Below are 144,179 nucleotides of genomic sequence, written 5' to 3' on the forward strand. Positions count from 1 at the left end.
TAATGTCAACAGGGTCGAGCGATGTACACACTTACTCGGCTACCGGCCAAGGATCAAATTTACTAGTATTACAAATGTAGAACCAGTATCACCACGATCTTAATAAATGCAGAAGTAGTGTCCAAACTAGATCAACAACCCAAGATCAACCAATGGCCTAATATTAGCTTAATGATAAAATCAGAGATTCCTATACATCTACATCTACATGGATACTCTGCAAATCACATTTATGTACCTGGCAGAGGTTTCATCGGACCATCTTCACAATTGTCTACTATTCCAGTCTCGTATAGCGAGGAAGGAACGAACACCTATATCTTTCCGTACGAGCTATGATTTTCCTTATTTTATCGTGGTGATCATGTATCCCTATGTAGGTCGGTGTCAACAAAATATTTTCGCATTAGGAAGAGAAATTTGGTGATTCGAATTTCGTGAGAAGATTCCGTCGCCACGAAAAACGCTTTTCTTTTAATGATGTCCAGCCCAAATCCTGCATCATTTCAGTGACACTCTCTCCCATATTTCGCGATAATACAAAACGTGCGCCCTTTTTTGAATTTTTTCGATGTGTTCCGTCAGTCCTATATGGTAAGTATCCCACATAATTTTACAGAACTGTTTATAGCAGATTTTACAAATAACACAAGCCAACGATGGATAAACTTTTTTGCTGCAAATACCTTATTCTTATGTTTTTTCGGATGGGATATCCAAATATGATACTTAGAAATCTGTATCACCAAACCATTTCTTAAAAGTTTGCAGTTAAAGTTATTAAATTAAGCAATTTATTAAAGAATTTAACAGCTTTTACTTAGTTAAAATAATTTAAAAAGGAGTTGTAACGAATGTAGATGACGTTGGTATCACTGCTGAAAAACATTTGCTGGCAAAAAAAGTCGATTCTATTTTTGTGTTAACAGATGGTGTTTTGTTCACTGTCAACCTAACCTCACTATTCCCATTTCCTTTACATGTTCTCAGTACAATGTCTAACCGTAGTTGTAAAAACTCTGCTGACAGGTTTTTTTATGTCCGTGGTGAATTTGTGTTTAAAAAACACCAAATAAACATTACAGATTTTGTGAAAATGGTTGATCTATCATACTCTAGATCTAAACGTGGTGATAAAAATAAGTCTTGGGCGCCTCAAAAGGTATGTTATGTGTGTGTTGAAGATCTGAAAAGATGGTCCAAAAAGGAGAAAAAACTTAGAATTGCTGTTCGTATGATATGGAGGGAGCCATTCTGTTGGTTTCTTCTTTAGCAGTGTTGATATTACTGGTCATAATTCGAAAAATAAGAAGGTAATAAGCTACCCTAGCCTTCCATCCGCCATCCGACCAGTAGGGTATGGTCTAGATTTGCCGGTTCCTGAACCACCAGATGATTTAAATTTTACTACAACAGAAGTATTTTCTGATGCACAATCTGATTTAGATGAACCAGATGATGATGAATACCACAGTAATACAGAAAGTCTGGAGCTGAAATTGTTTACTCATACCGAGCTTAACGATTTGGTTAGGGATCTGGGCAACCTAACGAAAGAAAAACCTGAATTTCTAAGCTCTAGATTAAAGGAAAATAAGGACAGTTGGAACCAGCATATACATGTACAGAAAGAGAGAGCAGCAGTTTTCCAAGTTTTTTTCAAAAGGAAGGTGACTTAGTGCAGTGCTCAGACATTCACAGTCTGATGAATGAATATAGTATTGAATACAAAAAGGAGGCTGTTTATTGATTCATCCAAAACTAGTTTAAATGCTGTTTTAGTACACAGTGGTAACATTTATGCATCTATACCTGTTGGACATTCTGCACATATGAAAGAAAGCTATGAAAACCTAGAAACATTGCTAAATAAAATAGACTGTTCTGCTCATGGTTGGATGATATGTGGCGATCTAAAATTAACATGCATGCTAGTTGGTCACCAAGGCATCTTTACCAAATTTCCATGTTTCTTATGTGAATGGGTCAGTAGGGCTAGGGATCAACACTGGTGCAGAAAGAACTGGCCTGTGAGGGAGACTTTAAAACCTGGTTAGAAGAAAATTCTACTCAAAACTCTTGTAGATCCAAGAAACGTACTCCTACCATCTATGCATATAAAGATAGGCCTAGTGAAACAGTTTGTAAAGGCTTTGCCTAAAGATGGACCATGTTTTAAGTACCTCTGCCAAAAGTTTCCACACCTTTCATAAGCTAAACTAAAAGAAGGCGTCTTTGTCAGATCTGACATAAGAAAATGAATTTTTTATGGTAACTTTGAATCCACAATGACATTAAACGGGTATCATTCAAGCAAGTCTTTACAAAGTTCTTAGGGCATGAAAAAGACCCAGAATATGTTTCTATTATAGCTACAGTGTTAAAGAAGTTTAAAACTTTAGGATAGTTAATGAGCCTGAATGTTCACTTTTTGATTACTTCCCGGACAATATGGGAGATGTTAGAGAGGAGCAAGGAGAGCGTTTTCACCAGGACATTAAAGTAACTGAAAAACTTTACCAAAGCCGCTGGAGCACCAACATGATGGGGGACTACTTTTGGTCACTTCACCAAGAAGTTCAGCAAACGACTCATCGTAGAAAAAGCTACACAAGTAGCTTCAAAGAAAAAAAAAGAAAGAAAATACAATTCCAGCTGACAAGTGAACCCTCTATTAACACATAACATTGTTTTAAGTAGCTTTCTGTAAAAACAAACCATGCTTGTGTGTAACAAAGCGTTTCATTAATTTCCTGGTTTACCGTATAGCATAGGATTTTTGAACTATATAGTAAAAAGCATATTGCTTGAAAACTATTGGTGATACTTAAAAACTAAGGATAGATTTGGATTCAGCTCATAAAAATCTATGAAGATCAGCTATCAAAGTGAAAGAAGTTTTTTAAAAAAATTTTTTTCGTTGATCTGTATAATTTAACAGAAGCAAGCGTCATTTACGTATCATACAAAAAAATTCTACTTACTTTTCTTCAAGCTCGTTGTGGTTGGTATCTAAGGTACAGAAAAAAATTACTGGCCCCAAAAACCAAGTTAATTGCATTAAGTAAAGAAGATCTCTTATGAAAAGTCCAACATAGTGATAAGATGTGACATATAGTGACAAGATGTCTTACAATTAGGCACAGCCCTCTAGGACTGAAAATTGCATCACCAAAAGAACTGTCTATACTTAAGTTAAAATTGGGCGCCCAAAAGTTTTTAAAAGATTTACACTGAACATAAGCTAATTTATCCACTGAAGAAGATTGAGCAAGTGCTGCAAACCCTTCTAAAATCACATTAAATGAAAATGGGCGAGCGTAGCACACCAAAAATTTGATAAACCAGGCAGAGGGCCAGTACGAAGCTGCATCAGACACAACCAACAGCAGGCACTGGAGCCAAGTCGCTGAACAACATACAAATTACGCTCACCATAAACAGAAGGAAGCGGAAGCGGGCTCTTTCGTCGACCAAGGAACCAGAAGAAGGCGTTGACTGGGTACCCGGCAAAACGATGTGGTGGGGACGACCCGGTCGGCTGGTGCAGAAGGGGACACGACCAGTGAGCTTCGCCACAACGCGCCCAGTTCTCCGAGAGGAACCCGGGTACTGCGTGCACAAGTTCAGCCAGGGCGGGACTAGGCTGGTCCAGCACGACACGTCTGCAGGCGCAGCGCTCTGCACGGAGAACTCCGACAGCCAACGCTCACACAAGGAAAACGGTGCGCCGGCAGTGCTGACCAGTTGCGCTCCAGGAAGCCGGTACGTTTCACCGGACACACTTTTCACCATAACCGCCTAGTTATGACTGCTCCCTTTCCGAAAATTCCATCTCCTCTCTACCACTAGAGAGGAAACCAAAGATCCTGTAACAGGCAAAGACGGTGCTCAGTTCTCTGGGCGCGAGCTATCGAACTTAGGTCAAAGAGTAGCGTACTCATTATCGAATGCCGTTGAATCCGGACATTCTAACGCAAAATTTGCTTAGATGCTAGTACAACTGACGAAACTAATGAACCATTGTACATATTTCCGATATAGAGGACGTGAAAGCAGAACTGAAATCCCTCCGCCGAAGTACGGTATCACTCCACTATCTCAGCCAGAACCAGGTGGCGAAGCCCACTGACATAGTGGAGTATTGTACGGTAATTCATTTTGTGTACGTGAAAGCGAACAGTGCTACAATGATAATCACTGGGTGTGTGGACATTGACATTAGGTCAAATTCAGACAGGCAGCATTGATGGATAATAAACTGACAGAGATTACCAGTTCTGATTACATGAAAGAGAAAAAAGTGAACACAACTTGCTTCATCTGAATAATAGTGCGGTAAAAAGTGAAATAAACGACTTGCTAATTTGTTTGTAAGATCTTAGTAGTTGAACATAATTTGATGTTATCCGTCTGTGTGAACACTGTATACTCCCAGGCATAGAAAATCTTAATGTAAGTGATTATATATTAGTTGCACATTCATAAAGATCCAATATCGATAAAAGAGGAGAATTGTAACATTTACAGCAAACGATATGAATAAAAAAAGTAGAAATAAGGGTAAATTCTGTAGTGATCAGCAGATAAAAGCATCTGCTTTTGAGCTACTATCGAGTAACTGGGAAACTCTCGTGTAAAATTTTGATGAATAATTGTGCCCTCTATCAGAAAGGAGAAAGCGATAATTAAGTAATTGCAATTTCACGTAAATTTCTTCAAAGGAACCTGCCTGGAAAAGTTATCTGCTTTTAATCTTCTGTAATCAGGCACCAGACATAAATATCCTATCCTAGCTGCTCAGGACAGAAGCACACTTATACAGGGAGAATCACGTAAGACGTAACAATGATTTTATTTCGTCAACGGCAATACATATCGAAACGCGGTTTCCGGCAAACGTTAAAGCGACGAGGGGCACGTACGTTCATCTTTCATCAATATTGTTGGCGCTGGTGTCGCTCGAGATATTGAAGTAAGTACTTTTTAAAAATGGAACTGTATACTTTTTATAACTGCATTCGACAGCACTACGTCTTTTTAAATGGAATTATACAGGGTGGTACATTGATAGTGACCGGGCCTAATATCTCACGAAATAAGCATCTAACGAAAAAACTACATAGAGCGAAACTCGTCTAGCTTGAAGGGGGAAACCAGATGGCGCTACGGTTGGCCCGCTACATGGCGCTGCCATAGGTCAAACAGATATCAGCTGCGTTTTTTAAAACAGGAATCGCATTTTGTATTACATATTCGTGTAGTACGTAAAGAAATATGAATGTCTTAGTTGAACCACATTTTCCGCTTTGTGACAGATCGCGCTGTAATAGTCACAAAACTTATAAGTACGTTGTGTCACGTAACATCCCGCCAGTGCGGACGGTATTTGCTTTTTGATACATTACCCGTGTTAAAACGGACCGTTTACCTATTGCGAAAAACGTCGACGTCGTGTTGATGTCCTGCTATTGTGATCAAAATGTCCAACGGGCGTGTGCTATGTATGCTGCTCGGTTTCCTGGACGACATCATCCAAGTGTCCGGACCGTTCACCGGATAGTTACGTTATTTAAGGAAACAGGAAGTATTCAGCCACGTGTGAAACGTCAACTAGGACCTGAAAACCAATTATGATGCCCAAGTAGGTGTTTTAGCTGCTGTCGCGTCTAATCCGCACACCAGTAGCAGACAAATTGCGTGAGTATCGGGAATCTCAAAAGCGTCGGTGTTGAGAATGCTACATCAACATCGATTGCACCCGTAGCATATTTCTGTGCACCAGGAGCTGCATGGCGACGAATTTGAACGTCGTGTACAGTTCTGCCACTGGGCACTAGGGAAATTACGGGACGATGACAGATTATTTGCACTCGTTCTATTTAGCGACGAAGCGTCATTCACCAACAGCGGTAACGTAAGCAGGCCTAATATGCACTGTTGGGCAACGGAAAACCCAAGATGGCTGCGACAAGTGGAACATCAGCGACCTTGGCTGGTTAATGTGTGGTGTGGCATTACGGAAGGAAAGATAATTGGCCCCCATTTTATCGATGGCAATCTAAATGGTGCAATGTATGCTGATTTCCTGCGTAATGTTCTACCGATGTTACTACAAGATGTTTCACTGCATGACAGAATGGCAATGTACTTAAAACATGATGGATGTCCGGCACATAGGTGGCGTGCGGTTGAAGCGGTATTGAATAGCATAATTCATGACAGGTGGATTGGTCGTGGAAGCACCATACCATACCCCGCACGTTCACCGGATCTGACGTCCCCGGATTTCTTTCTGTGGGGAAAGTTGAAGGATTTCTGCTATCGTGATCCACCGACAACGCCTGACAACATGCGTCAGTACATTGTCAATATATGTGAGAACATTACGGAAGGCGAACTACTCGCTGTTGAGAGGAATGTACTTACACGTATTGCCAAATGCATTGAGGTTGACGGACATCATTTTGAGCATTTATTGCATTAATGTGGTATTTACAGGTAATGGCGCTGTAACGGCATGCGTTCTCATAAATGATAAGTTCGCAAAGATACATGAATCACATAGGAACAACCGAAATACAATGTTCAAACGTACCTACGTTCTGCATTTTAATTTAAAATACCTACCTCTTACACACTGTTCGTCAAAAATTGTTAGCCATATGTTTGTGACTATTACAGCGCCATTAACCACAAAGCAAAAACGTGGTCCAACTAAAACATTCATGTTATTTTACGTACTACACGAATATGTAATAAAAATAGGGGTTCCTTTTTAAAAAAAACGTAGTTGATATCCGTTTGACCTATGGCAGCACCATCTAGCGGGCGAACCATAGCACCATCTGGTTTCCTCCTTCAAGGTAGACAAGTTTCGTTCTTTGTAGTTTTTTCCGTTTGACACTTATGTCGTGAGATATTTGGCCCTGTCACGATCAATGGATCACCCTGTATATTTTTTATAACCCTATTCGATAGCTCTTGAGAAGACAATTACAGTGCTATAGCGTTTGTCAGTGTTGACGTTGAAACCTGTAGTGAAAAAACTCGAGGATTGTCCTAGATTTTGAGAACTCGGTGGCCAGAATTGGCCTTAGCGGTGCAAACACTGCCAAGCAGAGCTCTCTTTCTACGCTGTGGCAGAATGTCATCACATCTGCCTGCACGCCGCTCATTTGTGTTGCAACATTCTTTGCGTGCATACATTTACACTAATGAGGAGAAGTTGTATATGCTACTTTTTTATGGTGAATGTAAAAGAAATGCTGTAAAAACAATACAGCGATATAAGGTTATTTATCCGTATCGCCAACGTCCGATACTAGAGACAGTTGCAAGAATTATTAAAACACTAGTGCGGACGGTTCTCTTGAACTTCAAAAAGAGGACAAGAAAGAAGACTGAAAGTGACAGAGAACACGAAGATGCTGTTCTGGCTACGAATCTGATGAATTTACGCATCGGTACCAGACATATTGCCAAGGAATGTAGAGTCAGCCACACGAGTGTCATTCGCATCCTGGGTCGATAGAATTTCCATACATATCATCTATCACTAGGTCAGGTAGTCGACGGCCGGGATTTCGAAAGCCTTTTGGAATTTTGTTTGCCCCTCAGCAACTGAGGGATAGCTTTTTCCAACGTGTGCTCTTTACCGGTGAAGCAACGATTACTAAACACACTAATGTAACTTTGCATAACACTGCACTTTGGGGAGTCGAAAATCCACACTGGCTTCGTCAGCTGCAATATCAACGGCCGTGGAACGGAAACGTATGGTGTGGCATTTTAGCAAATTACATTGTGAGCCGGCCTTCTAGATGGAAATTCGCATGCACACTTTCTGATGAACATTCTGCCGGCTCTTCTAGAAGAGGAACTGTAATGATGACGACGAACGAGTCAAAAAAAAAAAATGTTCAAATGTGTGTGAAATCTTATGGGACTTAACTGCTAGGGACATCAGTACCTAAGCTTACACACTACTTAACCTAAATTATCCTAAGGACAAACGCACACGCTCATGCCCGAGGGAGGACTCGAACCTCCGCCGGGACCAGCCGCACAGTCCACGACTCAGCGCCTACACCGCTCGGCTAATCCCACGCGGCACGAACGAGTCGTCGCCAATGTTGACGGTGGCCAATGCTAAATAGAAACATGTAAATCACAGCAGGTTTGTTAGAAACGTCGATAAGCTGCTGGCTGCAGGGTCTGGATCTGCAACGACTAATATACACTCCTGGAAATGGAAAAAAGAACACATTGACACCGGTGTGTCAGACCCACCATACTTGCTGCGGACACTGCGAGAGGGCTGTACAAGCAATGATCACACGCACGGCACAGCGGACGCACCAGGAACCGCGGTGTTGGCCGTCGAATGGCGCTAGCTGCGCAGCATTTGTGCACCGCCGCCGTCAGTGTCAGCCAGTTTGCCGTGGCATACGGAGCTCCATCGCAGTCTTTAACACTGGTAGCATGCCGCGACAGCGTGGACGTGAACCGTATGTGCAGTTGACGAACTTTGAGCGAGGGCGTATAGTGGGCAAGCGGGAGGCCGGGTGGACGTACCGCCGAATTGCTCAACACGTGGGGCGTGAGGTCTCCACAGTACATCGATGTTGTCGCCAGTGGTCGGCGGAAGGTGCACGTGCCCGTCGACCTGGGACCGGACCGCAGCGACGCACGGATGCACGCCAAGACCGTAGGATCCTGCGCAGTGCCGTAGGGGACCGCACCGCCACTTCCCAGCAAATTAGGGACACTGTTGCTCCTGGGGTATCGGCGAGGACCATTCGCAACCGTCTCCATGAAGCTGGGCTACGGTCCCGCACACCGTTAGGCCGTCTTCCGCTCACGCCCCAACATCGTGCAGCCCGCCTCCAATGGTGTCGCGACAGGCGTGAATGGAGGGACGAATGGAGACGTGTCGTCTTCAGCGATGAGAGTCGCTTCTGCCTTGGTGCCAATGATGGTCGTATGCGTGTTTGGCGCCGTGCAGGTGAGCGCCACAATCAGGACTGCATACGACCGAGGCACACAGGGCCAACACCCGGCATCATGGTGTGGGGAGCGATCTCCTACACTGGCCGTACACCACTGGCGATCGTCGAGGGGACACTGAATAGTGCACGGTACATCCAAACCGTCATCGAACCCATCGTTCTACCATTCCTAGACCGGCAAGGGAACTTGCTGTTCCAACAGGACAATGCACGTCCCCATGTATCCCGTGCCACCCAACGTGCTCTAGAAGGTGTAAGTCAACTACCCTGGCCAGCATGATCTCCGGATCTGTCCCCCATTGAGCATGTTTGGGACTGGATGAAGTGTCGTCTCACGCGGTCTGCACGTCCAGCACGAACGCTGGTCCAACTGAGGCGCCAGGTGGAAATGGCATGGCAAGCCGTTCCACAGGACTACATCCAGCATCTCTACGATCGTCTCCATGGGAGAATAGCAGCCTGCATTGCTGCGAAAGGTGGATATACACTGTACTAGTGCCGACATTGTGCATGCTCTGTTGCCTGTGTCTATGTGCCTGTGGTTCTGTCAGTGTGATCATGTGATGTATCTGACCCCAGGAATGTGTCAATAAAGTTTCCCCTTCCTGGGACAATGAATTCACGGTGTTCTTATTTCAATTTCCAGGAGTGTAATTAGAAGTCGTTGGTAAAAAGTAATATTTATTGTACGTAACTGGTTGTACTGGAATCTTCTTGGCTGCATGTATATAATTATAAACAGATAGCTATTGAGGCCTCACTCAGGCCATACGTTACTAAGCGCCTTGTTAGAGGTTGATTCCTATCAGCTGAAGGCTATGCTACTTTACTACTTGACGTCCCGAGCAAGAGTGGACGAGAGCTCCCTAGAAACTTGATACAAGCCGCGGAGCGGCGCTGGCGCCGCTGGTCGCGACTCGCGGGTCAACGATACTAATGTGGACCGCGGTCGATAACTGCAAACTCTAACAAGTGTGGTATCGAACGTTGATACCACAGGTACCACTGGATATTTGGCAATGTATGTGGCTGCAGCACGACGCTTCTCTAGGTCACTCGGCCCGTGTTGCAACGCGAATACTGAATGAAAACTTTCCTGGACGTCGGATAGGACGACATTCTGTAGTCTAATGACCTGCGAAGTCCCCCAATTTGTCTTGTCTGGATTTACGTCTTTGAGGAGCATTGAGAGATGCAGTCTACGAAGAATCCCCAACTACGCAAGATGATATATGTTCCCGAATTGCCAATGCATGCTCATCATGTCATGCACTGTAATTACATCTGTTCATCGCTCTTTCGAACGGCGTCAGCAATTGTGTCTTTCAGTGAATGGTCAACAATTTGGACACATGATTAAATAAAGGATACCGTTATTTTTTTGGAAGACAAGTTTATGTTATGTTATTTGGGTGGTTACCTAATCGTTGTTAGCAAATTGTTTATTTCATTTACGTGTGTACGGAACTGCATTGTAATGTCAAGTAAGTGGACAATGTGTACTGCACGTAGTTGGTATCATTGTCATTGCACGCTTACGTTCAGCATGAAACGACGTTTCGTTAAGAAGAATATTGATTTTGCAGTGTACAGGTGGTCACCAAATATTTCTAACAAAATGTTTAGTGCAACGAAGGTATCCTATATGATATAATTTAGAGCAGTCTAGGGAGAGACAGTTGTCCGACAGCATGTATTTTACGTCCAAGAAGCCCACAGCCACGTACAGGAAAAGCTAGGTCAAATTATTCGTCTAACAATTAGATATTCAATACGGTATTTGCTTTTTGCAGCGCACATGTCCTCTTTAGTTTTGAAAAACGAGCACTTGATTTCTCTGTTTCATGTCTCATAAATCTGGGAGAATACACAAATGTTAAACAGTTTTCCTAAGTCCTTTGCCATACGCTAGATTCTAGCCTACGTCGTATTTCCATATACAACACTCATACGTCAACCAGCGTCAATGTGAAACAAAGCTTTATTCTCGTAGCGCAGACCGACCTTAGAGTATACAACTACGCAGCCTAGTCCGAGGCACCCACTTGGTAGCGTTTACACCACAAATGTCTAATTCCAGCCACCGAGTTCTCTCATTGCAGGACATTTCTCGAACTCTTTTACGACATGTTTCCACGTCAACATCAACAAGCGCTACATAAATGCGATTGTCTTCTCAAGAGCCATCAAATGGAGTTAAAAAATATACAGTTCCACTTAAAAAACCTACTTACTTCAATATCTCCGTTGATGCCAGCACCAGAAACATTAACCAAACAAAAACATACGTGGCCCTCAACGCTGTAACATTTACTGAAAACCGCGTTTCGTTATCTGTAATCGTTGGCGAAATGCAAGGGGTGTTACGTCTTACATGACTCACCCTGTATATAATGTATTCAGTCAACAAGCGTAAGTTAAGGAAACACATGGCAGAGCCGGTGGTAACGGGCTGTCACATCACGATACGCAGTTAGACTCATTGTATAACTTTGCTCCAAGTACATTTCGGAAACACTGCAAGAAAATAGCGAGGCTGATTAATGAGAAAACCGCAGAAGATTTTAGAGCAAGTTTAAAAAAATGTTGACTTGAATGAAACTTAAAAGTGAATTGAATGTTCATGTTGGCTGGACAATATCTCCAATAAGACACTATGAATTGTGGAACTATAATACGAAACATTCTTAGTCACTTACGTGATTCATCATTAACACAGAATATTTCCTCAGAAATATTGAAAATGTCATTCTCATACCTCTCTCTAGCTTTAGTTAGTTTACTTATTTATTTAATGAACAGATAATAAAATCTTTGTTTCATAAAATGTCACCAGTTGGGATCGCGTTTTAGTTGTCGAAGACATTTCATTACAAGACTGTCCTCCCCCGTTAGCTAAGTGGTCAACGCGACAGATTCTCAATCCTAAAGGCCCTTGTTTGACTCCCAGCTGGATCGGAGATTTTGTCCGCTCAGGGACTGGGTGTTGTGTTTTCCTAATCATCATCGTTTCATCGCCATCGACGCGAAAGTCGCCGAAGTGGTGTCAAATCGAAAGTCTTCACCAGAGAACGGTCTACCCGACGGGAGGCCCTAGTCACACGACGATTACATTTTTTATTGCGTGACTCATAATATTCTATTAAAGAAGTTAAGTTTTTACTAAATATGTAACTTATAAAATGCTTGATTATTTCTTATTTCATCTTTTACAACTAACACCTCTATTTTTATATTCCGACCTTCGGCATTCCACTTTTCTTGCGGTTCAAGGTTCTTCACAGAGACACGATCAGCCAAAGCTAAGTTCTAGTCCCATAGTGCTCAGAGCCATTTGAGCCATTTTTTTGTTATTTTCTTTTAATCTGTTATCTATATAAAAGAACAGGTGGAATTTTGCACTTGAACTGGAGTAAATATAGCACTTAATATTTTAACATAATGCAAATGTGGAAGTAATAACTAAGCATTATGATGTTTAAGGGAAAGAAGTCTACACAGAATTTCTACAAAAAAAGGTAATAATGCAATAATAGCCATTGAAATTTATACACCAAGAACAAAGAATATCTACTAAAAGAGGTAATAATACAATAATGGCCATTGAAATTTATACACGAAGAACAAAAGCAGGTGATGAACGGGTGTTCATTGAACAAATATATTGTACTAGAACTGACATGTGATTACATTTTCACGCAATATGTGTGCATCGATCCTGAGAAATCAGTACCCAGAACAACCACCTCTGCCGTAATAACGGCCTTGATACGCCTAGGCATTGGGTTGGCGTGTACAGGTACAGCTGCCCACGCAGCTTCAACACGATACGACAGTTCATCAAGAGTAGTGACTGGCGTATTGTAACGAGCCAGATGCTCGGCCACCATTGACCAGACGTATTCAGTTGGTGAGAGATCTGGAGAATGTGCTAGCCAGGGCAGCAGTCGAACATTTTCTGTATCCAGAAAGGCCCGTACAGGACCTGCAACATGCGGTCGTGAATTATCCTGCTGAAATGTAGGGTTTCGCAGGGAAAGAATGAAGGGTAGAGCCACGGGTCGTAACACGTCTGAAATGTAACGTCCACTGTTCAAAGTGCCGTCAATGCGAACAAGAGGTGACTGAGACGTGTAACCAATGGCACCCCATACCATCACGCCGGGTGATACACCAGTATGGCGATGACGAATACACGCTTCCAATGTGCGTTCAGTGGGATGTCGCCAAACACGGATGCGACCATCATTATGCTGTAAACAGAATCTGGATTCGTCCGAAAAAATGAGGTTTTGCGATTCGTGCACCCAGGTTCATCGTTGAGTGCACCATCGCAGGCGTTCCTGTCTGTGGTACAGCATCAAGGGTAAGCCCATCCATGGTCACCGAGCTGATAGTCCATGCTGCTGCAAACGTCGTCAAACTGTTCGTGCAGATAGTCGTTGTCTTGTAAACGTCCCCATCTGTTGACTCAGGGATCGAGACGTGGCTGCACGATCCGTTACAGCCATGCGGATAAAATGGCTGTCATGTCGACTGCTAGTGATACGAGGCCGTTGGGATCCAGGACGGCGTTACGTATTACCCTCCTGAACCCACCGAGTCCATCTTCTGCTAACAGTCATTCGATCTCTACCAACGCGAGCAGCAATGTCGCGATAAGTTAAACCGCAATCGCGATAGGCTACAATCCGACCTTTATCAAAGTCGAAAACGTGATGGTACTCGTTTCTCCTCCTTACACGAGGCATCACAACAACGTTTCACCAGGCAACGCCGGTCAACTGCTGTTTGTGTATGAGAAATCGGTTGGAAACTCTTCTAATGTCGGCACGTTGTAGGTGTCGCCACCGGCGCCAGCCTTGTATGAATGCTGTGAAAAGCTAATTAGTTGCATATCACAGCATCTTCTTCCTGTCGGTTAAATTTCGCGTCTGTAGCACTTCATATTCGTGGTGTAGCAATTTTAATGGCCAGTAGTGTAATAATAACAACAATGTTTCTACATACTACCATGTGACCGACTGACACACAGGTAACTGTTCATCCAGAATCCAGGTCGCACATACTACTAGTCTGTTACATTATGCAGCAGTGGTGATCACAAATTTTGTAATGCATAATTGAGGAGTACACTACTATACAACACTACAATACACAGCACAACACTACACAACACAGCAATAAAGTACTGTCCTTGGTAGCAGAACCAAGCTGGTTTCCTTATTTGTTTGTATGGTTAATCCCCAATGGGCAGAGGTGCAACCGAGGATTCACGGCGGCCGCGCTGCTCTGCTGCCGTGCCACCCTCTGTATAAGGATTTGGAGGTGGCTGTCAAGGTCTCCTCCACGAGGCACATCTCTCCACTGCTTCCCGAAGGTTGTTGTAGGTGGATGTTCTGCCTTGGAGCGTCTCGTTACCGTGATGTATGGTCTCTTCTTGGTTGCGCAGGTCTCCATGCAAGGCATACCAGATATTTTCAATAATGTTCATATCTGGGGAGTTTGGTGGGCAGCGGATGTGTTTAAACTCAGAAGCCACTCTGTAGCAATTCTGGACGTCTCGGGTGTTGCATTGTCCTGCTGGAATTGTCCAAGTCCGTCGGAATGCACAGTTGACATGAATGGATGCAGGTGTCACACAGGATGCTAACGTATGTGTCGCCTGTCAGAGTCGTATATAGACTTTTCAGTGGGTCCCGTATGACTCCAATTACACACGCCCCACACCATTACACTGCCTCCACAAGCTTGAACAGTCTCTTGCTGACACGAAGCGTCGATCGATTCATGAGGTTGTCTCTACACTCGTACACGTCCATCCGCTCGATACAATTTGAAACGGAGCAACTAGAGCAACTGTGGCAAGTTTCGCTACAGTGCGAGCGCACCTAATAAATTCGCACTGCCGCTGCACTCGAGCCGCCGCAGCCAATTTGGCCATCCAAGAAATTTCTTTAGCGTGGTAAATGACAGAATAAAGATCGTCGAACGATTTCAGCGTCGTTATAGTGAATTATGGGACAGTGCATTACCTCCAGATGCACATCGCCTCTCTTGTTCCCAAACGGATGAGAGTGCCAGGCAGGGCGACACGTATCTTTTCCAAAGTCCTGTGTGCTTGTGATTCTTGGTTCGTGGAGACCAGTGTGAAAGACGGAGCCTCGGCGGTGTGGCCCTCGGCGGTATCAGGGTGGGCGAGCCAAGTGCGCTCGGAGAGCACGCCCGTGGCCCGCGGCTGCGGCGGCACCGCACGCATTAGCGTCGACCCGGGTCGCACAGCGGCCTCCTGATTTCCCACGGGGAGCCGCGCGGTGGAGCAGTCGGCGTGGCGCCGGTGACCCGCCGCGGTCGCGCCACTTGCTGTGGGACGTGGGAGCCCCTGCGCTCCACACCCGGCCCCGGGACTATACTGCCGGCTACCGGCACGGAGGATACCCTAGCATCGATAGTGGTTTACATCTCCTACGACTGACGGTAAACCGTAAAAGGTAGAAATGTGCAAGCTTGTCATACCGTTTTAATTTTTGTATGTTATCGATGTGCATCTCAGAGACAGACAAAATTACATTACTGAATGGGATTTTCACTTTGCAGCGGAGTGTGCGCTGATATGAAACTTCCTGGCAGATTAAAACTGTGTGCCCGAACGAGACTCGAACTCGGGACTTTTGCCTTTCGTGGGCAAGTGCTTTACCATCTGAGCTACCGAAGCACGACTCACGCCCGGTCCTCACAGCTTTACTTGTGCCAGTACCTCGTCTCCTACCTTCCAAACTTTACAGAAGCACTCCTGCGAACCTTGCAGAACTAAGGTAGGAAGGTAGGAAACGAGATACTGGCAGAAGTAAAGCTGTGAGGACGGGACGTGAGTCGTGTTTTGGTAGCTCTGTTGGTAGAACACTTGTCCGCGCAAGACAAAGGTCCCGAGTTCGAGTCTCGGTCCGGCACACAGTTTAATCTGCCAGGAAGTTTCATATCAGCGCACACTCCACTGCAGAGTGAAAATCTCATTCTGGAAACATGCCCCAGGCTGTGGCTAAGCCATGTCTCCGCAGTATCCTTTCTTTCAGGAATGCTAGTGCTGGAAGGTTCGCAGGAGAGCTTCTGTAAAGTTTGGAAAGTAGGAGACGAGGTAGTGGCAGCAAGTAAAGCTGTGAGGATGGGGCGTGAGTCATTCTTTGGTAGCTCAGTTGTTAGAGCACTTGCCCGCGAAAGGCAAAGGTCCCGAGTTAGAGTCTCGGCTTGCACACAGTTTTAATCTGCCAGGTAGTTTCATATCAGCGCACACTCAGCTGCAGAGTGAAAATCTCATTCTGGAAGTTACACTACTGTTTAACATCTTTGGTCTTGACGCGGAAGAGTCTTTGCCTCTGTGCTGTCTGATACACTGAAGAGCCAAAGAAACTGCTACACCTACCTAATATCGTGTACGGACCCTGCAAGCATGCAGAAGTGTCGCAACCCGATGTGGCATGGAAAAGAATAACGTCTGCAGTAGTGCTGGACGGAACCGACACCATGAATCCTGCAGGGCTATCCATAAATCCTTAAGGGTACGATGGATGTAGATCTCTTGTGAACAGCATGTTGCAAGGCATCCCAGATATGCTCAATAACGTTCATGTCTGGGGATTTTGGTGCGCAGCGGAAGTGTTTAAACTCAGAAGCCACTCTGTAGCAATTCTGGACGTCTCGGGCGTCGCATTGTCCTGCTGGAATTGTCCAAGTCCGTCGTAATCCACAATTGACATGAATGGATGCAAGGTGTCATAGAGGACGCTTACGTATGTGTCGCCTGTCAGAGTCGTATATAGACTTTTCAGTGGGTCCCGTATGACTCCAACTGCAAACGCCCCACACCGTTACACAGCCTCCACTAGCTTGAACAATCCCATGCTGACAGGAAGGGTCCATGGATTCATGAGGTTGTCTCCACACCCGTACTCGTCCATCTGCTCGATACAATTTCAAACGGACTCTTCCGACCAGCCAACATGTTACCACTCATCAACAGTCCAATTTCGGTGTTGACCGGCCCCGGGAGGCAAGGACGCGTACAGCTGTGTGCCGTATAGTCATCAAGGGTACACGAGTGGGCCTTCGGCTCCAAAAGCATATAGCGCTGATGTTTCGTTGAATGGTTCGCACGGTGAAACTTGTTGATGGCCCAGCACTGAAATCTACAGCAATTTGCGCTTCTGTCACGTTTTACGATTATTTCAGTCGTCGTTGGTCCCGTTCTTGCAGGATTTTTTCCCGCCGAAGCGATGTCGGAGATTTCATGTTTCACCGGATTCTTAATATTCACGGTACACTCGTGAAAACGTCCTACGGGGAAATCCCCAGTTCATCGCTACCTCGGTGATGTTGTGTCCCATCGGTCGTGCGCTGACTACAACACCAGGTTCCAAGTCACTTAAATCTTGATAACCTGCGAATGTAGCAGCAACAACAGATGTAACAACTGCGCCAGACACTTGTTATCTTATATAGGCGTTGCCGACTGCAGATCCGTATCCTGTCTGCTTACATATCCCTGTATTTGAATACGCATGCCAATACTAGTTTCTTTGTCGCTTCAGTGTACATTGTTAGTTCAAATGTGGTAGGTAAAGGACATATTCAATAGTGCTGTTTTGTCATGTAATGGTATCTGTTAGATGAAGAAAGACTGATTGAAGAGGACAGTAAGAATGAATAGAAAGCGAAAAGAACATATATTTTAAATAATGTTATTATTTTGGAAGATAACAAGGTAAGACTGCAGCACTGCGTAGCTAGGAATGATTATTGTCTGCTAATTAACTTGCTCAGAGCTGAGAGAAAAACCACCCCACTTCCCTTAGTCATGCATTAACATATTAACTGCGAAGCTGTTTGGCTTTTATAGAAATTTGATGTTAACATTGTACCCTTTTTAAATCATTGTTCACTTTGCTAAGCATAGTATTGTTCAGATCAATGTTATGTGTGATCACGCAAAGTTTTACTGTGTCTTTTTTTAATACATTCTTCATTCTAACATCGTTGCCTTGGACTGTCATTTCATAGGGATAGTTACTCTCCCCATCTCACTGTGTATCGCTAAGCATTACTACATAAAACAGTTTGACTATGTCTTTAAAAATGGAAACCTAGATTCGCCGCTGCCTGCTTGCTTCTTGCTGTTGTGCTTTCGAGAAAGCTGCAACAATGCTGTCAAGACGCGAGGTAAGTGTAAATTTTGATTAGGGCCAGATAACTGTGTTACTTCAGTTGCGCATTTAATTCAAAAACAAGTTGCATTCAGATCAGCTCCAGTTCAGTTCAAATTAGGTTCTGTTTAGCCAGTGATTGTCATATGAGTTTAAGTTGGATAACAGTTTGTGGGGGACATAGTTCTGCTAATACGTAAACATTTATGGAGTGTCTTCGTACATCCATATTCAAACTGGATGAAGGTGGGACGCAGCTGGTACAATTTTTATTAAAAATGCAATTCCTCCGGCTGTACTTAAGATTTTTTTATTTACTTCGCTACTAGTTTCGGCGTTGCGTCAACGCTATCTTCAGGCCCGTACATTTTGCTGAAATTAGTTGTGTGTGAAGTTAAAGCCAGTGGTTCAAAGATCTCATCGTGGACTTTTAGTCTGAGCCACACACAACTGATTCCAGCAAAGTGTACGGGCCTGAAGATGGCGTTGACGCACGCCGAAACTAGTAACGAAGTAAATAAAGAATCTTAAGTACAATTGGAGGAATTTCATTTTTAAGAAAAATTTATAGAGTGGGTGGCAAAGTTGGGCTGCATTTCATGTAGGTACAAATATAGTAGAGAAGTTACAAAGCTGTACGAGAGGGACACCAATTCCACCTACCAAATTTCGCAAGGTGTCGAGGGATATGTTCGAAGTAATTTTGTATGAAGGATCTGGACTGCAAAATGCAAATATGGACGAAAAACGCTGTTTGTTGTCAGTAATTAAAACTTCCGGGCTAAGAGGCCGTGGTCCAATAGTAGAAATACTTGTCCCTGACGTTTCGTTGCCAGCTGCGGGCAACATCATCTGAGGTGAGTCTACGACTGGCTGCTAGGCCGTGGAGATCCTGTTTATATAGAGCGCGTAGAGGGCGCCACCACTCGTCACGTGTTGTCAACAGTAAAACTATCTCTGGCTGGCGTCATTACTCTCGATCGAAGGTAATCGATTGTCACATCTTTGGTACAGAGTCGATCGCCATTTCCTATCTAGCTTCAAGCCTTCTTCTTTCCTGTTAAAATTATTGTGGTGTTTAAAAATCTCTACAGCCTCTCTATACATACGTGCATAATAATGCGATGTCTTAGCTAGCACGCTCGTCTCACTAAATTTTATTTCATGGTCACCCGTTTCAAAAACATGTTCCGCTACAGCCGATTTGTCCGTGTGTCCCAGTCGACAGTTCCTTTTATGTTCAGTTAGGCGAGTATTGATACTTCTTTTTGTGGTTCCAATGTAAACCTTCCCACAACTACACGGAATCTTATAGACACCAGGAGTAGCTAGAGGGTGTCGTGCATCTTTCGCCGATCTTAAGCATTCACTAATCTTCTTGGTGGGTCTGAAGATTGTTTCAACTCTGAACTTGGCCAGCACTTTCCCGATACGGTCCGTAACATTGTGGATGAATGGAAGAAAAACTTTCCCCACCGATGGTTGTTGTTGTTGCACGTTTTCGGACATTTTTCTTCTGGGATGAAGTGCTCTATCTATCTCCTTGCCAGCGTACCCATTTTTCTGGAAAGCGGTTCGCAAGTGGTTTAGTTCTCTTCGATCGAGAGTAATGACGCCAGCCAGAGATAGTTTTACTGTTGACAACACGTGACGAGTGGTGGCGCCCTCTACGCGCTCTATATAAACAGGACCTCCACGGCCTAGCAGCCAGTCGTAGACTCACCTCAGATGATGTTGCCCGCAGCTGGCAACGAAACGTCAGGGACAAGTATTTCTACTATTGGACCACGGCCTCTTAGCCAGGAAGTTTTAATTACTGAAGACGCCGGCCGTGAAAGCCTACACGCTGTTTGTTGTGTTCAGAAACAAATACACTGCTGCCCAACCAAAATGGAACACAATGAAGGAAGCATCCATTTCGGGTGAAATTTGCAGCACGTGTTTGCCGCGATGAGAGATGTATATGTTTAGCATTTCAGTGCTGGCGCACTTGACGGGTCCCAGTTGCGTCATCTGTGACTGCTATAAAAGTAGGGAACAGACGGCCTTGTGGACATAGTGGAATTGTTCTTTTGTGCCGTTGTTATGAGTGATCAGCCCCTGTACGCCTCCTAGAAGACAGCGAGTGTCTTCTGGGCACGTTTCGGATTTCGACCGGGTTAGAATAGCTGCATATAGGGACTGTGGATCACCCTTCAGAGAAATCGGTGATCGTGTCGGACGGAACCAAACACCTGTAATGCGGGTCTGCAATCGCTGGATGCAGGAGGGAACGAAGGACCGACGGGGCCGATTGCACCACTACACTACGGCCTGTTGCGCAACAAGCAGTGCTCACGCGTACCGGGGCCAACGAGATGTGTGGGCCTTGAAACGAACCTATGACGTCACACTAGTCGTCTTGTCCGCCACCCTTTGGCTCGGCTCCGTGCACGGCCAACGAGAAATCAATATGTAATTAACAAAGTACCCACTAAAGGTCTTAAATTTTTCATGTGCTGAAGAGAACTTGCATGAATTTAATCACATCTGGAATACTCACTCCCAACATGAGACGGTTGTTTGCACTTAGGATCTGTAGTGTCACCCGCCATGAGGTACGCGCAACGGCCTGTCATCCAAGTGGGCCACGGCTTGTAACATGGCGCAACGTGGCGTCCACTGCGGCGTTTAGCACTGAGTCAATGGCACAGGCATTTGCGCAGGTAATGGTGCGATGAACGACACGGACGTGGACAACCGAACGGAACGATATGGTTTTTACCGACGAATTCCGATTCTGCCTGCACCACCGTGGTGCTTGGATTGGAGTCTGGAGACACGATGGTTAGAGACTGTCGAAGTGTTGGATTCTGCCTGCACCACTGTGATGCTTGGATTGGAGTCTGGAGACACGATGGTTGGAGACTGTCGAATTGTTGGATTCTGCCTGCACCACCGTGATGCTTGGATTGGAGTCTGGAGACACGATGGTTGGAGACTGTCGAAGTGTTGTATTCTGCCTGCACCACCATGATGCTTGGATTGGAGTCTGGAGACACGATGGTTAGAGACTGTCGAAGTGTTGGATTCTGCCTGCACCACCGTGATGCTTGGATTGGAGTCTGGAGAGACGATGGTTAGAGACTGTCGAAGTGTTGGATTCTGCCTGCACCACCGTGATGCTTGGATTGGAGTCTGGAGACACGATGGTTAGAGACTGTCGAAGTGTTGGATTCTGCCTGCACCACCGTGATGCTTGGATTGGAGTCTGGAGACACGATGGTTAGAGACTGTCGAAGTGTTGGATTCTGCCTGCACCACCGTGATGTTTGGATTGGAGTCTGGAGACACGATGGTTGGAGACTGTCGAAGTGTTGGATTCTGCCTGCACCACCGTGATGCTTGGATTGGAGTCTGGAGACACGATGGTTAGAGACTGTCGAAGTGTTGGATTCTGCCTGCACCACCGTGATGCTTGGATTGGAGTCTGGAGACACGATGGTTAGAGACTGTCGAAGTGTTGCTATAAGCAGCGCCATACTGTTCCCACACCCAGTATTACGGTTCGGGATGGACCTGGATTCCATTCTCACCACTTACAAGGGAACCTCCCCATCGCACCCTCCTCAGATTTAGTTATAAGTTGGCAGAGTGGATAGGCCTTGAAAACCTGAACACAGATCAATCGAGAAAACAGGAAGAAGATATGTGGAACTATGAAAAAATAAGCAAAATACACAAACTGAGTAGTCCATGCGGGATAAGCAATATCAAGGAGAGCGTGAGCGTACGAGCGCCGTGGCCCTGTGGTTAGCGCGAGCAGCTGTGATCCGAGAGATCCTTGGTTCAAGTCTTCATTCGAGCGAAAATTTTAATTTTTTGTTTTCAGACAATTATATCTGTCCGTCTGTCCGTCCGATGCGATCACTTTTTTGGGAGTGATAATCACATCCACAAGAAAACCTATATCGGGCAAGGTAGAAGAATCTTTTTACCCATTCGCCAAGTGTACAAGTTAGGTGGGTCGATAACATATTACTGTCATATGACGCACATGCCGTCACCAGTATCGTATAGAATATATCAGACGTGTTTTTCTGTGGAGGAATCGGTTGACCTATGAGCTTGCGATCAAATGTTTTCGGTTCCCATTGGAGAGGTACGTCCTTTCGTCTACTAATCGCACGGTTTTGCGGTGCGGTCGCAAAACACAGACACTAAACTTATTACAGTGAACAGAGACGTCAATGAACGAACGGACAGATCATAACTTTGCGAAAATAAAGAAAGTAAATTTTTCACTCGAGGGAGGACTTGAACCGAGGACCTCTGGTACCGCAGCTGCTTACGCTAACCACGGGACCACGGCGCTCCTGACGTTCCGTCCTCCATGTTGTTGCCTATGGCACAAGGACTTCTCAGTTTGTACATTTTGTTTATTTTTTCGTAGTTCCACACAACTTCTTCCTGTTTTCTCGATTGATCTGTGTTCAGTTTTTCAAGGCCTATCCACTGTTCCAACTTATAACTAAATCTGAGGGGGTTGTGATGTGGAGGTTCCCTTGTTAGTACGCAGCGCCGGAACTGTAACCGGCCAGCGTTACATGTCTGAAGTGATGGAGCCTCGTGTCGTTCCATGCCTCATTGCAACAGGTTAACGCACGACCACACGTGGCATGCAGAGTTCAGGACATCTTCGTCGGCCATTGGATTGCTTTGCTCCCTGGGCCTTCCTGGTCTCCCAATCTCTCTCTATCGGAATCGTGTGGCCCATGAATGTGGAACGACTGGCCCGGGATATACCATCCGCTGCCACACCAGATCAACTTTGGGAAATATGTGGAAGCAACATGGACCAGCGACACATCCAGAGCCTCTTTGATACAATGCAGAGGCGTGCAGCAGCTGCTGCAGCCAGTAATGGCGGCGACACTCATCATCATCTTCCTCGCTTCACATGCTGCCGTATCTTCAATCAAGTGACCACTGTACAGTGTGTTACCTCCCAAATAAATTTGGCTGTAATATCTGCTACCCTTCTTCGTGTTGCATCTTGGATGGTCAGCAGCGTATGTTTCATTTACTCACGTTTCTTGCTTTTTGAGGCAGCGCGGGGCAACCGCGTGGATTCAGGTGCTTTGTCACAGTTCGCGTGGCTCCCATTGTCGGTGGTTCGAGTCCTCCGTCGTACATGTGTGTGTGTGTTAGTATAAGTTAGATTAAGTAGTAGTGTATAAGCCTAGGGAGCGATGACCTCAGCAGTTTGGTCCCTAGTTTCTTACCATAAAAATACCAAGAATTACCTCTTGCTTTTGACAATAGCAACGCTCACTTTTGTTCTTAACATTTAAGCTTATATTCAGTACTGTTCGATTGTTCATGAAAAAGCATGTGGCATACCTCTACGGTTGCGTCTACTTGTATATTAACGTTATCGAAACTTGCAAAATTACTTGAATAATCACTACAGGAAGGTAACGCAGAGCGACATAATTAACATTGTCGGTTTCAATTAAATGGAAAGTACCTAAATCCGTCTTTAGAGCACTTATATTTGTTTGTGTAACAACAACTGTGACTTGTGTTGCAACATTACGATGGCAGTTATTATCACAAATTCTGTAAGGTTCCAAGTGCTTGTTTGCTTAATAGCGAGTTACACTCTCGTTTGTCAGTGATCGATAACCAGCATATGAATCTGAATCACTTAGATTGCCTTGTTCGGTAGGTATTAGGCCTAGTGAAGTTTAAATTCAATACCTCGGCATAGTGTCTTTTATATGTCAAATAGGCAGTGTACTTTTCAACTTTATAATTTCTGTTGTTTCTCCAATTTTTAGTCGACAATGGTTATCCTCTTTCAACGAACGATGCGTTTCGATCCCTGATGGCTCATCTTCATTTGCTTTAACAGTCTAGATCATTTTTTTCTGACTTATGTTAACACTGGCCCTGGTAAGATTACAATGGCGTATTACAAAGGGGCACACCGTGAATATAAATTTACAGAACTAAGATAAATCGAAAACTAACTTACTATTTCTAGTAGTGGATACATGGGTTTGATGCACAGTAGGATGAAACATTCTTTTGTATGTATATACACACTTTCCATTTCACAGCACATTTCTGAAACAAGTTAAAACAATTCAAAGAATTTCAACAGTAAAGAAGCTGTATTTCCAGAAACAGACGAGTTAGAGAAGATAAACGACTTTGCCAAGATCGCTGCCGGCCGAAGTGGCCGTGCGGTTAAAGGCGCTGCAGTCTGGAACCGCAAGACCGCTACGGTCGCAGGTTCGAATCCTGCCTCGGGCATGGATGTTTGTGATGTCCTTAGGTTAGTTAGGTTTAACTAGTTCTAAGTTCTAGGGGACTAATGACCTCAGCAGTTGAGTCCCATAGTGCTCAGAGCCATTTGAACCAAGATCGCTAATAATAACCTGTATCCTCGACAACGGTTTCGATAAACAGTGCTTCCATCTTTAGGTGTGGAAAGCATTAATGCAGTTTAACTATATACAAAGCTGTTGTAATATACAGTATAAGTTAAAAAAGAAACAGAAATATGACACACATCACTAAATACGAGGGGCGTTCAGAAAGTAAGCTCCGATCGGTCGCGAAATGGAAACGACTATGAAAATCCGATAAAGCTTTGCACAGATGTGTTGGGTAGTGTCTCTAGTATAACCCCAGTTAGCATCACGTCGCTCTTCTCATTTCTGAGCTCGCAGTGAGTGCGTAAAGATGTCTAGAAAATAGTGTCTGCCGCCAAGTACGAGGGCCTGGTGAGAAATTTCGCCTGAAGCTATGCAGCTAACATTACATAACTGTCGTGCTGTTTCTTCTTCAAGACAATTCTCAGCCGCATTCTGCAGGGGCAACGAAGATGCTCCTGCATCGTTTTCAAATTTAAATGTGAGATTACCCACAATACAGTCCGCAATTTTCTCCCCCTGAGTTTCATCTCTGGTCACATGAACCGCTGTCTTTGAAGACAACATTTTGACACAGACAACGAGGTGAAGGCCAGCGTGGAGAATTGGCGGAAAGCACTGGCGGCTGCCTTCTATGATGAGGCTATTGAAAAGTTGGTACAACGCTATGACAAAAGTCTAAGTCAAAACGGCGACTACGTAGAGAAGTAGCTGAAAGGTGTAGCTAATTGTTACAAGTAAAATATTTCTGATGTTCACTATGGTTTCAATTTGGCAATCAATCGGAGCTTACTTTCTGAACAGGCTTCGTAGATTATTTAATATTTCTGAAAGTAGCAGTAAAATTACTCTTTCTCTTTCTTGGGAGGAACGTAACGGGCTAGAAGACCGATACATCGGCATGTCCGAATTAAAATAACTTTGTACACAGTCTTTCACCGCATATAAATGTCTTACGCCACTAACAACAGAGCAGATCCTCGCAGACAATGTGCCACTAGATTGGCAGACGCGACCTGTAAAGGACAGACGTTGACAATTTGACCGACAGGTGTGGCTAATGTAACATGTATATTCTTGCTTGAGATAATTTGTGACTGCATTAAAATGTGCTAACTAAAACTCGGACGAATATAAATCTAAGTACGTGTTTACAAAATTACTGGCAACAATTAATTAAAGCAGAATCTAAAAAATTAATACATTTACAGCAAAGTGATGTACATTAGATTACTTAACACAGGATTTACGGTTTACGAAAACCACAGACACACGTACGAAAGCACTAAAGTAGTTAAAAAATTAAAAGATAACTACAAATCTTTAAAAACGAGGGGTACAAATTACAATCTAGGGGTCTACAACGTCACCAAAGTAGCGACGTACGCTGAGGTCGCATCCAGAGTAACGACAATTTATTCTAATGATGAAATGGTAAGTACATTATTATAAAATGTGGAAATATAATTATCTGTAGGGGTTTACACAAAGTCGTTTGGGTAATCTGAGCCATATAAGTAACGGTTCAAGCTGTGGTTACGGGCAAAGTGACAACAATGTACTCTTATATTGCCATACTAAAAATGAGATTTTAAAAAATGAAAAATATTTTATTAAATTTTGATAAAGATGCAGAAATATAGTTATCAGCAGGGCAGCAGTGGCATAAGATAGATGTATGTGCTGAATAACTGTATATGTAGTTGTTTTAATTTTGAAATGCCGATGGTTCAAATGGCTCTGAGCACTATGGGACTCAACATCTTAGGTCATAAGTCCCCTAGAACTTAGAACTACTTAAACCTAACTGATCTAAGGACATCACACACACCCATGACCGAGGCAGGATTCGAACCTGCGACCGTAGCAGTCCCGCGGTTCCGGACTGCAGCGCCAGAACCGCACGGCCACCGCGGCCGGCAAATGCCGATGCTTCAGTCTGCTAGTCTGATACCTATGTGGCAGTCCCTAACAAAGGTACTTTTATTCCTATTTTAAGAAATAAGCCGTAACCTGTCTGTCGAGGTAAATACTATTTCTGGTTTCTTCTGTTACATTGTACCTGATATTGCATTTTACAATTTCTCTGTATATAGTCACACGGTATTTATGGTTTTCAGATCGGAAGATTACCGAACTAATTACCGAAACCGGTTATCGAGAATAAAGGATATTATTAGAGATCTTGACAAAGAAGTGTATCTTCTCTAATCCGTTATTACACATCGCCCTTTGTGACTCAAAATGAGTAAACTAAAATAAAACACCCAGGTATTATTATTTCAGAGACATAATATTCTACAAATGCAGCATCTTTACATTTGAAATTATTTGACTTTTTAAACTTTTCTTTAAAGATGTGCTGTAAAATGGAAACTGTATATATGAAATAAACAATTTATTCGTACTGTGCCTCAAATCCATGTATCCGATACTAGAAAAGGTAAGTTATTTTTCGATTTGTTTTAGTTTTGCAAATTTATGTTCATCTTATAATACATGAGGACAAGAATTAACTTAAATGTAAAAAATAAATAAATAGATTGTTAACACATGTACGAAAATAATACACTCCAGGAAGAACCAATGACAACAACAGCTACAACTAAACGAATATCTTTTTTCGACTTCATAAACCACTAGTTTTGGCCATTAGCCATAATTCGACATGTAAAAGGAAGAAAATGTCCACTTGCATCTTGAGACAAATGTACGGTGAATACAAAAATATATCGCTTCACATCGTACCTTCTCGAAGTAATCCACGTGGCAGGAAATTTCTAGTCACAATAAGGCACAGATGGCTACTGGCAAATACTAAAGTTACGTACACAGGGCTTTTTATGTACGTCCCCCAGAATTGGGAGGTGGTCCTTACGTTTCGTCGAACTTCAGTATAGAAACTGCAAGAGTATGGTTACTTGTCATGAAATGTGGGACGCTACAACTGTAGGAATATTTTTTCATACGAAGCTGCAGCAATGGACGCACATCGATGAAGTACCACTTTACGTTAAAAAGTAAATAGGTAATCACTAAGAAATTAATTGAAACATAAAAACAGGAAAAAATTTTTATGTAGCACTACAGATGATGATAAAATATTGACCTTGTCGGTAGTCTAAATATACTATAAATAGAACCAAAAATTAAGAACATCACTAAGGAAAATCAGTGAAATTTGATTTAGAAGCTTTACAGCAAACATCGAGTAAAATTATTGTAAATGTAAACAAAGAATATAGATGCCGTAAGATCTATATTACAGAACCATACGAATTCCGAAACAAATTTGAAACAAATAGTGTTGTGTAAATATCTGCATGATTTTTCTTACGTAATCTGCTCTGCATTGACGTCGTTACTGCTATCCGTTTGCGCGCTACAGGCAAGAAGAGCACACAGCCCACTAACGTCGGTCAGAGCGGTTCGCAGCACAAAGTGAACACCTCAAGCACACCACGTTTCGCCACTCGTTTAACGAACTGTTAAAACGCTTCGAAATCTCTGGTCTGCTCTGCTCTCCTGTGGCTATTAATTTACATTTACTCTGGTAAGAGGTGAACTTTTGACAGATCGTGCACTATCTCTGAATTGTATTAAATCTGTCCTGCTAATTTTTCGTGTAAAACACATACCGAAATTTATACAGGAACATCCTTTATTTGACTATCTGTATATGCTTTAAGACGTTTAAGAAGTTTCCTGCCAGCTTTAACTAATATAGTACACAGCATAACAGTGACATTGTATTCTACACTGCGTGGTTTGATGACGATGACAAAAAGATGGTCAAAGATAAAGTAGGAAAAATGTTTCGATTTTAGATGTCAAATGTAGGTGCAGAGACGACCGAGTGGGAAGTTATAATTCCAAACAACTCCTGTAAAGCAGTCTGCTCACCTCGTAAGGGCGCCCGTTGTATATGTTATAAAAATGTTAATGAAAGGGAGACCAGCTTTGTTGATGACATTCCTTCATGGTCTGAAAACGAAAATACATTACACGAGGTGCTAGAATTAACCTCTCCACATCTGTATACACAGTTTCCATTGGTATACACCGTTCAACACAGCGCTTTATGCTCGTTAATGTTGCTACCAGAGGACTGGATTTCAAGGTGCAGGTTCTCACACAACTCGTCGACATGGCAGCTTCTGTGAAACACAGCAACAGTAAGCCACGTGAGCTGTGTGTGGGTCTCGTGTTTCAGTGTTTCAGTGTAGCATGGCATTCTACCCGCGGTGTTCTCTGAGATCCTGAGGAACCCATTCATTCACCCGTCGCCAGTGAAGTATACCAGGTATTGTTTCTTGAATATGTGAACCAGTTGTATGACGACTGAATTGACACTTGGCTGGCATCGTCAAGGTAGAGCTACGTGCCACGCATCTAAATTGAGTAAGGCTGCGATGGTATCATTTTCCCTTGACAGGGTGATTTACAAAGGATTATAACTCCACAGATCACCTGACTTGACCCCCTGTTTTTCCTGTCAGGTCACCTAAAACGTAACGTGTAGAAGAAAAAACAGCGCATCATCCAACGTAAGACCTAGTCGTCTGTCTGCAACATTCACTAACATATTGAATTATGTCTAAAATTGGGTGAAGGTCACTTCTAACACCGCCTGTAATGTAAATTCATTTCTCACCTATAAAAGTATGTCATGCACAAATTTTGTTTCATGTCCTCTATTATTAAGACGTTTGTAAAAATTTTCCTCGGTCCATCTACAAATTGGGCACCCAATACCACTCGGGCAGTGGAATCGAAGACTCCACGAGTTTTTCTTTTGCTGTGATTTCAACAAATTAATTCTGTTTGTTGAATGACACTGTAAGGAAGGAAAATCCAAGAAACATCTTCGCATAGGCGTCCTGTTATGTGGCCCAAACTTTCACACCAGATAGTACTGGTTTGTTTAATCCATTGTACTTGTGTGGAAGATGCTCAGTACTGAGTGGTGCAGGCTATCTTCCTGTTGAAGTTCATTGCTCCTCTCTTATTGGTTGTGTTTCGCAGGTACTTGCTCGACCGTGATGCTGTGGTCAGATGTAGCACCTAGATCAGCCATTCCGTAAGCATTGTTTCGGAATTTAGCTAGCATTAGAACAAGGTAAGTGATTAATTTAGGTTATGAACAAAGTAAACAGTGAAACAGAACCGTTAGCCCATATGGCAAATTGTAGACATAGTATTCGGGTAATGTTTATCCAGAGACACGTACGTCAAGGAACGTCATCAACACCGTATTTCTCCAGAAAAAATATTTGTGTCACGTAGTCCCAATGAGCTGTGAAAACTGATCATTCGAGACATGTGTTCGCCGGTGATCTCGCTTGGTTCGCACATCCGATAAGGAGCAGCGGGTGTTACCACAGGTAGATAAGATAATCAAACACGTGTGGGAAAACCAAGAGCTGCTGGGCGCTAATGGTGCTACTGAGTAGTAAGTTCCGATGAAGTTACTTTATCCTTTCCAACTGCAGCGAGTGAAGTATTTGAGGCTGCATGATTACCAGTCCTGTTACAGTTTTTTCAAAGGTTTCTGAAACAGTCCACAGTTAAGAAGTATATCATCATTTACGATAAGACGGTATTTAATTAACTGTATAATGGCGATTTGTTTGCGTTATTAGTTCCATGACTGGTTTGATGAGGTCCATCAAGAGTTCCTCTCCTATGCCAACCTTTTCATCTCAGAGTAGCACTTGCAACGTATGTCGTCAGTTTGCTAGGTATTTCTTCTCTCTGTCTTTCTCTACAGATTTTAGCGTCTAAACCTCCCTCTAGTACGATGGAGGTTATTCCCTGATATTTTACCGTATATTAATTTGTAGAATGGAGTTCCATACCTGTTTCACTTGGTCGCTCAGTACAGGAACGGTTAATGCTGTTTGTAGAGACCCTGGAATTGTTGTCCGATGATGTTCCATGTATGCTCGATTTTAGACAGATCTCGTGATCGGGTAGGCCAGGGCATCATGTCGACAAATTCTCAGTTTGCACGTCTGTTTGATGAAGTTCCTTGTTTCTTATTTGACCAGCGACTGTTCCACGTTTACAGTCTATCAATAGAGACACTACAGAGAATGTTGGGTTACAACAATGGTATCTGAATGAGAGATATCCGGTAGGAAAACACCCCTGAAATGCTATTCATGATTGGCAGCACAACAGGTGAAATCAACAGATTGACTTACATATTCGCAGTCAGGGAACGTGTGATAATCACTGCTCCTACTGTCATGCGAAACAGCACTCCATACCATAAGTCTAGGTGTAGATCAAATGTGTCTAGCAAAGAGACAGGTTGGTCGCAGGCCATCGCTAATACCGATGCAGAACCAGATTTCATCAGAAAACGTAATAGACCTTCACCCTCCCTCCAATGATTTCTCACTTGACACCACTGAAGTTGAAAATGGTGCTGGTTTGGGATCAGTGGAATGCACGCTCAGGGCGCCTGGTTCGTAGCTCTCCTCGAAGTAATCGATTTGTAACAGCATCGTGTCCCTGTGGTGCCAACTGCTGCTCAGATTGCTGCTTCAGATGCAGTACGATGCGCCAGAGCGATACTTCGAACACGATGGTATGCCCTCTCGGTAGTGCCACGTGGCCGTCAAGACCCCGGTCTTCTTGCGACCGTGCGTTCCCGTGATCACCACGGGATGCAGTCATGTACAGTGGCTACACTCCTGCCAAGTCTATTTGCAGTACTGCAGAAGGAACATCCGGCTTCTCGTTGCCCCATTACACGACCTCTTTCAAATATTTTGAGGTGTCGACAATGGCATCTTTGTCGACTTAAAGGCATACAAGGGTTATTCGGAAAGTAAGGAACGATCGGTCGCGAAATGGAAACCATAGTGAAAATCCGATGGAGTTTGCACCGATGTGTTGGGCAGTGTCTCCAGTATGCCCGTCGATCGCATTACGTCGTTCTTTTTAGTTCTAAGCACACAGGGAGCACATAAAGATACCTAGAACAATAGAGTCTCCCGCCAAGTTCTAGGACCTGGTGAGAAATTTCGCCTGAAGCTATGCAGCCAACATTACACAACTGTCGTGCGTTTTCTTCTTCAAGAAAATTCTCAGCCGCATTCTGCAGGGGCAGTGAAGATGCTCCTGCATCGTTTTAAATTGGAAATGTTCGATTACCCACAATACAGCCCGTAATTTTCTCCCTCTGAGTTTCGTGTCTTCTCACACGAACCGCTGGCTATGAAGACAACATTTTGGCACAGACAACGAGCTGTAGACCAGCGTAGAGAATTGGCGGAAATCACTGGCGGCTGCCTCCTGTGACGAGGGTATTGGAAAGTTGGTACAATGCGACGACAAACGTCTATGTCGGATCGGCGACTATGGAGATAAGTAGCTGGAAGTTGTAGCTAACTGTTGCAAATAAAACAGTTTTGATTTTCACTGTGGTTTCCATTTCACGACCTATTGTTCCTTACTTTCCGAATAGCCCTCGTACATCAACTCACCACGTCCTATCTGAAAGGTAACTTAGTATCACGACCGTTACAGCGTGTATTTAAAGTAAACCTAATTTGCATCCTCGGAGTGGAGCTACAAGCGCCACTCTTACGCGACTGCTGCGAAATTTGAATACACATCATCTTTCACATGTATCAAGATGCCTACCACCCTTCTTTTATGTCGCACAACTCCTTCTTGGTGTTGCGGTCTCTTTCCGTCAATGTGTATGTGGTATCAATATTTAACGTATCTTTGTAGCTCCTCACTATTCTACGTTCCCGTTTTTTAAATATACTACGATCTGACAACTGTGTAAGAGATCTATAGTAAGCACGATTGTCTGAATAAGACGACAAATAGCATTAACTAAAGATAAAGAAGCATAAGCAATTGCAAAACAGAGTGCTGTTACATGATGGTAAATGCACCAGAGTATTGCAGCATTTCACACGTCGCAAACATCACGACCATCAAGTCAAAACACTAAAAAGGGACTCGATAGCAGGAATTATTTCCCTAAACACTTCGAGCAGAAGATAAGAAAAGAATAATCGTAGCTGTGAGCATCTATTTTGTAACAAATAAGGCTATTAATTTTATAGCCTCAAGCTTTCACTATCCATTTATAAAGGACAATATAAAGCTATGTTCTCTTTAAATCCGTGGCTTTAGCTAATTGTTTCCTGAGTTCATAATCGTCGAGTGGTAGTCTCAGTATTCTAATTAGCATCATCTTAAAATAAACATCAGTTGGCATGAGCCCAGTTTTTAGAATTTGGTCTCCCTTTGACTCATGGTGTTCTGAAAATCAGTCTAATGATGTTCTCGTGTTTAGTACCTGTGATAATCAGTGTAAAGAAATGATGCAGGCCCAATAATATAGCTCATCGTGATATAATATTTTTGTTCTGTTGTTTGTATGTCTCCCTCTTTATATTTAATCGCCGATGTCCACTAATGTACTCGTACAAATATGACACACGATACAGATTTCGAGGTGTTACGCAGGATGTCAATGAGAACAGGTTGAAGGTACGAATCTACATGCGGTAATGTCACCCAATGACGCTACTCACTGTCGACGTTGTAGGGGCTGACGATTGCCACGACGTACTCCTCCGACAGCGAACATGAATTTTGACACTAACGGAGGTCGTTCTAACGTTGCACTTGATAACAGAAGAAAAGTTTAAGAAAAATTATATATTACAGAAGCTCAATTTAGAAAAAGCATGGGACAATCTAACGTTGTGACAGTGCAATTTTCAGTGGATGTGAAAAGAAAATTTTAGGATCTGTTTAATGAAATGAAAAAAATGGTTCAAATGGCTCTGAGCACAATGGGAATTAACTGCTGTGGTCATCAGTCCCCCAGAACCTAGAACTACTTAAACCTAACTAACCTAATTACATCACATACGTCCATGCCCGAGGCAGGATTCGAACATGCGACCGTAGTGGTCACGCGGTTCCAGACTGTAGCGCCTAAAACCGCTCGGCCACCCCGGCCAGCAATGAAATGAACAATGGAATTAGTACAGATAGTGATCAGACTCATTGATAACACAGCTTTCTCAGTTAATGCTAAGAACTGATGAGAACACGTTGAATAGAATAATCCATCTACTGAGTACAGAATGTGTATTGAGAGTAAACCGTAGAAAGACCATGGTAATGAGGAGTAAAGTAAATAAGAAAAACGATAAGCTTAGCATCAAAACTTGGGACAATATAGCAGTCGAACTCTTTAAACAAATATCACATGAAGGACGAAGCAAGAAGGATCCAGTGAGCGTATTAGAACGGGTTAAGAAGACATTCTTCGCGAAGTAAAATCTTCTAACGTTAGATACAGGACTTTGATTTGAGGACGAAATTTTTGAGACTGTACATGTGCACAGCACCGTACGGGAGTAAAATACCGATTGCAGCAAAACTGAGAATGGAGGGAATCGAAGCGTTTGAAATCTGGTACTATAGACGTACACTGAAATGAGTTCATCCACAGAATCGGGGAGTAAATGAAACTGTGATAACGGCGGCTAGAAGAGAGGAGAGAATGATAAGGCAAGTGGGAAGACATTAGGGAATAACATACATGGTACTAAGAGGAACTATAGAAGGTTAATACATTAGGAGAAGCAGAGAGTGGAACACATAAAAGCAAATAGTAAGGATTCAGGATATAAGTGCTAACGTGAGATGAATTTATTAGCACAGTAGAATAATTGTGGCGAGCAGCACCAAACCAGCTAGAAGACTGACTGCGGGAAAAAAGTCATGTGCCTTCTTCCGCAATGACACTGACAGAATTCATGACGTTAAATGTCAGTGCCCTTTTACGTCTTTAGAAAGTTTTCTGAGTGAAATATCCTCGTACACAGGAGTGATAAAAGACAATTTTAAAAGAATAACTGTATAAAAATAACAAAACTCAATTATAATGTCTCTCCTGTGACGTCTGTGATGTGTCTACACTACGGACCCTAGAGCGCGGTAGCTCCAGAAGCAGAACTAGAACGTAACTCGAGCGGCGCTCTCGACATGTGACCGCTGACGTGCTGTTGGTGTGAACCAGGACGAACTGGGCGCGTCGGCCGGCGTAGAGAGCTGAGTCGAAACCACTGGTAGTGCCAACTGTTAATCCCGGAATTGAACTGATGATGCTACCAGACGGGAAGTGCTGGTACTGCAGACTTCGGCGTAGAGCGTAACTGACTTAGTACGGTCCAGCGGTGGCCTAAATAGTCGGTCGTGGATAGACATTCGCATGGGAACGCACGTGACGTGGCGTAGCAGAACAGTGCCCTGTCGACAACGCTCTCTGCTGCGACAGGTTCGATGCTAGACGGCGAGGTGGCCTTACCAGACGCTATGGAGGCGACGTGTCACAGCCCAGGACATACAAGTAAATATCTCGGCCAGTCCTCGGCCGGGAACCAAACCCTTCGGTTGGCATTCTGCCTGGCTGACCATGCAGTTATACAGGCAGGCTATCTCTATGGCTGTAGGTACAGCAATAAGGAATATCTCAGTAGGCACTACAGTTGAAGTGGAATGGACATCTCTAAAAACGGTCGTCAGAGGAGTTGAGAAGGATAACATAGAGTAAGACGTCGTGGTCTCCTGACCTTCATTGCTTACATATTCCGCCCTCACAATCATATTCTGTACATCAAGACGCTTCATTCGAACCCACACTGGATAAGATAAAGTCAATGTTGTATGAATTCATGTAAATGATATGCAAATAACTAGTAAACCGCATGTGCGCACCGAGATTGAAATACTCGAGGCTGGCGTACACACACACATTCAAGACACGACGGTCACAAAAGCTTTTAGTTCAGGAGAGGCAAACCGCACGCCGGGGGGCCGGTCCCTTCAGAGGACGAGTCAACCTATCTACATCGGCCAGCGACCACCCACAGAGCAAACAGTGTTTGCCTGAGTGAAAGGGAGAACGACCCCGTGTCTGGCTTAAAAGCAAATTCCACTTCATTTTGTGGGAGCGCCCCGCTTACGCATTATTTACAAACATAGCATGCAGTTTTAGAGGTTTTCACAGGGAGACAGCAAACGCAAAATGCCGATGCTACAGATTTCCAGATTGGTCGCCTTAAATGAAACGTCATTCTCCCGTTTTAGAAGAGCAATGCTCATTGTCAGACAATATTCCTGATGCCTTGAGCTGAAGGAGTAATGGAAGAGACCGAAAGATATACCCCTTCACATCTGGCGTGGAAAGGGGCCATTCTGTTGTAGCTCTTGGAGCGAGAACACGTAACGAGAGCGTGTGCGCTCGTACATGTACTCAAAGATCGAGGAACAAGTCTCTCCTCAGTACTTCACTGGGAGAGCTCCTCTGTCAAGAGCAAATTGGAGTGCGACCCTATATTGAGTCATTGCGATTAAGCGTGGTACACTGTGTTGGCCATCACACTTATTGTGCGGTGTGAACGGACAGAGATATACTAAAACGCAATTTTTGAGTGGCATCGCGGTGTACTGGTTATCTGACTGCTGTACCACGCCATTAGTTAGACTAGGGATGAATAGGAGTCCTTGACTTCATCAAGGCATAGGGAGAGTTTGATTGGCGAAGGTCATTCAAGATAAAACAAGAGTTATCTTATTTGTCAGCAGCGAGCGGCACAGACAGCAGTCATCGCAGCTTACAGTATTGTGCATTACAGCTCTTGCGAGCCCCATATTTCCTCCAGAACAGTACACTTCACTGCTTTTCACACTCGACAGCCTCGACCGTACCTAGCAACATTCTAATGGATAATTATTCAAGTTGAGTAGGCACGGCTCTCAGTCATTCTGCCAAGTCAATAACAATCTTAAACTTTGTACAGAAATTTTATTAGCGAATCCTATCCTTAAAAGCTAACTTCACATTCCGAAAAGAACCCGGAAATAACTTGTTCAGCTCATAACTAATAGTTCCATGGTGATTTCTGAGAATTTTTGCAAAATAAATAATGATTTCCATTAGTTTCAAGTTTTTCTTACACTAAATAGCACTACTCCAGTACCCAAGTATCCCACTAGTTATGTTAGAAATGTTGTGAATTTTTGTGTCATTTCCTTACAGCATACGACTCCAGAAGAAAGTTTGCTGAAAGTTTTTCAGGCATTTCTCCTTAGAACGTAAGGAACGTCTGTCTGACTTCTGTAGTAGTGCGGGGGTGGAAATTGCATATTGCAGGAGCCACAGGGTAAAGGGTACATCTCAGATTAATCCGTCGCGCAGAATGACAGAATAGCACACCCACCTGCTCACAATAGGTACAAGGAAGGTAACTGCGAAGAAACCATCGGTAACGTAAGAAATATTTAAGCTGATTGACGGCAGGAGGAAGTACAAAAATGTTCCGGGAAACTCAGGAATACAGAAATACAAGTCACTGAAGAATCAAAAAAATAGGAAGTGCAGGGAAGCTAAAACGAAATGACTGCAGGAAAAATGTGGAGAAATCGAAAAATAAATGATTGTTGGAAGGACAGCCTCAGGCTACAGGAAAGTCAAAACAACCTTCGGTGAAATTAAAAGCAAGGTTGGTGACATTAAGAATGCAATGGGAATTCCACTCTTGAATGCAGAGGAGAGAGTGGATGGGTGGAAAGAATACATTGAAAGCCTCTTTGAGGGGGAAGATTTGTCTGGTATGATAGAAGAAGAAACAGGAGTCGATTTACAAGAGATAGGGGATCTAGTATTAGAACCAGAATTTAAAAGAGCTTTGGAGGACTTAAGGTGAATGAGGCAGAAGGGATAGATAACAATCCTTCAGAAATTCTAAAATCGTTGGGGGGAGTGGCAACAAAACGACTATTCGCATTGGTGTGTAGAATGTATGAGTCTGGCGACATACCATGTGACTTTCGGAAAAGAATCATTGACACAATTCCGAAGACGGCAAGAGCTGACAAGTGTGGGAATTATCGCCCAGTCTGCTTAATAGGCCATGCATCCCAGTTGCTTACAAGAATAATATATAGAAGAATGTAAAAGAAAACTGAGGATGCGCTAGATGACGATCAGTTGGAATTTAGGAAAAGTAAAGGCACGAGAGAGGCAAATCTGACGTTGCGGTTAATAGTGGTAGCAAGACTGAAGAAAAATCAAGGCACGTCCGTAGGATTTGTCGTCCTGGAAAAAGCGTTAGACAATATAAATTTGTGCAAGGTGCTCGAATTTGTGATAGAAATAGGGGTAAGTTATAGGGAGAGACAGGTCATGTACAATATATACAACAACCAAGAGGGAATAATATGAGTAGACGACCAAGAACGAAGTGCTCCTACTAAAAAGGGTGTAAGACAACGATGTGGCCTTTCGCCCTACTGTTCAATCTGTACATCGAAGAAGGAATGATGGAAATAAAAGAAACGGTCAGGAGTGGAATTAAAATTCAAGGTGAAGAGATATAAATGATATGATTCAGTGATAACATTGCTACCCTGATTGAAAGTGAAGAAAAATTACATGATCTGCTGAACGGAATGAACGGTCTAATGAGTAAACATTATGGATTGAGAGTAAATCGAAGAAGTACGAAGCTAATGAGAAGTAGTAGAAATGAAAACAGCGATAAACTTAACATCAGGATTCATGGTCATGAAGTCGATGAGAACTTAAGGAATAACGCTATCTAGGCAGTAAAATAACCAATGACGTACGGAGCAAGGAGGACATCAAAAGCAGATTAGCTATGGCAAAAAAGGCATTCCTGGCAAAGAGAAGTCTACTGATATCAAATATCTTCCTCAGGTTGAAGAAGAAATTTCTAAGAATGTACGGCTGGAGTACAGCATTGTATGGTAGTGAAACATGGACTGTGGGAAAACCGGAACAGCAGAGAATCGAAGCATTTGAGATGTGGTATTACAGACGAATTTTGAAAATTAGATGGACTAATAAAGGTAAGGAATGAGGAAGTTCTGCGCAGAATCGGAGAGGAAAGGAATATGTGAAAAACACTGATAAGGAGAATGGACAGGATGGTAGGACATCTGTTAATACATGACGGAATGACTTCCATGGTACTAGAGGGAACTGTAGAGGGAAAAAACTGTAGAGGATTATATCCAGCAAATAATTGAGGATGTAGCTTGCAAGTGCTACTCTGAGATGAAGAGGTTAGCACAGGAGAGGGATTCACGGCCGGCCGCATCAAACTAGTCAAAGAAAATAAATAAAAAAATAATAAAATAAATAAAACCTCGATGTTGATGAAAGCCGTCTATGCATGTAGGCTGCCCGCACATCCTTCCTGTTGTGCGGAGAAGTCAACTACCAGGGGCACACAATACTTCGAGTCCTGCGGCTTTAAATACTGCCCGAAGCGGGCAATGGCCGTCACTTGTCACTTTTGGATCTCTGCAGAACAGTAAAGATGCGTTTTTCTTATATGTGTAATTAGCCTCTTGGTCAAATTGAGCAACAGTTCAGGCACCATGGTGTAGCAACATATCTGAGAACTGTACGCTCAGAATTTTAGGAAAAGTAGCCGGATTTCTATATGAAAATCGTATAAGGTTCCAGTTAATCGTTTGTCACAGCTGTTTGATTAGCAGATATTACGTTCATAGCTCGAAAGTACGACCACAAACGAACCTCGACGTCTTCCATGCTGTCACCCAGGTAGCGCGAAAAGCTCTACTGCCGCCTTAGCATCTTGTGGCAGAATTTCTTTCCCATTCGCCTTCATTTCTCGCATATTTCAGCAGCTGCTAGTTTTATATTTCCTCCTACCGACCATCCCTTACGGCTGGCCCAGTATCCAGTATAAGTAGAACAGTTTAAACATACTTTCCCACTCGTTTCAGTACGATCTCGTCAATTGAGACTCTTGCATCATTATCCGAGAATTTTACTCAATATATCTATATCTTCCAATCTGCCAACCGTTTTCATTTTCTTAGCTTTGTAATCTCGCCATCTGCCTTTATTTTTAATAACAATTGACGATAAGCACAGTGATTAAGGTAGAGACGTAGATTAATTATGTCAGCAAGTACGAGAATAAGCTGATTCCTGGTTCGCAGTTACAACTTTGGCCATTTTAACAAGAGAAGTCAGCACAAGGAAAGGCTTTAGCACTCTCTACATTTGCCATTTAGTCAGTGTGGGGTAAAGCAGGTGGTTTTAGACTGCAAACGTCGCTTGCGAAGTCTCCGTGTCTAGTTCATAAATTGTAATTTGTTACAAGCTTTTCTCGTCTAAACGAAACTGTGAGCATAAAGGTAACAATTTACTGTCAGGGTATACTAAGACTGTCCGACTGATGACAAAAATTGAGAACAATGATTTGAAGCAGATCTAACAAACAGATCTCGTTCAAACAGAGACGTCTGTCAGAGCCGTGAATGAAATTCGATCCGGCTAAGCCGCAGCTGGAAGAATACACGGGAAAAGAGAACGCGTCGCAGCCGAGCCCGCCGCAGAATGGGCGCGTCAAAAGAAGCCAGAAGGGCGGCGACCTCTGCAAACGCGTTCTTTTAAATTTCCCCTTTCTGGTAATCACCATGGTGCGCTTTCACATGCGAGAGCTCGTTACATCGCTTTCGACAAGGCGAGTGGCTAAATTTGTACGGAAGTAATTTAGAGAAGAGGGGAATGCCGTACAACTTCAATTTGTTTGCCGTCTTTGATAGCCACATCTGTGTGATTTCCCCTTTTTTTTTCCTTCTCTTTCTTTCTGTTTCCTCACAGAATGGCTGTTAATCTCGCATCGCATTTGTGTCGTTTTTGTGAGTGTAAGGCAATAGCATGTCATACGAATGTGTGACTGCATCTGTGTGTCTGCCGCTCTTGTTGTAACTCTCTCTCTCTCTCTCTCCTTTCTGTTCTGCTTTTGCTCCTCCGCTGTTTCTCTCAATCTTGCTCTTGCAGCTCCTCTCTCTTCCTGTCTCTCTCTCTCTCTCTCTCTCTCTCTCTCTCTCTCTCTCTCACACACACACACACACACACACACACACACACACACAGACAGACAGACTCTCCCACTGGTTTTAACACTCCCTTTCTTTCTATGTGTAAGACTGCATGAGAACGCACAAGGATCTGTAACACTAGCAAGGACAGAGGGAAAAACTTTGACACTTCCGACACAGACCAAACGAAGGGGAACATAAAATAAAATTGACTCTCACAGAAAAGTGTAGATATCCGATTTCTATAGCTGAAGGTTGAGCAAACATCCGGCATAAATACACTTTAGGTTACAGAGACGAAGTCATCTCCTACAATAGCAGTGCTGTTACACACCTCTAGTTACAGCTGGAATGTATTTCTTCAGACAGAACCGATGTTAGCACATACTCCTACAGAAGTTAACGGGTATTTTAAGGGCAGTAATTTGTTTTACAGCCTCCGAGAGACAAAGGAAGCCCATTCCCGTCAGTGATACGATGAATGGTCACCGAATAGGTTTGTTTGCCTCATTCTTCGAAGTGGAAATGGTGGTCAGTGTCTATCTTCAGCTAAACGTTAATGGTTCCTGGTTGTGGGTCCAATTATCACACGTCAGGGACATTCATACCGTCACAAGTGTAAATCTTCTTTTATTTAATTAGTACGAGGACAACGTGAATAACAAATATCATTGTCACATCAAATGAATTCGCAGTTCCAAATAGAGACTACCATCAACTGTAGAATGGAATGACTACAATGAAAATTTGGGCCTGACCGAGACTCGAACCAGGATTTCCTGCTTATCGGTAGCGATCGGCTTACCATTTGGTTATCGGTACAGAAACTCAAGGCCAGACACAAACTTCCATATGTCGTGAACCATGCGTCTAGGTACTGTACTCGTACATCCATTATGTGTATTCCCGTACAGGTCAGACGTTGTACTTGAAACTCACTTGCCCGGTGTCGGCAGGTAAATACGAAATTTCAGTGCCTGTGTTACTCTGATTACGATACAAAGTTCCTTTGGACATGCATACATGTCCAAAGGAACAGGCACCGTGGCGACCACATTTGTCACGGAACACATCTAATGAATACGCCATTGCAAATAAGGAATAACATAAACTGTAAAATGGAATGACGGCAATGAAAATTTGTGCCGGTTCGGGACTCGAACCCGGATTTCCTGTTTATCCTGTCGTGCACGGATAGCCAAATTGTAAGGCGACCGCTCTCGATAATCTGGGGAGTTGTGGTTCGATTCCCGGTCCGGCACAAAAGTTCAATGTCGTCAGTCCATTCTACAGCTGATTGTAGTCATTATTTGCAATTGGCAATTCACTTGATGTCTTTCGTAACGGCTGTGGTCGCCGCAGTGATGTTCCTTTGGACACGTGTGCATGCCCAGAGGAACTTTGCATCGTAATCAGAATAGCACAGGGACTGCAATATTGTGAAAATCATTTTTCCGGCTCTGATTTGTACAAACTCTTAATGCTGTTTGATTACAGTTCTTCGACATATTACTATCACCTTCCACTTTCAGTAGCTGATGCCCCACTGATGGCTTATGTGTACTGAAAATCAAATTGTGAGTTCCTGTGAGGAGGTTTATTATTGCTGCCACTTTCTACTGTTGAAATGTCATAAGCAGGCACAGGAAGGTATCCACTCATGGTGTATACAGAATGGTGAATAACAATCTGATAAAATCACAGCATGGAAGGGGATGTAAAATTGAACATTACGGTTCGTAAAGGCACCGTTGAGGTGTTCCAACTGTAAAATAACAGCCAGTCAGCAACAAGCGCACCAAGTTGTCCCGTAAGCTGAAATGCGATTTGGCCGGCCGGGGTGGCCGAGCGGTTCTAGGCGCTACAGTCTGGAACTGCGCGACCGCTACGGTCGCAGGTTCGATTCCTGCCTCGGACATGGATGTGTGTTATGCCCTTAGGTTAGTTAGCTTACCTGTGACTGCAGCTCAGCTCGGTACATACTAAATTTTACTATTGTTAATTGTTCAGAATCATTTAATTCAAGTTCAAAGTTAAATCTCTTATTTCTAAATTGCGTAGATTCAAGCAGCTTTTGAAATGATTGTTGAGGCAGCCCAACACTAACATTATTTTATTGAATTTCGTAGTGCTTCAGAAACAAAGTTCACTAATGATTTCAGTCACTAAATTAACTTTCAGTTTTCTGGTTTTATTAATTCTTTTGCTAAATTAAGTCAGAGTATAGCGAAATTTATTACTTCTAACAAACATTCAGTTTTCACACAGCACGTGTCAACCTTCAGTTGCCACGCTTTTCGTGCTGATTATATGTGCATTAATCTTTCATTTTCAGTTATTATAGTAGTTGTCCATAGGACTGGCGACCGTAATTTTTCCCAAATCTCAAATATCTAATTAACGCCAATTAATTGCTAACGTAACGACAGCACATTTACTTTCACTATTAATTTTAACCTTTTCTCAAAATTAATTGTCACCAATTTCATTTGCATTTTTCCTTTCATTTAGATTTAACCTTTTCCTCCTTCTTTACTGACAAATTAACTTTGGACGATTGCTTTTCCCAAATTTCCATTAGGTACACGGGGTTTAATTTTTCACTGTCATTAAGATCGATAAGTGAGGGGGATTTTACAAGTGTGGTAAAAAATTGTTATACAAATATATAATTATAATGATTAACTCCGCCGTAGCCGGTCCCAAGCCCGGTTGAAAAAGGAGGAGGGGGAGGAGTAACACCTCATAAAAAAACCTTGGTTCACCTGGCCCGGGTGATAGTACCTCGTGAGGGCCCCTTGCCAGGGACACGGTGAAGACCTCAACGGCAGTGAAGGCGGAGATGAAGATCATCGGTACGGTGGAACTGGCGGAAGAGGCAACCTTGCTTTTTGGGATACTATAAAAGCTAATGTCCAAGGTTATTTGGACAAAGGGCACGACGGTTCCACAGGTTAGTGGCGGTAAACCTACAGCGTCTGTTCCACATGTTAGTGGCGGCTGATCTATAAAACTCAGAAGTGGAACTCTGAGCTTAACCAGACTGAAGTCTCAATTTCAGTCACAAACCCTGTCCAATTAAATTAACATGGATACAGCACCTTCAAAGACAAATTACCCCAGTGGGTCAAATCCCACGGTTGAAAAACCGCAAGTGGTCTATTCGGATTCTGGGGAGACCACAGAAGTGTGCATGAAGGTAAATCGGAGTACCTCAAAACCCCGTAATAACAAAATCAAACCAAAATCTAGAATTTGGCTAATGACATTTAATGTAAATTCTCTCTTAAAAATGGGAAAACTAAAAAACATCCTGGATAAATCCAGAGAACGTAAAATCAAAATTATTGCATTTCAAGAATCACGATATACAGATGAAAATCGTTTTGTTTCGGAAGGATACAGGATATATAAAGGAAAACCTGGAAAACGAGCCATGGCAAATTGTCCACAATTTGGAACTGGATTTATAGTAGATACATCAATACTTGATTCAGTCGCAACTTTCAAATCTTACTCGGGTCGGCTCTCCACGATGACAATAAAATCAGCTAATAAGATATACACCCTAATCAACGGACATGCACCAACTAACATCACTAACAAAAACAAAAGAGAAGAAGTAGAAGAATTCTGGAACCAATTAAATAATATTCTCCAAAAAATCCCAAATAACCATGTCAAAATCCTTATGGGCGATTTCAATGCACAAATCGGTAAAGAACAGAAATATCGATATTGGGTAGGTAAATGGCCAGGGCATACACAGACCAACCGGAATGGCATGCGACTCACTGAAATCTGCAAAAACCATGACCTATTTTTCAAATCAACATTTTTCAAGAAAAGAGCCTCGAAAACGAAAACTTGGATCTCACCTAATCCATTACTAGGTGAATATCAGCTGGATCATGTAATGATCTCCCGCGTAAATACAGTAGCAATCATGAAACTTAAAGTCCTTAATGGACTAGACCTAGATTCCGACCATTACCCAACAAAATTCTCCCTAGATGTCATTCCAGAAAAAAGAAAATTCACTAAGAAATCTCCACACCGTAAATATGATGTACAAAAGATAAATGGCAATGAACAATTTACAAAAGAAACGCAAAATTTAAAACCACAAAATTCGCAACAACTGCAAGCAGGACTTTCAAATGCAGCTGAAACTGTAGCACCGCAAACAAGAACACGTAAACACCCATGGTGGACAGATGAGTGTGACCAACTGATAAATCTCAGACAACAGGCGTGGCAAAATTGGTTGTGCAACAAAACTCAAAAGACCCTGGAAGATCTCAAAGATACCAGGAAAACAGTCACAAAATCAATACAAACAGTACGTAAACAACACGAAGACAAAAAATTGCAAGACATAGAAAATGATTTCAAGAAAAACAATTCCCGAAATTTCTACAGAGTATTCAAACAAAAATTAACAAAGTACTCTCCTCCATCACTCCAGTTCAAAAATGACCATGGGGAAATTGCTCATACCAACACCGAAAACTGTGAAATTCTTGCAAAATACTTTTCTAAATTACTAAATTGTGAAAAGCCTGCAGAAAAATTTGAGTTCCATCGTACACAACGAAACCCAGACTCAAAGCCACCAAGTTTACAAGAGATTAAAGAGATAATTCAGTCACTGAAAAATAACAAAGCATCAGGAGAAGACCAAATCATCGCAGAATTATGGAAAAATGTAGGAGAAAATCTTATTGCAAAACTCAAAGAAATTATGCATGAAAACTGGAAAACTGAAAAAATCCCCACAGATTGGAAGATTGCAATCATACATCCTCTGTACAAAAAAGGAAGTAAGACAGACCCCAACAACTATCGTGGAATCTCTTTATTGTCAATAACATACAAAATTCTGTCTAAAGCCCTACTAAACCGCGCAAACCTCAGCTGGATTCAAAACTAGGCGAATACCAAGGTGGGTTCAGAAAAGGTCGATCTTGCGTAGAACAAATCCTTAACTTAATAAACTTAATGAAATATTTACATAGTACTTCAAACAAAAGTTATGTCATCACGTTTGTCGACTTCAAAAAAGCATATGACAGAATAGACTGAGAATCCCATTTTGAAGTATTAGCAGAATTTGGACTAGATCAAAAGGCAAAAAACATCATAAAAGAAACACTCACGGAGACCAAATCCAAAGTAAAATTTATGGGAGAATTGAGCACAGAATTTGCAATAGACATAGGAGTACGACTAGGGGATGTACTGTCCCCAGTGCTCTTCAATTGTGCTCTTGAAAAAGTTGTTAGAGAATGGAAAAAAGCAGGTGCACCAGCACACAGACTGGGACCAAGATGTAAGGGCATAGAATTACACTGTTTAGCATTTGCTGATGACATGGCACTGATCGCACAAGACATTACCGATGCACAGAAACAGCTAGAATTATTACAAGAACAGGCAGCTGCAATAGGATTACAAATTTCATTTGAAAAAACAAAATTTATGACTGACGTCAGAGATGCACCTTCTGATCTCAAAATTGGTAATAACTACATCTGTCGAGTAAAAGAATTTAAATATTTAGGTGAATGGATTGCAGAAAACTGTAATGAAAAGAAATCTGTCAGATCAAGAGTCCAGAAAATGGAGACGGCGTTTCAGTTAACAGAAAACATTTAAAACAAAAAGAGTCTCTCGTGGAACTGCAAAATACGACACTACACAACAGTAATTAGACCCGAAGCTCTCTACGCATCTGAGACACTAAACCTTCAACAAAGAACACTAAAAGCGGAATTAGAAATGAAAGAACGTAAGATAATGAGGAATATCCTACGACCAAGAACTAAAGATGGGGTACATTATCCAAAACCCAATGCAGAAATATACAAAAATATCTCCAAAATAACAGACACAATGCGCATGAGAAGAATCCAATTCATGGGGCACTTATAAAGAATGGACTCAAACTGGTTAACGCACAAAATCCATACATCTTTAAAGAACAAAACTACAAGACCGAACTGGTACAAACAGACGGAAAAAGACCTGAGAGAATTAGGGTCTCCAAATCTACATGATAGAAATGAAATCAGAAAAATCACAAACACACGGGGTTTTGAGGAAGAAGAGAGAAAAACTAACCGACATACATGGTCTACGCAACGAAAGCTAGCCCATTCGTTATTTATGAAGGAATACTGGGCGAAAAGGAAGGCCAACAAAAGTTGATTATGCGTGGTCCTAAGTGATCCATCCGCGAAGAAGAAGAACAAGAAGTATAATGATTATAAAACATCCAACATTACATATAAGACGTTCACACTATATTTTTTTCCTTCTTTTTTCGTTTTTTAGAAAAACTTACCGCCAAGCTACACATTGCACAATACAAACACCCCTTCCTCTTTCTGAGCTCAACATCTCACTCATTATAAAGGGATGCTGACTCAGTTTTTCATGATAGCAAATGGGAAGCTGTGGTACAGAAAATGACACAGAGATCACCAGTGTGTGTGTATTTGTGTATGTAGTGAGTGTAGTGTTATGAAATAACGTGTGTATAATGTGTGCTGTAACTGATAGAGAGACGAAACAGTGTGGCATTACATTATTTAAGAAGTTATTTGAAGAAAAGTGTTGTACACCAGGAGTAAATCTAATGATTGTCCCTAATGAGAAGTTCATTTTAGATTGGTGTAAACCTGTAAAACTTTGACATGTGCTATATCCTTGTAGAAAGAGATCTACGGATTAATAAAGCTACTACTATTACTAAAACTGTCAGTGCACAAGCAGACATAATGAAAGTAAAGAGGAAAAATTCATAGGTCTCTGAATAAGGGCAAACTTTTCAGTCTTTAGGGATGGATCTTTCAACAGTGATAGGTTGTATATGATTTCTGAGCATAGGGCTGTTTCATCAGCATACTCTGAAAGGAATCTCGGAGGAATACATTCTGGATTGGAGGCCTTGCCTTTATTAAGTTATTTAGTTTGCTTCGCTACACCGATGATATGTGCTCCTAAGTTAGTCATGATAGCAGTTGTTGTTGATTCGGATTCTGGAATATTTACTTCGTCTTCCTTTGTGAACAAATTTCGGAAAACTGTGTTTAGTAACTCTCCTTTAGCGGCGCGATCATCTGTAACATCACCATTGTTATCGCGAAGTGAAGGTATTGATTGCGTCTTGCCGCTGGTGTATTTTACATACGGCCAGTGTCTCTTTCGATTTTCCGCCAGATTTCGAGACAGAGCTTCCTTGTAGAATCTGTTAAAAGTATGTCGCACTGAAGTTTGCGATAAATATCAAGCTTCCGTAAGACTTCGCCAATCTTTGACATTTTGAGTTCTTTTAAATTTGGCAAGCGATTTTCGTTCCTTCTGTGATAGATTTCTGACCTGTTTTGTGTACAATGGGGCTATGTAAGTGTAGAGTGAAAGTAGTTTACATTCAAAGAAACAGTATTATTTGTATTATAGAATTTAAACCACGTCTAATCTACGTTTACATAGTCATAATGGAAGGAATTGAGAATGTCTCTTCGGAGGGTGTCAAACGAATTTTTTTTTCTTATTTAAATAGGTATAGTTTGCGTTTATTTTTGGTAGGTTTTTATGTTACAGTAACCTAGCTACAACAGCCATATGGTCACTAACCCCTTTATCAGTTATGATGCTCCATATTGTTTCAGGACTATTAGTTTCGATGAAGTCAACTAAGTTTTCGCAACCATTTACACTTCGGGAGGCCTCCTAGACTGATTCTTCAAAATAATTTTCTGAGAAAGTATTCAGAACGATTTCGGGCGACGTTTTATGGCTACCATCGACTTATGTATTATCTTCAGCATATCGAGAGTAGATTGAAGCATCCATGAACTGCCATTGTATGAGTCAGACATCTATTTGAAATGAGATTCAAGTTTTCTTTGAACTGTTCATCAACTGTATCGTCTGAGCCAAGGTATCGGTAAAAGAAACCAATCATTAATTTATTTCGGTTGTCAAGTATAGCCTCTAGCCATACTAACTCACAGGAACTACCTACTTCAGTTTCACTACAATGTAAACTACTACTGACAACAATAAACTCTTAAGGGGTATATCCTTACTGAAGACGATTTTAGTCTTTATAAATTCCGGCTGACCTTATGAGTATTAAGTGCGTTAGCCAGCTTTCTGTACCTATAACGATTGTATCTAAAGTGCTTTCTATTTGCAATTGGAGCTCTAGTTCTTTTCCAACCGAGATACAAGCCGTCCGCGGTGGTCTAGCGGTTCTAGGCGCTGAGTCCGGAACCGCGCGACTTCTACGGTCGCAGGTTCGAATCCTGCCTCGGGCATGGATGTGTGTAATGTCCTTAGGTTAGTTAGGTTTATGTAGTTCTAGGGGACTGATGACCACAGAATTTAAGTCTCATAGTGCTCAGAGCCATTTGAACCATTTTGAATCCAGATACAACAGTTTAAGACTAGAATACCGACTGTTTCTAGTCTACCTTCGTGCTTTTGTCTTGCGCCCTTTCTGTAGTTCACCGAGACTGTCTAACCTAGAATCTTATCACAGCGCCTGTAGACAGTTTCTTTCTGTGTATCCATTACTTATGTTTCTTCCTGTTATAAATTTTTAGAAGTATTTAAATTTCTTCACTTTTTGCGTGGTGCCTTTTAGTCATATTCAGTGCCTTTTTCTTGCTGTATGTGATCCTCAGTCCCATTGTTTTGGAAATCTTTATTATTTTGTTGAGTTGTGTCTTTTCGTCTTCTTCCGTCTAATTTACTATTGCTACGTCGTCCACGAAGGGTAGATGGTCCACTTGAGCACTGTTGTGCTTTTTGTCACCCACGTGCGTCTTTGATATTCCAGTTTTCCTGTTTCTTTGTCCTGCGTCTCATCACTTTGTCCACTGCTATATTAAACAAAATTGGTGACAATCCATGCCCCTCTCTTACACTGGTCTCGAACTCTTCTAATAGTGCTTCTCTGAATTTTACCCTTCCCTTTGTGTCTGCAGATGTCGTTAAAAGTTCTTGTTCACTGACGTATAGTCGTCTGTTCTTCAACCTCCATCTGATTGTCGATGGATTCATTTGTCTTCGTGAAATCCTCGAAGGTTACTGCTATGTCTTTTTCTGTAGGGCTCAATCTTTGGTAAGGCTGACACACAGACATGTCGGAGGGGGGGGGGGGGGGGGGTAGAGCGAACAAGTGGTATTCTGAAAATCAAAAAGAAATGTTAATACTTTATCCACACTCAGTATCTCAACACACAAGACAATATTAACTGAAAATAGCTGACAATTCACAACGTGCTCTACTAAAGTATCTAACAATTATAGTTTTAAAAAATATTTCACACATATAACTCCGGAAAATTTCACAAAGTTTGCTAAAAGGCAGTTTGTACCCAATTTTGCTCATAATGTTAATAGAGTACCCACTGACGAGTTATAATCCTATATTTGCCTACTTTGAGCATGAATCATTAATCGTCACATACAAGTATGGAACCTTCCACTATAAATTTAAAGGCTTTAATACAAAAACAAACAATTTCCGTTACAACCAAAGCTGCTTAACATTTCCAAGCTTTCAGGATTACTAAATTTTAAATTTACAGCTCATAATTTTAGTAATATTAATTAAATGAGGTAGCTTTCATTGAAAACATATATTTGTTGGTCTTTGAAAATTGTTACTCATCTCTTCCTGCATACAACCCAAGCTCAGCTATTTCTGTGACTACAGCTAATCTTTGCAAGAAGGATCAGTAACTTAACTTAAGAAACTTCACAGACACAAATCATACACAATGAATAAATGTGTTTTGCATATATACGGTTTTACATTCTCCTCTACATGTTCCGCAACCCTTGTCATATTCTACCTGGAATAAACAAATATCTGTAATAAATTAATTAAAGTTTCCTTTAGAGTTGCAAATAATACTTTTATTAGAGACTAGTTTTGGACATTTTCATTCATTCTAAAACCGTTACCTGGTTATAAGTACAATGTTATTAACAAAAGATGAATTACAACACATTCAAACATTTTGTGTGGACATACTACAGCAGTACAAAAACCATTTAAGATATACCTGCATTTAAAATGTTTAACTGTACATAATACGTGAAAACAAACGCAATATGTAAATAAAAACTACCACTGCAGGTACGTCATAAGCAATTTATTAGACTACTGTCATATATCTACACAAAAATAATTTATTGCTCTGCTGTAATCTGTCCACACAAAACTTTTGACAATGTTGCATTTCATGTTTTATTAATAACAATATAAATTACAATGAAAGTTATACATAGTTTGAGAATGAAAGAAAATGTCCGAATTTAGTCACTAATACGAATATTATTTGCAACCATGATGGAAACCTTAATTAATGAGTTACAATCATAGTGAGTTGCTGATCCTGACAACAAAGTAAACCAATACGTATCTAACATTTAAAAAATTAACATCACTCATGCAACCTCTCCATGAACTCATAATGAATTAGGTACTTTTAGAAATCTCTAAGTGCCGTCAGAATGAATTTTGTGGAAATCAGCGCTCTAGTTCATGGAAAGATCTTTTTCCAGAAGTCTTTTGGTCAGTGGCGTTCTCAGTATTCAGTCACGTTTCTTACAGAAACAAGATCGTAACACAGTTCTACCATGCTCTTGAACATGACCACTTTCTTTGGCGGGTTTTAAGTTCATAACCCTCGGTTCGCACTATCATATAGACCCAAAATTTCGAAGTCGACACACCGTACATGTGTCCACCACCATAGTCGACAGACACTGCTTCATCCATACGGCAACACTCAAACCATGTGTCTTAGCACCACTTGCAGGCGCACTCCACGTCTCTCCTCTCGTTGCACGAGAAGCGGTATTCGTGGTCGCTGATCAGAGACCACTCTGCAAACTGTCCCGACAGTCGTCTCTTCCGTTCGAGTCTTAACACTGCCATAATAACCCAAACAACACAGTAAATGCTTGATAGGTTCCCGGAAATTATGCCGGATAATATTGTAGAAACCGCACAATAATTCAGCGAGACAACTGCCCGCCATCTTCACGTGCTACTGTCGCGTCGCTTTTTTTTCCTTTATTGTGATTTCATTCCCCTGCCCCATATGGGCAGGGGAGGGCTGTCAGCGGCACAATCCACCGCTCTTCAGCCGAGTGACACTATCGCGTCGCTGAGAAGCTCGCCAATTTATATGCTGCCTTTCTAGAACAGCGCAGGCGTCAGCGGGGCATAACGTCATCGAAGACCAATCGTGGACAGCGTCAAATACCAGAGCCCTCTGCTGGAGAAACGGGTCGTGGTCTGTGGAAGAGCGCCGCGGCGCGGGAAAATGCGGCCGGGAGTGACGGACCCCGTTCGCACGCGCGAGGTGTTGGCGCTTGATTTAAGCATCTGCGCCAAGGCTTCCCATCTGCGTTGACTCGGTGCAGTTGCTAATCTGCGGCTGACGAATCCTTAGTGGCGCCAAGGCTGGTTCCCAGGCTTTGCTCAGGTGAAACCCTGTGACTCTGTTTATTAGGTCACTGCTTATACATATTTTGACCGCCTCTTTGATGATGGAGTCCCAGTATGTGAAAGCAGGAGAGGGGATCTTAGTTTCTTCATCATTCATGCTGTGTCCCGTGTCAAGGCAGTGTTAAGCAACCGCGGATTTCTCTGGCTCACCCAACCTCGTGTGATGTTTATGTTCGCCGCATCTGTCTTTGACCGTACGACACATCTGGCCAATATACGATTTCCCACATGACACGTGATTTTACATATTCCTGGTCTCCTCAGGCCTAGGTTGTCTTTAACAGAGCCCAGCATTGATTTAACTCGCGCTGGAGGCCGGAAAACACATTTAATCCGGTATTTCTTGAAAATTCTGCCCATCTTAAAAGACACGCCACCGACATACGGTATAAAAACTAACCCCGTGGTGTTCTCTGCTTCTTCATGCTATTCTTGAGGTTTGAAGCGTGCTGGTCGAAATGCGTTCCGGATCTGCTTCTCGGAGTACCCGTTCTCGTCAAACACAGAGCGGAGATGGCTAAGCTCTGCCGATAAGCTGTCCTGATCTGAGATGGCTATACCCCTATGCACTAGCGTCTGTAATACACCACTGCGCTGTGAGGGATGATCACAGCTCGTAGCTTGTAAATACAAGTCTGTGTGCGTAAGCTTCCGGAACACACTGTGATCCAAAGAGCCGTCTCTTTTACTACGAACCAAAACATCCAGAAACTGAAGCTCACCATCTTTCTCTACCTCCATGGTGAAACAGATGCTTGGATTGAGGGAGTTCAGATGTTCCAGGAAAGAAGGAAGCGTTGCTGTCAATGCGGCCATACCACAAACGTGTCATCTACATATCTCCAAAAACATTGGGGTTTCAAGATGGCAGGAAGTTGTCTCGCTGAAATATTGTGCGGTTTCTACAATATTATCCGGCTTAATTCCCGGGAACATATCAAGCAGATGCAGCGCCGGGAAAGCCTCAAACAGCATAACACAGTAAATGTCTTTGGGAACACCACCAAGCCAAAATACGATGAACCATATTACATGGTTTAGTGTTTTGTCAGTCATTTCAGGAACAATATCTGTCCTATACATCTTCTTCGCTTTCCAAACACCACTGTACATTTCATCTGATTTTCTAACTCCTTGTGGAGAAATTTTGACAGAAGCTGCCATGTTGTAAACAATTACCTCACCCAGTGGTGTAACGCCATATCTAGCGTCTCCAGCACTACGGCGTTTTAGTAGTTGCGGCAGTTTCGCCTTTGTGGTGCAGTGGAGGGCTGGAAGGGACCGCCGGACAGAGCCCTGCAAGGGCAGCGGCCGCCGCGCTAACCGTATTACGGCGACGACCAGGAGCGTCTGAGGGGGGCGGGGTGGGAAGGGCGTCGGCCCTGGCCCCGACGTCGCAGACGTCGACTTCGCCCGGGCGGCCCCGGGTCGCGCCGCAAGTCTTCCCGACGACGCCTGACGCTAATTACGCCCGTACCGTAATTAACCCGCTACCTTGTTAGGTATTAGTGGGATCCTTATCGGCCGTAACTTTGCCAGACTAATTAGACATAATTGGCATCTGGTCGAGGCCTGAAGGGCGTGTGTCGCCCGCTATCTAGCAGGCATCTTGGCAGGAGCTGTCCTTGTTGTCTCGGCCACTGGGTCACATCTGTGGACGCCGTCTCTTGACAAGCCATAGGAAAACAATTTCCGTTTTAGCTTGCGCAGGATCATCATGAAGATCACGACTGTGCTCCATGATAGGTAAGCTTCCCTTATGAGAAAAGTGTTAATGTTTGACCCTTTGCTTGACACTTAGATCTTTGTGGCCCATGCAGGAAGCTAAGGATGTTGTGTTGTCAATACTGGAGTTGAGCTAATGGTTCAAATGGCTCTGAGCACTATGGGACAACTTATGAGGTCATCAGTTCCTAGAACTTAGAACTACTTAAACCTAACTAACCTAAGAACATCACACACACCAATGCCCGAGGCAGGATTCGAACCTGCGACCGTAGCGGTTACGCGGTTCAAGACTGTAGCGCCTAGAACCGCTCGGCCACCACGGCCAGCTACTGGAGTTGATGAGTGCCCGGAGCGCCAATGTAAATACGTTTCAGTTGGCTGTTGAGTGGTTGGAGTAGTGGTTCTACATCTACATCTACATTTATACTCCGCAAGCCACCCAACGGTGTGTGGCGGAGAGCACTTTACGTGCCACTGTCATTACTTCCCTGTCCCGTTCCAGTCGCGTATGTTTCGCGGGAAGAACGACTGCCGGAAAGCCTCCGTGCGCGCTCGAATCTCTCTAATTTTACATTCGCGATCTCCTCGGGAGATATAAGTAGGGGGAAGCAATATATTCGATACCTCATCCAGAAACGCACCCTCTCGAAACGTGGACAGCAAGCTACACCGCGATGCAGGGCACCTCTCTTGCAGAGTCCGCCACTTGAGTTTCCTAAACATCTCCTCGCTCTCATACTTACCAAATAACCCTGTCACGAAACGCACCGCTCTTCTTTGGATATTCTCTATCTCCTTTGTCAACCCGACCTGGTACGGATCCCACACTGGTGAGCAATACTCAAGCATAAGTGGAACGAGTGTTTTGTAAGCCACCTCCCTTGTTGATGGACTACATTTTCTAAGGACTCTCTCAATGAATCTCAACCTGGCACCCGCCTTACCAACAATAAATTTTATATGATCATTCCACTTATAATCGTCCCGTACGCATACTCTCTGATATTTTTGAAGTAACTGCTACCAGTGGTTGTTCCGCTATCATATAATCATACAATAAAGGATCCTTCTTTCTATGTATTCGCAATACATTACATTTGTCTATGTTAAGGGTCAGTTGCCACTCCCTGTACCAAGTGCCTACCCGCCGCAGATCTTCCTCCATTTCGCTGCAATTTTCTAATGCTGCAACTTCTCTGTATATTACAGCATCAACCGCGAAAAGCCGCATGGAACATCCGACACTATTTACTAGGTCATTTATACATACTGTGAAAAGCAATGGTCCCATAACACTCCCATGTGGCACGCTAGAGGTTACTTTAACGTCTGTAGACGTCTCTCCACTGAGAAAAACATACTGTGTCCTGTTTTCTAAAATCTCTTCAATCCAGCCACACAGCTGGTCTGATATTCCGTAGGCTCTTACGTTGTTTATCAGGCAACAGTGCGGAACTGTACAGAATTCCTTCCGGAAGTCAAGGAAAATGGCATCTACCTGGGAGCCTGTGTCTAATATTTTCTGGGTCTCATGAACAAATAAAGCGATTTGGATCTCACGCGATCGCTGTTTCCGGAATCCATGTTGATTCCTACAGAGTAGATTCTGGGTTTCCTGCAATGACATTATAAAGGCACATTTGCATGCCGAGCGTGAGTTTCCGCGGAAACGCGAAATATTAATTAAATAAATAATCAGTGACAAATAAATAAAGCCTATGGCACACAACTGCAGCGCTGTGTCGCTGATAAAACAAAAGCATAATTACGTTACTCTTATGTTTGATTAAGAAGAGAGAGCTCTGGTAGAAGTGGTGCGAGAAGCACGTATTTTATTTTATTGTCAGGCACACCGCCATATTTTCATGCTATAGAAGAATACTGCGAGTTGCAACCACACTAGGCACTCGATTCTGAAAGGAATTTGTATTTGTAAAAGTAAGTAGGATTATGAACTGTAGGCAAATTCATTGAATATATCTGATTTAACTAACTATGTAACTTTTTTATGTTCAGTAGACAATCACCTCTGTACGACGTATTGGCATGGCTGGCAAATCATTGTAATATTGAGATTAGATTATGAGTCCGTACCTACCGCAGCAGTCTTTGGAAACGATTTAATTACGAAGTCCGATTATTTCAGTTTTATTTCACGGTCAACTACGAGTAACATTGCCTTTACCAAATAGCCATTGTCAAGCGTCTGATTCCGAATAATTAAACGTCCACGTTCCAGATAAGGAAATATCAATTACAACCAATCACAATCATATACATCACAAATAGTGAATAATTGAAATATTTTATTTATTATGTTTTATTTTATTTATTTTATATTGGCGACTGCGTGTCGGACTTGTTATTTTGTCATTTGTTACATTGTTCTTTTTGTTTCATGTCAAAAATCAACTTTCTGGACCTGGACGTGAATGTATGAGAGATAACAAAAATCTGAAGATATTTTCCAATTCTAAAGTTTTGCCGGAAGACGCAATGAAACTTCCAGCAAAATAAGGTAAGACGCAGCATCTTTGCATTAGCAGGCTTGACCAGACATATAAATTCAGTGTATTAGCTTTTCAGTAAATTCTGTAGTGTTTCTTTCGCGCATAACAGTTTTCAGTAATAAATTCCATTCTCAGTACTTTTCCCTAAACAATAACGTATGCAACAATACCAATACACGAGTGTACAATATGGCCGACTTCTGTACGATATGAAGCAACATGGCCAGCAGCCATTACCAATAATTTCAAATTCAGTTTATATTTTTAAATTAACGGACAGCCATTGTTGCTACGAGCGATTCATGCTCAACTGCATCTTATTTTAAAATCAGTGTCAAATATTTTCTTGAAACATATATCACGTGTGGCATGGTAATAACTAGAAATCAATACGCAAAAATGGAACAGCAAAGACGTACTATTCAGACACAATCCGACTCGGACGAGAGACAAATGTTAGAAAATGACTTTACGACAGCAACCGGTAGTGACGATTTATCAAACATTGACGCAAGTGTTGACGGAAATTTTGACAATAGCCCGTCCACCACAAAAATTTCAAAGTCTCAGTCAGAGCCCATGTTAATGCATGACGTCACGTCTAATGACGCGGCGGGGGCACAGACCTTGCAAACGGTAAACATTGCCGACATGTTACAAATGTTAATGAAACAGAACGCGGAGAACATGGCAACCTTAAAGACACAAAATGACGAAATTAAATCTGACCTCATAGCACTCAAGACAGGTAATGACACTTTATGTAAACGTGTGGAACTTATAGACGCCACACTGACCAAACAGATGAATGAACTCAGTACTAAATTTTCCCAGCTTAATACGAGACAAGAAAAGACTACAACTGACGTAGCACTTTTACAGACACAAGTAAAAAACCTTAATGTCACGTGTGAAGTTGTTACTGAACAAATTCAAACATATCCTTTAGTGCACGACAACCTTGAAAGACGAATTACTGACGTGCAGAATAAATTTGACAATGTTGAACAACACCTGACTGACATCTTACAATCTGATGCCACAGCTCATTTTCAAAACATTAATAAAGAATTTCATGATTGGGTAGTGAACAAAGACAAACATTTTGATAGATGCTTACGTGAAAATTTACCAACAATTGTGCACGACTCCGTAGCGGAATACATGACTAATAACAAACAGCTGATCAGTGATGCAGTACAATCCGTCACTGCACCCATGAGAGAATTCACCGATCGACCACAGACTGAATGTAACGAAAATATCAGTCAAAATGCACAGTTCAGGAACCAATATACATTCGAGTATGACACACACATACCGCACACGACAAACACACAAGAACAAAACACACCACGACTACAATACATACCACGATGTGCAAACTCAAACACAAGCTATTATCATGGTAAACCACAGCAACATTATCGTAATTACTCGCCAGCTGAACATAGCAGTAATTACAGTGGAATAAATCCATATCACAATGCGAAGGAAGAATAAAGCTTAATGAAACAGGCAATTTCAGATTTTTATCCCAGAAAAACGAACCATTCATCCGGTGATTTTTCTTAAATCTTTTAGTAACGCATTTCCACGCACTTGGAGTGACCGGAAAAAGATTTCATATATTGTCGGTTACATCCAAGGCGATGCAGCTGTCTGGGCATACAGTCAAGCTGACGTATGTACCACGTACAGTGAGTTTGAGCGTGCTTTTCTGAACAAATTCTGGTCGCAATCCGTCCAGGAGCGACTCAGAAGACAAATTCTAGAACCTGAAATTTTTAACAGTAAAAATGGCAACTTACGCAGATATTTTGAAAAATACTTGAACATGGGACACTTTTTAGACGAACCAGTCGCAACACGCGATATACTCCGTGCGTTGAAGGCCAAATTGCCTTTCAACATTAAAGAAAAACTCCTACATATCCCGGATGACGATTCAGATTATTTCTTAACAGCTTTAGATTCGGTTGACATGTTACTTGAAGATCAGCGCTTCGCGCGGCAAAACAGCAGCCACAATGTTTACACTAGTGGAATGCAAAACATGCAGGCTTGCCAACTCAATTCTGGCGCGCCCACAGTTGGATACGCGGTACAGCAAAAACAGCAAACTCACATGCCGTCTCAATACGGAAATCAAAATCAACACGCGTATTCCAATACAAACAATAGTTACAACAGTAATAACACTTCATGCGGCAATCCATACAAAAGGCACCGCGGTAATAACTACAACGGTAACAACGGATACAAAGGGAACGACAAAAGCACAAACAGAAATAGAAATAATAATAACTACGAGCCAAGACAGCGTCAAGGCTGGACTCGTAACGATCAGTACTTTCATTCAAACACTGCTTTACCACAGCAGCCACCAGGACAAAATTGGAGCATACCTTACGACCGACAGGTAAGTTATAATGCGCAACAGCAACAACAACCGCAAAAGTTTGGAGATCACAATAGGCAATATCCGAATGTGAATATAATAGAAATGACACCTGATACAAACCTCAATCTGTGTCAGTACCTAGTACAAATGCTAATCCGACAAACTAGAAACAGTCACTTCTATGCCCCAGGTCGTGGCTGAAGAATTCTTGGGGGGCGACTTCAATGTTAATCAGTTATTTGACACCACACTTGAACAACAGAATAATGATATGCCGAATAACTCTAAACAAAAATTACCTGTTTTATTTATAAGATACAACCACAATAACAATATATCAGATGAACTTTTGCAAGACAGTACACAATGTCGTTCAAACACAAATGAAATTGTTTTAGCATCTACTACTGGTGTAGTAGGTGGGATTCCAACTACTATTATCCTAGATACAGGTGCAGCTGTGAGCGTTTTGTCTTTTAATTTCTATAAAAAGATGTGTGAATTGGAACCCGTGCCTGAGTTTCCTGCCCAAAACTGTAAAATAACTACTGCACTAGGTAATAAGTCATGTAGGGTTACGAAGCAAGTTTTTGTAAACATTAAAATAGGTAATGGAACCGTACAATGGCCATTCCTGGTTGTACAAAACCTTGTGACAAATTGCATATTAGGAATAGATATTATGAGCGAGAAGGACTGCATTATAGACTTCTCCGAAGGTAAATGTATTTTAAAGGATAAAGGCAGTGTAATTATTATTGATTTGGACAGGAGAACTCTAAAGCATGACAAACACTGTACAGGGTACAAGGTTCAGTTAGTACTTGACAATGACATTCAAGACACGCACACACACTCATCTGACACAGAGCTAATGGACTTGAAAACATTGCTTGATCGTAAGATAAATGAAGCTACAGCTCTCAGTGCACATGAACGTATAAAACTACAGGAAGTGTTATCCAAATATTTACAAGTTTTTACCAAACGAATAGGTGTTATCAACACGTATGTGTACAAGATTGAAGTTAAGCCTCACAAGATCTTCTACCACAAGACATATAACGTACCGTTATCTCAACGACCTGCTGTGTGGCAAGAATTAAAACAAATGTTAGACTGGAAGGTCATTGAACCATCCACCTCACCTTACTGTAGTCCTCTACTTGTTGTCAAAAAATCAAATGGAAGCATTAGGTTAGTGTTAGACGCACGAGCAATTAATGAAATAATTTTACCAGTTCACACAAAACCCGAAAATTTAGAAGAGCAATTACAGAAATTTCTAGATGCAAAATATTTTTCCACAATAGATCTCGCTAATTCATTTTGGCAGGTGGGTATCACTCCTGATTCTCGGAAATATACTGCATTTATGTTCGGGGGGCGAACCTATCAGTTTTGTGTTCTACCTTTCGGACTGAATGTCAGTTCTGGGGTATTCATTACAGCCCTGGATACCGTGCTTGGCGACGATTTAGTTGAGACAGTCACACACTATGTAGATGATATACTGATAGCTACACAGTCTTGGAATGAACACGTTGACACACTTCAAAGAATTTTAGAAAAATTGGCACAAGCTGGAGTCACAGCCAATCTTAGAAAATCAAAATTTGGTTGCAGTGAGATAAAATATTTAGGACATATCATTAATTCACAGGACATACGTCCTGATCCCAGTAAATTAGATGCTATCAGAAACTTTCCTAGCCCTCGAACTAAAAAGCAGTTAAAATCATTCCTTGGGCTATGTTCATTTTTCAGACGTTTTTTGCCACAACCACTTTTGAACAGTAAACATCTGCTAAATCTACTCAGAAAGAATCAAGTTTGGATCTGGTCAGAACAGTGCCAGAATGACTTTAATACAATTAAACATGCCTTAGTGAAATCAAACTTATTGAGCCATCCAGATTTCAATTTAGATTTTTGTATGACTTGTGACGCTTCACGTACTGGCTTGGGATATTGCTTATTTCAAGTTGTAAAGAATAAAGAAAAGGAACAGATAAGAATTATTGGGTTTGCGAGTCGTACTTTATCTGAATGTGAGCGTACATACTCCACTACTGAGTTAGAAACACTTTCCATAGTATGGGCATTCAAGAAATTCAATTATTATTTATTTGGAAAACATACAGTAATTTACACTGACCACCAGGCCCTGACATTTTTGTTAACTTGTAAACTTGTACATCCTAGACTATCACGATGGGCAGTTACACTTCAGAACTACTCTTTTGAAATTAAATACATAAGAGGTAAGGACAACACCATTGCAGACGCTTTGTCTAGACTTCCACAAGGTATGAATGATACCAACAGTGACTTGGAAAATGTAAATGACTACAGGATTCTCTTAATGCAAGATAAGCAGTATCACCAATATTATATTGATATGTGCAGAAACATGGCTGAATTACAAAAATCTGATCCTCACTGGTATAAGATAATAACATTACTGGTAGAAAAACACAATCATCCTTTGACTAAGTATTACAAGTTACACAATGATGTGTTATTTTATCGCCGACATCCAAATGCTACTAACTGGTGTGTATGCATTCCCAAAAAGTCTGAACGTAATCTGATTTGGCACACACACTTAGTTTGGGGTCATTATGGGACGAAAAAGTGTTTAGCAAAGATCAGCACATACTGTTATTTTAGCAATATGAGAAGAAAAATTTACAGGGAACTGAAAACATGTGTCATATGTCAAAAATCAAAACCTCAGAATTTATCCACAAAAACAGATTTACATTCTATTTTACCGATTAAACCCCTGGAAATTCTGTGTACTGACATCAGTGGACCGCATCCAGCAAGCTCTGGAGGCGTCCAATATATCTTAGCTTTTTACGATATGTTTTCTAAACATGTAAGACTTTATGCTTTAAAATCCGCCACTGCAAGTGCTATAATACGAAGATTCTCAAGTGATTACCTGACGCACGTGGGAAAACCTAAAGCAATTCTGTCAGATAATGCAGCATACTACTCTGGGTACAAATGGAGAAATTTCTTGAAGGACAATAACATTAAAAGTATATTTATTTCGAGGTTTAGTCCACAATGTAACGCGACTGAGAGACTTTTCCGAGAATTAAACCGATTCATGAGGACCTATATTTCATCAAAACATACTAATTGGGTGTCCTACCTAAGTCTTTTCGAAGACGTACACAATAACTTAAATATTTACGATACAAATTACACACCTAACGAGATCATGTTCAATTGCAAACAGAACGATCAGTGGATAGAACCATTACCTAAGTTGTCAGACAAGGAAATCACACCAGAACAGAAAATAAAAGAAGTTTTGACTACGCTGACACATCACGCACAGATACGAAACAAACATCACAGAAACACAATAAAAAGAAAACAAAAATTCGAGGTAGGAATGCTTGTACTACTTCGTACTCATCATAAATCTGTAGCACTAAAACGACGCAACGCTAAGTGGCGTCTGCTATATGAAGGACCTTATATAATTATTAACATACCGCATCCTGGTGCGTATCTGTTACAACATCGTAGAACTAACAAAATTATTGGGCTATACGCACACCGAGATCTTAGAGCATTTCATGCGGAATAATGTCAAAGTCACACCCATCAAAACATTGCTAAGCAACTCGAAAAACTCTGTTGCTACAACACAGATAATAAATAGTATAGAAATTTTCATTTCAGCGGTTCCAGTGACGCAGTTGAAGGCAGAAGAACTCTTCTTTCAGCGCGCGCCACCACCTGGAAGGCGGAATATTAAAATAAAATTTATGTTTACGTAGCAGTGAATGATATATTAATTTTTCACGAAACATTTGTTACTGTAGGTACCACTGACTTGGTATGACACCTGACGAACCGACAGACGTCATCTGTGAAGCGATCTTTTACTTCGAAAAATAGATTAGACGCACATCTCTCAACACGAAAAGCATCTATCAGTAGTCAAGGCCACACAGACACTATACACACACGCACAAAACGCGAGGAATCGAACAGTTTTCCGTCTCTTATTATTTTGAATATTTATTGAGTAGTGAAACTGCCTGGTCTTGCCTACTGATGTAATGAATGTCGTGTCTAACCAATCTTAATTTCAGATGACATCATAAAATAAACATCGATAAAATTCCAGCAAAACCGATAAAGAGGACGTCAATATCTGCAATTCATGTAATCAAATGTGACACAATGTAATAACCCATAGCTATGTAATGATGATGTAAACATGTTTATGTGCAACTGAATTATGTTTATGCTAAGAAAATATGTGACGTGTATATGTACGATTACTCATGTTTATTTTTCTTTCAATGATGTATAATGTAACTGTTACTATGTAAAAAATTGGAACAAAACGAGTGCCAAAAAGACATTGCATAGTGAACCACTGTTCACGGACATTAACGAACATTACTAACTCTGCAACCACGCAGAAACCTATGTGAAAGAAACGGTTAATGCCATTCATTATGCATCGTACCTATGTAAACGCGATGAACCATTTCTTTGATTAATAACTACGAACATTTAGGTGAGCTATATTCAGCAAAAAAAAAAAAAAAAACTGAAAATGTGAAGTGCATAATTCGTGCATCGTCTAGTGACATTACTACAGTACCTAACTTCAAGATGTTAACTGGATTAAATGGACACAAAGTGCCTGTCCAGAAAACAACACGACGGGTGGAAGAATTTTGGTTACAACTTCAGGGAATGAAATGTTCTCGAAATGTGACGGACACTCTTACCTGGACTGTCCAAGAATCGACGCCAGCTATGTGCCGTCCGAGGTTCTGCAACCAAGCTTCCACGGAATGTAAAAAACGAACTGCACGTGGACCAATTACTCGACGGGTCACGTCAGATCTGTAATAAACAATGCTTTTTGTCACAACGAACTGTAGCACAACGACTATAATGGAAATGGGAAATGGACACGCTTATGTATTAATCACGTTGTTATACAACGATGTTACTGTGATCAAAAAACTTTACCACGACGACACTAACCTGTAAAAAATTATTGTGCAGCAGGTGAATATGAACTGAAATAACGTCACGATGTGTATAGGTCAACGCACCTGAAACATACGGACATTTTTCTTTGAAGTATTTCAAAACAATACTATGTAACTAAGAAACATTCAACAATCTAAGTTGTATTGTGTTATAACAAATATTGTAAATTTAAAACTAAGTTACCTGTCATAGAATGTAGTCTTCATATGAAATCTTGCTTGAATATTTTCTTTGTGCAACGATTTAGAAACGCGCGCACACGAACAATATGAACTGCAATACTGTGCCGCGTGATCTAACTGTACAATATAACGGCAGTGCCGGAGTCACACAGACGCTTCTGCGCATGCGCGCACTCTATCTGCCAACATAAGAACTTTTACGGCGCACCCGAGTCATTCAAATTTTGTACATAATGTGTATAATGTGTGTAATGTAAGTCATGTAAATAGTTGTAGATAACTTAGATTTTCTTGTGCCTTTAGGTGAATTGCTCGCCTGCAGGTGTGTCCTTTCGCCTCGCAATTCAGGGGGCAATATAAAGGCACATTTGCATGCCGAGCGTGAGTTTCCGCGGAAACGCGAAGTATTAATTAAATAAATAATCAGTGACAAATAAATAAAGCCTATGGCACAAAACTGCAGCGCTGTGTCGCTGATAAAACAAAAGCATAATTACGTTACTCTTATGTTTGATTAAGAAGAGAGAGCTCTGGTAGAAGTGGTGCGAGAAGCACGTATTTTATTTTATTGTCAGGCACACCGCCATATTTTCATGCTATAGAAGAATACTGCGAGTTGCAACCACACTAGGCACTCGATTCTGAAAGGAATTTGTATTTGTAAAAGTAAGTAGGATTATGAACTGTAGGCAAATTCATTGAATATATCTGATTTAACTAACTATGTAACTTTTTTATGTTCAGTAGACAATCACCTCTGTACGACGTATTGGCATGGCTGGCAAATCATTGTAATATTGAGATTAGATTATGAGTCCGTACCTACCGCAGCAGTCTTTGGAAACGATTTAATTACGAAGTCCGATTATTTCAGTTTTATTTCATGGTCAACTACGAGTAACATTGCCTTTACCAAATAGCCATTGTCAAGCGTCTGATTCCGAATAATTAAACGTCCACGTTCCAGATAAGGAAATATCAATTACAACCAATCACAATCATATACATCACAAATAGTGAATAATTGAAATATTTTATTTATTTTATTTTATTTTATTTATTTTATAACATGATACGCGAGCAAAAAACATGTTCTAAAATTCTACAACACATCGATGTCGGAGATACAGGCCTGTAGTTTTGCGCGTCTGCTCGAGGACCCTCCTTGTAAACTGGAACTACCTGTGCTCTTTTCAAATCATTTGGAACCTTCCCTTCCTCTAGAGACTTGCAGTACACGGCTGTTACGAAGGCGGCAACTTCTTTAGCGTACTCTGTGTAGAATCGAATTGGTATCCCGTCAGGTCCAGTGGACTTTCCTCTGTTGAGTGATTCCAGTTGCTTTTCTATTCATTGGACACTTATTACGATGTCAGCCATTTTTTCGTTCGCTCGAGGATTTAGAGAAGGAACTGCAGTGCGGTCTTCGTCTGTGAAACAGCCACCTGAGCTGTTTCAGTGTAAGGTAAAACTTTGTTTTTCCAGCAGCTCTATGGACCATTTTGGCCCACGAATCATGCAGAGGGTTAATTCACATAAAGAGCTGTAGTATTGTGTCACAAAATAATTATGATAGGCCAAAATTCCGAGATAGCAAACCATTATTCCATTTCTCTCTTCTGCAATATCTGTCAAATCAAAGTGTGCCATTGGAAAGGTGCTGGATGTAGACATCTCATATGCAGTCCATACTTAATTCTATCCCAGTTTACTACTCGGTGTACGCGAGGGACGTGCGGATCACTGTTTCATCACACGCCTGAGGGACCGTCACGCTCAAAGAAGTGCAAGCTGTGAAGTGCTCCACGATCGTTTTTTCTTTTGAACTGCCTGAAGTGAATTGATTGATTATTAGGGTGCTCTGCCGATTTTTTTTTTTTTTTCATTTTCTGCAGTTTACTTCGACGACCGACCCAAACGTTTACTTCGCGTCGTTCAAGTTTTGTTGTTACGTGTACTCCTTGCCTGAACACGAGCCAGACTGTGAACTATTGTTTATCTCACCGCGCCATTTATAGCCGAATTCCGTTCGTTGCTTTTTTGTTTCTCACGGCTTCCACTGGTATTCCGTGAAACGCAAATTGTTTCAGCGTTTTCTGACATCTTTATTTCGGCAGACTGCTCAACTACATTACCCCAAACAACCAAGCGAATCAGCTGTAGCCAATTACTGCCTCAAATATAACGTAAAATAATTATGAAATGAAATACGAGGGGACACGTATACTGGTGCAAAGCATAATTCAGGGGTCTATCGAAATAAAATAGGGACAAAACCTATTAACGTTGACGGAGATTTCAATTTAAATAACGTTTGGCGTCCAGCACTCAATTATTTAAAATCTGGCCGACCATCACATCCGTTAGAGTTTGAGAAATTGCATTTCACGGATTATCAGTTCGAGGAATCCAGCTCGGCTATTTTTTTGTGTTTCAGTGGTCGGTCGCAATTCCTTTATCTGGGTTATTGCAGCCTGCGACCAATTTCTCTCCTCCGCTAACCTCCACCAAATGGCTCTGAGGACTATGGGACTTAACATCTGAGGTCATCAACTCCTAGAACTTAGAACTACTTAAACCTAATTAACCTAAGGACATCACACACATCCATGCCCGAGGCAGGATTCGAACCTGTGACCGTAGCAGCCGCGCGGTTCCGGACTGAAGCGCCTAGAATCGCTCGGCAACAGCGGCCGGCAAGCTCTTTACCTCAGAGTAGTACTTGCGCCTATGTCGTCAGCTACTCGTTAGAACTATGCTATTCTCTGGCATCCCCTACACTTTTTCTTCTAGAGCCGTCTAAAAGTATGGAAAGTATTCCCTGCTGTCTTAGCACATGTCCTGTCATACCACCCTTCTTCCTGTCACTGCTTGGCATATGTTCCTTGTTTCACCGATTCTACGGAGAAACTCCTCATTCGTTATGTCTGTGGCATGTCATTTAAAACGCTTAGATTCTCTTCTTTTATGGTTTCCGCACTGTCCATGATTCATTACCATAAAATTCTGTGCTCCAAAGGTACACTATCATAAATTTATTCCTCAAATCCAGTGCTAATTTGATACCAGTAGTCGTCTCTTTGGCAGGAACGCCCTGCACGCCTTTCCTAGCCTGATGTTTATGTCCTCTTTGCTTCGTCCTTCATGGATTATTTTGTTTCCAGGACAGCAGAATTCCTTAACTTCAGCTACTTTGTACATTCCAATTTTGATTTTAAATTTCTCGCTGCTCACATTTCTGCTGCTTCTCGTTGCGTTTGTCGTTATACGATCTACTCTCAGTCCACATTCTATACTCGTTAGACCTTTCCATTCAGCATATCCTCATCATTTTCATTTTCATCAACAAACTTTATCATTCATTTCGTTTCACCCGTAATTTTAATCACACTCTTGAACCCTTGAATCTTTCTTTTATTTCTGTCATTGCTTGTTCGATGTGTATATTGATCTGCTTGCCTGTCTTACATTCTTTTTAATCCGAGCACTTCGTTTTGATCTTCGAATCTTATTGTTACCTCTATAAACAGTGTCATGCAACTAATAACAGCTCACAGTAGAGTCCAGGCAGCGATTACATATAACAGGAATACTGACATCACCTGAAAAGAATATTGTGGAGTAAACGGAGACTACTCTGCAGAGCTCCTGAAGGCACATTATTAATACACTCAGAGTTGATCTTTTACCCACTGTCATGTGACAAAAGGCCAAAAATGAGAGACGTTCGGTCGCTGCCTGATTATTTGATATGTTTGATTATGTGGTAAGTACAAGGAAAACGGCAGGTGATCTTTGGGCATTCGACGTCAGGTAACGGGACAGATATTGGTACCGACGTTGTTGTTCAGTTGATGCTGGGACTGTTAGTTAATGGCAGCTACCCATTACGTTGCATTGTTTCTTCCAACCCATTTCTTTCCTTTTTCATAGTCACGAGGAGTCCGCTTTTCTTTTCATAATTTGCAAAATTTATTTTATTTCCGTTTTGTGGCCGGGTACACAGTTGTCAGCTAATGTAAGGGACGGAAGCGTTTTACGCCAAGAATCTGCGAAACGTGTAAGGCTTGTTCCGTATTTTAACGTATTTAAATTGTTTGTGCATTCAGTCTTTTGAGGAATGGTTGAGACTAAATTGAAAAACTGCCTAAAAGTCAGAGAGTCAGCCTAGTGTAGCAGACGAACGGTTCTAAGTCGGCCTCGCGAACTCTTCCCTTGTGCGGCACACCTCCTCCTGTCTCACTTGCTAAACCCTTGAGTTATTCGACCAGGTTACCAATGAAGCAATGATGGTGGTGATATATATGTTTTTATACCTAACTGAGCAGTATTTGCTCTGATATATTTGGCAGAAATGGGCTAAGACGTGACATAACTCCTATAATCTAACACTAATGTTCATTTGAGAAGGAAACAGTAACAACTTCGAGATCTGTCGAGCAGCTAACACTAATAATACTTACTGTACTTGACCTGTCATTTAAATTTGTTTTACAGTATTCAGAACAATTCCAATAAATAAACAGTCCTTCCACGAGAAGCCTATTTTTTTACGTTGACTGAGTGCTCACGATTGCTAAGTTGTACAGAATACATGGACTTCGGGCAGCTTGATACACTGATGTTGATGTACTCTACTAACAATTTCTTATAAATTAGCTCCTTCTGATCCATACGTGGATATCAAATTATACTGTCGTTGTGTAAAACGAATGCCCTTGTAACTAGTTCAGTGCAGGTGCTTCTCTCTTGCGCTTTCTTTCGTTCGCTCTACCGATATTCCCTGTCTGCTGAATGGCTTTTTGCCATCGCCAAGGTAAGCGAGTGTGATGCTGGAGGAAGTCAGTGTTCCTGCCTCGTATTTGACCCTTTTACACTCAACTGCATGGTGCTTCTGGCAGTCGGACGCTCGAAGCGGTGCCTTACAAAGAGAACACTTCTTTCAGTAATTTTTTTCATACCATGACACCATATACCACTATATAGCTACACTGCCTACTATAATGTTTCACCTGTAAAGTAGTAGGACACTAGACAGAACTTTTCTGGCATGTAAATAGGTACAGAAAGTCACAAATGCCCAGTCAAATTCGGAATTTCAAATGACAAGAAATACTCGCAGCTGTACTCATTAAACCAGATTCCTCCCCACAGACAGCAACAAAGCAAGCTTATACGGACATGCATTTACTGAATCTAAGTTTACAGCCCAAGCAACATGCCACCAACGAAGGCAAGATGTAACTCTTAGAATTCTTTATAAGAAATGTGACTAAAGGAACCTAAAAATTATCGTCCAATTTCCTTACTGACATCTACTTCTGTTTTTCTTTTATTTTTAAATAACCGGAAAGCAAATGTACCCGGAAATAATCCTTGGTCTAAGGGTAGCGAACGTGGTAACGGGTTCGGACCCAGCCATCCCTTAAATTTTGAATAAATATCATCAGCATTGGCGGTCAAAGGCCTCCGGCATAATAAGTTACCCCATTCTGCCAACGCCCTTGGGAATGAGGGAGGAGGAGTGGACAGAACTTCAGGGCATTTTCTTGCCCTTGAGGTGGAAAAATGCTCCTAAAATGCAGGAGAAGCAGCCATTATCAACGGCAAGAGGATGCACGAGGCAATGGAAACCACTGCATAAAAAGAACATAATGTGTATCTACGGAACATGTGGCCTCTAACTGAAAAAGTGTCATGATGATCTCTCCATTGGCAAAAGGTTCTGGTGTAGTCCCCCATTCGGGACTACCACGGCGGAAGAAACTATGAGAAAACGAGTAAATAACCGACGAAAGGTTAACATTCCAGGAGCCTGGATGTGAAATGTCCGAGGTTTGGACGTAGTAGGGAAGCTACAAAATCTGAAAAGGGGAAGAGAAAAGCTCAGTCTAGATATAATGGGGGTCAGTGAAATGAAATGGGAAGAAGACAAAGATTTCAGGTCAGATGAGTATAGGGTAATATCAAAATGATATATGCGAGTGGGATTCGTTATGAAGAGGAATCTAGAGTAGAGAGGGTGTTACTGTGAGCAGTTCGGCGATAGGGTTGTTTTCTTCAGGATTAATACCAAACCAACACAGACAACGGCATCTCAGTTATATATGCCGACGTCGTAAGATGAGGATGAAGAGATAGAGAAAATATAGGAGGATACTGAACGGGTAATTCAGTATGTAAAGTGAGATGAAAATCTAGTAGTAATGGGGGGCTGAAACGCGTATGTAGGGACAAGAGTAGAAGAAAGTATTACGGGAGAATATGGGCTAGGTTCTAGGAATCAGAAAAATCAGAAATACTAATTGTGTCCTGCATTAAATTTCATCTAGTAAAAGCGAATAATCTGTTCAAGAATCATAACAGAAGGAAGTGTACTTGGAAAAGGCCGGACATACGGAAAGATTTCAGTTAGATTACAGCAGATGAGGCAGAGATTCCGAAATCACATACTGGATTGTAAGACGTACGAAGCAGTAGATATGGACTCGGATCAAAATTTAGTAATGATGGATAATAGCCTGAAACTTAGGAGATTAGCCAGGAAGACTCAACACGCAAAGATGTGGTATAAGGAAATACTAAGCAATGAGCAGATACGCTTCAAGTTCTCTGAGGCTATAGATATCGTGTTAATGAATAACTGAGCAGCCAGTTCAGTGGAAAAGGAATGATTATTTCTAAAAAGGTCAATCGCACAAGGTGAAAAGAAAAAAAAACACAGGCACTAAGAAGGTAATTGCGCAGAAACCAAGGGAAACAGAATAAATACTTCTGGTGATCGATGAAAGAAGGAAAAATAAGAACGTTCGGAAAAATGCAGGAATACAGAAATAGAGATCGTTGAGGAATAAAACTCAACAGGAAGTGCAGGGAAGCTAAGATGAAACGACTGCATGAAAATTCTGAAGAAATTTGAAAAGAGGTGATTGTCGGAGGGACTAGCTCAGCTTATAGAAAAGTAAAAACAAACTTCGGTGAATTAATAGCAAGACTGCTAACATTAAGAGTGGAATTGGAATTCCACGACTAAACGAAGACAATAGAACGGATAGTTGGAAAGAGTTTATTGAAGGTCCCCTTGAGGGGGTATATTTGTCTGATGTGATAGAAGAAGAAACAGGAGTCGACGTAGAAAATATAGGGTATCCAGTATTAGAAACAGAATTTAAAATAGCTTTGGAAGACTTAAGATCAAATAAGGCAGAAGGGATAAATAACATTCCATCAAGAATTTCGAAAATCAATGTGAGGGTGGGGCATGGCAAAAAAACGAATATTCACGTTGGTGTGTAGAATGTATGATTCTGGCGATATACCATCTGATTTCCGGAAAAAATCCCATGTACATAATACCGAAGACGGCATGAACTAAAAAGTGCGGGAATTATCGCACATTCAGCTTAAAAGCTCACGCATCCAAGTTGCTGACAAGAATAATGGGGAGAAGATCTGGAAAGGAAATTGAGGATGTGTTAGATGACTGGCTTTGGAAAGTAAAGGCATCAGAGAGGCAGTTCTGACCTTGCGGTTGATACTGGAGCGAGACCATAGAAAAATCAAGACACGTTCATAGGATTTGTTGACCTAGGAAAAGCTTTCGACAGTGTCTAATGGAGCAACACATTCATAATTTTGAGGAAAATAGGCATAAGCTATAGGGAGAGACGGATAAAATGCCACATACACAAGAATCAAGAGAGAATAATAGGTGGGGAAGACCAAGAAGGAACTGATCGTATTAAAAATGGTGTAAGACAGGGATGTTCAATCTATACATCGTAGAAGGAGTGATGGAAAAAAGGAAAGGTTCGAGACGGGAATTGAAGTTCAAGGCGAAACGATACCAATGATAAGATTCCCTGATTACGTTATTACCCTGAGTGAAAGTGAAGAGGGAATATTGGATCTGCTGAGTGGACTGAAAATTCTAATGAGTACAGAATAAGGACTCAAACAAAATCGAAGAAGAACTAAAGTAATGAGAAGTAGAGAAATGAGAACAGGGACAAACTTAACATTAGGACTGGTGACCACGAAGCAGATGAAGTTAAGGGATCCTGGTACCTAGGCAGCAAAACCCATTACGGACGGAGCAAGGAGGACACGGAATGCAGCTTATCACTGGGAATAAGGGCATTCCTGGCAAGAGAACTCTACTAACATCAAACATAAGCCTTAATTTAAGGAATGAATTTCTTAGAATATACGTCTGGAGCACAGCATTGAATGGTAGTGGAACGTGGGCTGTGGGAAAATCGAAGCAGAAGAGAATGGAGGCATTTCAGATGTGATGCTACACTCCTGGAAATGGAAAAAAGAACACATTGACACCGGTGTGTCAGACCCACCATACTTGCTCCGGACACTGCGAGAGGGTTGTACAAGCAATGATCACACGCACGGCACAGCGGACACACCAGGAACCGCGGTGTTGGCCGTCGAATGGCGCTAGCTGCGCAGCATTTGTGCACCGCCGCCGTCAGTGTCAGCCAGTTTGCCGTGGCATACGGAGCTCCATCGCAGTCTTTAACACTGGTAGCATGCCGCGACAGCGTGGACGTGAACCGTATGTGCAGTTGACGGACTTTGAGCGAGGGCGTATAGTGGGCATGCGGGAGGCCGGGTGGACGTACCGCCGAATTGCTCAACACGTGGGGCGTGAGGTCTCCACAGTACATCGATGTTGTCGCCAGTGGTCGGCGGAAGGTGCACGTGCCCGTCGACCTGGGACCGGACCGCAGCGACGCACGGATGCACGCCAAGACCGTAGGATCCTACGCAGTGCCGTAGGGGACCGCACCGCCACTTCCCAGCAAATTAGGGATACTGTTGCTCCTGGGGTATCGGCGAGGACCATTCGCAACCGTCTCCATGAAGCTGCGCTACGGTCCCGCACACCGTTAGGCCGTCTTCCGCTCACGCCCCAACATCGTGCAGCCCGCCTCCAGTGGTGTCGCGACAGGCGTGAATGGAGGAACGAATGGAGACGTGTCGTCTTCAGCGATGAGAGTCGCTTCTGCCTTGGTGCCAATGATGGTCGTATGCGTGTTTGGCGCCGTGCAGGTGAGCGCCACAATCAGGACTGCATACGACCGAGGCACACAGGGCCAACACCCGGCATCATGGTGTGGGGAGCGATCTCCTACACTGGCTGTACACCACTGGTGATCGTCGAGGGGACACTGAATAGTGCACGCTACATCCAAACCGTCATCGAACCCATCGTTCTACCATTCCTAGACCGGCAAGGGAACTTGCTGTTCCAACAGGACAATGCACGTCCGTATGTATCCCGTGCCACCCAACGTGCTCTAGAAGGTGTAAGTCAACTACCCTGGCCAGCAAGATCTCCGGATCTGTCCCCCATTGAGCATGTTTGGGACTGGATGAAGCGTCGTCTCACGCGGTCTGCACGTCTAGCACGAACGTTGGTCCACCTGAGGCGCCAGGTGGAAATGGCATGGCAAGCCGTTCCACAGGACTACATCCAGCATCTCTACGATCGTCTCCATGGGAGAATAGCAGCCTGCATTGCTGCGAAAGGTGGATATACACTGTACTAGTGCCGACATTGTGCATGCTCTGTTGCCTGTGTCTATGTGCCTGTGGTTCTGTCAGTGTGATCATGTGATGTATCTGACCCCAGGAATGTGTCAATAAAGTTTCCCCTTCCTGGGGCAATGGATTCACGGTGTTCTTATTTCAATTTCCAGGAGTGTACATACCAATGTTGAAAATTAGGTGGGCTGATAAGGTAACGAATGAGGATGTTCTGCACACAATTGGAGAAGAAAGGAATATCTGGAAATCACTGAAAAGAAGAACGGACAGGGTGACAGGAGATTTGTTAAGATATCAGGAAATAACTTCCAATGTACAAGAGGAAGTAGTAGAGGGTAAACTGTAGAGGAAGCCGATATTGGAATATATTCAGCAAATAACTGAGGACCTAGGTTGCAAATGCTACTCTGAGATGGAATGATTGTCACAAGAGAGGAATTCGTGGCGACCAGCTTGAAACCAGTCACAAGACTGATGACTCAAAGAAAAGAAAAACGTATACTCAAGGATGGTCTCACATTTAAGTTGAAATATTTCTCCTCTGACATCACAGTTTGGACGCCAGGCAGAGAACGCTATTTGCTCCGCAAATATTACAAGTCTTAAATAATAAAAAATCGCTAGTTTGATGACCTCTCCGTAGCGTTTGATTGCGTAGACGTTATTCTCTTAAAATAATTTAACGTTCTAGTAACTGATGGCTTTACACACTTGTTTGAATTATAAGAAACTCAATACAAGAACGTTTGCAAAATAATTTCAACAGTATTAGAAGTAGAGCAGTGTTTTGTGACGGGATAAATCACTACGGGAGTCCCTCTGGGTTTAAGTTTGGTCCGTTCGTTTTGATTTTGATATACAGTATTTTGGAGACAACGGTTGTATCATAATGAATGCTTTTAGTGAGAAAGCAATAGAAGATATTGTTAACAGTGTTTTCCAAATAACTTAAGTGGGTCTCTGAAAATGGGATCACCTTTGATTTTGAGAAAACATCCTAAAATACAACAAATCGACCTATACTAAGAATTTATGTAACACGTGAACAGAAGTCAGTAGAATGGTTTTAATGGTCCATACTTTTGGTGTAAATGTCAAGGAAAACTTGAACACTTGGAAACGTATCACTGAGCTGCTCAAACAACTAAGTTCTGGCCGATTCTAGGTGCTTCAGTCAGGAACCGCGCGACCGCTACGGTCGCAGGTTCGAATCCTGCCTCCGGCATGCATGTGTGTGATGTCCTTGGGTCAGTTAGGTTTAAGTAGTTCTAAATTCTAGGGGACTGATGACCTCAGATATTAAGTCCCATAGTGCTCCGAGCCATTTGAACCATTTTAAGTTCTGGCACTTCTAGTCTTCGTGTAATTTCTAGCCCGTTTGTGTGTGCTTCTTTTTTCTTGTATTTATTTTTTTTAGTTTCATTTAATTTGAAGGTATATTTGCCCACAGCTAAGTGCTAACGATTCTCGTAGTCCAACGATATACTCATTGGTAAGCTCTGCAATAAATTTCATATACCTGTTTCTCAGTGACAAATTCATCTTATTGATGAGTTAATCAACGGCCGTCTGCAGGAGATGCCTTATTCTTACAAGGCATGGTGACTATCAGTAAAATAATACCTTTCGTGAAATTATGCTAAGAAATCCTCATTGCCTTTCCTAGGAACAAGTTATTTAATCATATTATTTGCGTATGAATTAATTTCACATGCATAACGATATTTCCACCGGTTGCCACCGCCAAATCGACTTCCTCCACCTCCGTCCTGTCGTATAATAGAAACACACTCGTATTAGTCCCGTTAGAAGTCGTCTGACGTATATCCAGTCTACTAGAGAGTTGGTACATTACTGAACAGGCGCTCTCTTTGCACTCGTGTGTCTTTTATGTGTTCTCTTCATGCTTTACTTGCCATGCTTGAAGCGAGATGTGTGTTCTGCATCCTCATAGAATTCAGTTGGGAATCATTTGCAACGAAAACAACGTATCCGTTCTGTGGGAGATTTTGGTCGGATGGGTTTCAGGTAAAAGTAACGGGAGTTACAAGCAGCTGTAACTCAATCACTTTCTACGTTATATTCTTAAGATGAACATTGCTCCTCCGTACCGGCTGTAGTCCGCTTCTTGAATTAGACATGAGTCGTCTCCTTCTTTTTCTTCCTTTTCTTCTTTCCTTCCAGCAATAGGCCTCTGATCCATTCCGCCTGCCGGTCGACCGGCGTCTCTTTGGAACGTAGTATTATACTAGTCTTGATTTTCCTTCAACGTATTCTTATAGTTTTCCCATTATCTTCCTGAGGAATGTTATCTTGTCATTCAGGGCAAAGCTGCTTAGTTCCCCACTAATATATTAATTATTTTTTCTGTCCTGTGTTAGACATCCGTTTACTGGTCTTAAAATTCTTATTCCCGATGCTTGTATTTGACTTCTTCTCCGGTTACTCATGCTTGGCTAACGTATTATACACTGAAGTTTCTTTACGAAATTTATTCTTTAATGTTCTTCTTATTGTTCTACACATTAGTCCGTGCTTACTCAGCTCCTCCTTAACTTCATTGTTTCTATCATGTGTTATATCACATCCTAGGTACTGTTTTTGTAGTCTGAATGCCACAACTTTGGTGCTCCTTGTGGAGATGTTCACACTAAGTTTATTGACAATGTGGGTAAGTCTGTGCACCAGGATCTGCAATTCATCTTCTGCTTTCCCAAAGTTTACTTGGTCGTCCACAAATAAAAGTGTGTATTAACTTTCCTCAATTCCCGTATTAAAACAATAGAGTTCACCTACCCACAATCGTGGGATGTTGTCATCATAAATATTAAGCAGTAAAGGTGACAGACTGCCGACTTGATACACGCCCTCGTTGTTATTCATTGGCTTACACAGTTCTTCAATCGTTTCTATTACTATCTTTGTACGATTACATAGACTTTCCGGAACATTAATTAACTGCCTATAATAGCCCTGTTATCCTAAATCCCCCACAAATTCCTCCTCCTCACATGGTCGCGAAGGCCTTTTTCACAGTCTATAACCGTAAGAGGCGTTTCTATATTGAATCCCCTATGTTTCTGAATAACTTGGTTCAGCACAATTACATTATGAACACCCTGAACTGAAGTCACATTGCTCCTCAAACAGCAAGGTTTACGTAATTGCTTTCATTAACTGATTTACTAATTTTGCGTAAAGATTTTAGCCCGCTGTCATTATAGTGATTCCTATGTAATTAGTACAACTTCCTTCTCCCTTCTGAAAAACTGAAATCAGTTTCATTGTTGTGCAGTCTCATGGTATTTGGTATTGTACCGAACACAAGTTCTACATGAAGCAGCCTCAATTCTGGGGACTTTTCACCACACTTCAGTTTCATGAGGATCATATCTATCCCTACAGCTTCCGTATTTCTATTTCTGCTGGTTTTCAGAACTTCTAATTCTTCCCTTGATGTTAAATCAACACTTACATTTTCGTTTATTAACTCTCTCTTGTTGTGTTTCATCACCTCATAACTCTTCATCTTATTTAATCCATTCTTCTCCTTTTATAAGATTCAATCATGCAACATCTCTTTCCATTTTGTTTAGGTGTTTGATCATCTTATAAGCAAACTGGTGATGTGCGTGTAAATCGATTTTCTATTCCTAATAAATGTTTCCCATATTTTTCTATGAGTTTTCGTAATTTTCTTTTCTATTGTTCGTTTCGTATCTACCGAGATACTGTCGTTAGCTAGAATTTCATGGTAAGCTTGGTTCCTTTCTTTTACTGTTTGCTTTATTTCTTCCGTACATCTTGGCAGTCTATCCTAGACTCTGCAGTGTCTCTTGGCATATTAGGTGATCCATCAATTCAAGGGTCTTCTGCCAGCTCGAAATGTACAGCTTGCACAATATTTCGGTGAACAGACGTGTCAATATCGTCAGTTATACTGACTTACTGACCACCTGGGCACCTACTTCCGTGGTTCTTGCCGGCTGACCGGTGCGTCGTCAATGTCGGATAGTATGAGTTGCAGATGAAGAGATGGGTCTCATGGCCACCTGTGACCCGCGACCCCCGACGCAACAGAGTGATTGCAGCCACTCCATCTGCTCTGTCTGCCACCTCGTTGTGTTTTCTGTGTGCCACCTTCATAATCGGACACATTGCTGGTTCTGAAGCTTCGCTGAGACTGTATCCACAGTCCCAGTTAATGAGATAATACCTCCTCCGTATGTCGATGGGCTCTAAAGCGACGCTGTCGCAGTAGGTCGACTTTTTTTGCTATAAGCCTGGAGCATTCGTATTCCATCTTGTGAGTCTCGGATGAACAGTGCTCAGTGATAGGGAATGTGCTGCTAGTGTTCTCGGCAGCGATCTTCGACGGTGCGCACTGTCTCGCCACAATACGAGGCACAGAATACGAAGACATTCCTTAAAGCGCATAAAGTGAGATGATCCCTATGGAAATTTACACGTCGCCAAATTTGTCAGACGTGCATTTAATGTACAGCATAGTAGGACGTGGTGCATGGGAAGCTGAACAAATGTACAGGGAAAATGATTCTGCAAATTGGCTATACTATGATTAATTAAAATCTCCCGCAGCTCTTCTCTACCTGTAAGTGAAGACTAACCTCAGTAACCGGTGCAGGGACTTTCGTACGCTTTTCACTAATAGATAGAGTGATTCACGCACCAAGCAAGTCATACGGCTGTAGACACGGTCTTTGGTCGTCTGTAGCTATCCAATTACAGCGAAACTCAATAGTTATACTAATGTGTTCATGCAGGACCGGTTTACGCAGGAAAAAAAATAGTTCGAATTTTGGACACCAGGAGTATATCTGGCGCTGTAAAATGTCCGTACGACTGTATGACATCCGGCTGTCATTTGTCAAGCAATAACTTGAGTGAACAGTATGGCAATAGAGAACAGCGACCGCGCAGTGTTAGTGATACTGGTGTAGGGCAGCAATTGGTGTGCTGCATTGAGAGAGTGTCGCTCACTGAAAGATCTGAGCACAGGCTTACAGGCCCAATGTCATTAAATGGCTTAAAGAAGATGATAATGAAAATTGAAAACACAGGTGAGCTTGGTGTGACACCTGGAAGAGTATGGCGTCCTGTTCCGGTGGATATTATCGACGAGATTACTGTTGCTGTAATGACCATGCAACGTGTGGCCGGGGGGTAGTGCTAGTGCTCGAGCAGTCTCACGAGAATTTTCCCTCCCGCGGTCTCTAGTACATAGAGTTTAGCGGTCTGTTTTACACCAGTAACTGTATAAAATCCAAGCACTGCAGCAACTGAAGCCTCATGATTCGCAGTAACGTTCTGAGATTGCTCTCTGGTTTCTGTTAGGGACTGAAGTTGATGGCATGTGGCGGAGCAATATTCTGTGGAGTGGCCAGGCAAATTTTACCCTACAGGACGGAGTGGCTAAACAGAACTGCCCAATTTGAGTACTGTTAAACCGTGTGCTGTGCACGAAGAGGCACTGTACCCGCCAAATGTGGCTGCGTGGTATGAATTCACAAGCACCTTTACTCTCTGTCCTTTATTCTTTGACGAGAATACAACCGGAGGGTTTGTCAGGTATACCGTGCATACAATATCGAGAGCTCTTTGTTGGGCATGTGACTGCTGCTTTTGGGAGAGTGAAACTGTGTGGAAACCACAGCTTCCATGCAAAGTAGGGCAACACCTATGTCGGTCGCTCAGTGAAAGACCTACTTAATACAACTAGCTCCCATCAACAGTCACCTAACATGTGCGTACAGAGGAAGCAATTCATACTCACCAAGCATCAAGTCAGCGACTGTCCAGCGACTGCCCAATTACGCACAACATTCGGTCTACGTCGTCTCCGTGCTCACTGTCAGAGACCGAAAAAACTTTGAGGGGGCAGACTAAACGATCGACAGGACGAATTTTTCGGTGGTACCAGGCGTCTTCTCCAATCATAAGACAGGGCAAACAACGCCTGATTACTTTGCTCAAAAATTTTCATCATTTCAGTGTCTACAGTCTGAACAAGAACTCACCCCCTCGTGGATCGGAGAGCTCCAATGGCGAGCCCGCATACTAACAAAGCCCGCAGAGATAAAAGCCCCGCCAGAGGCGCCTCAAGCTGTAGCTCTGCGACCTAGTCGAAACGCCTTGCTTAACCCCCAGGATAGGACAGATAGGATAAATTATGGAAAGGGGACAAAATAAGGGGCTGTCAGTTACACTCCATCATACAACTTTATTATTTGATCAAACATAACGAGAGCCTAAAAAATTTTTTTAATCGCACAGCTTTAATCTTTGGGACTTAATTAGCAGCTGAAAGCCACTTTAATTTAAAAACGGCTGAAGGCCAATAACTTAAAACGGAAGCATAATCAGAAATTTACAAGGCATGCCTTATCTTAAAACAGTTCTTTAGTTGGACTTGAAAGGGTACAGTACCGCCCGACATTGAAAATAGGTACGAAATACTTCGATATTTTTGTCAGAACAACACATTTTTTTTGTAAAGTAACTCAATTTCAATTAATACAGCGAAGCCGGATACCCGTGTGGGAAAGAATGACAACTTATTTATTTAATTGATCACATGCGCACTCCCTCAAAATAAATCCCTACATCCAGTTTGGTGAGATCTGTGAAATGAATGAATGTATGGTCGTCTGCTAACCACAGATAGTGAATGGGAATATATGATCATCTTTGAGTCGATCCTTTGGCTACCTTTGGTGAGACCAAAGAGATGAAAATTTTACCAGAGCTTTGAGCGCCTGAAATGTGGCTGACCAATAAGGTAGCAAGGTGCTTCTCCCACTTCGACAGATGTGCGAGAGAACCGGAATACGGCCATGTTTCAGCACTCTGCCGCTGGACCTTCTGCTGTAAAGACCTGTTTTTTGTTGTGCTCTGTAATGAAAGAGTGGAGGCATGGTATGCATGTGGAATATTTAAGAGTAGTTAGAATTAATAATTTCTCTATCTCAGGAACTTTTGTGGGGAGAATTAAATGTCAGGCAGGTAATTTTAAGGGGATTGTAGTAAACCAACGGTCACAATGAAACCACGTGTAGTTATAAGTTGAGATACTTCCATGTGCTTAAGTTAAGCTGAATTACTAGCGTGTGTACAATAAGCTGAAATATTTAAGAAATAGCGTGTGTATCATAAGTTGAAATATTTAAGAAATATCATTCCGTGTGACGCTAGATTTAAACTCTGAGAGAGAATCAAGGTGAGTCGGCCGTCTATCCAGCAACGCCACTTGGCTTGCATTGCACAGGAAGACGTGCATTTATCTCCAGAGTTCACAGTAGGAAAGTAGAATTACAAAGTGGGGCAGTGTCGTGTGAAACTGGGATAAATATTGATTGAAGTGGGAAAGCGGAAAGTAATAATGTTGTAACCATTCTTTGTGTAGTATTTCATATTGTTGTGTGGTGTATGTCATGTAATTTGGGTATGTGCGGTTTGCATGGGGGAGTAGCAAGGTAGTTTCAAAAGATTTGTGGGTTATGCTTGTTCCTTCTGTATCGCTCGATCTGGAGGAAAGTTTCGTGAGGATGATTGTGAGAGTCGAAGCGTGAGATATAATAAAAGATCCACCATCCTATCCAGAAAGTGCACTGTTGCGGTAAATAGATTACGAGACCATAATATAGAGATTCCCTAATGTAAAGCCATGCCCACTGGGCGGAATTTCTCATGTGATATTGTTGTAGGTTGTAGAATTTGTGTGTTTAGGAATAAATCAGATAGTGAAAAGAAAGAGATTGGTGGCCTTTTTCATTAAATTGTATGTTGTCATAATGTCCCGAATTTATATAAAAGCCGTTAAATCAAAGACAAAAAGTAAATGTGGCATTGCCAGTGCGTAGTGTACAGTCAGAGTTCTATAAATCACTGATAGTCAGATGCGTGTTTCCGTTGCGTGTTATTCATACAGGAGGATAATTTGTAACTAAATAGTAAAATACGAGAATTCATGTTACTCGATAAATTAAGGAAGAATCCACTCGCTTGGCAAACCACTCATCTTGCAGGCCTGACTGCTTGATGCCACAGTATGAGTAAGGCAAGTGGGTGCCTCTCATAATTTCGACCCTGCCAGGATTTCTTTGTTAGGATATTTTGTTGTTAGGGTTTGCTGTTAAGATTTTTTTTATTTTGATGGAATATATTGTGATAGCGCTAAGAAGTAAAATTTTTTCTGTTTGCAATTTCTTTCTGGATTGGTGAGGATCTTTTATTTTTTTTATGTAATTAATTGCTATATAGTCCAAGGCTGGAAGATCGTGGTATAATTTTTTTTGCGGAATGTCCTTAGTAACTAGGTCGCAGTCGAAAAACGTAGCCACAATGGAGAATAGCGATTCTGGCGTGAACGTAGCAGTGGAGCAGGAAGTAGCTGTTGAGCATGGGTTAATGAGCGGGGACGGCAAACACTCAAAAGGGGCTGAATTGTTCAGTGGACCGCTGCAAGGTGATCCTTTATGCGGCGGGCTTTGTCCACAAACGCGAGCTTCTCCCGACGACGCGGGCTCGGGACTAGGTCAGTTATGCGGTGAAAGTGCAGCTATCCTTAGCGGAGCTACGGTTTCTCAGGCGAACGAGGAGAGCGCGTCGAAAGTAGCGATACTGCAGTTTCTACAGAAGATGCATATGGAATTTATGGAAAGATTGGACGCGATGAGTAGAGGTAATAAGGAAAGATGGGAAGCGATGGATAAAGATAGTGAGGAAAGTGTGGAGGCATTTGATAAGGGAAATGAAGAGGCAATGAGGAAGCTACACACAGTTATCGATGAGCGTCTGCCCGCAGTTAATAATCGGTTAGATGAGGGGGAGAAGAATCTGGATGCGGTGAAGCAAGTATGTGACGCCGTGAAAGAAAAAGCCAGTAATTTGGAGGTACGAATAATGACAATAGAGAGTGATATTACAGAATGTAGGGACGTGTTGCCAGATGAGCGAATCAAAGAGGTAGTGGAGGACTTACTTGCAGATAAACAAGGGGCATCAGACAGCGTGGGAGCTCAAATCACCCAGCAAGAAGTGGCGCTAAATAAACACAGGAATGAAGTTGCGGAGGTAGTGGTCAGAATGAATACGATTAGTGCAGATGCAGAAAAGATCAGTACAAGAGGCGAGACAGGTTCTGACGGTACGCAGCGAGAGGTTTATGCCGATCAGGAGGAGATACGATCACCATTACAGTTTAAAGAGGCAAAATTAGAAATAAGTAGGAAACATAGTGAACTAGCACAGTTGCAATTAGCGTGCAGTAGCGAAGGTGACACACCACCAGGTAGATTGCAGGGGGAGAGTGAGATAAACTCAAAAAGCGAAAATAGGCAGAAAGAGAAAGACGAATTCACAGAGTCAGAAGAACGGTTGTGTCGGATAAAACAGGTGGCAGACCCAACTGGGTATAGTCCAAGGCTGTCTCAATTTCACGATTCATTACCTTCGTCGTGGGGACTGCTCCTCAAAACGAAGTTTGTGTATAACTATTTGAGGGACGAGGCTAGAGCGAAAATGCAGGAAGACATTAAAGACTGTGGTAGCTATTTAAATGAATTCTGGTCGAAAAGTAAGCAGGACCAGGTTACGCTAAGCATATTGATGATGCCAAATCGTAACGAAGGTGGTATAAGGGATTCAGTGTCGTGCTATCAGGAAATGTTCAGACGAAACAGGTATTTGGATGTGACATACGAACCTGGGGAGCTCTTTAGGATCTGTATAGCGAAGTTTCCAGTGAAATTGCGCAGAGATATAGTGATAGCAGGCAGAGGCGTAGACGATTCTGCGTCATTTCAGCACTTGTTACCAGAATTGGGTAATGAGAGCAATATCGGGAACGGAGACACGACTCATAGGTCAGATAGTGTCGAGGATAGGAACGGCAGAAAGTATCAGAATGACAGGAGAGCGTGGAATCCTGGTATTTCTTTCTTGTCGTAATAGATTGAAGAATAGGAGAAACTAATCCAACATATCAGCCCTTAGCATCTTGCCTTAAAACACGTGCAGCTGGCACTGAAAATTGTCTATGTAGCAGACATACTCTACTGATATGTAGGAACGCAAATACCATACTTCTGATCAGAGAATAAAACGGCAGTAATGGAATCTGTTAGGCTAGTGTCTCAGTAAAATTTGCAACTTTTTATTTCGAACAGTAAAGTAAAAGAGCGGTTTCTTCAAAGAATCCAGTTGCTAAAACATTATGTAATAATGCCAATGAGTCCAGTTTAATTAGTGCGATTTGACTATGGCAGGTGCTAAACACGTAATGTAAGAGGTAAACATTGTGATCGAAGTTTTTAAATTAGATGCCATCTGATCTATAGTATGTCATTGTCGTGGTGACTGTTATAATGAAGTGCTGTGTATGGTTGTTCGGAATCTGGTGTTAGTGAAAGAGGCCACTAGCACCTAAGTTTCTAACACTTGGGCTGTCCAATTCTCCCAGCTTGTATATTCTCTGCACACTTTTAATTTTCAAGTAAGCACATGTTCCTAACTAGGAAATTCTTTACTGTGTATAGTGGACCATTCAAAGTGAGGCGGATTGTCCGTGAAAATGCTGTACTGATTTAGACGATCAAGGGAAAACAATCTCGTGGGCTTCATTTCTAACATCAAATTATGGAAAAGTTAAGGATAGATCTAAGGTAGGCAATTTATGGTAGATAGTCAGTGTATTTATTTGTGGTGTGGAACGTTGTGCAGGGTCAAATCGAACATAAGAATTATCAGGCGGGATGTCAGGAAGTATGACGGAATAGACTGGTCGAATGAGTCATGAACAGGAGTCGACAGAGTGGTGTATGTACGTATTTTTTGTCGTATGAATAAGGATCAAGCAGAAACGACGTGATGATTAATGAGTTGTTAAAGATGGTAGATAGAGAAGCGACGTGATAAATAGTAGTGGATAAAGGTGGTATATGAGGAGAAAAGCGACGTGAAGCAGTGTGATTAATAAAGAGAGATTCGACGTGATGAAACAATGGTAAATAAAGGTGAGTAGAATTGAATAATGTGGAGATGTCTTAGATGTATGTTACAGAGAGGCCTGTGTATGCTGCAATAGAGATTGATGCCAATGGCGAAGGAAGACCAGGAAATGATGGAGTAATGGACGGACGGAGAGCCGAAATACGAATGAAGAGATGAGGACAACTGCACAATGTGAAAGGACATAAAGGGAGTATGAGATCCAGATGGTGAACGTTGTGGAATACTGACGTAAGATGTAATATAAGTGTAGATCTAATTCTTAGCATAACAATTGCGATTTGGCAAAAATAATATTTTTTGTTGTTGAAGCCTGGTATCAGTATAACTAATCAAAACGGTACCAAGAATGTGTACAGTTATTTTGGAGGTTGAATAATTTGTGTATTTTTTGTTCTTAGATGAAATGTCGCAATTCTAAGTTGGTGTTTAGCAGAAGGATTAATGGGTAAAGCGAATGCGGAGATAAGCCGATGGAGAGAGGTGCCGGAGTGAAAGGACGAATTCGGAGACTGGAATGCTATCTCCGAAACAGCTTCATGTGTTATGTGGTTGAGTATAAGGGAGGAAAGGTATGGTATGTTGTGAGTGTGATGGTGTTATGAGTATAAGGGAGCAAAGGTATGGTATGTTGTCGTGAGTGTGGTGGTGTTAAGGTTAGCTGACTTCTAGACCTATTCTGTTAGTGTATTAATGGGTTGAATGAGAAGGAAAATGTGATGTCTGGTGAGTAGTGTGATCAATGCGCACACTCCTGTAAAGGGGATGCTACCGTTCTGTAACTAAAACATTATTATGTATTGTTTGATTGGGATGAACCTCGATGGCAGGTCAGGATCTGACATCATGTGGATGGTTCATACATGTCCTAGAAATGTTGTTATATATAATAAAAAGGTAAAATATATAGAAAGATACCAATTTCAGTCTGTCACAAGCACAAAGGTGCATTGTATGTTGTAGATTTAGAGTCATCAGTTTCTAAAATGTTTGTTGTGTTAGGATGTTAAAGTAGTTTACTATTTAATAACATGTGGTAGGTAATTGTGAGCTGTGTAGATTATTCTTATTTTTTGTTAGAACACTTTCAAGGGGTATTAATTTTCAGTCTGTCACAAGCACAAAGGTTCACTGTATATTGTAGTTTAGAATAAACTGTTTCTAATATTTTCGCTGTGATAGAATGTTAGAGTAGCCTACTATTTGATATTGTAATTATGAGCTGTATAGATTATTTATTATTCCTTTTGTTTTTTTTTACACTTTCATGTTTTGTATGAGGGACGACAGGTACAATGAATAGCACGAGTGTGGGCTGTCTATAGAAAAGGGATGGATAAGTGTTGATGTTGTATGGGTAGAAAACTGGGGTGTATAATTTTATGTTTTTTAGAACAAAGATTCTTTTATTACCAATGTATCTAATAGATCATACATGTAATCAATGAGTATTTAAATAATGTAAGAACATCCTTTTGTCTGCAATGTTGCGAGATGCACGGAAGGCTCTGACTGATTGGGTGTCGTAACGCCCATACCGTTAGCGGGCCGAGCTGACGTTGCCATGGCGACGGGCGACAGAGCCGCGGCACTCCCCACTTCAATGCCAGTCGAGGTACACTCCACGCGCCCGCTACAGCAGGTCAACGGCCTGGGGCGACACGCGCGTACCACTGGCCATTCATAAGTTCCGCCACCCTTACGACTGGGGAAGGTATCCCGCGGAGGCAACAGTGGGTGGTTTCTTCTGCTCAACGGCGCGCGCAGCGGCGCCACGGCAGAATGGACGACGCGCGGCAGAGCCCGGCGGGCATTTGTTACCAGTAACTATTAACTAGTACTGGACTGTGGAGCTGTGAAACAAGATGACTGCTCGTTACGTCTCCATAAGGTGGAAAGTGAAGGACTGGTGTTTCCACATTGTGAGTGGTGGAAAAGATTTTGTCTTTGGCAGACAGGACGATCGTTTTGTTTTGACCACTGAATGGTGGGATCCATAAACTTTTGGCAGTGACTTGTTAAGTGTGCTTTGTGAATTGCATGTGGGACACTTGGTATACTTAAAGAGGACAGTTGTCGTTTGGTGACCAATTATTGTATGAACACAAGAAACTAGAGTGGGACATTGACATTTGTGTCTGTAGTAGGAGACATTTCTTGAATTGGTGCAGGAATAAGTGCTGTTTGTTGGAACTTACGACTTTTAATTACACCATGAACTGAAAGGACAGAACCGTGGGTAATAATAATGGTAGGGCCATTTCTGGACAACCAGATTCGTGTGGATGGTGCGCTGAGAGTGACTATGACATTTGTGTTTAATGTGGGATACAGTTTACTGTTCAGTGCATGTTCAAAATGCCGATTTGAGTGACTTAAAAACTTTCGTCTGGGTAACCATGGGAGAGCTTTGACATCGAGACAGTGTTTCTAGGAAAACTATCAGCAACTTATCTGACCCCAAGAAAATCACAGAATGAAATGTTTCCGTGTGACTCGCAAGATAGGGAATAATGTATTTGTATTTGTAATTGTGTAAATGTTTTTTTTATATGTTTCATTCCTGAAGGGACAGCAAGTGTAATTGTATTTCATTAACATTTGTGTTTAGAATAGTTAGTGTTTGTTTTTTTGGTTTGTTCTGGGTTATCAAGTTCACGTAGCATGTTTATTAGAAATGCTTTAATTATTAGCCAGTGGCGTAATACTAACGTAGCGGCTCTTGTAGCATTGATCAGTAAGGTTGTCACAGGGGACAAGGGTTTGCATTGCACAACAAATATCGGAATTAATTGATGCATTTTGATGTCGTGGACAGTAATGATCTTGTTGGTGTGTGGACTGAAGCCACTTATTTTATTATCACAGTGGTGATATTTCACATTAAATTGTAACGAAGGCTAAAAAAAAAAAAATGCAAGTTCTTGTCGTCTAAATGTGTGACAACAGAGAAATAAGCAGTAGAGTAAGATAAGAGAGCTACTGGTGGATTCAAGCACTTATTGCTAAACCATTTACTGCGTGTATTGATCAAAGTTGATCGACTGACTGGCTCAGCAGTAGGTATTTGTACTGGTGGATAAGGATAAGGTTAAACTCACTGTCGAGTAGTTGTGGCAATCGCTTAGGTGATGATAGTTAATGAGGTATGACATGATGTCTTAGACGAACTATATTACGTAACCAGTATGTAACTTGTATATTTCATTGTTTTTCTCCTCAGTTTTATTTCTCTGTAGGTTTGAGGTATATTTTAGAGTAATGGTATGGAGCTTAACATTCTACGTGTAACTAGTGAGCGAAATTTTTTCTTTTGCTGATTTTGTTTTGTATTTAGACATTGCCGTGTAAAGATTATTACAACGCAATTTATGAATGTCAGATTACTTGCTCTGTGTTTGGACGGTGAGCTATTTTAAATTTCATGAGTACAATTAGTATTTTTTTATTTGTTTTAGAATTATTGAAATGTGGATTACTCATAAAAATAACGAAGGTCCCAGTAACTAAAGAAAATTTTTATCTCAACATTATTTTTTTATTTGTATGATATAATGTTTTATTTGTCATGTAGATTGTTGTAAATTTGTATGTGTACGTTACTCCGGATTGTGGAGAGTACAATAATGCAACAACTGTCAATAATTTGGTAAAGTAACAATATTTGGTCGTCTATTTGAGGTCACCGGGGGCTAAGGTCTCCTCCTGGGTATTTTTATGACTTGCTATGTTTGTTCTAATACAGTTTTCTTAAAAAAATGTTCGGAACTACCCTCGCATTGCAGGGATAGTACCGTGCCATTTTTTTCTGCATGGGTAGCCGGTGGTGAAAGGGTACAGTACCGCCCGACATTGAAAATAGGTACGAAATACTTCGATATTTTTGTCAGAACAACACATTTTTTTTGTAAAGTAACTCAATTTCAATTAATACAGCGAAGCCGGATACCAGTGTGGGAAAGAATGACAACTTATTTATTTAATTGATCACATGTGCACTCCCTCAAAATAAATCCCTACATCCAGTTTGGTGAGATCTGTGAAATGAATGAATGTATGGTCGTCTGCTAACCACAGATAGTGAATGGGAATATATGATCATCTTTGAGTCGATCCTTTGGCTACCTTTGGTGAGACCAAAGAGATGAAAATTTTACAGAGCTTTGAGCGCCTGAAATGTGGCTGACCAATAAGGTAGCAAGGTGCTTCTCCCACTTCGACAGAGGTGCGAGAGAACCGGAATACGGCCATGTTTCAGCACTCTGCCGCTGGACCTTCTGCTGTAAAGACCTGTTTTTTGTTGTGCTCCGTAATGAAAGAGTGGAGGCATGGTATGCATGTGGAATATTTAAGAGTAGTTAGAATTAATAATTTCTCTATCTCAGGAACTTTTGTGGGGAGAATTAAATGTCAGGCAGGTAATTTTAAGGGGATTGTAGTAAACCAACGGTCACAATGAAACCACGTGTAGTTATAAGTTGAGATACTTCCGTGTGCTTAAGTTAAGCTGAATTACTAGCGTGTGTACAATAAGCTGAAATATTTAAGAAATAGCGTGTGTATCATAAGTTGAAATATTTAAGAAATATCATTCCGTGTGACGCTAGATTTAAACTCTGAGAGAGAATCAAGGTGAGTCGGCCGTCTATCCAGCAACGCCACTTGGCTTGCATTGCACAGGAAGACGTGCGTTTATCTCCAGAGTTCACAGTAGGAAAGTAGAATTACAAAGTGGGGCAGTGTCGTGTGAAACTGGGATAAATATTGATTGAAGTGGGAAAGCGGAAAGTGATATTGTTGTAACCATTCTTTGTGTAGTATTTCATATTGTTGTGTGGTGTATGTCATGTAATTTGGGTAAGTGCGGTTTGCATGGGGGAGTAGCAAGGTAGTTTCAAAAGATTTGTGGGTTATGCTTGTTCCTTCTGTATCGCTCGATCTGGAGGAAAGTTTCGTGAGGATGATTGTGAGAGTCGAAGCGTGAGATGTAATAAAAGATCCACCATCCTATCCAGAAAGTGCACTGTTGCGGTAAATAGATTACGAGACCATAATATAGAGATTCCCTAATGTAAAGCCATGCCCACTGGGCGGAATTTCTCATGTGATATTGTTGTAGGTTGTAGAATTTGTGTGTTTAGGAATAAATCAGATAGTGAAAAGAAAGAGATTGGTGGCCTTTTTCATTAAATTGTATGTTGTCATAATGTCCCGAATTTATATAAAAGCCGTTAAATCAAAGACAAAAAGTAAATGTGGTATTGCCAGTGCGTAGTGTACAGTCAGAGTTCTATAAATCACTGATAGTCAGATGCGTGTTTCCGTTGCGTGTTATTCATACAGGAGGATAATTTGTAACTAAATAGTAAGATACGAGAATTCATGTTACTCGATAAATTAAGGAAGAATCCACTCGCTTGGCAAACCACTCATCTTGCAGGCCTGACTGCTTGATGCCACAGTATGAGTAAGGCAAGTGGGTGCCTCTCAGGCTGAAGTAAACAAATGAAATTCAAATCGGCTGAAGGCCGTACACTTACAACTCCAAAACATTAATTTACAAAAATACCAAAGTCCTTACGTAAAACAGTTCTTTAATTTAGGCTGAAGGCCGTAACAACAAACAACTGAAACTGTAACCGGCTGAAGGCCGAAGACGTAAAAATTCAAAAACTTTTTGAAACGCCAAAGGGCTTAATTGAAACAGTAAATTAGGATGAAGGCCTTAAGAGTAAAACAACTCTAATTTAAAACACAAAAGCGGCTAGAAGCCATACAAGTACCAACAACAAGAACAAATTAAAGAAAATAAGGCAGAACACACAAGGGCGCCACGATGTTCGAGGGTCGGCATGTAATTCAAACACTAACGCTCACATTGGTGAGACAGGCAGTCGGGCCAACCATTTACGATCCGACGACAATCCAACCGGCCGACAGTCAGAGGCCCCACCGACAAGATAACTTTCACTTCATCCGACCAGGGCACAACAAGGCGTTCAACGGAACAACGTAGAAGGTATTGGCGCCCGCAACCAGTCATACACGGGGCTGTCAAACTACACACCGTGCTGGACAGCAACAACACGATGAGGAAACTACACTGCCTGAAATTTTTGTCAACGCCCAGGGCAGGTAATCGGAACGTTAACGGCCACAAGGCAGAAGATTCCGCTGGTACACTTCAATTCAAATAACCAAAATACAGTGAAACTCCACCGGAGAGTGGCTAGAATTTTCCAACTTGAAAACCAAGTTGTTGCTCGCAGGAATATCCCAGCAGCCGACAACGAACTCCAAACGACACAATGTGGTAGATTAAACCAAAACTCAACGTCCTTGACAAGGGTCGGTGAGCCACAGACCTCGTAGCAATCGGAACAGGGCCACACTCTCAGACACCGCGTAGAGACCGCCAGCGGGCCTCAGCCAAACTACGCCTCGCCGAGAATTCCTCACTGCTCCACGCCAACCGTTCGACTCCTCAGAGCCAGTACGCCGAGACATTTAAAATATCTTTTCAGTCAAAATCCCACAAACTACACACAGTTTCACGAACACTTGCACGAAGAACTAGACAATGCTAACGGCAGTGACTGTACAATAACAGGGACGAATCGGGAGTCAGCACACACAGCCAACCCATAAGCGATCGCCAGCCAAAAACACGTCGATTGACCGAATACCAACCAAAGTCGTCCCCACTCCAATCATGTGTGTCGGCAACAGTCGAGCAAGTCATGGCGGTCCGGACCTCACTACTGCCGCGCCACGACTAAACTTGTGCCGCGTGCCAACTCAAACACTGCCAGGTCCCAACTAACTGCTGGCACGTTCCAACTCACTGGGCGACACACGACGATCAGGAAGTAATAACAGTCCAGCAATGATAATACGGCAGGGCCTATATCGATAAGCGCTGATGCTGCCGCTCACGGGCAGGCAAGGCAGCAACTCAGTGATACTAGTAATCAAAAACTAACATAACGAGGTGGCAGTACGGCAAAAACAAGATGTAAAATAAGAAATGGCACCAACACGAGCCACACACGGCTCACCAGCGTTTCACGTATTTTTCAGTCACGTGGTGTCTCGACTTTGTAACCTTTTTCTTTTCTTTTATGACTACAGTGTGATTCGGGAGGAATGACACATAACTTGTGAGGTGGTTCTACATGTGAAAATAACTCGAAAACGTCTATGAACATGTGTGCGATTTTCGATCGTTACCAAACTGGAGGGGGTTGAAGACCACATACATCCATGAATGATTAAGAAGGCTAGAGTGAATATTAATTAGCGAAATGCTACGTAGGCGCTGTGTTGGACAGAATAATGGTAGGACAGATTACCCATCGACCTATCTCAGTGCCCTTGACAAAACGCTAGAGAGTGTGTCGTGTTGCACATCGAAGACCATCTCGGAAAGCCTTAAGGCAGCCAGCAGCGTAAGCGATGCGAGCGACAAGTTCTTCACGTGTATCCATCTTCGTAGTGTACACATCGACTAGTGTCATGTGGGTTCTCCAGCGCCCATGTACCAGAACAGCTGGTGTTCTTGGTACCACTGATCGTAAATGTAGCCTCATCTGTAATAAAGTGTGTTGCACGACGTTTTGTAACACCATGGCTCTAATGCTCTACTGATTAATTTTGCCTTTGTTTCATTTAATGTTACATCATTGAGCTTCTGTAAATGTGTTTGTTTGAATCGATAACATAAAATTGTATACTCCTTTCTTTGTACAAGCTTTGATATCGTGATTTGATTGTATACTGTGTAGCATATCTTTCATTTAAACTCTTTGTCCCATTTGGAGGGAACAAAACTTACTGTATATACACTCCTGGAAATGGAAAAAAGAACACATTGACACCGGTGTGTCAGACCCACCATACTTCCTCCGGACACTGCGAGAGGGCTGAACAAGCAATGATCACACGCACGGCACAGCGGAAACACCAGGAACCGCGGTGTTGGCCGTTGAATGGCACTAGCTGCGCAGCATTTGTGCACCGCCGCCGTCAGTGTCAGCCAGTTTGCCGTGGCATACGGAGCTCCATCGCAGTCTTTAACACTGGTAGCATGCCGCGACAGCGTGGACGTGAACCGTATGTGCAGTTGACGGACTTTGAGCGAGGGCCTATGGTGGGCATGCGGGAGGCCGGGTGGACGTACCGCCGAATTGCTCAACACGTGGGGCGTGAGGTCGCCACAGTACATCGATGTTGTCGCCAGTGGTCGGCGGAAGGTGCACGTGCCCGTCGACCTGGGACCGGACCGCAGCGACGCACGGATGCACGCCAAGACCGTAGGATCCTACCCAGTGCCGTAGGGGACCGCACCGCCACTTCCCAGCAAATTAGGGACACTGTTGCTCCTGGGGTATCGGCGAGGACCATTCGCAACCGTCTCCATGAAGCTGGGCTACGGTCCCGCACACCGTTAGGCCGTCTTCCGCTCACGCCCCAACATCGTGCAGCCCGCCTCCAGTGGTGTCGCGACAGGCGTGAATGGAGGGACGAATGGAGACGTGTCGTCTTCAGCGATGAGAGTCGCTTCTGCCTTGGTGCCAATGATGGTCGTATGCGTGTTTGGCGCCGTGCAGGTGAGCGCCACAATCAGGACTGCATACGACCGAGGCACACAGGGCCAACACCCGGCATCATGGTGTGGGGAGCGATCTCCTACACTGGCCGCACACCACTGGTGATCGTCGAGGGGACACTGAATAGTGCACGGTACATCCAAACCGTCATCGAACCCATCGTTCTACCATTCCTAGACCGGCAAGGGAACTTGCTGTTCCAACAGGACAATGCACGTCCGCATGTATCCCGTGCCACCCAACGTGCTCTAGAAGGTGTAAGTCAACTACCCTGGCCAGCAAGATCTCCGGATCTGTCCCCCATTGAGCATGTTTGGGACTGGATGAAGGGTCGTCTCACGCGGTCTGCACGTCCAGCACGAACGCTGGTCCAACTGAGGCGCCAGGTGGAAATGGCATGGCAAGCCGTTCCACAGGACTACATCCAGCATCTCTACGATCGTCTCCATGGGAGAATACCAGTCTGCATTGCTGCAAAAGGTGGATATACACAGTACTAGTGCCGACTTTTTGTGCATGCTCTGTTGCCTGTGTCTATGTGCCTGTGGTTCTGTCAGTGTGATCATGTGATGTATCTGACCCCAGGAATGTGTCAATAAAGTTTCGCCTTCCTGGGACAATGAATTCACGGTGTTCTTATTTCAATTTCCAGGAGTGTAATTGTAATTTTGTGTGAATAATTTTTTGTAGAAATATCTGTGCAAATGTTCTGTAATGTTTAAAATGATTGGTTGCTGTTATGTAAATTGCTGATCCTCACTTAGGGCTCTTAGTTATTCTATATGTAAAGGTTGTTGTGGTTCCCCTCGGGAACGGAACTGTGTAGCGCGCGCAAATTGTTGTTGGCCTAGGTGGAAAAGGTGGAACTGAGAGTCAGTCGGAGACGAGCTACGAGTCGGGGACGAGCCAGCAGTCGGAGACGAGCTATGAGTCCGGGCACTGCCATGTAAAAGATGCATATTGTGCTGGTTCCGAGAGAAGCTTTTCCTGCTACTTTCCAATGCCTCGGATGGATGGGTAAATAGCTGGAACTATTCTGGAATTTGTATATATCATCGCCACCAAGAAATGACAGAGTCCAGCAATTCTGCCTGCAATTCCACCTACCAACATGCAGTTGCCACCACATTGCGCAATCATTGCAACGTAGTACTATAGTGATGTACAGTGAAGGATCAGCTTAATGGATGTGCTAATGTGCTGAAATATAAGGTAATTTATATCTGAATTTATGTACCTACCTTGACTTTTCTCCTCATCATAACACCTCTCAGGGTCCTCTCCGTTTGAACTAAAGTGATTACCGAGTGTCCTTACTGAAAGTACATTAAAACCCAGTTTTCTAATTGATGCCCTTTGAACATAGTAAAGAGAAAGTTAAAGTTAATGTGGCAAGAGAGTGAGTTAAAGTTAATGATGCTTGCTGAAATAATTTTCCTAGTAAAACTGCTTATTAATGTGTTGTTGCCAACTTCAAATTAAAATTTCTCAAGACTGAGGCTTATAGAGTTTTGCTTAGTAAATGATCACATTACTGTCTGTTGTTAATCTCAGAAAGTGTGTCAGTATCTTACATTAATGTTAATTTTATGTCTCACGGTAGTAAAAGTAGAAAACTGCATAGTAGGAAATTATATGTTCATGATTACTAAGTGTTTGTCTCTCTTGTGTGCATATTAACAGTATAAAGACCACTCAGTTTGTGTAAGCCCTGAAAGTGATAGTGTTTTTCTGTACGTGTTACAATTTTGCAAATAGTTTTTGTGCTGCTCCAGTTGTTAGCTTCAATCTTAAAACATATGTGTGTCAGAGTTCATTGCACTCGCGTGTGGCCAAGTCTAAGTTGTATTTGACGGTCATAGTTACTTATACCTACTTTCTTAAACGAGAATGTTAATCATTCTCTTGCCTAGTTAGGCTGGCGACCGTTTTCTTTATTAATTAAACAGTGCAGATAGGCAAAATTTTGTTTATTACTGTTCAAACATTTACGTAATTCTGACTTTCACTTCCGATAAGCCACCCCCATTAGGAATAACACAGTCAACACAACAAAAATTCCTCTTAGAGGGTAACACTACTCTGTTCCTTTATACCATAATTACTAAAACAAAATAATTCTGTTTTGCAAACTGACTCCTACTTTAAGGTTATGGTATAGCAGTAGCAGATGGGGAGTGTTATAGGTGGCGCTGCGTGACAGGACGTTCAATTTGCACCTACAGACGGAAAAAATTATAAGTAGTTAGCATTTTACAAACATAGAGTGAACATAAAACGTCCAGCGGCACGAACCTGTAACTTATTTGGCAGAACTGGTAGTGAAAGTTCAGCTTAAATTGAAAATGAAACGTATCAGTACTTAGTAATAGCTAAAATGGACAGGGAACTAGAAATGAATCTAAATACGCGAGAGCAGAATGCAATCGAGAGTAGTTCAGGCAGCACACCAACAAATGGCACTATGCGAGGGGTAAATTACGTACGATACCACACAGATGTCAATAAACAGATAGAAGCTATGCATGTCGCGCGTACTAAGCAAGACAATATGAGCGATGTTGTGGAACATAGTGGCTATGCAAACGAATCGAGGGATATGTTTGAATCACCAAAAACAGAAAGGGGTGTAGGATCTGAACACGAAAATGCGGTAGAAAATAAAAGTGAAAAGACACCAGATGTGACTCATTTGTTCAGGATGTTGTCTGCGCAATTTGCAACACAAATTGCAGCACTGGGACAACAAAATGCTGCGCAAAATGACAATATTAATGCACAAATCGCAGCACTGGGGCAACAAAATGTAGAACAAAGACAGCTAATTGCAGCACTGGGGCAACAAAATGTAGAACAAAGACAGCTAATTACAATACAGGGTAGTGATATTAGCAAACAGATTGAGAAGGTTGATGTAAAAGTAGACAGTGTGAGTAATGATATTAAAAACCTCAAAAGGGAAATTACTGTCATCAATGGCAATATTGTCAACATACAGGGAGAAATTGATGACATTAACGAAAGATTTGACACTGAAGTAATTAAAATCCAAGATCAAATAGAACCCTTAGTCTGTACTAAACTGGATGAAAAGGTATTCGGTATTAAATCCGAGATACAAAGAGAATGTAACGCAGAATTTGCACAGATTAAACAATCTGTAACAGAAAAAAGTAGGGAACGAACCAAACAGATTGTTAATTGCGAAAAGAAGTGTGACCATAACACTTCACAAATTCAAGGCACAATGTATGACTTGGAAAGAAAGATACAAACAGGACCTACACAATCTACAGAAAGGATCCCTCTCAGTAAAATATTAGAGGGCGAGGAAAAATTCGACCCTGCAAAGAGACATAATGGATGGCACCCCCTTGATTTTGTAAAGAACTGCGAAAGGAACTTTCCTGAATATTTATCTGACCAGGAAAAAATTAATGTTGTAATCAGTGCATTAACGGGAGAAGCAAAAAGGTGGGGGTTGAATCTGGATAATAACCAGATGTCTTTTGAGACCTTTAAACAAAAATTTATTTACGAGTACTGGTCAGAACAAAAACAACACCAGTTGCCGTAGGGGACCGCACCGCCACTTCCCAGCAAATTAGGGACACTGTTTCTCCTGGGGTATCGGCGAGGACCATTCGCAACCGTCTCCATGAAGCTGGGCTACGGTCCCGCACACCGTTAGGCCGTCTTCCGCTCACGCCCCAACATCGTGCAGCCCGCCTCCAGTGGTGTCGCGACAGGCGTGAATGGAGGGACGAATGGAGACGTGTCGTCTTCAGCGATGAGAGTCGCTTCTGCCTTGGTGCCAATGATGGTCGTATGCGTGTTTGGCGCCGTGCAGGTGAGCGCCACAATCAGGACTGCATACGACCGAGGCACACAGGGCCAACACCCGGCATCATGGTGTGGGGAGCGATCTCCTACACTGGCCGTACACCACTGGTGATCGTCGAGGGGACACTGAATAGTGCACGGTACATCCAAACCGTCATCGAACCCATCGTTCTACCATTCCTAGACCGGCAAGGGAACTTGCTGTTCCAACAGGACAATGCACGTCCGCATGTATCCCGTGCCACCCAACGTGCTCTAGAAGGTGTAAGTCAACTACCCTGGCCAGCAAGATCTCCGGATCTGTCCCCCATTGAGCATGTTTGGGACTGGATGAAGGGTCGTCTCACGCGGTCTGCACGTCCAGCACGAACGCTGGTCCAACTGAGGCGCCAGGTGGAAATGGCATGGCAAGCCGATCCACAGGACTACATCCAGCATCTCTACGATCGTCTCCATGGGAGAATACCAGTCTGCATTGCTGCAAAAGGTGGATATACACTGTACTAGTGCCGACATTGTGCATGCTCTGTTGCCTGTGTCTATGTGCCTGTGGTTCTGTCAGTGTGATCATGTGATGTATCTGACCCCAGGAATGTGTCAATAATGTTTCCCCTTCCTGGGACAATGAATTCACGGTGTTCTTATTTCAATTTCCAGGAGTGTAATTGTAATTTTGTGTGAATAATTTTTTGTAGAAATATCTGTGCAAATGTTCTGTTATGTTTAAAATGATTGGTTGCTGTTATGTAAATTGCTGATTCTCACTTAGGGCTCTTAGTTATTCTATATGTAAAGGTTGTTGTGGTTCCCCTCGGGAACGGAACTGTGTAGCGCGCGCAAATTGTTGTTGGCCTAGGTGGAAAAGGTGGAACTGAGAGTCAGTCGGAGACGAGCTACGAGTCGGGGACGAGCCAGCAGTCGGAGACGAGCTATGAGTCCGGGCACTGCCATGTAAAAGATGCATATTGTGCTGGTTCCGAGAGAAGCTTTTCCTGCTACTTTCCAATGCCTCGGATGGATGGGTAAATAGCTGGAACTATTCTGGAATTTGTATATATCATCGCCACCAAGAAATGACAGAGTCCAGCAATTCTGCCTGCAATTCCACCTACCAACATGCAGTTGCCACCACATTGCGCAATCATTGCAACGTAGTACTATAGTGATGTACAGTGAAGGATCAGCTTAATGGATGTGCTAATGTGCTGAAATATAAGGTAATTTATATCTGAATTTATGTACCTACCTTGACTTTTCTCCTCATCATAACACCTCTCAGGGTCCTCTCCGTTTGAACTAAAGTGATTACCGAGTGTCCTTACTGAAAGTACATTAAAACCCAGTTTTCTAATTGATGCCCTTTGAACATAGTAAAGAGAAAGTTAAAGTTAATGTGGCAAGAGAGTGAGTTAAAGTTAATGATGCTTGCTGAAATAATTTTCCTAGTAAAACTGCTTATTAATGTGTTGTTGCCAACTTCAAATTAAAATTTCTCAAGACTGAGGCTTATAGAGTTTTGCTTAGTAAATGATCACATTACTGTCTGTTGTTAATCTCAGAAAGTGTGTCAGTATCTTACATTAATGTTAATTTTATGTCTCACGGTAGTAAAAGTAGAAAACTGCATAGTAGGAAATTATATGTTCATGATTACTAAGTGTTTGTCTCTCTTGTGTGCATATTAACAGTATAAAGACCACTCAGTTTGTGTAAGCCCTGAAAGTGATAGTGTTTTTCTGTACGTGTTACAATTTTGCAAATAGTTTTTGTGCTGCTCCAGTTGTTAGCTTCAATCTTAAAACATATGTGTGTCAGAGTTCATTGCACTCGCGTGTGGCCAAGTCTAGGTTGTATTTGACGGTCATAGTTACTTATACCTACTTTCTTAAACGAGAATGTTAATCATTCTCTTGCCTAGTTAGGCTGGCGACCGTTTTCTTTATTAATTAAACAGTGCAGATAGGCAAAATTTTGTTTATTACTGTTCAAACATTTATGTAATTCTGACTTTCACTTCCGATAAGCCACCCCCATTAGGAATAACACAGTCAACACAACAAAAATTCCTCTTAGAGGGTAACACTACTCTGTTCCTTTATACCATAATTACTAAAACAAAATAATTCTGTTTTGCAAACTGACTCCTACTTTAAGGTTATGGTATAGCAGTAGCAGATGGGGAGTGTTATAGGTGGCGCTGCGTGACAGGACGTTCAATTTGCACCTACAGACGGAAAAAATTATAAGTAGTTAGCATTTTACAAACATAGAGTGAACATAAAACGTCCAGCGGCACGAACCTGTAACTTATTTGGCAGAACTGGTAGTGAAAGTTCAGCTTAAATTAAAATAAAACGTATCAGTACTTAGTAATAGCTAAAATGGACAGGGAACTAGAAATGAATCTAAATACGCGAGAGCAGAATGCAATCGAGAGTAGTTCAGGCAGCACACCAACAAATGGCGCTATGCGAGGGTTAAATTACGTACGATACCACACAGATGTCAATAAACAGATAGAAGCTATGCATGTCGCGCGTACTAAGCAAGACAATATGAGCGATGTTGTGGAACATAGTGGCTATGCAAACGAATCGAGGGATATGTTTGAATCACCAAAAACAGAAAGGGGTGTAGGATCTGAACACGAAAATGCGGTAGAAAATAAAAGTGAAAAGACACCAGATGTGACTCATTTGTTCAGGATGTTGTCTGCGCAATTTGCAACACAAATTGCAGCACTGGGACAACAAAATGCTGCGCAAAATGACAATATTAATGCACAAATCGCAGCACTGGGGCAACAAAATGTAGAACAAAGACAGCTAATTGCAGCACTGGGGCAACAAAATGTAGAACAAAGACAGCTAATTACAATACAGGGTAGTGATATTAGCAAACAGATTGAGAAGGTTGATGTAAAATTAGACAGTGTGAGTAATGATATTAAAAACCTCAAAAGGGAAATTACTGTCATCAATGGCAATATTGCCAACATACAGGGAGAAATTGATGACATTAACGAAAGATTTGACACTGAAGTAATTAAAATCCAAGATCAAATAGAACCCTTAGTCTGTACTAAACTGGATGAAAAGGTATTCGGTATTAAATCCGAGATACAAAGAGAATGTAACGCAGAATTTGCACAGATTAAACAATCTGTAACAGAAAAAAGTAGGGAACGAACCAAACAGATTGTTAATTGCGAAAAGAAGTGTGACCATAACACTTCACAAATTCAAGGCACAATGTATGACTTGGAAAGAAAGATACAAACAGGACCTACACAATCTACAGAAAGGATCCCTCTCAGTAAAATATTAGAGGGCGAGGAAAAATTCGACCCTGCAAAGAGACATAATGGATGGCACCCCCTTGATTTTGTAAAGAACTGCGAAAGGAACTTTCCTGAATATTTATCTGACCAGGAAAAAATTAATGTTGTAATCAGTGCATTAACGGGAGAAGCAAAAAGGTGGGGGTTGAATCTGGATAATAACCAGATGTCTTTTGAGACCTTTAAACAAAAATTTATTTACGAGTACTGGTCAGAACAAAAACAACACCAGTTGCCGTAGGGGACCGCACCGCCACTTCCCAGCAAATTAGGGACACTGTTTCTCCTGGGGTATCGGCGAGGACCATTCGCAACCGTCTCCATGAAGCTGGGCTACGGTCCCGCACACCGTTAGGCCGTCTTCCGCTCACGCCCCAACATCGTGCAGCCCGCCTCCAGTGGTGTCGCGACAGGCGTGAATGGAGGGACGAATGGAGACGTGTCGTCTTCAGCGATGAGAGTCGCTTCTGCCTTGGTGCCAATGATGGTCGTATGCGTGTTTGGCGCCGTGCAGGTGAGCGCCACAATCAGGACTGCATACGACCGAGGCACACAGGGCCAACACCCGGCATCATGGTGTGGGGAGCGATCTCCTACACTGGCCGTACACCACTGGTGATCGTCGAGGGGACACTGAATAGTGCACGGTACATCCAAACCGTCATCGAACCCATCGTTCTATCATTCCTAGACCGGCAAGGGAACTTGCTGTTCCAACAGGACAATGCACGTCCGCATGTATCCCGTGCCACCCAACGTGCTCTAGAAGGTGTAAGTCAACTACCCTGGCCAGCAAGATCTCCGGATCTGTCCCCCATTGAGCATGTTTGGGACTGGATGAAGGGTCGTCTCACGCGGTCTGCACGTCCAGCACGAACGCTGGTCCAACTGAGGCGCCAGGTGGAAATGGCATGGCAAGCCGATCCACAGGACTACATCCAGCATCTCTACGATCGTCTCCATGGGAGAATACCAGTCTGCATTGCTGCAAAAGGTGGATATACACTGTACTAGTGCCGACATTGTGCATGCTCTGTTGCCTGTGTCTATGTGCCTGTGGTTCTGTCAGTGTGATCATGTGATGTATCTGACCCCAGGAATGTGTCAATAAAGTTTCCCCTTCCTGGGACAATGAATTCACGGTGTTCTTATTTCAATTTCCAGGAGTGTAATTGTAATTTTGTGTGAATAATTTTTTGTAGAAATATCTGTGCAAATGTTCTGTTATGTTTAAAATGATTGGTTGCTGTTATGTAAATTGCTGATTCTCACTTAGGGCTCTTAGTTATTCTATATGTAAAGGTTGTTGTGGTTCCCCTCGGGAACGGAACTGTGTAGCGCGCGCAAATTGTTGTTGGCCTAGGTGGAAAAGGTGGAACTGAGAGTCAGTCGGAGACGAGCTACGAGTCGGGGACGAGCCAGCAGTCGGAGACGAGCTATGAGTCCGGGCACTGCCATGTAAAAGATGCATATTGTGCTGGTTCCGAGAGAAGCTTTTCCTGCTACTTTCCAATGCCTCGGATGGATGGGTAAATAGCTGGAACTATTCTGGAATTTGTATATATCATCGCCACCAAGAAATGACAGAGTCCAGCAATTCTGCCTGCAATTCCACCTACCAACATGCAGTTGCCACCACATTGCGCAATCATTGCAACGTAGTACTATAGTGATGTACAGTGAAGGATCAGCTTAATGGATGTGCTAATGTGCTGAAATATAAGGTAATTTATATCTGAATTTATGTACCTACCTTGACTTTTCTCCTCATCATAACACCTCTCAGGGTCCTCTCCGTTTGAACTAAAGTGATTACCGAGTGTCCTTACTGAAAGTACATTAAAACCCAGTTTTCTAATTGATGCCCTTTGAACATAGTAAAGAGAAAGTTAAAGTTAATGTGGCAAGAGAGTGAGTTAAAGTTAATGATGCTTGCTGAAATAATTTTCCTAGTAAAACTGCTTATTAATGTGTTGTTGCCAACTTCAAATTAAAATTTCTCAAGACTGAGGCTTATAGAGTTTTGCTTAGTAAATGATCACATTACTGTCTGTTGTTAATCTCAGAAAGTGTGTCAGTATCTTACATTAATGTTAATTTTATGTCTCACGGTAGTAAAAGTAGAAAACTGCATAGTAGGAAATTATATGTTCATGATTACTAAGTGTTTGTCTCTCTTGTGTGCATATTAACAGTATAAAGACCACTCAGTTTGTGTAAGCCCTGAAAGTGATAGTGTTTTTCTGTACGTGTTACAATTTTGCAAATAGTTTTTGTGCTGCTCCAGTTGTTAGCTTCAATCTTAAAACATATGTGTGTCAGAGTTCATTGCACTCGCGTGTGGCCAAGTCTAGGTTGTATTTGACGGTCATAGTTACTTATACCTACTTTCTTAAACGAGAATGTTAATCATTCTCTTGCCTAGTTAGGCTGGCGACCGTTTTCTTTATTAATTAAACAGTGCAGATAGGCAAAATTTTGTTTATTACTGTTCAAACATTTATGTAATTCTGACTTTCACTTCCGATAAGCCACCCCCATTAGGAATAACACAGTCAACACAACAAAAATTCCTCTTAGAGGGTAACACTACTCTGTTCCTTTATACCATAATTACTAAAACAAAATAATTCTGTTTTGCAAACTGACTCCTACTTTAAGGTTATGGTATAGCAGTAGCAGATGGGGAGTGTTATAGGTGGCGCTGCGTGACAGGACGTTCAATTTGCACCTACAGACGGAAAAAATTATAAGTAGTTAGCATTTTACAAACATAGAGTGAACATAAAACGTCCAGCGGCACGAACCTGTAACTTATTTGGCAGAACTGGTAGTGAAAGTTCAGCTTAAATTGAAAATAAAACGTATCAGTACTTAGTAATAGCTAAAATGGACAGGGAACTAGAAATGAATCTAAATACGCGAGAGCAGAATGCAATCGAGAGTAGTTCAGGCAGCACACCAACAAATGGCGCTATGCGAGGGTTAAATTACGTACGATACCACACAGATGTCAATAAACAGATAGAAGCTATGCATGTCGCGCGTACTAAGCAAGACAATATGAGCGATGTTGTGGAACATAGTGGCTATGCAAACGAATCGAGGGATATGTTTGAATCACCAAAAACAGAAAGGGGTGTAGGATCTGAACACGAAAATGCGGTAGAAAATAAAAGTGAAAAGACACCAGATGTGACTAATTTGTTCAGGATGTTGTCTGCGCAATTTGCAACACAAATTGCAGCACTGGGACAACAAAATGCTGCGCAAAATGACAATATTAATGCACAAATCGCAGCACTGGGGCAACAAAATGTAGAACAAAGACAGCTAATTGCAGCACTGGGGCAACAAAATGTAGAACAAAGACAGCTAATTACAATACAGGGTAGTGATATTAGCAAACAGATTGAGAAGGTTGATGTAAAAGTAGACAGTGTGAGTAATGATATTAAAAACCTCAAAAGGGAAATTACTGTCATCAATGGCAATATTGTCAACATACAGGGAGAAATTGATGACATTAACGAAAGATTTGACACTGAAGTAATTAAAATCCAAGATCAAATAGAACCCTTAGTCTGTACTAAACTGGATGAAAAGGTATTCGGTATTAAATCCGAGATACAAAGAGAATGTAACGCAGAATTTGCACAGATTAAACAATCTGTAACAGAAAAAAGTAGGGAACGAACCAAACAGATTGTTAATTGCGAAAAGAAGTGTGACCATAACACTTCACAAATTCAAGGCACAATGTATGACTTGGAAAGAAAGATACAAACAGGACCTACACAATCTACAGAAAGGATCCCTCTCAGTAAAATATTAGAGGGCGAGGAAAAATTCGACCCTGCAAAGAGACATAATGGATGGCACCCCCTTGATTTTGTAAAGAACTGCGAAAGGAACTTTCCTGAATATTTATCTGACCAGGAAAAAATTAATGTTGTAATCAGTGCATTAACGGGAGAAGCAAAAAGGTGGGGGTTGAATCTGGATAATAACCAGATGTCTTTTGAGACCTTTAAACAAAAATTTATTTACGAGTACTGGTCAGAACAAAAACAACATCAGCTGTGGCGTGAATTTCTAATGGCCAGACTGTATGATGTCAGAGGTAGGCAAACCATGAAAGAATTCTGCGAATCATGGTACAGAAAACTGATACATTTGAAGGCTGGAAGGACTGAAGCTGAGATCGTTTGGGTTCTTTGGCAGAAACTGCCTGAGGATTCTAAACGATATGTTGTGAGTACACACAGAAGTTTTTCTGCGTTTCTGGAAAGAGGATGAAGATCACTGGCGAAGAAATCGCTGGTCCCGTCCCCACCACAATAACAATTATTCGCGAGAAAGCAATGAACAAAATGAACAATCTGAAAACGATAGATTTCGTGTAAACACGATTCAAAGAGGTCGTGCGAGAGGCAGGGGAAATTATACTACGCGCGGTAGAGGATACATGACGCGGAATTTCCAAAATAGAGAAGAAATGGAAAACTAACAGCCGCATGTGTTACGGGCCGGATTCACACGGAAACCGGTTTTGGGCCCAAAGAAAAGATGTTAAATAATAGATTCGAGAAGGAAAGATGTAAACTACGGGGCAGGAAGGTTAAGGGCGCGCCTATAGCAGACGGGTGCAGAGTGATACATAGTGGTGTTCCCAGTGCGAAGTCACGTGACCGTTCGTGCTCGGGCCAGCGATTGCCGGAGCAGCGTACATTGCACTTGGCAGCAGGCACAAATGGCAGACGTCAGAACAAGATGGCTGCCGTAGAGAGAAACAGAAGAGGCGGGATCGGACACTTCCGATGACCGGTTTCAGTAGTAGATGAATGTAGAAATGAAAATAAAGTTAATATGTCATATGATAAAGATAACTCAGTATCAGAATCGTGCGAAAAGACTTTATTAAAGAATAAAAGGGAGCCAGAAGAGGCGAATGAAAAGGAGAATATTTGTGCTGTTAATGATGTGTATGAAGTAAAAGACGTAGATGTGGGGGAGGTTTTGATGAATAAGGAGGAAATTGAGGTAGAATATGCCACGCAAAAGACGTGTGCACAATTAAAATTAGGTGAAAATGATGTAAAGGAGGACGTTAGTAAACATTACATTATAAGCAGTGCAGACGAAATTGTTATTGATGGAAAGGTGTTTAATGATTTTAATGCAGAAGGGCCTAGTAAGAATTTCACACGATTGCCTGAAACTGATAGTAAGGAAGAAAATGAAATGAAGGTTATCGAAGTATATGACGATTATACTAAGTATGTAGTTAAGGCTGAAATCGTTCAAAATGATACAACAGAAGTGCCTGAGTCTCCAAACGATGTGCAGTGGGTAGAAAATGAGTCGAAAAACGAAGTGACTGAAACATCTAGTGACAATCTGCTCCACTGTTTAAAAGTTGCTTTCCTGCTCGAGTCTGATGACGAAAATGAAATCAGTGATAGTACAGATGATGAAGGGTATATGAATACAGATAAGAATGAATATACTATCTTTGCTTATTGTTCAAAAGTTGCATACTTAACTGAATCCGATGGTGAGGAAGGGAGTAGTGATGACTCGAGTGAAGATGAATTCTCAGGTGTAAACGAAAGTGAATATACTTTTACTGAAAGAGGATACGAAAAAATTGATTACATTTTACCAAAGCAAGATACAGAAAGTAGAACTGGGCCAAAACCGAATGAATTATTAAGTAATGTAACACAGGGGCATAATTTGCAGGAACCTCCAGATGATACTGTACTGGGGCAAGCCTTAATAAATGTTTTAACTGAGTGTGAATTACAGGAACAAAAAGTACCACCTGATAAAATAATACCAAAACAGGAGATGTTGTATCTTGCTAAAGACTCGGAAATTCCAAAACCTAAAAAGCCACCTGATGAAACAAAACGTTGGCAAGATCTGAATGGCTTAGTGAAAGATGTATAAAATAGGAGGCCTAAAAAGCCACCAGATTTAAGTCACTGTTTTTGAACCATAAAAGACTGCCTTGTTAATAAAGAGACTGGGGGCAGGATGCTGTATTTGTATATCTTGTTAAAATAATGCATGTCTTTATTATTATTGTATCTGAGTGTTAACTGAAGGTGAGTTATTGTTTTGTTGATCCTGAGACCTGGGGGAGGTTGCTTATTTATTGTACTGTACTGTATGACTCTGCTTAGGAACTGTTTCAATTTTAATTGGATACATATTGTTGCCAGCCTAATTATGAAGATAGGGGCATGTAGTGTGGCAAACCTTAAAACTTTATGAATAATGATGCTTATGGTTACTTTATGAAAGTGCAAAGAACTCCACAAGATAATAATTTATTTCTAATGTACTTAAAGACCAGAAAGGGCGTCTGTTTGCAATATGTGGTTTACTTAAAGCTACATGTCCTCAGATGAGGGTTGTTGAAGCCTCAGGGGACATGCACTCTTTGCATTGGCAAGTGTCTGACGAGCACTAGGTACCTCAGTCGTTGCCAGCACTGCTTCCGTTTCTTTTCGTGCTGCCAACCTTCCTCTTCATCATTCAGAACTTTTACTATCTTCTTTCCTTCTTCTCTATCAAAGTAAACTGAATAGTGTAGAAATAATGTAACATACTGTGTATTGTTTATGGACAAGTAAATGGATAAATAATATGGCTACACTAGGAAATGGCCAGGAATAATGAAAGTATAGTGGGTACAGTAAAAAGGAATCGGAACATGCAGTTAAAGTAAATGAATAAATGGTTCTATGCAGAAAGATGCAAGTGTGTATAAAGGTAACGTTTAAAGTGAATAATCTAATATGATTAATGTCTAAAGATGGTTGTATAGAAATGGGTAAGAACGGTGATGAAAAATGTTCTGTGTCAAAACTGAGGAGAGAAACCTGATTAATATGTGTAAAGTAGATATGAGATATATGTGACTAGTACCACAAAAGGTAGGCAGAAAGCACTTGCAATAGGATATAAAATTATTGTCCTGGACTTGATGTATGTAATGACCTAACTGTGTGTGGAAAAGCAATAGTAAAGGAGTAGTAAGAAATTCTTAATCCTGTCTTGATCCCAAGTATGACATTTAATTGTTTCTTGATTAATGTATATGTTACCTGATGTTGTCATTTGAAAAGAAAAATTTAATGTTACCAGTGTCTAATTGCTGTTTCAAAGTTGCAGGTTTTATCTTTATACCATTAATGCTATTGTACAAAAAGTATGACATAATGATGGAAAAAACTTGGAGATGATGACTATAAAATGCTCAAAAATATATTGTTGGGCAGCAAAACAAGACAAAACAATAAAAATGCTGTAGTTCTGAAGTTGAGGACTACCATATATGCTATGTGAGAAGTAGCCAAAGGACTTGCCATTGTGGGGCAAAAGGTTGATAAGTGGTCACGAACTGCCAAACCTAGAGGATGGGGCAGTGTACTAATTGAAAAATGTTTGTTTTATTGTTCTTAATCTAAATTGTGTTTTTGTGTCTAAATATTTATAGACAGAGACTGCCAAGCTAATGAGAGGCAGAATGTGTAACATGGACTGCTAGTGCTGAGGCAAGCAGTGAACTTAGTTAGGTTTATTGGTCAATGTGTTATGAACTGACTATTCTTTCTGAAGTCAGTGAAAATTTATTAAAAAAATATATATGCATTCTCATTCAAATAGATGTAGATGTTTTGATGCTAGGTTTTTTGGAATAACTTAAAGCTTTGGACTGTCTGTTTTAAAACACAGCAGTGATGATTAAAGAAAGGTTCTGAATAGATTAATGTGTTTATGTGCAACAAACATTTTGGACTGCTATTAATGAAGAGCAGCTTTAAAGTTAATTGTTTTGAGAAAACCTTGAAAAGTTACTTTGTATTTAAAGAGTCAGTTGGAGAAAGTTCTCATAACTGTTTTTTTGTAAATATTAGTACATAAGTAGATGCAATCTGAATTTTTCAATATTTCGTTAATTGCTGAACCTTGCAAAATGTACTGTGATCATAAGTTTACTTGTGTGTCTCTGAAAGTTTCATTCTTTAACAACATTGAAAGACAAATTTATGTTTTGTTGAGTTAGAATGTTCTGTGCTGTTGTATATGTGTATTATTTTTGTTTGTTTGAAGGCCATACCTATTCTACTAATATGAAGCTTATTTTGTGTACTGTTTTGTCTTTTATTTGAACTGTGTGTGTATGAAATGAACATGCTTGAAGGTATCCTGTGTAATGATGAAAATTAGTTTCCTTAAACCAGTGTGAAAATGAAAATTACTGTAAATGCTTTACTTTAAAAATGTTTTTGGAAGAAGTGTATGAATCTCCTTAGTGTATATACTGTATATTTGTAATATGTGTATTTTTTTTGTCCCAACTGAAGTTGGATGGTATAATTTTTTTTCTGTAGCCAACACCACTTAGGTGTTATAGATGTTTCCTTGAAGTATCCCTTACAGGAAACTTCAACGAAACATGGGGCATGTGCAACACCATGGCTCTAATGCTCTACTGATTTATTTTGGCTTTGTTTCATTTAATGTTACATCATTGAGCTTCTGTAAATGTGTTTGTTTGAATCGATAACATAAAATTTTATACCCCTTTCTTTGTACAAGCTTTGATATCGTGATTTGATTGTATACTTTGTAGCATATCTTTCATTTAAACTCTTTGTCCCATTTGGAGGGAACAAAACTTACTGTATATAATTGTAATTTTGTGTGAATAATTTTTTGTAGAAATATCTATATGTGCAAATCTTCTGTTTTGTTTAAAATGATTGGTTGCTGTTATGTAAATTGCTGATCCTCACTTAGGGCTCTTAGTTATTCTATATGTAAAGGTTGTTGTGGTTCCCCTCGGGAACGGAACTGTGTAGCGCGCGCAAATTGTGGTTGGCCTATGTGGAAAAGGTGGAACTGATAGTCAGTCGGAGACGAGCTACGAGTCGGGGACGAGCCAGCAGTCGGAGACGAGCTATGAGTCCGGGCACTGCCATGTAAAAGATGCATATTGTGCTGGTTCCGAGAGAAGCTTTTCCTGCTACTTTCCAATGCCTCGGATGGATGGGTAAATAGCTGGAACTATTCTGGAATTTGTATATATCATCGCCACCAAGAAATGACAGAGTCCAGCAATTCTGCCTGCAATTCCACCTACCAACATGCAGTTGCCACCACATTGCGCAATCATTGCAACGTAGTACTATAGTGATGTACAGTGAAGGATCAGCTTAATGGATGTGCTAATGTGCTGAAATATAAGGTAATTTATATCTGAATTTATGTACCTACCTTGACTTTTCTCCTCATCATAACACCTCTCAGGGTCCTCTCTGTTTGAACTAAAGTGATTACCGAGTGTCCTTACTGAAAGTACATTAAAACCCAGTTTTCTAATTGATGCCCTTTGAATATAGTAAAGAGAAAGTTAGAGTTAATGTGGCAAGAGAGTGAGTTAAAGTTAATGATGCTTGCTGAAATAATTTTCCTAGTAAAACTGCTTATTAATGTGTTGTTGCCAACTTCAAATTAAAATTTCTCAAGACTGAGGCTTATAGAGTTTTGCTTAGTAAATGATCACATTACTGTCTGTTGTTAATCTCAGAAAGTGTGTCAGTATCTTACATTAATGTTAATTTTATGTCTCACGGTAGTAAAAGTAGAAAACTGCATAGTAGGAAATTATATGTTCATGATTACTAAGTGTTTGTCTCTCTTGTGTGCATATTAACAGTATAAAGACCACTCAGTTTGTGTAAGCCCTGAAAGTGATAGTGTTTTTCTGTACGTGTTACAATTTTGCAAATAGTTTTTGTGCTGCTCCAGTTGTTAGCTTCAATCTTAAAACATATGTGTGTCAGAGTTCATTGCACTCGCGTGTGGCCAAGTCTAGGTTGTATTTGACGGTCATAGTTACTTATACCTACTTTCTTAAACGAGAATGTTAATCATTCTCTTGCCTAGTTAGGCTGGCGACCGTTTTCTTTATTAATTAAACAGTGCAGATAGGCATAATTTTGTTTATTACTGTTCAAACATTTACGTAATTCTGACTTTCACTTCCGATAAGCCACCCCCATTAGGAATAACACGGTCAACACAACAAAAATTCCTCTCAGAGGGTAACACTACTCTGTTGCTTTATACCATAATTACTATAACAAAATAATTCTGTTTTGCAAACTGACTCCTACTTTAAGGTTATGGTATAGCAGTAGCAGGCAGTTAGTTTTATAGTTCCTGTGTGCAACTACCCACTCACAAAATTATTGTCTGCATTCTGAGTCACCTGTATGCAAATGTTGCACGGGCACGTGGAATGGGCACGAAACCTCAGAATGTAACGTACGCCACATTTGCGTTTGTGGAATATCAAGCCGACGGCTAATGCGCCGTTTGTAGGTGACTGTACTCGAGTGTACCACTGCCTCACGTTTTGATGATATGTGTAATCTGGGTAATGTTCCGGGTTCACGTAATGTTTGAAAACCCCTGAAAATACCTTGCACAGGGGATTCGTAGATCAAAGAAACGTCCCTAGTATTCTTTCACAACCACAAGTGTAACGCCATTTTTACGATACCCATACACTAACAACATGTCTGTGTGTACTGCATGGGTGAACGTATGCTGCATGTTGATATTCATGGACACAGTGGACATGCTCAGTTAAACAACACTCAAGCACGACGCACATACGACCTCACTACTGCTAACTGATCCAACCCATGATTGCACGCTGGGTACGCTTCAGGCTGATGCGACAAGTGCGACGTGACAACCTTGGAGAGCCCCCACACCTCTTTTAGGATAAATCACTCATCTTTCTTACCATTATTCTGTCCACCACAGCGCCTACACAGCAATTCGCTACCTAATACTCACGCTTGTCTTCATATCCATTCATAGATGCGTTTAGTCTTCAACCCGCCCCAGTTCCATAATGATCGAAAATTGGACACGAATTCATGGAACTTTTTCCGTTTATTTTTGCATGTAGAATCACTTCAAGTTATGTGACATTCTGCCTCAATCACCCTGTATATGTACTAATGAATTTTGGTAATATGAGTGTTTATGAAAATGTAAAGTATGCTGCTGGTAGAAACAAGACTTTCTTGCGTCAGATAATTGTAAGAAACACGATGACCATGTCAGGCAAGAGTTTGTAGTATAACACACAGAAAATACATAATAAATTTCCTTTACTTCACGTCTATGGTCACAAATTTTTGTCATCAGACCATGATTTCGGTCTATATCACAATCTCCAGATCTCTTTTATAAAGATATGATCTAATATGCTGGAGCCATAGTGGCATCGTCAAATGCTAACATAAAATTAGCGCCAGCATGGTCAAAAATGTATAAATAATATATATATATAAATTATCATATATTATAATAACTATAAAACAGATGTGAAGTGGTCAAATTTGTGACCATGGATGTGAAGTAAAGGAAATTTATTCTTTATTCGAATCACTGTTCAGTTCGTGGCCATGTCGCAGCTTGTGAAACAGAGAATATATTGCGTGTAACATTAACATCGTTGGCACGAGTGTAAGTAGTCGTAGAGGTGAAAGCAGAGAAGTAGTTGTGATGCATCTGCGGTGCGAAACAGACGGTGCGAAACTGACCCGTAAGATTCTACAGTGATTATGCTAAAGAACTTGCCCCCTTTCTATCAGCAATTTATCGTAGATCTCTGGAAGAACGTAAAGTACCTAGCGACTGGAAGAAAGCGCAGGTCGTTCCCATTTTCAAGAAGGGTCATAAATCAGATGCGAATAATTATAGGCCTATTTCGCTTACGTCAATCTGTTGTAGAATAATGGAACATGTTTTATGTTCTCGTATTATGACGTTCCTAGATAATACAAATCTCCTTCATCATAACCAACATGGATTCCGCAAACAGAGATCATGTGAAACTCAGCTCGCCCTATTTGTCCAAGAAATTCACAGTGCCGTAGACACTGGCGAGCAGATTGATGCCGTATTCCTGGACTTCAGGAAGGCATTTGATACGGTTCCGCACTTACGTTTAGTGAAAAAAATACGAGCTTACGGAATATCGGACCAGGTTTGTGATTGGATTCAGGATTTCCTAGAAGAAAGAACACAACATGTCATTCTTAACGGTTCAAAATCTGCAGATGTAGAGGTAATTTCGGGAGTACCGCAAGGAAGCGTGATATGACCTTTATTGTTTACAATATACATAAATGACTTAGTTGACAACATCGGTAGCTCCGTGAGGCTATTTGCAGATGACACGGTTGTCTACAAGAAAGTAGCAACATCAGAAGACTCGTACGTACTCCAGGAAGACCTGCAGAGGATTAATGAATGGTGCGACAGCTGGCAGCTTTCCCTAAACGTAGATAAATGTAATATAATGCGCATACATAGGGGCAGAAATCCATTCCAGTACGATTATGCCATAGGTGGTAAATCATTGGAAGCGGTAACGACCGTAAAATACTTAGGAGTTACTATCCGGAGCGATCTGAAGTGGAATGATCACATAAAACAAATAGTGGGAAAAGCAGGCGCCAGGTTGAGATTCATAGGAAGAATTCTAAGAAAATGTGACTCATCGACGAAAGAAGTAGCTTACAAAACGCTTGTTCGTCCGATTCTTGAGTATTGCTCATCAGTATGGGACCCTTACCAGGTTAGATTAATAGAAGAGATAGACATGATCCAGCGAAAAGCAGCGCGATTCGTCATGGGGACATTTAGTCAGCGCGAGAGCGTTACGGAGATGCTGAACAAGCTCCAGTGGCGGACACTTCAAGAAAGGCGTTACGCAATACGGAGAGGTTTATTATCGAAATTACGAGAGAGCACATTCCGGGAAGAGATGGGCAACATATTACTACCGCCCACATATATCTCGTGTAATGATCACAACGAAAAGATCCGAGAAATTAGAGCAAATACGGAGACTTACAAGCAGTCGTTCTTCCCACGCACAATTCGTGAATGGAACAGGGAAGGGGGGATCAGATAGTGGTACAATAAGTACCCTCCGCCACACACCGTAAGGTGGCTCGCGGAGTATAGATGTAGATGTTCTGGCGCTCGAATGCCAGAGTGACTTGTGTCGAAAATGTTATTGTAATGTATGCCCAGACAAATTTTAAGTGGACGAGCTAGCATGTCGGCACATTATATGGTCGCAAAAAGATCTTGTAAGTAAAGAAGAACATTGTGTGGCTAAAATTTATTCAAGCCGCTCACTAATCAAGAAGGAATGTACTGCTTGTATTTGAAAAGCAATCAGTTTCAAAGTAATAAGTAAAGAATAGCAGTCAGTTTCTGTCAGTATGAAGCATATTTTCAGACAGACAGCGTTATTGTGAGTTACGTGACACAGTACAGTTTTCATAGTGTTGCTGTTAACTGATTATTATTGGTGATTAACATAATTGCATTCCAAATCAGCGTATTTTGTATTCATGAAACTCGTGGTTCTTAGATGCAAGCTAGTGCGTGTGCATTTTATCAAGTTATCGCTTTGTCTTTGCCACACGATATGCGCTTAATTTCAAAGTCAGTACAGTTTTATACCAAGTTTAAATTTTTGCTCGATTTCGAGCTGGAGATCACCTTATTCTGCAACCTAAATTTATTTAAAGTTAATTGTGCCATTTAAGATTACGGCTAAGTACAGTGAGATTTTAATGCATTACAATTTTTTACATTTCGATCGTTTTTGTCTCTAGTAACAAACACTAGAGCGAAAGCGTTCAGATTGTAACTGTCTATATTCCTTCGGCCAGCATTTATCTTTGGATTCGATGCCCTGTTTCCACTAACATTGGAACATCAGGTACAAGTGTCTCAGTAAAGCCTTACATACTCCGTGGAGTGTACATACATTATAAAACCAGCTTCGAAAATCAACCGCAGTAGCCGCTCCCGGGCCCTGCTACAATGAAGCAAGACAACTAATCTGAATTTACCAACGTGCATCCGTTTGTAATTACAGCCGAATTCATACAATATAGCATCATCGATGTTTATGAATGTTTATGACAAGTGTTAAAAGTACATGCTGAATACCGAACGTAATAAGAAAATGAAGATAAAAGTCAAACAGTTCGGCTCTCAGCCTGATAAGACACTCTGTAAAATTTGATAAAACTACAATATGTTATGAAAGGTAGATTGGCTGCCGGCTTTCAACACGAGTACTAAAACAACACGTAACATTCCGGTTACACAGTAAATCAAATTTATAGGTTGTCGAGTCAACTAAGTATCAAGGTATTACAATTACAAACAGCCTAAGTCGGAACAATTGCATAGAAAATATAGTGAGGGAGGCGAATGAAAGTTAGCGTTTTACTGGCAGGACGCTTAGAAGATACAACAAATCTACACTGACATTATTTGATGGAGAAATACATCCATGGTAGACACTGACAACATTCGTATTTGGCACAACTTTGAAATATAGAAAGGTCTTGATTGCAGAATTCTTTCTTAAGCGTTACGCGTTTTCAGTTTCGTCATCAGACTGAACCTGTGGAATGAAGTGTAGAAGAAAATTAACGATGGCAAATATGCACATAACAGCATAAATACGCATCTTAGTATTTCATACACAAAAATTTCTATTTGTATTGCACTTACATTTAAATCAAACTTCATTAAAATGTTCACGAATGTGAGCGACAGTGTCATTGTCCACTGAAAGACAACCATTGCCAAACTGACTATGGCGATTAAGCTATCAAAGAAGTAGACGAAGGCCTGTAGTTGGCGCTAGCATTGATAATAGATTTGACGTCAAAGAGTATCTTTACAAAGAACTACACATTACCATTTACTACAGGTCCGAACATCTAGTAGTAATAATAGTAGTAGCTTTATTCATCCATAGATCTCCTTATAAAAGGATATAGGACATTGATCAACTTGACAAACATACTTTTGTGGTGTGTTACATTGACAGCATGAGATGTGTGTCGTCAGGTAGCATCGTGAACAACGTTACAGAGATAGGCGTCACCAATAATCAAAACAGAAGACATATTTGCAATCAATAACTGCTGTGATACAAAATAAACATAAAACCGGTATAGAACGGAAATAAAACAGAAGTTGTGAAAGAACAAGCTTACAACCATTACTTAATAAAATTTACATAAGTGTCACTACATCTTCTCACATTACGATAGACGAACATAAAATGAATAACACACATCAGAATCATTTAGACTGAGCCTAGATTCGTGGCAGCAACTTAAAAATAAATAGAAACTACTATATAATGAAATTGATTATTGTAATTTTCCAAAAAATGCCAGTATTAGATCAGTCCCGCTTTTATCAGTTTACATCCATCATAAAATGAAATGTTACAAGATTATGGCCAATGTAATCATATTACAGTAGACCAACAAATAATGTATGACATGCAATATAAACCGTTGAGGTAAGCCTAGATGAGTGGCAACAGTTTGATATAAAATAGAAGCTAATATTAGAATTTTTCCCTCTCTTCCGTTTTTTCCTCTTTTTCTTTTTTTTTTATTAAAAGCGTAAAGATATAACATCGGAATATATAACACCATAACATGAAGTAGTTGCGTAAGGACGCCCACAAACACTGCAAAAGATGGTTCAAATGGCTCTGAGCACTATGGGACTTAACAGCTGAGGTCATCAGTCCCCTAGAACTTAGAACTACTTAAACGTAACTAACCTATGGACATCACACACATCCATGCCCGAGGCAGGATTCGAACCTGCGACCGTAGCACTCACGCGGCTCCGGACTGAGCGCCTAGAACCGCGAGACCACCGCGGCCGGCACAAACACTGCACTTGCCCGTCATGTTGAACAGTATTGTGGCTTCTTTACCAGATATGACTGACGGAAGACATCGAGAGCTTTAAAATAAGGGACCTCGTTAAGTGTTATTATGAAATACGGTAGAGAATGTGACGGATATGATAAGGACGTTGGGGTGGCAATCATTAGAACAAAGGCGTTTTTCGAGGCATTGATATCTTTCCAGGGTACTTGAATCATCAACTCTCTGCTTTGTATACAAAAATATTTTGTTGTCTCGCCTACATAGGGAGAAACAACCATCGTGATAAAATAAGAGAAACCAGAGCTCGTGATAAAGTAGGAGAAACCAGAGCTCACATGTAGAGATTTAGCATTGTTCGGTGTGGAACGGTAGAGACGCAGTCTGCCAAACACTTATAAATTACATTAACGTAGATGCAGACATAAAGATTGTCTAGGTAATAAGAATACCCCCATTGCATAAGAGATTAGACGCTGTGAAAGAGCCCGCCATTCACTCTTCTGTGCCCTTCATTTTGTCAGACCGAAGTGAACTACATATATCTCCCTTACGTTCTATACGCCTCACAGACCTGAACGTCACACACTTACTGTGCAAGCATGTAGAGTGTTAATGCGTAATATGTCCAGTTGGAGCCGGCCGAAGTGGCCGTGCGGTTAAAGGCGTTGCAGTCTGGAACCGCAAGACCGCTACGGTCGCAGGTTCGAATCCTGCCTCGGGCATGGATGTTTGTGATGTCCTTAGGTTAGTTAGGTTTACCTAGTTCTAAGTTATAGGGGACTAATGACCTCAGCAGTTGAGTCCCATAGTGCTCAGAGCCATTTGAACCATTTTTTGTCCAGTGGGAATATAGAAAGCAGAGGCAGACAACGGAGAAAATATAGAGACAGCTTTCCTCTCTATCGCTACTGGCGACTAAGGACAAGACGGAGCCGGCGAGGAGCCCTGCTCCTCTGGGAGCAGGCGGTGACCCGGCGATGTTTCCCGGCAATTTGCGCTAATTGGACAGGCAACGGCAGCAGCAGCCGACGGGCGTAGGCGGCAAGGGGTGGGAGGGGAGGCGGCTCTCGTCCGCGGGTCAGCAAATTGCCCGATACCTCGAATAAGGGCGGCTTCTTGATAGGTCGCCTGGACGGTTTGGAAGGCCGTGACGTCAGAACTCTAGAGTCCCTTACCGACCACGCCACCTGATGCTGTGTCCGGAGAGGCGCTAAGTCTCTCGTGTTGCGAAATCATTCACACACGCATATAAGTGCCTCACATAAGCAGGGTGGTCCATTGATCGTGACCGGGCCAAATATCTCACGAAATAAGCTTCAAACGAAAAAACTACAAAGAACGAAACTTGTCTAGCTTGAAAAGGGAAAAGCCGTCCGGGATGGCCGCGCGGTTCTAGGCGCTACAGTCTGGAACCACACGACAGCTACGGTCGCAGGTTCGAATCCTGCCTCGGGCATGGATGTGTGTGATGTCCTTAGGCTAGTTAGGTTTAAGTAGTTCTAAGTTCTAGGGGATTGATGACCTCAGAAGTTAAGTCCCATAGTGCTCAGAGCCATTTTTTCAGAAGGGGGAAACCAGATGGCGCTATGGCCATCGTGGACTTTCCGTTGCCCAATGGGGCGTATTATGCCGGTTTACGTTACCGCTGTTGGTGAATGACGCTTCGTCGCTAATTAGAATGCGTGCAAAAAAATGTGTCATCGTCCCGTAATTTCTCTGGTGCCTAGTGGCAGTACTGTACACGACGTTCAATGTCGTCGCCATGCAATTCCTGGTGCATAGAAGTATGGTACGGGTCCAATCTATGTTGATGTATTTTCAACACCGACGTTTTTGAGATTCCCGATTCTCGCGCTATTTGTCCACTACTGCTGTGCGCATTAGCCACGATAGCAGCTAAAACACCTACTTGGGCATCATCATTTGTTGCAGTTCGTAGGTGACGTTTCACATGTTGCTGAACACTTCCTGTTTCCTTAAATAACGTAACTATCTGGTGAACTATCCGGACACTTGGATGATGTCGTCCAGGATACCGAGCAGCATACATAGCACACGCCTTTGGGCATTTTGATCACAATAGCCATATATTAACACGATATCGGCCTTTTCCGCAATTGATAAACCGTCTATTTTAACACGGGTAATGTATCACGAAGCAAATACCGTCCGCACTGGCGTAATGTTACGTGATTCCACGTACTTATACGTTTGCGACTATTACATCGCCATCTGTCACAAAGCGAAAAAAGTGGTCCAACTAAAACATTCATATTTCAGTACGTACTACACGGATATGTAATAAAAAATGGGGGTTCCTATCTAAAAAAACGCATTTGATAACGTTTGACCCATGGCAGCGCCATCTAGCGGGCCAACCATAGCGCCATCTGGTTTCCCCCTTCAAGCTAGACGAGTTTCGTTCTTTGTAGTTTTTTCGTTTGATGCTTATTTCGTGAAATATTTGGCCCGGTCACTATCAGTGGACCACTCTGTATACAAAACAGCGCGAAGAGTTTGGAAGCGTACCGTATTATCACCGTCCGTCTGAGAATCGATAGTTAACTCTTTCGTGAGGGCAGAGAGTGGTGTTAGAGAGACGTGCATGAACTCCCGTTATGGGTGGTACGACCATTAACGGGCTTGTAGCTTAAAGAAAGCTAACCATTGCGTTGCCTAAAATGGTTAATATTTCCACTGTAGTAAATGTGTGGATTTATATGATTGTTCGTCAGTAGAAGTATTTATAAATTATTATGCTACCCAAGTTTACTTTCCGCACGCGTGTGTTGTGTTGTCGAGATAACAATCAGGCGCACTGTGACCCTTAGGGCATTGACTTATGTGGACTTGGAAACATTTCAGTGAACACTCAAATTGAGAGAAATGATACACTGTGTGTAATTGGAAATCCCTTCATTCCTGTATCGGCTCTTGGTATCAGTAGCCATCCGCATCGCAAAACGGGTTATGCATACACCTGTAATAGACATCCCCATCGTCGTCACTGTGAGTCAATTGCAAAAAAGTGTGCCAATTAGCAAAAGAAAAACTGAATATCTTACAAGGCATTGCAGACAAACCACTGAGGCCGAAGTTGAAACTTTCGGCGTCGTCGATAGCTCAGGGACAGTGAGCCGTAGACTGTCTTTGCTCATGAGATGCTCTTTGGTTGGCGGACACTGGACACAGAGGCAGGTTCCATTGGAAGGGGGGGGGGGGGGGGGACGAGGGGCGGAAGTAGCGGAGGTGAAGTCGAAACTGAGCGGTCGGTGTGAGCAGATGTGCAATGGCCAGTCTACCTATTGCCTCAGAAGTCGTGGCTAGTTTTTCCGGCGCAGGAATTTTTCTCGTAGAGTGCTGACAGTCGTCCTTGAAGGACGAAGAGGAGTGGATGAAGCCGCAGCATGCTTGCTGGTACCAGAGCTGTCACGGTCTCCCTCAGGCCTGTCTCTTCCCTGGGTCAGTGCCTGGGAACAGAGCAGGTAGACTACTGCCACATATTTCAAAGTGAGCATCGTTTCTGAGAATTCTCGGAAAACTCATCTCTATCGTCAGCAGCTACCTAAGTCGGAGCAGCTTTGTACTTGCCTGGTGTGAGGTAATGGGAGAGTTGTGAAGCCCTGAAAATATTCTAAGTTCAGATTTGCGGTGGCTGCACGGGCCGCTCGGAAAGCCTGGGCTCATCAGCAACCACGTAGTACCGAACATTAGCTGGAGCAAGACGGGTAGCCTCATCGCGTGGTGCAGGCCGACGTTGTAGGTGGGAAATTCCATGTTGACGCTGTGGCGAGGACGGTGCTTTGAGTCGATGAAGGAGATTTATATTCTGGGAGTGTCAAAGATGGCGGACTTTGTGAAACCATAATGGTAGATATTCCACTGTTCATCTAGAAAGTAATCATAGCCAGAGGAAACATGATAACTTAAAAAGAAACATGTACACTACCATTACTTGCGCGATGATTCTGAAGGTGTAATCAGATTTTCAATGTCTTTATTAGTTTAAAGTTTAGTATCTGACTGTAAATTAGACAAGTAACACCCAGGAACGGGTTTCCAAAATCTAAACAGTTCATCCGATTTTGTTGATCGACGTGTCTTTATAAAGCTATTAGTGTAAAGTTAAATTGGTATGAATTACAGGTATGTAATTTGAATAGTACATGAATTATTGGCGGATACCGTGGCCGATTACTATTGAGCATGTCAGCCATACGTACTCCACAGTTACACGAAGAAACGGTGGCACCGAGCTAATAAATATATTTATTCGTCTATGTCTATGTTTACTTCCGATATATACTATTCATGAAGAAATTGGTCAAATATTTACTGTGTTTCAGAAAGCACAGCGACATTACGCTACTGGCTTACTTTTGTTGTATTCCTTTGATATATGTTTATTTGATTTGTTTATGTATTTAATGATGTGTGTTAGAGCGTGTTTATGGTCCAGCCGTAGGAATATTTATTTAATTTCAAGTCATTTAAAAGTAAATCCAGTATTTCGTATGTGTTTCAATATGTTTGTAAGTGTGCGTTGGCTTGGAGACATGGCGGGAGCGCTCTAGCCAATCACAGCGCTCGTTACTATAGTAGGCGACTACTGAAGTCAGTGGAGGGGCTGCATGGACGTGGGGGAGCAGCATCAGGTCGCAGAGGACAGAGGAGAGTTACGGACGGATGGTCTCAGGAGAGACTTAGAGTGTGTGGAGTTTTGTGCCGACTAGTGCACTTGTGAGATTTCCGTGGCTTCTGCAGTGAAGACGTAGTATGCGTTTAGAAGTGATTATCTCACGTGCTATGTTGTTGTTCATAACTCATTACGTGAATCAGTAATCTATTGTTCCCTGTTACTCAACTTATATTTTATTTAATTGCTTAACCATCGACACCAATAAATGTTATAAATGTTTCGCAGTAATAAATGGCATTCTTAAAGGTACTTCTGCAATCGTATTCATCATTTAACGTCGTTAAAATAGTACATACAGATTTCATTTAATTGCAGTCTTTCATTCATGAATTTCTATGTCACATTCAAAATTCGCAATTGCCGAGTGATAGGAACTTTCGACGAATTTGTTCATGTGTATATTCACATTGTATAGTGTAAACTGATCAGTATTTGGCTTGTAATGTGGCAACTATGTATCCCAGCCGCTAGACAACGAAACCAGCCTGAGTGTGAGGGTACATAGTAATTTTTTTTAAAATCCCGCAGTGGTTTGAAGTTAGTGGTCATACAGCTGCATGGTGGTCGGTTGGTTCATTACTAAACGAACCATCAATACGTGCTCAACTCTCTCCTGTAGAGCAATTGGTTTGCCTTTTACACTTTTTTCCTCTTAAAAAAATTGTGCATGTCGTGTTTATGTTAACATTTAATGACTATGACTTGTGTTTTGATTCTAAGGCCCAGCGGGCTGGGCTCTGCTGTAACTGGGATCTTCTCTTACAACTGTGTCGGATTAAGAACAAAGCTCCGCTCTGCCTTGTAGCAGCCACCCTAATCGTGCTTATAAGGGATACCCCCATCACACCCCTCTCAGATTTAGTGGTAAGAGGGTCCAGTGGACTGCTCGTAAAAAACTGAACACAGATCATGCATGAAAACAGGAAGACAGGAGGAAGGTGTACTGAAATGTGAAAAAAAGCAAATTGGAAACAGTGTACGGTCCAAGGAGAGTAAATCCATTGTAGAGGAGATTGAACGAGCAATGGCGTTGTGGTACAGCCGACACGGTAGCTCAGCGTGTTCGGTCAGAGAGCTGGCTATTCTCTGTAATTAAAAAAAAAAAAAAAATACTGAATGAAGGATCATCAACGAACTTCAACGGATGTCATATGACGTCTGCTAGGACCAAATACAACGAACAATAACGAACAAAATGAAAAAAAAAGAAAGTGGTCACGTAGTTCGACTGTTTTTTTTCCCCCTGTTCGCTGTATTCAGATTTGTATCTGTGTCGTGATGTAACGTCCATTTGCAACAGCGAGGTGTAAAGAAGCGACAATTGATTCTGCACAACTACTCTGTTAGAAGCCAAAAGGAAGTGGCTTTCGAATGGGAACCGCAAATCATTGATGGCAAGGTGACAAGTCAACCGAATCTTCCACTGGAAAACACGTCTAGTGTGTCATACACAGCACTAGTGACAGTACGTGTGTCATATTACAGTAATCTCTTACCGATGCTCCTAATTAGTACGTCTGGTGAGTAAGTGAGATATACCACCTAGCCCAAATAAGGTGGTCGTATGAATTAGAATATGACCACTATCACGTTTAGTTGCGACTAAAACATTCTGTGGTTGTGTCCTTGCAGCTTGTGGGAATTACTTTTTGAGGCCCACTTTCACATTTGTTAAGGTGTTTTAATACTTTCTATATTTAATTCTTTAATCATTTTTTTAGTTTTGCTGGGGCCGCATTTATATTTTCCTTGATCGTGGTATGCTTCAGGCGACCCAAGAGTTTATTGTTATGCCCTTGCGTGGTCTAAGAGAGCTTTGTTACATGAATTGTTGCTACAACGCTACTTTGCATGCCTCGTTGGGGCCGGAAACTGTTGCACGAGGTCAACCCCTGAGTCTACTGTCCATATGCGAAATTGCGACACGATCCGACGTCGGCCTTACCAATTGTGATTTATGAATGTGCGATATACTTCCTTCCTATGAGAGGAAAATCTTGAAAAACGGTTAACGTCAGGCACGAGTAAAACCGTATTCCTTAAACTTTGTTGGTCCTAAAGAGACATTTATCCTTGATGTCCTTTATGATTTATATTGTTCTAAAGACAAGAGACATTTATACTTCGGGTTCTTAAAAAGACTGAAGCGTTCTAAAGAAAAGAGAAATTTATGCTTGGACTTTGTAACATGTTAGTAAGGAGTTTTCATGTTCGTTAAATCGGTTATATTGATTCCTAAGTAACAAGTGTTGTTCAGTTAGTGTCCCAGTCCTTCCTCTAACGATTTCATTGTTGGTGTACTTTATTTTGAAATACGTCCTTGTTGACCGTACCAGAAGTGTAAGTTAGATTGTAGATATTACTGAATTATTAAAACAGTATGTGCAACTCAGATCTATGTATTTTCTGGTACAATATGCGTGGATCTCTACCAGGTACCTGGGATAACTTATTACGTATAAACATCTCTAAACTGCACTTAATTAAACAATTACAGGACTGTGTATGTGGTTGGCCGTTGCAGCAAGGAAAACATACAGCACTTTAACAGAACGTCACCAGTTAGTTGTTGGATTTATTCCAGTCTCTGTCTTCCCTCTCAGTTTTCACCCTTTAGAGCTCCCTCTAAGACCATGGGAACATTAACGACCAACAGCTGTTGTATGACCTCTCCAAAAGCAGGGCCTTCAAACGAAGCGGTAATAATACACTGGTGTCCAAAATTAAAGCAACAAACGGAAATTTTGCAACGTTGCGATTATTTTGCCACAAAACAGTACAAACAGTTGATAGTGAAGTAGAAACAGTGTAAATAATATGGAACAAAAGCAGTTGCATCATGCATAACGGAGGACGAACTTAACGGATTTGCACACACATTCCGACAACTGATAAATGTGTTCAGTATGGCGAGTGACCACTTTCCCGGCAGCAATACAGCCCTAGCAAGGACGGGTCATGTTATGAATGATTACATCAATCTCATGTTGGGACTATAACGCCCATTCTTACAGCAGACCTGCTCGTAAGTCTAGGAGAATGCTTGGCGTATGCTGACGTGAAGCAACCTGTCTCTCTAGTGCACCCCAGACATGCTCCTTGAAATTTAAACAGGGAGAGCGAGCAGACCATTCTCTGCACCCAGTATCTTTGGTTTCCAAGAAAACATCAGCCACCTGGGCTCTATAAGTTTCTAGCATTATCGTCCATCAGTGCGAAGTGGCGGCTCACAGCACCCCGCAACAATCGTATATAATGTCCCAAGATTTCGTTACATTGCCTGACAGCAGTTAAACCTTGCCAATTCTCTTGTACAATTTCTTGAAGAGGTGTTTCAGGGGTCAATATCAAGCCTGACCCCACCATTAGGGATTTCCTCAATTTCGGTCTCTTTCCACAATGTCTGGATCCTAAAATAACGTTCCACGTTCCCTCCAGATGCGAATGCGTCGGGAATCACTCTCCAGAACTAATTGGGGTGCATCTGTGAAAAGAACATTTGCCCATTGTTCGTCTGTTCAGGTGGCATGTTGACGACTCCACTCTAGACGTTCCCTTCTGTGAAAACACGTCATAGGTACACATCCAGCAGGTCTCCGACAATAAAAGCCACTCTGCCGTAGGCTTCTGTGTTTGCCTCGATGCAACACATCCAATGGAAGGTGCGAGGTCAGGTAGCAGTTGCCGTGCAGTAATAAGGTAATACTGTCGCCACATCCGAGAAACAACAGAACGATTCACATTAAGCCATCGCGCCACATCAGTTTGCGACTGTCCTGGTTTCATTCTTCCTGTGGTCCTCCAGCGCAGGGAGTCTGGCAGACGTCATCTCTGTACCATGCTGCACCTTGTGTGTCTGTGTACACATTGATTGTGGATGTGAGACTGCCCAGAAAACACTACCCCATCTGGTAGGTGCACTGACGTCAATGTTGGCGTGCTTGTCCACTGAATGCCATTTTCCGAGAAGAATACCTACGTACAGACATCTGTTGACAGTTTGCATGATTATATCTTGAATTAGACGCGGTACGGGGAAATATCGGTCTGTTGCTTTAATTTTGAACAGCAGTGTAGTAACGCAGTCACGATGAACAAGGACTCTTTTCACATTCTGTAAGGTTACCCTTAGTTACTATAGTAAACGAACGCATTGGCAGAATGTTGAAGAACTGGTACACGGAGCACATTTTTATGTCAACATAAGATAAAAGACATCTTCCGGCCTACAACGTGTAATGCTATCACAGCAGACTCGGGAATGAGGATTCGAAGTACCCTCTGCCACAATACGTACACGGAAACGCACAATGATGCTGCGTGTGATATACAGATGAAAGTCTAGTGCGTCCGATTCCTACGTCTCGTAACTGAATTCTAGGAAACTTGCTTATCTTCCGTCTTGTAGGCGTAGCTCCAGTTGATTTCTTTTCCGTCGATCGAGATCTCTAACGCTTTAACAATAAATGTGACAAGAGCGCAGGTTTAAGAGCTAAGCATAATATGAAAGGCAATATTGGTAAAACGATTCCGAGGGCCAGTCTGTCGTTAACATTTATAGCAAGATTCCCAGTCATTAATCATTAGTTCCCGACCACCGCAAAATTCACAATACTTCACGCAATCTTAAAATCAACAGGAGATCGCACAAATATGTTTTCCGAAATAAACATAACAATTAATTCAGTCTCTACGTGCAGTTGCACTTCACACATTAGTTCGCTTGTTTTCACCTCGAAAACCAATCTACCTTGGATTAACACAGCATCGCACAAGTACGTCATCCAAATGACACCACGTGGACACGCACTGAGCCAGGTGACACACCAGGCAGGTACAGTTCCCAGAACGTGTTTGAGGGAGATACCTCGTCCGACTGGACACGTCAGACGTCATGGTGTAGAGACTCGCCACTCTCGGCATTGCAGCTGTATGTCAGTGACCCGATCCTGAAACTGATAAATAAGTTCACTGAAGGAAAGGCTCACAACACAGTTGGTAACAATGAGTGGTCCCCAAGCCTGGAATAACTAGATGGTTCCGTTGGATAACTCAACACTCTTAGAGCATAGGGTGCTCGAGGTATTTAGCACAAAGACGAAGCAGCAAGTGAGGATCTCCTTTCTTTAAAAGCACCACGTCAGAGGACCGATCTGCAGAAATATGGAGTTATCTTACGTTTGATTCTAAGTCATCAAGATGACAACATAAGGAAACTGATAAATTTAGCCTTGCTTGAGAGATATGAAATCTCTTTACTGACAACTGCATTGCCTGCTACAAGCCAGGCGGGAACATGACTGTCCAAAAGCAACTGTATCTTTGGAAGTTTAGGTGCCCATTCATACAGTACACGCTGAGTAATCCTCATGCGTATAGGATAACATATTGGTTTTTGTGTGATGATGACAAGCGCTGCATCATTGCAAACACTGGATACTGGCGCTGGCCAATATGGAAATAGAAGGACTTGTTGAATTCTGGTTTCCTGCAAACAGCAAAAGTGGAATAAAACGTCGAAAGTATGCTTCAAGTGTACAAGTATGTGTGCAAAAGCTACCAAGCAAAATCTCTTGTCGAATGTCTGAATTGTGAGCCCATCACAGCTTCGAAAATTCTGTCATCTCTTTATTCCTAAATATTTCCCAATATTTATAATTATAGACTGAAGTTGTCTGTTCTTATGTTTTAGTTTCTTGAGTGCACTAGGCAAAAACCACACGCATTATTTTAGTCACCCGCTGCGTTTTAGAATCTTTCATAAATCCTCGGTACTTATCTTATTTTAAAATTCAAAATACAATTAGTACTCGGATACGCAGTATGTTTTTCGCTCTGTTTCAATCTTTATATGAATAAAAACATTGTAACATTATTTTACTGACTTGTTTTAACAATGATTGATGAAATACTGTAGAAATTCTTTTCTAAAATTTTAAATAAAAAACTGTTTATTTCTGAAAATTTGTGTTTGGCAGTGTACTATTCATTTTAGAGACGATTTTATGCATTGGTTATGCTTTTGAATCTTCCTGGACGTATTGTACTGGTGACATTCAAAACACCACCCAAATACGAATAAAACGGTTGTTTCTTACTGTGCGTCAGAAATGACCCACATGGAATTACTAGAGGTACAGTGAAGTCCAGTACTTCTTGTGTTAAACATAATTTAGTATCGTGACCGAAACAGAATTCTCAGGCCTTAATACCCCGTCCCTCAAAGGTGGGAGCTAAAATCCTAGAAACACGGAAATACTAATGATAAAGGTCTATCATGACTTATCCATAAATAAAATGAAATAAGAGAAAAGTAAAAGAATGTCTTTCCATAGTACACACTTTTTTCATCACCTCAGTTCCCAGAACTCCTGAAGATAGACATTGACTTTGGATATTATCACAGACACAGACCCTTTGACTCTTCAGAGATGCCACAAAATCCGCCCAAAAGATGAAAACAACAATGCATTGAGCAGAGCTTATTAGACGGAGGGGGTCCAACAGCCGATCAGTTCCAGTCATTCCACCAGGAAGGAGGTACATGGCTCGTGTTGTCTGTAGTTCAGCCATCCCCAGACGGTCAATATCTCGGTTCGATCGCGTCCACATCGTTACACTGTGCCAGGAAAGGCACTCAACATGGGAAGTGTCCAGACATCTCGGAGTGAGGCGAAGCGATGTTGTTCGGACATGGAGGAGATACAGAGAGAGAGAAACTGTCGATAATATGGGTCGCTCAGGCCGCCCAAGGGCTACTACTGCAGTGGATGACCGCTACCTGCGGATTATGTCTCGGAGGAACCCTGACAGCAACGCCACCATGTTCAATAATGGTTTTCGTGCAGCCACAGGACATCGTGTTACGACTCAAACTGTGCACAATAGGCAGCATGATGCGCAACTTCATTCCCGATGTCCATGTCAAAGTCCATCTTCGCAATCACGACACCAAGCAATACAGTAAAGAAGGGCCCAAAAAACATGCCACATGGACTGCTCAGGATTGGCCTCACATTCTCTTCACCAATGAGTATCGCATATGCCTGCAACCAGACAATCGTCGGAGGCATGTTCGGAGGCAACCCAGTCGGGCTGAACGCCTTACACACACTGTCAAGCGAGTGCAGCAAGGCGGAGGTTTCCTGCTTTCTTGGTGTGGCATTATGTGGGGCCGACGTACGCCGCTGGTGGTCATGCAAGGCGCCTTAATGGTTGTACGATATGTGAATGCCATCCTCCTACCGGTAGGCCAACCATATCGGCAGGTCACTGGAGAGGAATTCGCCTTCATCGACGGCAATTCGTGCCCCCATCGAGCACATCTTGTGAATGATTTCTTTCAGGATAACAACATCTCTCGGCTAGAGTGGCCGGCATCATCTCCAGGCGTGAACCTTATCGAACATGCCCGGGACAGATTGGAAAGGGCTATTTATGGACCACTTGTCCCATCAATCACAGTGAAGGATCTACGCCATTCGCCATTTAGCAGTGGGACAATCTGGACCAGCAGTGCCTTGATGAACTTGTGGGTAGCGTGCCACGACGAATACAGGCATTCATCCAAGCAAGAGGTCATGCTACTGGGTGTTAGGAGTACCAGTTTGTACAGGAATCTGGACCGCCACCTCTGAAGGTCTCGCTGTATGGTGATACAACATGCGATGTGTGGGTTTCATGCGGAATAAAAAGGGCGGAAATGATGCTTATGTTGATCTCTAATCCAGTTTTCTGTACAGGTTTCGGAACTTTCGGAGTCAAGGTGATGCAGAACTTTTTTCATGTATGTAAACAGCCATCTATGGTCATCAGTGGAATCCGGAACAAGACCCCAGTTGAGCGATTGTAATGTCGAGCATCGACGACGTTCGGAGAGGATTGTGTGGCGAGCTGGCGGCTCAGAAGAATTTACGAATATCATCAATGATAACGGCCTCGAAAACGTGCATACTTGTTTAGGAACCGTTACTAGGGTCACCTTGGTGGGACACGCTACCTGGGTGTGCGTGGCCTTGCTGAAGCCTCGCAGCCACGGGAGCCACTCTTGCTGCATGCCGCATCCCGGCTGCCATTTGTGTAATGAGCGGGCCCGGAAGAAAGCCGGGAGGCGGTGCGGGCTACAGGTGCCGTCCCGGCGCTGCGCCATCAATTAACTTGGCGCGGGGCCCGCAGCCGTTATTGGCTTATGCACTTAGGGTGATTAGAAATATGGCCACGCAGTGAGGAGCACGCATCGCGCTGTGTGTGTGTGTGTGTGTGTGTGTGTGTGAGTGTGTGTGTGTGTGTGTGGAGACTCCCTGGGGGGAGGAGCGGACGCTGCGGACTGATGAATAATAAGGCGCTCCTTGCAGGAAGGGTGCTGGCGTTAATTGGGAGCATCAATAAGCCAGCGCCAGCTGGTCTGGAACCTACGGCACCGTTTTCAGATCAACTAGCAGCCCGAGTTGAGGCAGCGGTTTCGTCACTCCTCACTCCAGTTACGTTCCGCTAACGACGGATCTAGGTACGGCATGGGCAACTTTCTAATACTACTTGCAACTTCAGGAGGCGTACAGCTGTTGAAGATGGTGGTATATTGACTCTAGCAATACGGGACCGTTTTCCGATTAGTTTACTTTTTGCATGTTTCGTGGATCATACCCGCGTCAGCTCACCATTATGTGGAAGTATCAACTCCTTTCTAGAAGAAATACCTTAGTACATAATTTAGAATACAGAGTTGTCTAATTTTTTCACTCTGCACATCGCTGCCTTTTATTCTCAAATTATTAGTTTCGGAAAACGTTGTCCATCTTCAGATCGTATGCTGTAGCTACAGAGCAACCTGTAGTAAAGGAACTGTTCAGTTCACTGTCAGCATCAATCTGGAGACTGAAAACATAATTTTGTAGCTGTTGGACTAACTGTACCAACAACTATCGCGGATAATTTCCTTGTCTCTACATTGGCAGTTTAGCAGACTCGAGAAACTGAGGACAAATAAGTAGCAACAGGTAAAATTACTAAATAAATTGGTCTCCAGAATGAAATTCTCACTCTGCAGCTCGGTCTCCGGCTACAAAACTTCCTGGCAGATCACTCCTTTTATTTTTGTTGTCATCCAGTTTTTTCTTCACACTTCAAAATTTCAGCTCTTTTCGAATATCTTCATTCTGTAATTTATCTATTCTTTGACATGTAATCAATCGTCTAAGAAATCGCATTCCTGACCCTTTTATTCGTATTTACCCTGTTTTTACTTTTTTCAGTACCATGACTCACTTCCGAATACTGAGGTTGGCAATGTAGCCGTTTTGTAAAATTTCTGTCCTGTTTTTTCCCTCTTTTACGCTTTACAATTCTGTTAATTGTTCCACAGCTAATTCCAAGTCTATTCAATTTCATCCTCATATACTCTTGGTATAAATTACATATTTTGCATCCAGTGAAGTGAAAATATTTTATTTAATTTTATCCATAGTTACCAGTATTTCTTGCATGACCGTATGAAGTTCTTAAAATAAAGTAGTAGATAAAACACTGTACATTAGACAATGTATCCGCTGCTGGAAACAGTAAGTTATCTTTCGATTTGCCTTAGTTTTGTTAACTTATATTTACGATGTGTCACTTGGTAATATACCACTGTAACCTTGCCAGAGCGGATCAGAAATAACCGAAATCTGAAAGAAAACTGACGTTTTCTGAAGATGAGCCCCCCAGAGCTCGAAATGCATCGAGCACTGAAATCAAATCACCATTGTAACTGAATGCAGTTGTTCGTAATTTAATAAAATATTTTACCTCTTCTGTAGTTTCTTCGTCAGCTATCTTGGTTCTACAGTTTCAAACAGCTAAGGTCGCATTTATTGTGACTACGTTGCCGTCATCAGATCTGTAAAGCATAGATCGACATATTCAAGTATGCTGGGATGACGTTTAAAGGAGCGTAATTCAGTTTTACAGAAACATGGACTATACCATAGAATATGACATAATTTATGCAGTACATTTCACTGAATTTTGATCAAGTGCATGTGATAGAACGATTCTTCAAGAACAATAGTGTATCAGGAAATCAATCTTACAGTAACTGTTACCCAAAACAACATACACATTGCACTAATTACAAGCTCATGTTCTTACATTTCCAGAATGAAACTGAAATTGTCAAGTAAACATCATAGACGTTACAACCAGCTAGCAGGTGGCCCTGTGATAGTAGTCACGATCAAAAAAATGGCGTGTCCCGTAAAGTATAAAGACAAACCAACACTCCAAGAATGTTACACTGCCGACATACAATAAATAATCCAAATCAGAGTACGTTACAATTATTTTCGTATAATAACTTTAAATTAATTTATATAAGATTTAAAACTATCTTAAAGAACGTCATAGGAAGCACTGTATCTTACGTATATGGCTTAGTAAACAATTAGTGAATGTTCGTATTATAAAAACAGATACAATAAAAGTACACATGTCACAATATGCGGACATCACAAATCCTAAACAACCATACTACAACGATCTCGGCTGTTTGAAGTTGTACTTCTGATACTGTATTAATCTAGATCGCTCTCTGACTTGACATATATAGTTCTCATTGAGGATTTTCCACAAATTACTATTGGCTTGGATATTTAATACAAGAGATTTTTCGTGCTATATCCTGTATGTAATTTATTTAGTTCATAAATTGTTTTTTGTAAATCACCTTCTCTTGAAAAAAATCTGTGTACGGTCATCAATTTTTACACTGACGATTCAGTTCGCAGATTTTATTCTAGGATAGATACTGAGGTACAGATAAACAATCCGGTGAAGCTAAAATCACTCCTATATGCTGATTTACATTGACAACATTTACAATCTTTTGCACCTGCCCTTATAGCACCACGCCACCGGCATACGGACCGTGCTTTCGAAGTCGGGCGCGACGAGTTTAGTTTCCTGCTGACGCTCAGAAACTATGCGACTTTTATGTACGGTACGTATGCCTTAACGTGGTAAACGTGATCGCCTCGTGCTCCAGTGGCAATTGTCGGCTGTATCTGCCTCGCAAATCACAGTTTTTGCGAAAAGTTCCTAAGTTAGCTCTATCCTCCATTGTCCACATGCTAATCATGTTGTTCCGTCTGTAGTATAGACAAATGAAGCCTTAGCTATCCACGTAAATGTTTTAAGTTGGAAAATCAGGTACCATGTTCAGTTTATAAGGACAGTGGCTTATAAAAATTCCATTACAAATAGTGCGGTACTAATTTACAGTAGTTGTGAACATAAGATAAAAATTAATTCATCATTCTCACCTTTTAGTAAAACTTTAACGTCATTCTTACTTGATCACTATTCCTATTCAGTAACAGTATCTTTACAACAAGTGAAATACAAAACTTGAAAGAAGAAGCGCAAAAAATCTTACTACAAGTGCTACAAGCTGTCTTGTAGATAAAGCCAGTCTATGAGCGCACTTATATTGAATTAACACCAAATAGTATAGAATATACTTCCATTAAACTAATGAGTATGTATCAGACACTATTAGAAAATGCGAAGTAGTAAAAAAAATTATAGTTCCAGGGCGAGGCGAACCGGCAACACTTGTTGAAAGAATGTATCATCTTCCTGTTTCAAGAACGGCTCTAACAACATTCTGCACGCACCAAAAGTTAGTTAGCATGTCCTCCAGCAATAGCAAAGGTGAACGACAATTGTAGCTTATTGCAACCCAGACAGTACGAAGGCCTGGGTGGGGCAATGTGTCATGCATGAATGCACTCTGCGAGACAGCGCTGACGAAGTAGTTAGCAGACTGGACTCGCATTCGGGAGGACGACGGTTCAACCCCGCGTCCGATCATTCTGATTTTGGTTTTCCGTGATTTCCCAAAATCGCTTCAGGCACATGCCAGGATGGTTCCTTCGACAAAGCACGGCAGCGTTGACGATGTTGAAAGTTGCACGTTATGAATCTGCTGTGTGTATAAACCAATTCCAAGTCTGAGATGTTATTATCAGGAGTAGTAGCGACCGAGTAGTTGTTGAGGGGAGGGGAGGGAGGTTGCATGGGGGTTTTATTAAATATTGAATGCAAATAATTTTTTATTTTTGGTAACTGACTGTCCGGTTACGCAGTCTCGTAAACGGTTGGCCCTGACTAGTATTATACGCAATCTGACTGTAGAGAATAACAACAAAGAATGAAAGAAAATTTCCGTTAACACAATTAATTAATTAAGTCCCCAGCAACTATAAAACCTAGGAAACAACAAAACACAAGTGTAGCTGTTCTGTGTGTGGAAGTGTGATTCAACGTACACATCTGGCACGGTTCTTCCTCAATAAGACCAGATATTTTAAACACCATTTCTACTGAAGTAATTAAAAAAAAACAGAAATACTATAATTGCACATAGAAACCAGAAATACAGACTAATACAAGAACACGAGCCAGATGCTTTGTTGACTGAACCTGTGACCAAGAGGCATTATTGTTTAAGACATTGACATAATAAAAAAAAGGAATTTTTTACCTTTATATATACACTCCTGGAAATGGAAAAAAGAACACATTGACACCGGTGTGTCAGACCCACCATACTTGCTCCGGACACTGCGAGAGGGCTGTACAAGCAATGATCACACGCACGGCACAGCGGACACACCAGGAACCGCGGTGTTGGCCGTCGAATGGCGCTAGCTGCGCAGCATTTGTGCACCGCCGCCGTCAGTGTCAGCCAGTTTGCCGTGGCATACAGAGCTCCATCGCAGTCTTTAACACTGGTAGCATGCTGCGACAGCGTGGACGTGAACCGTATGTGCAGTTGACGGACTTTGAGCGAGGGCGTATAGTGGGCATGCGGGAGGCCGGGTGGACGTACCGCCGAATTGCTCAACACGTGGGGCGTGAGGTCTCCACAGTACATCGATATTGTCGCCAGTGGTCGGCGGAAGGTGCACGTGCCCGTCGACCTGGGACCGGACCGCAGCGACGCACGGATGCACGCCAAGACCGTAGGATCCTACGCAGTGCCGTAGGGGACCGCACCGCCACTTCCCAGCAAATTAGGGACACTGTTGCTCCTGGGGTATCGGCGAGGACCATTCGCAACCGTCTCCATGAAGCTGGGCTACGGTCCAGCACACCGTTAGGCCGTCTTCCGCTCACGCCCCAACATCGTGCAGCCCGCCTCCAGTGGTGTCGCGACAGGCGTGAATGGAGGGACGAATGGAGACGTGTCGTCTTCAGCGATGAGAGTCGCTTCTGCCTTGGTGCCAATGATGGTCGTATGCGTGTTTGGCGCCGTGCAGGTGAGCGCCACAATCAGGACTGCATACGACCGAGGCACACAGGGCCAACACCCGGCATCATGGTGTGGGGAGCGATCTCCTACACTGGCCGTACACCACTGGTGATCGTCGAGGGGACACTGAATAGTCCACGGTACATCCAAACCGTCATCGAATCCATCGTTCTACCATTCCTAGACCGGCAAGGGAAATGCTGTTCCAACAGGACAATGCACGTCCGCATGTATCCCGTGCCACCCAACGTGCTCTAGAAGGTGTAAGTCAACTACCCTGGCCAGCAAGATCTCCGGATCTGTCCCCCATTGAGCATGTTTGGGACTGGATGAAGCGTCGTCTCACGCGGTCTGCACGTCCAGCACGAACGCTGGTCCAACTGAGGTGCCAGGTGGAAATGGCATGGCAAGCCGTTCCACAGGACTACATCCAGCATCTCTACGATCGTCTCCATGGGAGAATAGCAGCCTGCATTGCTGCGAAAGGTGGATATACACTGTACTAGTGCCGACACTGTGCATGCTCTGTTGCCTGTGTCTATGTGCCTGTGGTTCTGTCAGTGTGATCATGTGATGTATCTGACCCCAGGAATGTGTCAATAAAGTTTCCCCTTCCTGGGACAATGAATTCACGGTGTTCTTATTTCAATTTCCAGGAGTGTATATTGACGAAAAGCACACTCTGATCATTACAGCATCCCCAATCCAACAATATCTAGTGTCTAGCCCATCAAAACAATATGACAACATCTGAACAAGCACTCTCCATAGGAACTTCTCAACAACGACTCACCACTGCTACATCTCAACAAGCACTGCCTACTGCTACTTCTCAATAAGCACTCTCCACTACCACATCTCAACAAACACTGTCCACTACGACTTCTCAGCAAGCACTGCCAGTGGAGGCGGCTGAATAATACTCTTTGGCGCAATCTCTGGCGCTGTGGCTCAGTGTAGCCACCTTTCAAGGTGAGTGGTCGGAGGCAGGGTGCGGTGGAGAGAAGCCACGCGATGTGAGAGGTCACAGCCTGCCGTGGTCGTGCAAGTAGCGCCGGAGGGGTTTTGGTATTAACCGAGGATTTTTTGATAATTTGCCTTTTCGCTTCACGTCGTTGTTGGTGGCTAGCGCACTGGAGGGATTTGGTCAGATTTGTATCTGGGTACACTCAGAGTAATATTCGTACGTTTGTTGTGGCTACATTACTGTGACTAATGCGGCGCAGGAAACCCGTCACATTCAAAACGGCTTCCAGCTACAGGTCCCGGATGGATTACAAGGGAATGTTGTGCCATTCTTCCTGAAAATAGTTCACGTTCACGTACAGATGAATGAACAGGATACCGTTCACACACGTTTATATCCAAAGTTAACAAGAAAGGCTCAATAATAGTGAGATCTGATGACTGGGGAGGCCAGACCAGATGCGAAAGTTAGTCTTCGTGCTCACAAATTGTCTCCTGGAAAATGTTAGCGCCGTCCTGAGTGATCGTGCGGTTCTAGGCGCTACAGTCTGGAACCGAGCGACCGATACGGCCGCAGGTTCGAATCCTGCCTCGGGCATGGATGTGTGTGATGTCCTTAGGTTAGTTAGGTTTAATTAGTTCTAAGTTGTAGGTGACTGATGCCCTCAGAAGTTAAGTCGCATAGTGCTCAGAGCCATTTGAACCAACCAAAATGTTAGCTTTGTGAACAGGGGCTCTGTCGTCTTGAAACACAGTCAAAACGGTCATATATTCATTGTTAGTTATGTGCTTTTCAGAGTAACCATGGGACCAGTGGAATATCCCGAGATGGCTGCTCAATTCATCATCGATCCATCAACGTCTTTCACTCTTGCTACACAAACTCGTTAAGAAGTACGACAGGTGTGACACTACACTCAATGCGAATCTATTCGTTTAGATTACGTTCGTTAGTTATTTTACGCTTGTGTATTTCTTTTCCTTTATTTATTTGGTATTCGTTATTAAGAAGACCATAAACGCATCATTCTTACACATTATTCAGCACCACAAATGTAGGGCATACCTCGATGTTAAATAGGACATATGTTCAGTTGAGAAAGGGATTACAAAGTTACTCCACACTTAACACTTTATAGCATCAAACATTTGTTTTTCAGTAAAATTGAACTGCATGCAGTAGAATCATTTCCAACAAAAATGTGAACTGACGTTAAGTTTTAAAGCTATAAGCAACGGATAGCAAATGAAAATGTCCTCCAAATTTCTTCAGTTGACTGATTATTTCGTTTCTATGTTCTTAACATCGAGGACATGAGAGGAAGAGAAAATGAGCCACGTCAGTCAGGCCACAATGTCTGTAGTGATAACCAAGTAGGATTAACGTGGGGTGATCTACGCTAAGTTACAGCGGACAGTGGCAAATTTTCTAAGTGAATGAAGCCGTTAAGTTATCGAAGTATTCGTAACAAAGTGCTTGAATTTACTCCCTTCCAGGATAGCTATCGCACTTAAATTATTTTCATAACCGACAGCTGGTTGAAACCTGAAGTACAAAGTCCTGAAATATTTAGCGGCATGGAAAGAGTATCGAAAAGACAAATTAGACGCCATAGTATGGTGAGTCTTCAATGATTACAGTCAACAAAAATACATTCTAAAAAAATATTTGGCGTGGGACTGATTGACAAAGTTGTTGGATGTCCTCCTGTTTTTCCATCTGGTAAGCAGAACAAAACAAAAACAAAAAAAAAATCTGAGCTACTTGGACGACCTTACACCTACATTTACATCCATACTCCGCAAGACACCTGATGGTGTGTGGCGGAAGGTACTGTGAGTACCTCTATCCGTTCTTCCTTGTATTCCAGTCTCGTATTGTTCGTGGAAAGAAAGATTGCGGTATGCCTCTGTGTGTGCTCTAATCTCTCTGATTTTATCCTCATGCTCTCTTCGCTACATATACGTAGGAGGAAGCAATATACTGCTTGGCTCCTCGGTGAAGGTATGTTCTCGAAACTTCAACAAAAGCCCGCACCGAGCTACTGAGCGTCTCTCCTTCAGAGTCTTCCACTGGAGTTTATCTATCATCTCCGTAACGCTTTCGCGATTACTAAATGATCCTGTAACGAAGCGCGCTGCTCTCCGTTGGATCTTCTCTATCTCTTCTATCAACCCTATCTGGTACGGATCCCACACCGGTGACTAGTATTCAAGCAGTGCCCTGCCAATAATGCTCCAAACGTTCTAAAGTGTTGAGAGATTGCCAACATGAAGATAAGTAGTCGTGTGCGCGCGAAGATTTGGTGATGATTTGGGCAGCCATACCCAGGTATTCCTTGGAGCCCACGGTTAATTAACAAAATATCATTACTACCAACAAATATGGGACTATTTTGGCTGAGTTCCAAGACGAAATTAGCTCCCTCAATTCGCATTGTCCAGGCTCGGTTTCGTGAGCACAAGGACAAATTTTCACATCTCCGCTGACCACTATAGTCACCATATCTCAATATTACTGAGCCTTTCCATCATCGGTACCTGAATTTGGACTACCTTGCAGATTAGTAGTGCAAAATTTCTGTAAAAACCATACCGGACCTGTAGTTATGCATTCAGAGACGACTGGAAACTGTTTTGAATACGGTTTCCTACGCCGTATTAGGCATGGTGACGTGTTGTATTTTGGTGTCCACTGAGGCACCATATTGGAACCAATAGTTTTGTTGCTAATACAGCAGCGACTTTTCCAGTTAAGTTAATCAAGGGAAATGTGCTGTTTCTGATGGCAGCAGTAGATGAAATAAAAAAAGAACTCATTGCAGAGACTGCAAATTAAACTTTCCAGAAATTTCGGAACAGGTCACTAAGCAATAAAGTTGTAGATGGTAACCCTACAAACTGTAAAACAAACTCAAAGCTAAGCACGAAGGCAAGCAGAAGACACTCTTGGCATGAGCGGGCGTTCATTATCATTCTGAAATGTAGGCCCCGGGGCTTGCCATAAGGGCAACAACACAGGAACTAGAACATTGTAGACTGTAACGCCCCAAGGACAGAAAACTCCAATTAAAAAACTTTGTGTACACTTAAAATAGGGAAGAGAGTCATCTTGACAGTGGCGACAACTATTGACGATAAAATCTACACTGGTAATCTTTTCATTAACACCTATATCACTCAAATACTGAGAATAACATACAAAAAGGGGAGATAAGAGGAAAGGATTATCACAGATTCTTTACCAAACATCTATAGAATAAATTCAAAATCATATGAACGAAGGTTAAATCCAAGATAGTAATTCAGTCAAAGATAACATTTACCATGGAGGAGAGTTGTAGCCGCATCGAAAAGGAAATTCAATGCGACTACAATGCAACTCGGATATGGAAATTTTCAGTTAGTTAGTTGCTCTTGAGTCGCTCTAGAGTACTTTTGCGATAGTTGTCTGGACGCAAACGCTATTAGATTGTTTCAATTTTGGAAGTTTGATAAATCCTGAGACAGAGATTGAAGTATTGCTCAGTCACTATACGGAAGAAAATTAATCTTTACCGTTCTCAACGCGACGGTATAGTAAGACGTGTGTTAGACTTCAATTGAGTGATATTAGTTTACCGGACTTAGGATTCGTACTGTTGAACAGTCACAGACCTTGAGAGCAATGGATCAACTACAGAAAAACAATTCGTCGTCTTGAGTAAGACACAATAAAACGAAGACACGAAGAAGGACAAGTGCGCTGATTTGTCAAAAGTTGTCGTCAGCGTCACGATTACTGAACTGAACAGAAGCTAATCTTGAACGATATAAAAGTGTGCGTGTGTTGTAGAGACAAATATTTAATTACAGAAAGAACAATAAAATCTGAGTCAAAAAATAAATCTTACGTGTCGCCTAACGCATTAAACGGACAATACAATGTGTATTAATGCAAGTTGATTGACTCTTTAAACAATTTAAGTGGCTAAGTAAGGACATGAATAATGGACAGTGAAAAGTGATTAGTTTAAACCAGTATTACGGCGTATTAGAAAAACATTTACTCCAACATAAGTTATCTCTGGAGTTACGTCGGACTGTTGTTACACTACTGGCCATTAAAATAGCTACACCAAGAAGAAGTGCAGATTATAAACGGGTATTCATTGGACAAATTGGACAAATATATTATACTAAAACTGACATGTGATTACATTTTCACGCAATGTGGGTGCATAGATCCTGAGAAATCAGTAATCAGAACAACCACCTCTGGTCGTAATAACGGCCTTGATACGCCTGGACATTGAGTCAAATAGAGCTTGGATGCCGTGTACAGGTACAGCAGCTGCCCATGCAGCCTCAACACGATAAGACAGTTCATCAAGAGTAGTGACTGGCGTATTGTGACGTACCAGTTGCTCGGCCACCATTAACCAGACGTTTTCAGTTGGTGAGAGATCTGGAGAATGTGCTGGCCAGGACAGCAGTCGAACATTTTCTGTATCCAGAAAGGCCCGTACAGGACCTGCAACGTGCGGTCGTGCATTATCCAGCTGAAATAGTGTTTCGCAGGGATCGAATGAAGAGTAGAGCCACGGGTCGTAACACATCTGAAAGGTAATGTTGTAACGCCGGAAATGCATATGCTTCTACACTCCTGGAAATTGAAATAAGAACACCGTGAATTCATTGTCCCAGGAAGGGGAAACTTTATTGACACATTCCTGGGGTCAGATACATCACATGATCACACTGACAGAACCGCAGGCACATAGACACAGGCAACAGAGCATGCACAATGTCGGCACTAGTACAGTGTATATCCACCTTTCGCAGCAATGCAGGCTGCTATTCTCCCATGGAGACGATCGTAGAGATGCTGGATGTAGTCCTGTGGAACGGCTTGCCATGCCATTTCCACCTGGCGCCTCAGTTGGACCAGCGTTCGTGCTGGACGTGCAGACCGCGTGAGACGACGCTTCATCCAGTCCCAAACATGCTCAATGGGGGACAGATCCGGAGATCTTGCTGGCCAGGGTAGTTGACTTACACCTTGTAGAGCACGTTGGGTGGCACGGGATACATGCGGACGTGCATTGTCGTGTTGGAACAGCAAGTTCCCTTGCCGGTCTAGGAATGGTAGAACGATGGGTTCAATGACGGTTTGGATGTACCGTGCACTATTCAGTGTCCTCTCGACGATCACCAGTGGTGTACGGCCAGTGTACGAGATCGCTCCCCACACCATGATGCCGGGTGTTGGCCCTGTGTGCCTCGGTCGTATGCAGTCCTGATTGTGGCGCTCACCTGCATGGCGCCAAACACGCATACGACCATCATTGGCACCAAGGCAGAAGCGACTCTCATCGCTGAAGACGACACGTCTCCATTCGTCCCTCCATTCACGCCTGTCGCGACACCACTGGAGGCGGGCTGCACGATGTTGGGGCGTGAGCGGAAGACGGCCTAACGGTGTGCGGGACCGTAGCCCAGCTTCATGGAGACGGTTGCGAATGGTCCTCGCCGATACCCCAGGAGCAACAGTGTCCCTAATTTGCTGGGAAGTGGCGGTGCGGTCCCCTACGGCACTGCGTAGGATCCTACGGTCTTGGCGTGCATCCGTGCGTCGCTGCGGTCCGGTCCCAGGTCGACGGGCACGTGCACCTTCCGCCGACCACTGGCGACAACATCGATGTACTGTGGAGACCTCACGCCCCACGTGTTGAGCAATTCGGCGGTACGTCCACCCGGCCTCCCGCATGCCCACTATACGCCCTCGCTCAAAGTCCGTCATCTGCACATACGGTTCACGTCCACGCTGTCGCGGCATGCTACCAGTGTTAAAGACTGCGATGGAGCTCCGTATGCCACGGCAAACTGGCTGACACTGACGGCGGCGGTGCACAAATGCTGCGCAGCTAGCGCCATTCGACGGCCAACACCGCGGGTCCTGGTGTGTCCGCTGTGCCGTGCGTGTGATCATTGCTTGTACCGCCCTCTCGCAGTGTCCGGAGCAAGTATGGTGGGTCTGACACACCGGTGTCAATGTGTTCTTTTTTCCATTTCCAGGAGTGTATTTCCATCTATTGTACTATAGATTTTTCCTTATTTTGTTACCCGAAGATATGACATTTCTGTGTCTTTATATACTGTAATTGTTTGACTATTTATAAATATTTATGCATTTATGTCGATTTATAATTGGTTTGTTTTGTGAATATTATTTGTATTTATAAGCTGGGTCTGGCCTAGGGAAAACTATGCTATCGAACGAATACATCGATAGGTCGTGTGGAGAACCCAAGTGTTTAGGATCTTTGGTAGTGTTAACTCTGCCGCGTAGAGCGCGGGCAGAGCCGAGAGAGTCTGGCTGGGGTGGTGCAGTGGAGCAGGTGTGTTGTGTGAAGCTCCCGAGAGTTGCCGCGCTTTCAGGGTTTGGCAGCATGTAATTGCACTCGACTTGCGATGATAGTTTCTGACATGGTGTCGCGGATGGGAAGCATTAGCTGGCGCACATCAAGAGCCCGTTTCGTCTGGTGACCATGTCGGGAAGAAGGCGCGCCAACATCCAGCTTCTGCAACAGCGACGGCCGACAATGAGTGACTGTCGCCATCTCCTCGATCGACGGCTTCAAACCTTCAATCAGCCAACAAGGAAGACTGGAAGCATGTAAAGTTTTAGAACCCTATGGCAGACCTCAGCTTTTCAAACTTTTAAAATTGTTGCATCACAAAATTACAGCAACTTAGCATGAACCTTTGTTGCTCATTGACCCAATTGCATTGCCAAGCAGGGTCCTTTCCTTTTCCGAAATGAGCCCGAGTGTCGTTGAAATTTAAACGCCAGTATCATTCGATTTCACTGCTTTAATTTCAAAGTTCAGTTAAGGTATTCATAGCTGTCTACAATATTTAGATTGCACAAGCACAAATTAAGAGTGCGAGTTTTGTTACCGTATTTTAGTTACCTGTGACTGCAGCTCAGCTTGGTACGTACAAAATTTTACTATTGTTAATTGTTCGGAATCATTTAATTCAAGTTCAAAGTTAAATCTCTTATTTCTAAATTGCGTAGATTCAAGTAGTTTTTGAAATGATTGTTGAGGTAGTCCAAGACTAACCGTATTGTACTGAATTTCGATGTGCTTCAGAAAGATAACACACTATTAACTTCAGTCACTAAATTATTTTTCGATTTTCCGGTTTTGTTAATTCTTTTGCTAAATTAAGTCAGACTGTAGCGAAATTTATTACCTCTGACAAACTTTCAGTTTTCACACCACATGTGTCAACCTTCAGTTGCCACGCTTCTAATGCTAATTATATGTGTAATAACCTTTCTTTTTTCAGTTACTATAGTAATTGTCCTTAGGACTGGCGACCGTAACTTCCCCCAAATCTCAAATATCTAATTACCGCTAGTTAATTGTTAACGTAACGGCCGCACATTTACTTTCTTTATTAACTTTACCCCTTTTCAAAATTAATTTCCACCAGTTTCATTTGTATTTTTCCTTTTATTTAGATGTAACCCTTTCCTCCCTCTTTACAGACAAATTGACTTCAGTGACGATTACTTTTCCCAAATTTCCATTAGGTACACGCGGTTTAATTTTTCACTGTCATTAAGGTCGATAAGTGAGGGGGAGGTTACACGTGGCGACCTGGTGACAGGACAATCTTCAGATTTGAGGTTGTTCTGGACATGAATTTTGCATTGTGCAAATCTCGTAACAAAGTACTGGTTACGAAATGGTCGATGCGTCAGCGAGAATATTAGTGTGAGGAATCCTAATTAGATTTGAGATTTGGCATTTATATTGAAAATTATTAAAATGAGTGAAGACAACAATTACCAAAATTTGGTAGACTTGGATATGGAACAATCGGTCGAACAGTGGGAAACGCGCACCGCGGTACCCATTGTTCACGAGCAGGCGGCTAACATGAAAGACGCGACTACCGAAACGCAACAAAGAGCAGAAATGGAATTCCAAACTTTAGAAAATGTTTCGGAATCGGAAGTAAAAATCAAATCTGAATCCTTTGAGGACAAATACTGGGGGACAATTAAAGAAGAAGCCGCTACGGAAGTAAAACCGGTAGTTTCTGGGAATTTAACTGATTTATTGAATGTTTTGACTAACGAAATCAAGAGTCAATCGGCAGAAATTAAAGCTCTGTCTGCCAAGCAAGAAGATCAGGCTGCCAAGCAAGAAGCTCAGGCTGCCAAGCAAGAAGCTCAGGCTGCCAAGCAAGAAGCACAGGCTGCCAAGCAAGAAGCTCAATCTGAAAAAAATTGAACGAAAGCTAGACAATCAGAACAAAGCTATTAATGTTGTTAACAACGATGTTGGGGTTGTTAACACAAAAGTTGATAAAATCAAAGAAGATATTGTTGTGATTAATACCGAAATCGGTTATCTAACCAGGAAATGATAGGCATTCAGGCGGAAATTGCGAGCATAAATACTCGTTTTTATTCCGAAATTAGCAGAATCGAGAAAAGTGTCGAAAAAGCAGATGCTCCGATCATCGAGAATAAGGTGACGGAACAAATTCAATTAGTGAAAAATGAGGATCAAAAGAAGGTGGAAACTTTAAAGGCTTTAGTATCCGAAGTAGATACCAAAGTGACGAAGCAGGCTAATACCTGCGAAGAAAAAAAAAAGGGAAGTAGAAACGCTTGTGACAACCACCTGCCAAGTAATTATGAGAGTGTCGGAATTAGAAAAGAAACTTGACGAAAAACAGTGCTATGTGCCAATCTATGCACATAGTTCGGAATTGTTGACGAAAGAGGAGCGGTTCGACCCCTTGAAAAAAGGCGGTATACACGCGACGGATTTCATTAAGAATTGTGAAAGAGTTTTACCCAGATCATGGACTGATGAGAGAAAAATTAATGCGATTATTGATGTGTTGGCTGGTGATGCCAAGCGTTGGGGCTTAAACCTCAACATTACGAACCTGACTTTTGACGAATTTAAAAATTTGTTTCTGGCTGAATACTGGTCAGAGCAAAAACAGCAAAGTGTCT

The sequence above is a fragment of the Schistocerca nitens genome, chromosome 1, assembly GCF_023898315.1.
Source record: "Schistocerca nitens isolate TAMUIC-IGC-003100 chromosome 1, iqSchNite1.1, whole genome shotgun sequence".
Lineage (NCBI taxonomy): Eukaryota > Metazoa > Arthropoda > Insecta > Orthoptera > Acrididae > Schistocerca > Schistocerca nitens.